Raw genomic sequence first — 140,037 nt, 5'->3', positions numbered from 1 at the left:
TGATCCTAATGTTACCGCGACTAAAGCTCGTGTTTTTTATTATTCCGTCCTTTTTTTATTAAAAAAACGAATTTTTAAGGCGGCCCTATTTGAAATGCGCTCGTATTTCTGAGCTTAAATGAGTATACTAACGAAATAGACGCTTATTAAAGTTTAAAAATTTTAAATGGTCGCTAAAAAATTCCACGTTGTTAACCTATGGCCTGTCGAATCATTAGATTATGGGCGGTTTCTTTTGTGTCTTATAACAATTAAATTCAGTGGGGAAAATTATATAAGTCACCTGAAGTCGGTTTTTCTTTTGCTTTCCGTTGGAATACCTTTTACAGGCCATTACATTCGCGAAAACTTTTCTCGTTTAGGTGACTTTGTGTTGAGTTTTTAATTCATTATTGAAGCTTCTGGCTGCTTCATGATCCGTATTTACTGAATTAGGCAAGAAAAAAACTTCACACTTATCCTAAAAATGTTGATGACGGCTTTAATGTTAAGTAAAAAAACAAAATGTAAATATTTTTGACATGATGAGTAGAATCAATTCAAAGCACTTTCCACGATACCACATATTTCTACCTTGAATTATGAAAAATATTTCGCCAAAATTAAAGAGTTTTTTCATCACCTTACCCAATCTGAGGGTTTGATGACGAATGGGGTGGGTAAGATGACTAACAGATAAAATTAGTTCGTATAGATAGAAAAAATATTTTAAAATGCCGATATACACTTAGCTTGCAAACCTGTAATATGAGGTTAAAAAAATTCAAAGTTTAAACACAAAAATTCAAAAATCGGTTGATCCTAATTGTTATTTTCTTAACATGAACTATATTCCTACTGGAAGACTCTTGTTAAGCGTAAATGAATAATAAGACTTCAGATCAATTGACATTTCATTTAAAGAACATCACGTAAGAAGTTGTTATGCTGAGAATGTTGATAATAGTGCTGTTTGGGCGCCAACGAACGAAGTCAAAACATCAGCAATAAAGGGTAAACATGCAACACAGTTGAAAATTAGAAATAACAACATTAATGAAGCAAAATGTAGAAACATTTAGCACAACAAAAATTTGAGAACTTTATTAACTAGGCAATACACTGTACACACAAAAAACACATTTACAGGGCGTGTCTTTCGCCTCATTATTACTCCAGCCAGAACATGCAGCATATTGTCATCTCAACTTCGTCTACATTAATTCGTCTCTCACCCCAAGTAGCCATTTTGGTTTATAAGATTAAGACATTATGCTACCATATCTTAAAAACCTACTGCAGACATGGTTCTTTTCATGACGGGTTATATTCAGAGGCTATTTCGGGAAAGTAAAATTAACCTACCGTAATCGAGTAATTCCTTACTCTGAGAACTTAAAAAATTAAAATCGTGCGAGAAAAAACACGAAAACAATTTGGCCCGCCGTCGTTAGCGGTGAACTTTGCTACGAATCGCCAGAGTACCAGGAAGAGCTTAAACTCATGCTGCTATCTATGAATGCGTAAATAAAAAACCGAGTTCGTCATCTTATCCGCTAAACATCTTACCAGACTATCCTGTGCATCTGAGTAAAACTACGGTAAAATTTGCAAATTATAGGAACAATTAAATATTGGTCACAGTTTTTTCTATACGCCCTGAAAATTTTAAAGCGAGAATGTGAGTTTTAAACGATGAATACACCACCAAAAAAAGACCAGTCAAGAAGTACGAATACTTTATCTTAATTCTTCCATAGAGATAGAAGGCATGGTGGAATTTGGCATGCCAAAATATGTGGCGGCATCCTTTAGGGTTAATAAAAGAGACGATTGAATAAGCTACGCAACAAACCTTGAGTTCCTCCGTTAGGCCATCGAGCTCCCGTGGAAAATCAAGCACAGAATAGCCCTACTGAGGTAAAAAAAACAGCCTAACGATTATGGTGATGAGAAGCGAAGAGTTATGTATGGGCAAGCTTGGAAATTACGGCTGGAAGTTTATTTCGCGAGAATTTTTTGAATTTTTTTTTATTTTTTCCCTGCCCCACCCACCATCACAATAGTCGTCGAGGCGTGAAGAGTAATGGAGCGTCCAATAACCCGATAGGATGGTCCAATTTGTCCTTTTTTGCGCCACAGGATTGGCTATACGTCCGACCCCCATCCTTCGCTCCACGTGCCGGCGCTTTGAGTTGAGAAAATGAAAATTTGCCACGACTATAACTCAACTGATTCATTAAACGACATCAATGAGCCGTAATTTAAAATTCACTCCTGAAGCATTCAAAGACGTCACCTAAAGGGTGCGGACGGAGGGAAGCTGGTAGGTGATGAGTCTCAGATAAGGTTTCCTGTTGGATCCGATTTATATAGAAAAAAAGGCCAGTTACCCTACCACCTGCCTTCTGGGTAGGTGTTGTTTCTGCTATGCCTACCTTATCCTAGCAAAGTTAAGACGAGCTTGCTCTTTGGCTGGCAATCCCTGTCATTTTGAGACCCGGTTTGGGGTTAGAATTTATTTAGTGTAAAATTGCACACTATTATTTCGAATAAAGTCAGATTTTTGCGGAGAGATGTCGTGGAACAACATATCTATTGATGAAGGAAGATGTATATATGCACGACCAATTATCAGGTACTGATGATGATTATGTAACAATCGAAAAAAGTGAGGTAAGCATCAGAATAAAATTAGTGGGCAATACGATATCTTCGTTGATCATTATTATTTCAGTGGGTTAAAAAACTATTTTTCTCCTGAAAAGAGGTCTTTCTCTCAATTTTTCTTTCCCTCCAGTCGAAGATGATTTATTTTACTTTAATCTTGTCTTCGTTTTTACAAAATTTTCACATGTATTTCCGAAACTGAAAATTCACTCCGCTTTAAAAATTAATTAGGCCTATTCTCTTTTATTTTCTCTCAAAATCCCATTCTATTTCCCGCTTATATAACATTCATCCATCTAAAACTGTTTTTTACATCCCCTCCCCGCTAAGTACTCGCCCTATCCAAACCTTCTGACTCCTCTGTATCTCATCTAGAGGCTTCTTGTTTACACCAACTATGTCCAGAACACTGTCGTTCCATTACCTCGCCGTCCACTTCACCTATTCCATCGTTTTCCATACTCGTATCTCGAAGACCTCCAGTCTCTTCCTGTCCTTCTTGAGTGTCCATTTTTCCGAACCGTATATCACTCCACATCTGATCTGACTCTTTAGAAGCATTTTCCTTTAAGTCTTACATAACGATCCTCTCATCAGCTCCTCGTCCTTTTCGAAGAATCCGAATTTTTATAATGTCCTACCTAAGTAATTGAATTGCTTTACCTGCTCAAGTTTTTGCCAACATACTTTTACATTGAGTTTCACATTACTTGCTCACGATAATTTAAAAAACCGCGTAACTTTGGATTTTCCTCGCAACTTTTGTCTAAACTTGGTCAACTAGAGCCGGCAGCGCTCTCGCTGATTGGCTAATGATTGTCAGATCATCCGCGAGCCTCATAGATTTAAATATCTTTATCACTGACTTTAACTTCTGCTTCCAACCCATCCCTCGCCTCTCTTGCCATCACAGCTTACATGTTAAAAGGCAGTGGTGGACAGCCACGAAAATATATTTTGTGAAATTTACGGCTTTTATTTCCTAGACCACGACATTAAAACGACCCGTCAGACTACAACTTCCTATTATCTTCTCCTATCTCCCTATTATCTTCCTAATTCTTCTCATCCTTTCTAGATTCTCTCATATTTTTTGCCCCAACTTATTCAATTCATTAATTAATTCCTGAGTGGACCCACGGCTGGAGATAGAGAGAGATAAATAAGTCTGAGTCTGGAGCTCGGATAGCAGTATTGAGAAAGGACGATATTAAATAGTGGAAAATTCATGGGTATACTGTCATCCTGGAGGTTAATTTGCTTCATTTTTCGAATCAGTTTCCCTCTAATTTTTCACATGACGCGTGGAAAAATTTCCCTTTTCGATACGCCGCCATCGCCTCTTTTGTTTTTCATCTTTCTATTCGTCGGCGTGTTCTTTTTTTCCACTCCCTCCCTAATTATCTTCCATGGATTCGTCTTCAAGCGAGCCCCTTCCGGTAGTGGTGCTGGGCATTAATTACCGCCCCCCGTCTGCTTACAGGGGATGGCGTGAAAGAAAGACCTTCGATCCCCCTGCCATCGTCCGCGGCGCGCGCCTGATCCCCTCTTCGCGGGCCCTTTGAGAGGCCCGTGGGAAAGATTTTCGGGGAAGACGCTCGATCCCTGCGGCGGTGGGCGGAGTGGGGCAAGCCGGGCAAATTTTTGGGCTGGCCAGGCGAGTGGTACATGCAGTGGAGGAAGGGAACACGTCAAGTACTAAGGTAGACAGGAGCACGTTCACGGGGATTATTTTTCAATGATTAATATTATTTTTATGTTTCAACTTAGGATATTTGAGATATTGTGGTCGATGAAGCAGCTAATAAAGTCAAAAGTTATGTATTTAGTTGTTGGCCTATTTGCGTTTTTAACCGTAAAAAAATACTTTGTGTCCAAGTCTGTTGCGTAAACTTGCCTCGAGAACTTGTCTTTGCAGTCTTCATGACCTGCTTCCATAGAAACTGTTTTTTAAAGTAATTTCTTGTTTTTTTGTGCCATCATTTATTCTTTATCTTTGTTTTTCAATTAAACATTAAATGATGATTTTCAAAATTAAATATTCTGAAAATACTGATTAGGATTTTTCAGGCAAATAAGGCAAAAGAGCTTCAGGGACACGTTTACGCAGTAAAAACGTGCGTAAAGGTGTCCCGATTTCAATGCATGACCCGTCGTCATGTTTGTATTTGTTGTTAATCTCCAACGAAAAATAATAGCATATCTGTACATGCAAATACATATCTCAAAAGAAGGATAAAATCTGCTACTTTTCAAGTATGTGTTTATCCTTAACCAAGTACTATTAGTTCACAATAATTTCAATGCAAAATTTACTCACCTTCACAGAAAACAGGTTTTCCTTTCCGCATGCTAGACCGATGCTCAACTGACCGTCAAAAACATGTGAAAATACCGAGTAGGAATTAGCATCAATATGCCATGACCGGCGGCGCGCCATTTATGACTCGTTTCGGAAAAAGTGCCTAGCGTAAACGTTCCCCGGTCTACCCTACTCTACTCCCTTCACCCGAATTAATTAAGCAGTAATATGTAATATGAAAAACAGCCGTAGTAACACACATGCTTTTTCATGAATAAAATTCCCCAGGACCGGGAATCGAACCATATACTACAAATACAGCCATGCGCGGCTTTGGCGTAGGTTTGAGGCTCTGAACTGGGTTTAACTTCATTGAAGTCCTTTCTCCCTCGTGTTGCCCTCCTTCATGGACCGCGAGGGCGATAACATCTAGTACCATGAGCCTCGATACAATTACTATGGGAAATCAGGAACCTGAATAGTGTAGCGGTAGGCACAGCAGTCTGGAAAGCCAAAGGTTTTTCCGTGGTTCGATTCTCGGTCTAGGGGCTTTTTTTCTCATGGCAATTAATGTATATTTCACCGCCGTTCACGTGGCAGGCTCCGAAGTATTACACAAACCGTAGTAATTTTCCACACAAATTTATCCCGACTCGACCGGTGTCGAATTTCAACTGCAACGTTTGTGTGTGGTGGAGTACTAGAAAAAATTATTGCGGAGTACCATTTTTCTACAAAAGTTTATGATGTCTCGTCACCACCTCTCGGTCGTATGTTGAATGGGTTTTCTTAAGTGTTGCTTCTCAACAATTTACTTTTTCCTTTAGATTTGTGTGGTAGATCCTCTTCATGAGCATTTGAACCTTACTAAAAATCATTATGAATCAATAACCCGAAGATTGGTTTGACGCAGCTCTCTCCACATATCTGTCTGTCGTTGTTAAGTGTTTTTTTTTTGCTTTTTCACACCCGATAACTTTTCTTGCATTCTACTCTTCCTTTTTTCACGTCTAATTTTCTTTAAATAAATTTCTTTATCAGGTCATCATGTGTAATGAAATGGCCAATTTTGTTGCCTCAATATAGTTACTGGGACAAAACTTTTATACTTCGGATAAGATGATTTTTGATAAACGTTTCAATGCATAGACTAAAATTTCAATCCGTTAGCGTAAGTATTAAGTAATTTGTCAGTAAATTAAGGAAAAAACGACTGGTGAAACGATAGTTCTGCGTCCCCTTAGTTAGGCATACTGATTTTGTTTTGACTGTAAGTTTTCGACAAGCCAATCGCAGGAATGTTGACCAGTGCTGATGATGAAATGCTTAGAGGAAGAGGAATTTTCTGTGCTCAAACAAGGAAAAAATAGTCCCTTTTTTTAATTTTCCTAATGATTAAAATGGTTGTTTCGTTTAGGCAATAGAGCTCCTCAAATTCAGATGCCTCCCTTTTTTACACGCAGGGGCACTATTTGAGCTGAAATTTCCTCTTTTGACGCACCATGTAAAATATTGCTGCATTCCTTCGTCAGTAAGTAGTAACATATTTTATATGTATGTTATCGTGTGTTACGGTGAAATAAATCATGATATCTTACGTTGTCTCGGAATTTCAGGGAGTAATTTTATTAACACCCCACATTTACTCTTAGCACTTCCTACATTATCTGTCGCCTCATAGATCGTTTTGTATATTAACTGGCCAGTCACTCAACAAACAATTGCATAATATCAAGATAATTGAAAGCAGTCATTACTGGCCGAAATTATAGAAACTAGAGCTGCAAGTTGTTAAGCAATTGATAAAGTTTTGATAATTATCGAATCCGATATTGATCAGCGACATTGATGATTAGCACAGATGCATTAGCATCATATTTCATCATCGCTGGAAAACGCCAGCTGACGTATCAGCGATCTTCGGTGGACCCAGAAGGAAAATTAACCGTCATATGAGAATCCTTAATGTAAGACCGTGTGGCCGAATATTAGGTTAAGGAAATGAAATACCTCTGTTTGCGCATTGCCCCATTACGTAATGAGTACCGTCAGCTAGTCTTCCCATTCCGCGCGCAATCGGTTTCAGCGGTGTCTCGCAACCCTCTAATTACCATTATTTCGGCATAACAGCGAAATGGATCCCCTGCTCTTCGTTCTCTGTCGGTTGCGAGTCACTTAAGCCTTGCCGCAGGTGAGCACAAGACACTCGCCCACTCGGATTCATCTCATCTCGCTCAAAAGATCCACGTTTCACTGCTACACCTGCTGGGTAACATAAGTTAAGCTTTTTTGGTCGGTTTTTGGCTCCCGAAGATTGAGGAATGCGAATCGCTGGTCCACCGCGTGTGATTTGCTGACACCTGAAAATGAAATTTTCTGGATTACGGAGATTTGCTACGGCGGAATCCAAAACAGGTACTTTAGACGTATGGTATTGAAAAAAAATTCGTTGCCATAGACGACAACCATCGACGGTTAATAGCAATATTAAGGTACAAAGATTGTGAATAATTCAAGCCTTATATTTTTTAATGAAATCGCTTTTCCAGCTTTTCCACCATAAAATAAGCCTTTTTTGGTTGGTTTTTGGCTCTCGACGATTGAGGAATGCGAATATCTGGTCCACTGCGTGTGATTTTCTGGTGCCTGAAAATAAAATTTCCTGGATTGCGGAGGATTGCGACTGCAGGATCCAAAGCAAGTACTCAGCGCGTATGGTATTGGAGGAAAGTTTTCGTCGCCATTGGCGACATACATCGAAGGTTAAAAGCAATTTTAAGGCACACGAAATGTGGATAATTCAAGTAAAGTACTTTTTCCGGAGAGATATCGTGGAACAGCATATTAAATGATATATAAAGATATCGCTTTGCTCGCTTAATTTTAATTTCACATACTCTACAAAAGAAACAAATGCAAAAGAAACAAATTTTTTCGCAAAACGGTGTTGAATTATTTAGTTCAAAGTGAAGAAGGCCCATGCAGAGTAATCATACAAATGTAACACCCTCCGGGACAAACATTAAATTCAGGTTGAATAACCTAGTTATAAATACCTTATTAATGTCTCTTTTAGTTTTGGACTAATAAACCATAAATGAGTAAACTTGGAGTAACATCTTTTTATGGGAAATCGTTCTTTCTATCATTATCCTATTTTACGGTTATTCAGAACAATTTTCCGAAGTTAATACTGCGCAGATAATTTTTTGAAATGAAGCTAATTTTATGGTCTAATTTTTACCATTATTAATTCTCCTGCTTGCAAAAACGTCCTCTTCGCAAGGCAGTCACTTCCATGACTTATACTTGCGCGCCATGAATGCGTGCCACTTCTAATAGTGCTTTAGCTTTGCGGTCATTAATCTTGTTTTTGCTACACTGCCTGTGAGTTTTTCCTTGCTAAAAGTGAATTCAATGGCAAAGACGAAATAAGATACAACTTATGATGAGGTGATGAATTCAAGAAAGAAGCTTTGGACCTCAAGCATGTGGGCACCTAAGGAATTCGTAAGCTTCGGGCCCTCTCCAATGGTATATCAATGTTTCTAATGATTGAAATGAGTTATTTGTTCTAAAATTTTGAGAAATGTTATCTGTATGTAATATTAAAAACTCGAGATTTTATTAGATCATGGTTACACTTGGTTAGAGAAGAAATATGTCGCTATAAAAAGGTTAGCGGATAGGAGAGAGAAGTGGAGAGCAGCGTCAAACCAATCTTAGGATTGTTCACTAATGATGATGACGATGATGGTTACACAGTTCGTTAGCCATTCCATGTTGTGAAAACTGGGTCCTATTATTTGCGGCTTATTATTCATAAAACCTAGTCTGTGTTCCGTTGGCTTTTATCTCCGCTTTTGAGATAGAGCGGTGGGGTAAAAGGTAAGGTTTATTGAATTTGTTTTACACAAGAAAGCAAAACGTGACCTTTGTAGGTTACAACAAGTACATTACGCGTATGGTTTTGGGAAAAGGTTTCGTCATCATAGACGACATCCATCGAGGGAAAAAAGCAAGATTAAAGTACACAGAATGTGAGTAATTCCATCCTTATAGTTTCAAGTAAGTCTCTTTTTCAGCTATTTTAACCGACTTTGGCGCCATGGTCATCTAGATAATGTGGTCTGTCTCCAGCCATTGCATTGATTTGTTTATTACTTAAAAAGTAGTAAGGTGAGGAAATAAAACACTCTATACTACTCGTGATTTCATAAGAGCAAAGTTACAAAATTTGTTAGCACTTTCCTATTACGGCTAACGGCTCCTTTAGCGAATTCTTTGGGAATTGGTATCCTAAAAAGCCAGTCTGTGCTCCATCGCCTCTACTCTCCAATTTTGAGGGAAGGCCGCGGGGTGAATGCCTTTGTTTCATCCTGCCACACGACAGATACCCTACCGGAGGAAGTGCGTAACTTCTACCATCGTGTCAAAACCGCCAACCTAATGGAGGATCACGAAACTGTCGGGGAAAATATTCGAAGAGCTTCCTCTCGGAAAACTCATCGCCCTCTCTTTCACGCTAACGACCCAAATCACCGATTCGTCACCCCTTGGAAAATTTTCCGTGCCTCGGTTTTTGGGAAACGGCCTGAGGAAGGAGGCGTTCTCCCTCGGTTGGTACCACTGATCAACGAGTACCCCAAGGGTCCGTCCTAGGCCCGGTCCACTTACTCCTCATTAAGAGCGTGTTTTTCATTTCATCCCGAGGAGGCGTGGATGGTGGGCGGAGTTGAAGGTTTCCTGGGACGAGGCGGTAAAGACGGCCGCCCCCATTTAGGTCCGGGGGCGTGGCGGAGTAGCAGGCCTCCGGGCACCTTCGGCGTACCTGCCAGCCTCCGGAGGCGCTTGACGCGAAGCATTACGTTGAAAATATCGGGAGGTGGGAGGGAAGAAGTTGGCGATGAGAATTCTAACTAAGTTGCTGGAACCTTCCCCCTTACCTTCCCTCTCCTCCTTCCCATCTTTCATCCTCTTAAAAACAGAAGAGGATCGCCTCCCGTAATGTGGATGCGCCCCTCAATTTTTTTCACGCCTCTGCTCCGCTGTAAAACACTCCGAAATGGGATATAAATTGGAAAATAGGCCTATTTTAGAAGCCCTGATAGGAACACCTGCACAATGAGCCAATTGGAAACTTTTTACTGCTGTCTCTCACTCCTCAAAATTCCCGCTTTGAGTGGATTTCTTTGATCCGCCCTCCACCGGCGCCTTCACACAATCTTCTCGGGTTTCAGTGCCTCGCGCAATGCTCATCTCAGCCCGCTCCTACCTTCAGGAAGGTGCCGCCGTAAATAAATCCATCAAAATAATTACTTTTGGCTTATTTTATCTAGCAGAATTTTTGTTTTCATATACAAGAGAGCAGTTAAGAACAGATACCTCCTAGAATGTCGCGGTTGATACTAAAAACCGCAACATACTTCCCGGTCCGACAGAAGAAATAAAATGACAGAGATATTTGCCCGAACGGATATGTATGGGAATTCGTTTTTTTTTTCTCCGATTTGTGAAGGACTTTAATAAATGCGTGGGATTCAAGCAGTCAAATGTCACACAACGCGCAGCTTTTTTAGTATTATACGACAGTTTTAAGATAGAAATGAGTGGGTCGTATACCGAACGAATCATCATCAATTAAGACAAACTTTGTGAGAATTTTTTCATTCATATTCTCTTATGACCTTATCTTCCTCCCATGTTTAACTATTGAAGATATAGGTTTATTGGAGCGTATGATATCTCATTCAATTGGTGCTTAAGTATTTTTTTACTGTTTCTAATGTCATTTTTTACATTTACAGGTTCTCTGCTGTACTACCCTTTGGCCAAAATTACATCCAATCCAGCAATAGTCAGAAATGTAACGATACCACTCATCAACTTTTCGAATTGCATACTTTACCCAATTACTGGAGTCCACTTTCGCTTTTTTACAAACAGTCCTTGATTTTTTTTATTGCTTTTCATGCTTGCCTCTCTCAGTCTCATGCAATCCGCATTATATTTTCTTTTACTAATTTTTAAATGATCATTTTGTGCTACTTCAGCCAAAGATGTTGATGCTGGCCTTTGATATGTGGATATTTTCTAAAATTATGAGCGGAGCATTACCTTAGCCGAAAACTTTTGTGAAGTACCACAGAATATTGTGAATAATAGTCTCTCATCTTAAAGAACTATTTAGTTACTTCTCTATTTATTGATTAATGATGGCCTTTTTTATTCGAACACCAATTCCAAGCAAACGTCTGCCCAGATATTCATAGGCGGATATATGATCCCCCCCCCCCAGACCCATAAAATATGCAAGATTTTTAATACGGTCCCATTGTCATTGCATTCATTATGTATTATGAGGTATCCTTGTGCCCTCCATCAGAATAAAATCCTGGATACAGCCTTGCTTGTGCCCCCCCCCTCCCCAAAAAGAAATCCTGGATCCGCCCCTGCAGATATTGTTTTACGGATTTTTATTGCTCTAAAGAAATGGAGAAAGGTTGCAAGATACGTATACACCACGAATTATTTTGCCTTATTGTAAGTAAAACCTTTACGCGAAACCATTAATGCATAATCAGTCTTATTTCGCAAAAAAATATTTCACTACTTGGAAGCAACTGAAAAGTTCATAATATTGTGAATGATCCTCGAATCGTATCTGCTTTTCGATATTATCGGTCACTAGCTGTCTTAATCTAGTTTGAGTGATGGCTTAATCACCCCCGGACCAGGTTACATAACTCTGCCACCAAGGAAATTTTATCATAGGAATGGGGAGGTTTCCGTGGGTGGTGCGTGTATCTTTCAGATTCGGTCCAAGAAACGAAGCATCTACCGTTTTATTGAAATTTTTTTAATGTGCTCCAAAAATTTACGTCATTGTTTGATGGCGACAAAATATAAACTTTCGGTGCTGTACTTCCTGAAAAATATAGCAATTGAAAAAGAAAATTTTTTGCAAATTTTTATATTGCTACATGAAAAACGTTTATTAATGCTTCATCATTTTCCTAGGCCTAATTGACATAAAACTGAGATAATTTTTATTGAACCGTAATAATTATGGTAAAAAATAAAACTAAGGCTCACCTTAGGACTACAGTCAGACTTATTAGGAAGTTTGTGTAGTGATTGGGGTCAAACCACGTTAGTTATATGAAAATGGCGATGCGGTCAGCTCAAATAGATTGAAATTGCGTGATATTAAAATATATAAGGATGTTATTATCCACTTTCTTCGTACTCTTATATGCTATTAAAACTCTTGATTGATGACGACTATGATGGAAAAACATTTTTTCTCCACACATTCGAATATTATTCGTTTGAAACAGCACAAACGCGAGCCGACGGCACCTGTCTTAAAGAGCATGCTAAAGCTGACATCAGGGGCGGATTTTGGGGAGTCATAAGTGAGCGAACAGGGGTCATAACCCCTCCCCACGCCAAAAGCTTATCAAAAATTTTGAAATTTTATTATTTTAATAGTTTTTGTATCCTTAAATCTTCAATTTTATCCGTTTTTAAGAATATAAATGAAATTTTAGGCTCCAAAATTCGTACAAAATTTGGTATTATAATACTTTTTACCCGGGAAAACATCTCACTCACCCCAGGACATTCCTTATTCCCCGGGCTCAGATTATGAAACCCCCCTTCCTAAATTTGAAGCTAAATCTGCCCCTAGCTGACGCTAGATTTCTGGTTATACTTTCCCACGTTATGAAACTCGCAACCGGTTGTTTATCGGTCACGTTGTCGTTCTGGATGCCACCCGCCTTTGCAGTAGCAGATAGAATTCGGTGAAATAATAGTTTATCTTCAGCTAAACTTTGCGAAAGATTTTCTTTTTTGGTCCACGAGTCTGAAATATCTTTTGTAAAACGCTGAAGGGGTGAGTGGCACGTAAGAAAAAACAAGTAATCGTTTGGTTTTGATTTCTTCCGACAGACTGACGTTCAGCTAACTTGTGATTGAATAAGTGGGCAATCAATTCCGTGCGTGTTCAATGCTAATTTTCAGCGTCAGTAAAAAAAAGCCTCGCAGCTTCCTCTACGATGTCACTCCCTATCATTGCAACGATTACGTGGACTGACATACTGGAAGCTTAGCGTGAAAGTGATTATGTGTTCGGCCGCCGAAAATAGAAGAAGATTAACGAATCTTGATACAGTTCTCAGGGATTAATTTTAGGTTTTCTTAATCGGCATCACGAAAATGAAAAATATATCATCAATTTACCCTATAATGGCCTTATTAGCTTATTTCAGAACCTTTTTATCACTGTCAAAATATTTCAGCTGGCAAATTAGATTGTGGGTACGAGAGTTCGTAACATTCCCAAAACGTGATGTTCATCTCTAGTGCGTGTCTGATTTCACAAATGAACACATGTACAATTCCGTTTTTATATTAACTACCTAGCACTTTATAATATTTCCCCGCTCCTTAGCCACGGTGCGAGAAAAATATGAACGACCAAAAAGTACTTTTTATGCTCGCGCTTGAAGACTTCCAGCTTCACTCTATGAAAACTTATTTCAAATATCAAGAAGATTTTTTTATTTCAGAAATACTTGTCATCCTCCAAGACGTGTGCAGTATCATCGAATAAATCCAGATAAACTAATTACACGACATGCGAAACAAAGTAGTTAGTGCCAAAATTGGATACTAATTAAGAAAATGCGTCCTATGCCTTGAATTATAAATGCTTCTGTTTTTTTCAGAGAAAATACTACATTGGAAACTAACATCGCGATCAAATGTTTATTGGTAACATTTAGTGACCTTATAATTCAATATTGCATACTACAGTATAGTAGGACGATGAAAACAAAATCTTGTAAATAGATTTGTGAACTGAGAGATTAAAAAATTTACTCTTCCTAAAATCCGTAGAAGACCACAATGGATTGCACTACGATAATAAAATGGCATTTTGTACACTTTTTAGTAATTTAATAAAGTTTTTTACTTAATTCAAGCTTGAATATACGTTAGGTATAGTCTTCCATAATACTTATCGTTATTTCAGCGTATAATAATACTTATTATTTTTACTTCCATATTACTTCTTTACTTATTATTTTTTCATACGTTCACTTCCATTCGGCATCTTCAGAGAATTAAATCTGTTGTTTACATTAAAAAAGCACATGAACTAATGTCGTTGAGTGGCTTGCTTTTTAATAATAAATATAAAAGAGTAGATAAAGATGTAAGAAGAGAAGAAAATTCATCAATAAATCAGATTACTTTAAAAATAAATAATTTTTTAAGCTTTCGTTAAAATTAATGTTTACATTTCAAATAATATTCAGGCGTTTAAATTCTGGTTAAATACTAAAGGATGAAATCTGTTAACTTGGACGGGTGGAGGACGAAATTTATCCCCCATTAAATTGGCCAAAACTTTGGAGTAAAAAAATTACAGCTGTGCAGTAGAAAATACAAAATCTACATCAAAATACAAAATCCACATTAAAATGGTGTAACATTCAGTTTAAATTACAGAGAATAGTCCTCAATCACATTAAAAAAAAAAAAAAAAACAGAAACACCCATACTTATCCTTCTCCGTAATGGCATTTGTTCCCAACATCAGCTCGGACAGTTACTATTGGCATACTATTATATGCTTCTTTTTTGATCTTATTGAAAATAATTTTTGATTAAATAAGGAATATATCCCTAAACTCTAAATCTTTCCCTTAATTCAAAATATACCAGTAACACTGGTCAACATAGATTTTGTCCTAGAGTTTTTGGGTGATCTTAGATTGATTTTTCGCGCTGATTCCGAGCCTGTGCTTAGAGTCTTTTTATCACGTCTAGTTTTCTTATGAAAGCCTAATGTACGATTTTGCTTTTACGAAAGTTATAATTTAATTCATTTGAATATGTTGATAGTATGAGCAGGTGAAAATAAAGCTTTCCTTCCAAAACATGTTGTCCTACGATGCCATGCCTTCCTATCCATTCATAGCATGTTTAAAATTGCAATATCATATCGTTTTGTTAAGAGCAATGCTGAATAAGCTGCCACTTCACATCAGTATGTGACCAACTGTGGGCGCGTGAAGACGTTTGTTTATTTTTCTGAAGGTAGTTAAATAATTTTACCGTCGACAAAATGCTATTCAAGTTTGTATTTATACGGTCTACAGGTAAGAGTTAAAAGAATTCAAGTGTATGATTCTTGTTGACGAGAGCCCATGTTTGATGGCCATGTTTCCAGCCATGTTCCTCATGAAAGGAATATTATTTTTTATGCAATGTCGAGGTCATTGTTATCCTTTGTTTTGCCTCTCTAGCTTTGATGTATCTAATTGTAAGAGTAAAGCCCTCAAAATCCGAACTTTCAACATCAAAAGCGAGTCGCAATTAAATGGATATGAATGCGCTTTTATCGGGGCTATCACGAATTAAGAATATAGAAGTCATCCAACTTTTCGGGCCTTGACTCCTCTCCCAATCAGTAGTATTGAGGCCACTTTACACGGAACACGTAATTGCGCAGATAAGAACTGCATTAATTTCTCATTATGCGTGCAATTTCGCGAATGCATGAACGAAATTTAAAAAATTTCATTTTGCCATTTCACGTTCATGCATTCTTGCATGCGCTGTAACAAATCACCGCTTTGCACTGCGCAATTTTGACCTTGCCTTCGTACACACGTCAGATTTTTTCAATTAAATCAATGGCCTTTAAGAACCTTGAGAATGCGCAAAGAGCTGAAATCTAAAATGTAAAATTTATAACCCGACGGAGAACCCAAAATAAGTCCCCTTATGATATTCACTGGGAAAGTGTTAAATGCATAATGAAATGGATACTTTTTAAACAGTGCGAAAAAAATTGAACTGACTGGCATATCCTCAGCAGAACCTCCTTGCTCAACAAAAGAGCTTTCTCTCCTGTGCCCCTAGGAGTTGGGATGGAACGCAGGTTCGGATGATAGCCGTGATGTCGGCTTAAGCAGGTGTGGAAAAGAAAGAATTTTTTTTAAGTTCTCCCTGAGGGCTTCCTCTCCATTCGCCTTCGCCGTGACGTGAGCCGTGATTGGGCGAGAGAAGCGCTGTCGGCTCAACGGCTTTGATTTTTTTGTGGGCGGTGATTAGGGCAGCTCGTTATGTCTTCCCATTCATTTTCGTTTAACCGCCCTCGGTTTCCACAGACAATTCACGCAGGGATATTTCCGCAAGTTGAAGGATCGATGTGTCCGTGTTAGGAAACGTGAAGATTTCAAATGGGATCACAATCGTGAAAAGAAACTACGAACCCTTTTGCTAGTCAGTGGGAATATCGTTAAACTGCTCCCAGATTCCGTGCGAGGATAAAAAAGTTTATTTTGAAATTAAAGCTGATATAGAGGTGTGAAAAGATAAAATATTGCAAAATAATTTGTCTATTCTACATGTAAAGAAATTCCATCCTTCGAAAATGAAATTCATGTTTAATCGGCATTATTTTGACCCAGAAATTGAAGTCCAGAAATTGAAGTACATGAGTTGCGTCCAGAAATTTACACGGGAAAATCAGCATTTGAGAATTGTTTGCATAATAGAACAAAGGAACAGTGATTTATGGAATAGATGGCAAGGGATCTTTATGTGTGATTACAGAAAATGTGCTCATATTACACGCATCTATAAACCAACCAGTTTCTATAAAATAAAATACTGAGGAAATCGTACTACAGACTATCTGCTCATTTTTTTATTTACTTGGTGGCACATTACTTTTAAAACAACGGACTCATTGCTAATCTGGTAATCTTTGGTATTTAATCCCCCATCAAAATAAAAACCTCGTCAACTAAACATTCATAGTAATGCGAAACTGCTGGTATAGAATATAACTGAAGTTAAGGCTTTACTTTTTAGAAGTAACGATCATGTTAGAATTAAATTTGTACTCTTATACAATACTTTTACTTGTCGACCTACGTGCTTTGCCCCTTTATGGCGTCATCACGGAACTCTGGTGGAGAATTCAAAGTTCTAACTAAATTAATAATTATAGCTGAATTACAGTTGTGAAAACAAAATATTGTAAACGTATGTCTCCATTCTACATTTTAAGAAATATCAATATATGCGTGATAATGTTATCCATACCGCTAAAATCGTCTAGAATGGAGCTATGAATTCATTTTGACGATTTAGAATTTTTAAATCGAGGGGAAGTCTGCATTATAAATGATCACTTGACAGCAATATTGTCATGAATTAATTATAGGGGCTAACAGAGTTGTGTCATAAACCTCGAAATGTCGAAGTATACAAGTATTGGGGTAAAAAGCAGAAGTAAGTTGGGCTGTGAATTGACAAGTAACTTTCACTCAGTTATAGGTACTCAGACAATGTTTCATATTTTCGATATCTGAAGGGCAAGTAAGCGCAAATTTATGTTTAAAAAATGAATAAAATCCGAAGATCCAAGCGTGATGAAGTGAAATTTTTCCATGTTAAAATAGACGCAATTTCCCACGATTATAATTTTTTTATTCCAACGTAGATTTCGAAACCTAGATTGGAATTACAGTATCATACTTGAAAGTCCGAATAAGAATTTTCAAAACTTTCATTTCCTCTCTACGATCTATCAAAGCTAGAGGGCCTAACCTAAGTAAAATATGAATCCCGACATTACATTGAAAATAACAGCCCTCTCGTGGGAAAGTTGGCTGAAAACACTGGCGGATCTACAAGGGCCATAGAGCTATTCATAGCTCTATTGCCCTTTAGCCCCCCCTTTTGGAAATCCCATTTACACTAGATAAAATGGTAATTTTTTCCAACCCCCACTTGTCCCTATCCGCCACTGGCTGGAAACATTGGTATCACACGCTTACGTTAGAAAATTGCATGTATTTGAATCCAATTGAGACTCATTTTCAGGCCATATAAGTACAAACAAGAGTATTTCCTCCACGGTAACTTTTCTACCCCCTAGGTTTCGATACCTAGGTTGGAAAAAAAATTTATAATCGTTGAAAATTGCAAGCGCTTATTTCAGTATATAAAAAATTGAGCGTCATTCCCTCCAACCTTTTATACCGTATGCATGGAGTCGAAGAAAATATTTTCCAAGCTTTTCAAATGGCGGAGTCCAAGGGATGAGTTGATTGGCGGTTTTTGTCGGATTAAAGAGTAGGTGACTTCGCCTCCTTTGGGTATTAAAATTAAACGCTCGTAATGATGAATCGTTCCTCGTTCGTTCGCACGCCAAATAAACTGAGGGACGGAGTTATCTCTCTGTCCAGTTTTTTTTTCGCAAAAGGGCGGAAGTTCGGAGAGGAAAATTTGAAACCTATCTCCACGCTTCCAACTCACGCAACGCGCGGTATTCGATGCAAAAAAAATCATTTAAAAAAACATTTGAAAGGAGATACCGCCACTGGATGAATGCAACCCGAACTGGTGGTAAGAAGTGTTTTATATGTGAACGGTAGGATGAAGCTTATTTTTAAATTATTCCATGATTCATTATTTAAACTTTTTTTAAATGTGCTATGGGAGTAAAATCGTTATGCTAAAAAAATCCGTTTGATTTTTTTTAACAGATACAGGTATGATTTTGTTCTTTCTCAGCGTATGATGCTGGTGAAATCTTCTCGGGTTTTTCACCGGGTGAGGTTCCCTTAGGGCGGTGTCAGAGGCATCCATCGAATATTCTGCCAACAAGCAACTAACCCAAGGCAAAACCCGAAAATATGCGATCAGTTACTAAATCCGCTAAATCCATTAACAATTCGTTTTCTCAAATAGATATATTTATATCATTACCAAGGCTAAATGGAAAGTTATAAATCTCAAGGACCAAAATTTATTCCGTTTTCACGTCCTAAGAACCGTTTAGAGGAATAAAATATTTTATACCGTCTAATACGGCCCCGTGCTTCCCCTAAACGCTGCGTCGGGTGCTCTCGAGCCGCACTCACGATCAGCTGATTGGTCCTGCACCCTTCGCTGCCCTACTTCCGGTCCTCATTGCTTGGTCCTTCCTAGTGAGGTCCAAGGAAGTAATTTCTCTTTGGCAAAAATGGCGTCATGTAAATTATTCAAAAAGCATCGGACACCCCCACCTCTAATTTACTCGTGTCAATATTAAAGTCATATTTACTTTTATTTATTTTCATTACGATAAATGCTCAAAATGATGTACTTTTGCGTGGAAAATTACAAATAAACATGATCTATACATTAAAAATTTTCCTTTGTGTTGCTTTGTTTACAAACGCTGGCGGCTGAGGTGACTATAATCGCAATGCTTACAGAGTTATTTTGCCAGTAATTTTTTTTAAATTTCAAGTGAGAATTCAGAGAGTAATTTTCTTTGGTCTTCACCTACAGTCTGCAAGTAATTCATGTAATCTTACCAAACAAACAGGAATAACGGTTAGTTATTCGTATGCATGCAAATGACGCTATTGTTTTCGAAAATTCAAATGGCAGGTCGTGCTGCTTCATAAAATTGATGCACATGCCAAATCAGACTCAAACGATTGATAGGAGATCTTCCACATTTTGAATTGGTCGCAGATGATTACTTAATTACAGATAATTGCACTATAATTTCCTTGCCATCTTTACGTCTCAGCATAAAATTACATTTGATTACCTGCACGCTTCGTTGCCCTACCTCCGGTCAAAGCAACGGTGTGGTCAATTCTGAGGGTGTTTTGACGCTTTTTTGTCGCAACCTGAGGACTTTCTTCATCGATAGATAATTTCTGATGAAATATGGCGACAATTTGCCTTCTCATTGCAACTAAATTGCATTATTCCATTTCCTAAAAGGTCGAAGGTAAGATAAGGCTTAAAATGTCAATCTAACTTTAATTAACTACATTAAGGTGTGATACAATGCCCTTATTCATCGTAATTTGGAGTTAGTGTCATTGACTTTTTTTATTTAAGAAAATCAATGCATGTAGAAATACGTATTTAGATAAAGACCTGTGCGCGGTAGTCAGGGAAACGTTTAGGTCTCTGATCTAATAATGATAACCTCATAACCATAATTGTTATTTTTGTTAGTATAAGGAAGAGAGAGAAGTGAACATTTAATGTTTGCCGATAATAATTGACGAAACTCAAGGAAACCTACTTACAAAAATTGCTAAATAACAATAAAGACTACAGGGGAAAAGTTAGTCACTCTCATCACGTGAGATTTCATTCTATAAAGTAAGCCATCTATGATCTCGACGATGATTGCTTTATTTCAAAGAAATACAAGCTTTTTTTGCGCTGAATTAATAGTTTTAGTGAAATTGAATTGCATCAACTGTTTTTACTAATACAATCAGTGGTTTCAGCACAATTTAACTAATAATTATAAAATCAAAATTGACTTTTTTCGCCTTTTTGCCTGAGAAACAAGTTCAAATTTTATTATTTTCTAATGCCCCAACTATTTCCTAATGTAAGTCGAAACATCACAGTGTTATTTTTAGTGGTGTTTCATGTTTTTATTTATAATCTTCAAATGTTTTTCAATTTCTCCTGTTCACTTCTAGTGTGGCATTCAAACGTTTTATCATTCATAAACGAGTAATTTTATCCATAGATGCGTGTTATATATTTTATATAATTTTTGTATTAACTGAAATTAATTTTTTCCATCATTTGTTTACATTATCCTCATTCGAAACATTACTTAATGGAACCGTGCAATAATGAATTCTCGGTTGAATTCACGATTATTTGTCGGGTACTCTGATAAAGTAGTACGTTTATATTACAAAAGATGGCGCAATACATTGCCTTATAACAGAGTCCTCTATATTGCCATATAATAACTACGAATGAGAGAGTAGTGTTGAGAGAGCAATCTAGAGGACTCTGCCTTATAATATCTAAGAATTGAGGAAGTAGTGTTTCAGAGGACTCTGAGGCGTACGCTGTTTAACAATGCTCGTATCTATATCGTAAGGAATTGTTAATTATTTACGGTGAATACTTGAAACTATTAAATAATTATCATTTCCTAAAATTTTGAAGGTCCCAAGAAATTTGTACACATATTACGGGGCTCCATTGATTTTATCAATATTTTACTACTATTTGTAATTAAGATTTATTTTACTACTATTAATAGCATTTGATTTGTATCACTAATAAAAATCTTCTGTCCTAGGTTGAAATAAGGACAGCGGGTCAACAAAATATTGGATAGATATGGGAAAAACACTGATTAAAATTTACAAAAATTATATTATTACACATCGTCAGGATAGGTATATAAGCATACTGATGTGGTATGTCATAATATTGATTTCTTTCGTTTAGAAATTTTTCCAGCTAAAATAAGTTATTGACGCACGGTTTGAACAAAAATTTGAGGGAATTAAAATATATATAAGAAATATTTTTAATATTTCGCTTTGAATGCAATATTGAAATGTTGTTGTAAGTAGTATTTCCGAAATATTTTTTTCGAGTAGTCACTAATCCGCGATAGAAAAATGTATAAATTATTTGCTTTTTCAGAGGTATTTCATGTTAATTTTACGTATTGCCTAATAATTGCATAAATAACTGTTTATTCGGAACATGAGCTGATTGAAAAAGTATCCTAAACACAATCGATATCGCAATTCAGTGTCATAATACTTACCAGAGCTATTATCCAGTATGGTACCACATTTTCCATTAGTAAAAGTCGGTTCTGAGATGAGTTGCTTACAAGATACAGATCCTCCTCCCTAAAAATACTGTTACTTCTACATCTACATCCACATACTACCCCCCAAGTAGCCGAAAAGGCGTGTGGCAGGGGGTGTTTGGACACCAGCCGTTTACACATAAAAAGGAAGTTCTCTAAGGAAATTACGACTAGCATTTATTAAAATACTTTATGGTTCGAGGGAAGAAACGAATTCGCATATCTATCCGTTCGGCAAAAAATCTCTTTTAATTTATCGCTTCTGTAGGACCTGGAAATATGTGCTTATTACTCGTTTTGTTCGCTATGATTATTGTAATTACCTTTAATTTCACCCACCGAATTCTCACTACGCCTGGTTTTTTTCAGTAATACCAACTGGGGATAATAGAGGAGATAAAACAATAAAATTTTATGGATAGCTTCATTGAAAGAATTTTAATGTAAGCAAGGCGAAGGAAGATGTCGCAGAATTCAGTTGAGATTATAAAATGATATCATCTTGTACTTAAACAGCATAAATGGAATTAATAAACCAAGCATCCCGATAAAGCTAGCTAGTGAGTATATTAACAATCAAATTTGGTTCAAATCAATGCTGAAAATGAGAATTAAATGGTTAGCGTGACATGAAAGTGAGAAAGAAAACCTCAAATGAGATATTAAATGAAAAATGGATTTTTTTCTTTTCGATGATAAAAATATGAACATTAATTCTGTTATTAGAAAATTTAGTATTCAGAATCGTGCACATAGTTTTTGAGGTTCTTAGTTTGCATCACATCATGAAGTCACGATAATTACCAAATTCTTAGATCCTTAAACTGTTTTACGCGATTTCAAACGGATATTCCATTTCGTTAATAGTTGTGACCTGCGGCCGCAATTACAAAAATTACTTAATCTTTGAGTTTGAGCCTGATCAAAAAATCCCGAAACAATTCGAAAGCACACAATGATAAATTCAGTGTTCATAAATAGCATAGCGAAACACATTTCATACACTTCCTCCACAAATATAGAAATATACGACTTGAAATGAAATCTAGGCAAAACTAGAAATTTAGAATTGACTTTAATCACAAACTCAACAGCAAAACATATTTCATACACTTCCTCCACCAATAGAGTAATATAATCTCGCCATTTTTATTTTCAAAAAGATGCAAATATTTGAGTGAATAATTTGGAAGTCACATTTTTGGGCACGACACACTGAGATGGGACAATTTCACTCCAATGACTCCTCTCTCGTTGCGTTGAAATCTCCAGCCTGGAATGGGGTAGTACACAGGGTTCCTATCCGCGTCCTCCTCAGTGAGATCCACCACCGTCGTCCCTGCATTTGGCGCAAATTTTCGGGTGCGCCGAAAATTCTTCACCGCTCACGTATTCGTGGACGGAGCGAGGAAAGCGCGGGAACTTCGGCCTCGCCGTCGTCCTGGCCTGCCCCCCGTGGCCAACTCTCGAATTCCTCACCGCCAACACCACGCCATCTTCAGCCAGAAGCGAGAAAAGGAGCATGACGACGAAGAGATACTTGAATCCGGGCGCCATTCCGTTTATAGTTGAAATCTACACTTCCTTTATGTTCTCGTCTCTTACTCAGAGGATTACACTCGTGTCAAGATGTTGGAGAGCTTAGAAAACCAAACGCTCCGTAGTGGTACCTCGTCCTGCGTCAACTATCCTTTGCTAAGGCTTCTACAGAATAAGAGGACCGGAAGCTCTTCGTTTTCCTTCGTCCAAATATTCCTAATTTGGATCAGCCTGTGGTGGGGATGGGCGATTTTTTCCGGCTTTCAGTAGCGAAGGCTAAGGCGATTCTCATGAATGATTCCAGGAATTTCTGTTTATCTTTCTGCGTACTGGTGGGGAAAGCGCCTTCCCCTTCCGAGCGTCTGCTTCTTTTCAACAGGTTATCATGATAGTGAGTAAGGGTCAACAGCAAATGCTTCGTGATGGAGTTTAGTGACGGGTATTTATGATGAAATGAGGGTGCTAAATAAAATATCTATTTTCAAACCCCGCTCAGTTTCTTAATGTATGTAAAACTGTCTCTATTTTATATTAATTATATTGGATGAGTCTTAGTGGCCTCATTATTTTTTAAGTAGAATAAAAGAATTTTCCAAGTAAGGACGTGGGGGTAGATAATCTCCTGACGCAAGGTATTTAAAAGGTTAGCTGGGACAGTACACAGTGGGTTGCGTACACTAAATCCTAAAGTCAAGTAGCAGATGCTGTAAAATGAGACGTTAACCAATTATTATAACCAGCTTGTGATGAAAGTATAAAAATGTGAGAGAGTGCGTCATTGCATATTTTATTGCTGAAGATAAGTTACAAGTTCATGACAAAACTTTTCGGTTAGATTTTGGATTAATAGGATACTTATTGCAAAAAAGGCTACACAAGAGATGAAAACTGCTTCCTACGAGAAGATGGATTTGATGAATTTTGATTTTTATCAAACTGTCAAGGTAATTGGGTAATTTTTAAGTTCTGCGTCTCATCCATAATCTTCAAAAATATATTTTCCTTGATGTATTCTTAACGTAAGTATAAACGGAGCGCTTAATATGACAGCACAGTAGACGAAAGCTGGGGGCTAACAATGAATTCCATTCTGCAGCCGAAAATGGAAAAAACTGAGGCTTAAGCCATCAAAGGTGTATTGTATTGCGAAATCTCCTTATTTGTGAGTCCTAAATTTAGTGGGATTAAAATTTTGGTTAAAATAAAAAGATCGCTGGTTTTCAATTAGTGCTATCAAAGGTAGTCCCGGGCAGGTTCGGGGGAGAAGACAAAGACTTCATTTGCTCCGAGATTTTCATCCTCAATCTTGGCCGAATTTGCAGAAGTCCATTGTCGCCATCTCATTTCCGCACTCTTGAGAATTTATTCCTACTTTTTTAACCCTTACGACATTTTTAAATTGGCGCCATTGGTCGATATCGAAATTGGATCCGCGCCGCGGTTACTTGTGGGTCTGTGATCGGATAGGGCGGGGAAAGCGTGGGAAACTGAATGTTGGCCGTGATGTGGTCCTGACGGAGCCCAGATGACTTCCTCGGGCGTTCTTTGCTCCGGACACGACGGATGCTGAAGACAGAATCAGGAAAAGGAGCATGAAAGCAAAGAGCCTTATGATCTTGGTCGCCATCCCGATTGAGGGATTCCCCTTGGATGTTTTCTCGTCCCTGGAAAGAAATATATTCGGGTCAGTCAGTATCGATCAAGATGGTGTAATACGCCACTCTCCCGTCGCTTAACTAGCTAAATGCAACCGTGTCGTCGTAAATTTGCCGAATTCATTGACAGACGCTATTTAAAGCAGCTCTCAAAGCTCGTACTACATGCTATTTAAACGATTTTTTTAAATTTCAAGCACTTTTATATTTAGGGACTAGGTTTTAATCTCCCAACTAATAAGATTGTGCTTCTAAGTCATTGACGCCATCATTTTCGAAGTGATGCATTCCATTACATTTTTCATGCATTGGAGACCATGCAAATTGGATTGCGTGCAAGAACTGCATCAATTGCTTGACGGTAGGATTGAGTTCTGACTAAATTCATCATTTTTGTTGATTCCATGATCTGATATAACTTTCACTTGGCTGGTTTCAATAATTCATTTTTATTATCTGGAGGATACCCATTCACCAAATTTCGTGAAAGTCCGTCATATTGATTGGAATAATTGAGACTCAGTAATTTTACATTTGATAATATTGCACCTCTGAAAAAAGTTGTACCCATGAGAATGACTCTAGACTCAGTAACTACCTTAACCAGTTGGGTCATTAAACGTTGAGTGGAAAATTACTGTCGTCATTACTCCCAAAATCATGGTTTAAAGCTTAATCCTATGCATGCAAAGTGCCTGAATAGAAGTAAGTGTTAATTTTTTACGAAATTTAAAGAGTGATAATTGATTATTGCACCAATAAGGAAACGTCTATCAAATCATTTAGGGTATTTTATAATTCCGGAACCAGCCTTGTTTTCTGAACAGTCCTCTATTGTAAAAATTAATGTGGAAGAAGAGAGAAAAGAAGTTATTTTCATTTTCATGAAGATTCCAAGATGTGCTCACCTCATTGCATATTACGCTGATTGTCATAAAAAGGAGGTTTTTCGTGCTAGAACTTCTGGAAATGGCATTATAAAAGCCATAGGTAATTACTCCAGATTTTACGATCGTACGAATCGAAGCATAGATAACTTTTGATTGTAGTGAGAATATTAATGTCATTTTAGGAAAAATTATACTATGCTCGTTATGCCATGTGATTCATAAATAAATAATATTCAGGCTCATAACCTGACAGCTTATTGTGTTAACAGTGAGTGAAGAATGTAAATAAATTCAAAGGACGTTATTTGCACAAAATTGACGCTAAGGTCGACTCAAAACGCTAAAAAGTTATTAGGTACAAATGAAGCTATAAAATTATCCAAAATTAGTGCAACGTAATTTTGACTCGATACTTCGACACATGTCGTATATGATGGCAAAAAAATTGCATGCGCCAAAATTATTTGTTTTGGATCGCGAAGTCGCGAACCTAACTCTTTAAGATCTTCAATGCATTGATTAGAAATTACTTACTTACGCAGGGTTCAGTATTCAGAATACTCCAAGCAAACTGATGATTGTTGTCTTCGACTCCCACCACCAGTTCTTGCGCTTCAGACGAAATGAGGGTAATTTTTCCAGCAATTACGAAAGATTAAGTTATAAACGACGTATAACGAAGGATGTCGACTTGCGGAGAGCTATGGCGTTGGAATCTGCTTCTTCATCCCGGCGTCGTTCGTTTTATCTTGGGTTATCATGGACATGGTTAGAGGTCACCATGGTATTCTCTGCCGATAGTTTTGGTCGGAAAGAACGAGAAAATAATGACATGTCTCACATCAATCTCAATGCACATTATTTCAAGAGCATTTTCTCCGTTTCTCTTCCGAAATATTTCTTTCGTTCCCATATTATGTTTACAGATTTGATGCCGACGTCATCAGTTTTCAGATGTAGAATAATGGCCTCAACTCTCTCTGTGTTGTCTTTGTCTTCCAGAAATTTTCTTTGTCACATCAGTTGACCGCTACACTAAATTCCTTTTCTGTTATTAAAATATAAAAACAGAAGTTATTGGCTGATTAAATATTCAGAAAGTGCAAATAAAAAGGATCACTTCTTAATTTTACAAATATTTTGCCAACGGAATGTAAAAAGTGTATGACAAAATTGTTAAATTATTCAATGTGGATCAGACATTGGTGTTACGTTATATGAGTCACTTATTTACATTAGTCTTAGAAATATTAAATATGTTTAACTCATTTTTCCTTTGCAAATTTAAAAAATGAGTTGACTTCCGTGAAAAAATTTCCAACCAGCGGGTGAACGCAAGCACGACCTGGGCTTTTCCGCCGTATTCGGGCGATCAAATATCAAAATTCGAATCGTCTCTTCACTATGCCTGGCGATTCAAATTTTTATGATGGCTCAAATTCACAAGGTTTAAACAAATTGTCACATATTTGAGAAATGGTATTATCATCATAATTTTCGATATTTATGAACGTAACATGCGGCGGTACATTGTTAGTTGTATTCAGTAACGCTTGATGGTGTCATTTTTTTCAATACTCTTGATTATCTTGTGAATCATGGGACAATCTTTCTGCTCACCTGAAAGTCATTTGAGTGAATCCCACGCTATCGACCAAGCATCAAATGTGTGTAACGCCAAATACTCTACCGCTACTCGAGCCGTGCCGACCTCATAGTATTCCTCATGAATAGAAGCGTGCATCAGATGGGCAATAAAATGCATATATTTCTAATGCATTCGTTCACTACCTTTGCAATCTGTATTTTTCATTGGAAAAGTGGAATCAAAAAGTATGTTGTTTCATTTAATGCATTTTTCCAATTCTTTTGCCATGTCAAAATAAATTTAAAATCAAAATACAAACTTTGGACAGCTTTTATGACGCTGCTTATCGCTTCGGAAACTTCCTTCAAGTGTGATTGGCAGCACCTGTTATTATACCCCATTACCTAATTCCTAGAAGATCTTTGGTACCTAGAAGGTAAATGAAACATTTCTGTAAAAATACGATGTAATCAATTTTATTCGTATTTTCATAGAATTTACTTGGCTAATAACTTCTACAACATTTTTTTATTTGATTAAAAAATAAATTTTGGGTCATCATTATTGTCTTCAGTATAATATTAACAATTGATCAAGCCGCCGCGCCAGCGTTGGTTGCATGCGAGAGATAAAAACGTAAGCCTATCAATTTAAGGAAGTGGAAAGTTAATTCATTTTGAATTGTAGCTTTGCAGTCTCTCAAATTAAAATAATAGATATTTATTGTATTTTAAGAAGTCATTTTGAAATCATAATTGCATTGTATTGATGATACTATTCCATATTTACTTCATACTTTTTATTAATACACATCTGTATGACATATACGCCTGCCTGAAATTTATATTTTGTATCTTAAATACAGTAGATTCCGTGTAATGGGTCCACCGGTTACTTGGGGCAGCCGCTTAATTGGGGCAGATCTTGAAGAACAGAACCCAATAGAGGATTATCCCAGAGTATTCTCCGCTTAATTGGGACAGCATGCCGCTTTATTGGGCCATGAGTCGGTGACATAGACTCTATACTCGAGATGAAATTAAAATTTTTTGTTTTCAGAATACTATTTTTTATATTTTCCTCCTTTGATTTACTCTTATTTTTCACAAATGTTCCTATTATTTCACTATTTTTAAAGCTCTTATTGTTATACTATCCGCAAGGGGATAGGACTTTTCTTTAATAGGACTTAGTAAAAAGACATTCATTCAGCGTCACCGTGAAAAATATTTTTTAACAAAAATGTTATAATTCTTAAAAATTATAATAAATTAACTAAACTCGCTGATTTATTAATGAAATTTATAGTTTATTAAACTTATGTTGTAGTGTAAACATTATTTAAAAGTTTTTGTGCCCATCTATAGGATAGTTAATTAATGCTTAATTGGGGCAGCCGCTTAATTGGGGCAAAGTGCACAAGTCCCGATATGTCCCAATTAACCGGTATCTACTGTACAAATGAAACGTATTTTCCTCATCGCCTATCTGCATACATCTCGCCGTGACTTTCAGTTCCAGCAGTCTTACTGCTCAAGGCTTCGGATCACTTGCATTCTTTACTATTTGAAGAATAGATATTTATCCCCGGCAATTGTCTCAGCCGGGCCAGTGTTCGTGGAAGGCAATGCATTGCGATAAAAGAAAGAGGACTGAACGACCTTGAGGAATAAATTCAAGTCTGCCTCTCTGTTCGGCTGCGTCGCAGTCTATTCGCGAGTGTTTCTCGGTTAAATCCCTCGCGTATCGCTACAGCTGTTTTTTTAAATTTTGCGCGTATGCCACACGTTGGTATTGTATCAGTCGCTTTCCGACGTTTTTTAGCCGTTTCTTCTGAGGGAATAGTTATCTTTTCGGTAAGTTTTTCAGAGTAAATTGTAACCCTTTCAAAGAAGAGTATTTGTAACCGTACAATGGTGAAAACAAGTTGGAAGGGGAAAACCAATAAACAGTTTTATAAAATCACCCCTGAAATGCTAACTTCCTGCTAACTGACTGAAATCTGTGGCGTTGGCAGGATTTTGAAATGGTGGGGGGGGGGTGTTTACCGCAGATTTCGGGCCTCTCCAGAATGCATGGAAAACACCCCAGGGCAAATGGGGGTCCTCCCCCGGAAAAGTTTGGGAATTTTTTTAAGTCGAAAACGTGCTTTTTAGGACTCAAAAACAGTAATTTTGTACGAGTATTTCAAAAGTTATTTATTGAGACCATATTACTCTTTTTTGTATCCTCTTTTAAAGGCTAAAGGGGGGAGGGTTTTAACCAGGAAAACCTACCCGTGTCAGCGCTACCGACTAAAATCCCTCACGCAAAGTGGCCAGCGGCGGCCGTGAAATATTTAGCAACAACCGAAATATTACGCGAATTACCTACACCCGAAAAACTAAATACAGCCGTGTGTGTTGTTTCCAACCTTTATTCTATCCCGTAGGATTTACAAAAATAACGTAAATAAATTAGTGAATCGTTTGATATACCGAAAAGGTACCTCCGTAATCTTATTGATTGAGGAAGGACAATTGATTGTTGTGCCAATTATTCCCACTTTAGGTAAGTATTTAAAACGAAGTTACTTATTTATGACTTAGTATCAATGGAATAAAAGAAGCAGTTAACAAAAAGTGTTCATCCTCAACTGCTTTTGCGTAGGTACAACATTTTGATCCCTTTCCAGCAGCCTTGCAGTTATGTATTTCACATATATACTATTCTTTAAAGAAAGCACTCTGAACAACGTGACTAATTATTTCAACAAATTCCTTAATGATGGTATCGTAATAGAAATCATGTGCAATGAAACAACTTGCGTTCATCACGATGCTTTCCATTCCTGCTGAAACCAGGTGCGAGATACTTGCTGTGACCCTAAGACTTACCCAGGCTAGTGTTGAACGTAAAACAAATATTTTTAAAAAGATGAATATAAATGAATTCTTAGCGTCCCTCAGGTTGTATAATTTTAACTATTGAGACCCATTAAGGCGAATAATCCATTAAATGGTTTGACAATTATCATTATTAATTTTACAATTAGAGGTTTTATCTTTGGCTGTTCCTTTTACACCAACTTTTAAATATATCATCAAACAATAGAGGGCACTCAACTTCCGTGAGATCTCTTTTCTATTTTCCACGTTTCTGGACGTTATTTTCACCTGGATTTCATATGGTTAGCAATGAAAGTATGTCTCCCGCCCATTGTTCTTAGGTTGGGACAATTCGATAATCCATATTGTCAATCGATTAGTTTTAAGACTTGCATGGACAACATGGTCGATCCATAGGATTTCGAATTGCGATCCATTAAAAGAGTTCCACAAGGAAAAGCGAAGATAGGTAACTAAGAAAAAATTCTTCACCATTTAAATTCACTCAAAAATTTACATTGTTTACTATTTATGAAAAATTTACAATTTATGAGAAAGAATTTACATTATTCTATCGTGTCTCGTGATAATGACGATTACGGTAAATAATCTCGATTTAAGCAATTAAATTGAAAGCAGATACGAAATGAGCTCGTTCACCACTTTTTTAAACTGTAGATTTGATATAGTTGCGGTAGAGTTTGAAATGTGAAGGGAAGGGACGTCTCACACCCGATTCCCGGAAATTTAAAATAAGAAAGCGCAAAAGTTGCCGCTCACTTTTCATGAGTATTTGACGTCATAAGAGTTCTAGTTCATTCACGTGATCTGAGAGAATCTTTAATTGAGGGAAGCAATCCCTGAATAGCGTCTAGGTAAATATCAACGAATAGCTTTGTGCCCATGCGCAGGGCCTAGGGGAGGCTTAGAAGCGTTGACTCGGCTTTAGCTTGTGATGTCATCAACTTTACTACGAAAGGTTTGAGACCATCGATTTTTCATCGCAAATGGGTCGAAAGGTAAGGAACTAATCGATGAAAGTAAGAATGTGGATCTCTTTATATTTCAGACTCCATCGCAACTATATCAAATCTACCATTTCAAAAAAAAGGTGAACGAGGTCATTTTGTATATATTTTAAATTAATTGCTTGAATCGATATTATTTCCCTAGGAGCTTAGGCTAAAAGCATTGCAAAAAAACTAAATTGTTTCAGATAGCAATAAATGTGGAAACTATAACTCTATCGCAATCGACAGTGAAAAATAAATTGGTGCATAAGCCCACTATTTCCTCTTAAAGATTGTTGGTTTCGCTCGTTCCTTTTCCAATTGGATGACCTTCATGGCCTTACCTTCTCACTTGACCCGGCGACGCATGTCGCTTCGCCTCGTCGGCGGAGAACATCTGCGCAGCGTGAGATCACGTCGGCATGTGGATCGGAGACGGTGGGATGGGAGGAAACAACAGAAGAACGAATTCCGAGTTCATTATGTCATTTTTTAACCGAGCCGCTCACGTAAGTTGCACCGATGTATTTATTAAGGTTCCTCCTCGTCGGAGTATAAACAGTATGCAGTCGACTTTGGAGGAGTGTTGACGCTCTTGCTTTTGGAACGAACGAGGTTGTAATCTCCGAGGATGGCAGTCACAGCTAGGTGGGTCAATTTTCTTATTTCACAGTGGATTTGGATTACTACTAGGCACTTATTTCCACTCGATTCCTCGTTTATTTCAAAGTAGGCTCTTATCAGGTGACAATCGTTGCAATTCTATGAAAATATGTTTTATGATTAATGGAAAAACTTTCGAAAGTGAGGCGTGAGCCACCTTAAAGGTGAAATCTTTTTTTATTTTTTAATAGTGAGATGAGTTATTGACGTTTGACATTTATACAAAGATTCTGAAACTATACCACCAACATGTTACTCCTTTATTTGAGCATCCTTAGGTCTAATTACAACAACGCAATAAGTAAGCGGCATTAATGAAATTAAATTAATAATAGTGAAATAATTAAATGTTCAGACAAAAGTTTTAATTTTGACATGCTATTGCTTATATGACCAACCCTCAATAACTAATCCCATCATATATAAAAGAAAACAGTGAGCAGGAACTATAAAATTGTTTTTGTCATGGAAAACGTGGTTTTTTACGTGTATGTTAGGAGTTAATAAGCATAATTTTCCTTTAAAGAATACGTCATTCCCTCTCTGACTTCGTGTTTTGTCATCTTTTGGAACAAAATTCTCGTTTTAAATTTACATTTTATGCTAGTATGGTAATTGCATTGTTGAGTATTGCATTACATTACTCTGAGCTAGTTTCTTTTAGTTTTATATTTTAGTTAGATATTTTATTTTATCCCATTCAAAAAATATGGTAGTAGGATTTATTTTATTTTAATGATGATTCGCGTGTTCAGGTGATCTTTGGTGACAATGCACCACGCTGATATACACTGCGCCATGGCACAGATCTCGTGACAAGGAAAGAAATTTTTCATCCAGTTTTAGTACCTTTTTTGGCATCAAAATATTTTTACCTTTCTATATGTCACCTGCAGAAGACCTCACCTATCAGCAAGTATGTTTTTTTATTATATTGAATTGTCAGTGTTCGAATTTCAACACCCGAAGAACTAAGTTGGAATGCCATATTTATTTACATTTCGTCTCATTTTCTATTTGAACGCATTTTTTGTATTTTATTATAAATTATCTAGACTCCTTCTTTGGAGCATCGATATAGTTTTCAATTCGTCAACAAATGGTTTTATTCGCCATTGAAAAAATTTACTCCGGTATTATCTCAGATGTGACCCTTCGAAAGTTAAGATACCGGTTAATATTAGCAGAGATGTATTCTGTCAACAACATCAGCAGTCATAAATCCTATCATTGGTTTGACGCAGCTCTCCCCTTAGTTCTCCCACAGGTTAATCATTTAACTCTCAAATAATTCTTCTGCTTTTAAACCTTTATCACCTGGTCTAGATATCTCGTCCATGGCAAGCCTATGCAATTATTTGCTTCCACCCACTATAACAGCATATTTCTATCCTGCCTCAAATTTATATGCCATGAAATTTTCATAGTGATTACGCAAGTCTTGAATGACTTATTCCTCGTGAAAAATAGCAAAGCATATACAACAGTCCAAAAGTATTATGCTCAAGGGCGATTTCTTTTTGGATTCCATCAATATGTGTCGAAACCACAGGCTACTCCTCAAAATTCGGTCCACGCCTCAAATCTTTAAGTTCTTTCATTAAAATACATCAATTTTTCCTTATCATTTTAATGCCCATTTTTCCTGGTGAACAGTGAAGATTTCTCGGGTTTTACACCGAGAATTATTTTCCATTTCTCTTTCCAACATTTCTAAGAGCGACTCGCTCAAACCTAAAAGAAACGAAGCTCCTGTACGGATCCCATGGGTCATGAGATCGCTCAAGCGGAATAATTTATTCTGATCCGACTGCACGGTAACACGATCAACAAAAACAACGGCCACAACATTAGCAGAACCTGGAACCAACTCCTGAAAATCCGTAGGAACTGGCAGCTAATCAGGAGATGCTGGGAGAGCGACCGCTCTTACCCGCGGTAAATTAACCCGATGTAGGATTATAGTGGGGTTGGATTCCTGAATCCCCGAGGACGATAAGTGATTCGTTCATCGAAACGCTGCAATGAGATAAGAAAAATCTTAACAGTGTCAAATCAGGAAAATCTTCGCTCCTTTGAGAAAGCCGATATCTGCCCCGGAGTAACTTTTGCAGGGCTTTCACCAGGTTCCTGCATCTTTGTTTCACAAGAATGTAGTGGATTATGACTCTTCTACGGTCTCTCATGTTTATCCTCATAATGCTCATGTAAGCATGCAAACCTGCACCATTACTGTCCTTTCATTAAACTGTTCGTAGCTTTTCACACGAATCCCGGCACTCTTTCTAAGTATTATTCCCACAATTAAATAAAAATAAGTGCAAAAAAACTTCCTTGATAAAATGTTCCCCGGGAATTAACCCTTCCATTAACCCTTTATAACCCAATGTTCAATGTTTGCTTCTAAGTAACATCAAAAATGTATAAATTTTCTGCTCTATTTAAGAAATTATCAATCTGCGTGTTCTTTCGTGGTGTAAAGTGAAATGGCCATTTTCCGGTTGTCCGCAGCCACGTTTTTAGCAAAGTTAACTAAATCGTTATTTTTCATCGCAGAAACACGGTTCAAAGACGTACTTGATTTTCTGATTGGCAGGAGTGCGATGAAAACAATCATTTTTTGTTGATCGGATTGATTGATTGATATTCAAATTGCAGTCAGAGCGGTCACTTTTCGGGAGGTAGGCCCCCGCTGGTACGGTCGAGGAGACGGTCCTGCGTGGGTGAACTCGTCGAGGATAGTGTCGCGGATTAGCGACCCTTCGGAGGGTGTACCACACCCATCCCGGAGGTACCTGCTCCATTGGCCCACGAAACGCATTTTAACCTTTTCGCCGCATGTGAGGAGTAGGTTTTCGGAGATTGAACAGCAGCGAAAGGGTTAATGATGAAATATGTGTGTGCCAAAATAATTATGATTGAGTAGAAATTTTTCACATTTTTAAAATGAGAATTTTTCAAATTTAATTTCTCCCAGAAGTAACTCTAAGTTATAAAGGGTTAATACCACCCTTTAATCAATGATAGCATAGATAATCAATAGAATTTGACGTATAGCCGAATTCTTTACGCCATTGGCTACTTCTGAACATCCCTCATTTCCCTATTTTCAAGTGATTATTAATTAAATAAAGGCAGTGGCTCTTTCGGGTTTCCTTCCACGTTTATTCATTTTTGAGAACATTTTTTTCGCGGAAGAAAACACGGAATAATTACTACCTACACTCAAAATCTCCGCGGTAGCCTGCATGGAAACTTTTTTAATTGAATATATTACATTTTCCTTGTCGTCTCCTACAGGTCCTTAATGCTCTTGGGCGTTTGCATCTCAGCGGCCGCGGCATCAATTTTGGCTCCCTCTTTAGACCTAGTAAACGAAGACATGGTCGTGGAGGACATCTCGGAGATACTGAGAAGTGAGGACAGGTATGCCAGGTGCCCGCCTCAGAAAATCCTCATCGGGAGTCGGTGCCGGCAGATACTCAGCGAGGAAGAGCTTCGGAAACTGGGTTTGTTCGAGGATTACTCGGATTGCGTGAGGAAGAACGTGGAAGACCTCAAAGAAGGGAAACCGGGCGACATCATCGTCCGCGATGACCTCACGCGGATTCGCAGCCACTGCATGACCATGTGTATGCTTCGAGCAGAAGGTCTTTAAGGCCATCGGCTATAATCCCGGACCCAGTGGAATGGACGCGTGCAATTAACCAATGAAAGAACCCAAGACTAGTCATCAGCGTATCTATACGAAGTCACCTGCAAAATCAAATTCCACACTGGAAAAGTCATTTTCCTTGCCCAAAATATGTTTCACAGTAGTGAACGTCATTATTTCCAAATTTGCTGTCCACGTGCTGATAGTATGCAATGGACATTCTTGTGGTTCACGAATATGTACTATCCGATGTATTTTTTTATAGTCCTTGTAACTTTATCCTTGTGCATTATTCTCTGTCTTTCTCAAAATGTTGTCACTTTTTTCTAAGAGTCGTCAAAGGGTTTAATCCCCCCAAAATGCTTTGGAGATAAGTACCTTCTTCAAAGTTATTTTCTTGATTTTTTTCTAGTTCTGTCACGCTTTTATTCGGAGAAAACTAGAAAATGTATAGTGGCTGAACCACCCCTCAATTTTTTTCTGTTTTATCTCAGTATTTCGTGCATCTGGCGAAATGCAACGTTAGTTAAGGACACCATATTCGTGGGAGGTGTTCCACCACTACCAGAACTCAGAAGCAGAAGAAAAATGCAAATGTTCTTTCCCTCCTTGGAGTTTACGCACAAATCTGTGAAATATTCCCAATGTGGTAGTGAAAAAGCACTTGAAAAGTCCCCTCGCAAGCTAAGAGTGAATTGAAACAAGATCAATCTGCGAATGTGACTCAATTCGGAGAGAATAAATGCCAAATCACGCGATTCTCCACTCCCACGAGAGTCGACGAAGATTGCGCTGACTTGCCGATTCCGACGATGGTGTTTGTGCAATGTTGTGTATTTCTGTTGAAAGCTGTATTTCCATTCAGAATACTTTCACAAATAATATGAGATATCAACTATAACTTATATGAAGTTTTTTAATTACTAAATTTCCATTTATAATACGGTCAAAAATAAGATGAGATATCAGGATTATGATGAATTATATGAAGTGTTTTAATATCTAAATTTTTTCATATTTATGTTCCAATTGGGTGCTACATTGCTATCTTCAGCTTTTGGCTACTGCGAGTATCCATGTGGAGCGTGTCTTTTTACACTTGCCTTGGGGCTTAAGGCACTAATTGTAAGTAATAGACGGTTTTGGTACTGGAAGAGTGACTTTTACATAACAAAATGGTTGCCAATTGTTGCCGGTGGAAAGGTTACACTGGCCTCCTAATGTTTATGACTTTACAACTCGTCATCTGCCTTCAGTGAATTTGAATTCTTTATAGCATCTCATCATCGTGGAGTGTGGAGGAGGGCTACCTTCCTTAGCGCCGGCTCCATACTTCATGGCGAGAAAAAGTTTTGAATTCGGCTCGAAATTCCATTATCTCCATGAGACGCTGAGTTGGTCATTCTGTCTGTGCTCACATTCAACATCCCTTTCATTCCCTAACCTCTCCCAAATTTCGCCCTCCCAGTTATGTACTTCTGAGGGCGCAATGGCGCGAAGAATCGCTCACAAGAGTGTAATGATAATTATAATGTTTCTTTGCCCAAAGGTCATGATTCGTGCAATGCATAGTATAAAACATATCTATCACAAATAACACAGAAATTGTATATAGTAATATCACAATAACATTTTATTAGTATTTACATCTTTATTAATTACTACATTGAATTAGGTTGCAATGGACTCAGTCAGTAAAAGTAACATATTAATATACTTCCATGGAAAAGATCATTTTATCAAAAAGGTATATTTTTAATTTATTTTAAAGTTTGTATTTTCCCCAACATCTTATATGCTTTTGGGCTGTTTATAATAGATTTTAAAAGCCGTTTCAAAGACCCTGACTTAACTGCTTTGGTTCTTATATTGTTACTCGCTTTGCTCGCTGGGGGGGCTCTGCCCCCCCTAGGCCCCCCCGGAAAAGGCCTGCGGCCTGTTATGCTCACTGTGGGAGGTCTTACACTTTTTGTTTGCTACTTGTTACTTAAGGATCGTTTACTTTTAAGCTGGCTAGCTTAGGTATAGGCAATATTTCCACTTTAACGTAAAACGAGCGCATGGTACGTAGGCTACATTATGAATGTAAATATTTATAAAGAGAAACGTTTTTCTGAGGGGCTAAAAAAGTAAATAAATTTCTACGAGTTTCTCTAACTTATTCAATTCAAATACAAAAAACGTTGAGACCACGTTCCACTGCATACGTAATATCATAACATAACACCACCTAATGCATACGTAATATCATAACATAACGACTTTACGTATCACAATGAAAAACACGTTTATTAATTATTTTCCACAAAACTCAACCAAATTCTTGATACACGAATAAGATGTAACAGCTGTTCCCCTTCGTAAGCGAATTACGTAGGGACAGAATATCAATATCTAGAACAAATGCGCCTAAGCATGAATTGGGGCTAGTATGATGAATTTTATCGAAATATTATTTATCGTGATCGCGAATGATTTCACTTCAGAAATACCTCTATTTAAAGTTTTAATGAATCGGGATATTTAAGTAAATGAAAGGTCGTAGCACTTTTCCACAAGAATTTTTAATGCGTACAACGCGTTTCGGCTCACTGAGCCATCATCTGGTAACACAAATATCTCAGCTTTAATATCCAACGCAATGCGCAATAAATCTGGTGAGTAACGGATCACAGCCTTTGGTGTACAAGACATTGTGAATGTCAAGATTTCGATAATTTTCACAGTTGAATAACTTAGTCACTCAAGGAAACGTGATTTTCGCAAGACAAATAATTGAATAAGAAATACCTTTATTTGCACTTATCTTCCATATTGTATTATTCACTGCCTATTCACTCCTGCAGCTCACGGATAACATTGTACATTAAAAAGGAAATTAACGGAAAAAAGAACGTAAACAAAAATAAAAAGTTATCACCATCACAAAACACGATAATAAAATCATTTTTACCAACCTATATTATGTAAGACTTGTTTAAAAGTCTTTCTACTACAATCGTGTATCGCCAACAAGATACGAACTATAGTCAACAGCACGAATCATATTTCAAATATGGCATCTACAGCACTTGTTAACTTTGAAATTAATAACCACCACACTCTCGATGTAATATACCAAAAACAACAACTAATTTCTTACCTTACATTTCTCCGCTTTTCATTTGAATGCGCTTTGATTTAAACAGGTGTTTGTTCTTGCAGAAAGAAGAGTCAAAGAAATAGACACTTCAATTATTACTTTCTTAATTTCCTACCTTATATTTATCAGTTTTTCGTTTCATTTCCTTTATCTTCTTTCCCAGTTTAGCTCCTCTTGTTTGCATAAACAAATATGTTGCTATGATTGTTAGCTTGTATGACTGCCGCGCCGCCATTGGAATTTGGTGGCCATTTTTTGAACTAATCCCCATACACTCAATTTTATATGAATAGACTGATAAATAATTGTAAATTTAGTGTTTTCATAATTTTTCCTGGGGTTTCAGACAATTTAAGAGGGGGTCTTCATTAGACTTTTTGCCGTATCTCGTCTCGTTCACCCCAAACATTTGTATACGTGAATGAATGAATGAATGAATGAATGAATGAGTGGTCGTTAAGGGGCTTCGTGGGGCCGATTGTGTAACTTTACGTTCGAACGTAACGATCCGGTTCCCGTGGAATTTAGATCAACAACTCGAAAACAATTGAAGGAGCGATTGTGTAACTTCACGTTCGAAAGTATTCCGGCTCTCGATCGAAAGCATCTCTTCGTCAACACATCACTTGACGATAAGGCTATCGAATCGTTCGCAGGTGAGGTTTGGGATGGAATTTAAATGTTTATTACCTTTCATGGCCACGTTGTATGTCCTTTTTTTGGGATTAAGTGAATTATGCAATCAATTATATTCATAAATCGCAGTGTTATGTTGTTGATTACGTGAATTTGTAGCGAATTGACATAAATAATTGCAATTTGTGCGTATCAGTTCACTATGGTATAAAGATGAGCAAGTTTACATTTGCTTCGCTGTGTAATGTGTGTGCATTTAAAATGAAATTAACTCATGTGGAATTAAGTGAATTAAACATTCAATTTAATTTATACATCATTGTGTTATGTTTTTAATAACGTGAATAAGTAGTGAAATTACATCGATAAATACAATTTGTACGTGTTAGTTTACTATACGATACAAAGATGAGGACGTTTACAATTGCTTCGCTATGTAATGTGTGTGCAATTCAAATGAAATTATCCTTTTTGTATGCTTGATTTAAACGTGGTTCCACTATAGTATATTAGGTAAATTATAGTTGTGCTATAATACATTGCCAAAATTATATTCTCTACAATGTTTAATGTAATTCGGATCATCGGGCAGTTATTGACAAGTAAATGATTTAATTTATGGATTCAAATAGTTTATTTTAACTTCTCAATGACGCCTTAAATTAAGTTGAATTTATATGGTTTATGTACTTCAATTAATGTCTCTGATGCGATATGGTTTCCTTAAAAAGGGTAAATTTTTTGAAGTGATATTGGTGTTTGAGACGAGAGGAGATATCAAAGATGACTCTGCATATTTGCTTTTTCTTTCAAGTAATAGGTGAAAGGTTTGTGATGATGAGAATGTTTTTGATTGAGAATATTAACGTACTTATTTATTTCATGAGTTACGTGCTTTTTTAACTGTTTACCTTACGACTATTATTAAGGCGTCGTACTAATTCACACTCGTCAGTTTTTATTTCTTGCAAATATTCAATATTCTGCGGCATTGCTCCTTGCAGACACACAAAGGCGAAGACGAGAGCCTATCAATATCGAATATCCGCTCATATATTTCCTCTAAAGGAATTAAGTCAATTACAAATGATACAAGTTATTATTTAGCGAATTGCAAAAGTAACGAAATGGAGACTTACCGCGGCATTTCTAAATAGTCAGCGATATCTGAGTAAAAACTACTTATCCCAAATATCAGCTACGCTCCAACGGAAAGGAAGGTATTTAATACTGAATTGAGAAAGATTGATTTATACGCAAAGTTAAATTCTTTCAATAATATAAACTTAATTGGCCGATTGTATCTGAAACCAATATTGTTAACATAGTTTCGCTTTTCAAAACAAACACAGCCACTCTCGGCCTTACTGCGCATGCGCTCAAGGAAAACAATCGCGAAACTTATTCCCAATTCCAAGTAAATATGACAACGTCGTAACTTTCGATTGCTTGTTGACGATCGTCCATACACAATCGCACTTACAGCTAACGTTCGAATACCGGGAACTCAATCGAGAGTGAACGGATCTCTAACGATCGAAAGGTAGCCAAGTTACACAATCGGCCCCCATGTTATGCGCTTTGATTTAAACAGGTGTTTGTTCTTGCGGAAAGAAGAGTCAAAGAAATAGACACTTCAATTATTACTTTCTTAATTTCCTACCTTATATTTATCAGTTTTTCGTTTCATTTCCTTTATCTTCTTTCCCAGTTTAGCTCCTCTTGTTTGCATAAACAAATATGTTGCTATGATTGTTAGCTTGTATGACTGCCGCGCCGCCATTGGAATTTGGTGGCCATTTTTTGAACTAATCCCCATACACTCAATTTTATATGAATAGACTGATAAATAATTGTAAATTTAGTGTTTTCATAATTTTTCCTGGGGTTTCAGACAATTTAAGAGGGGGTCTTCATTAGACTTTTTGCCGTATCTCGTCTCGTTCACCCCAAACATTTGTATACGTGAATGAATGAATGAATGAATGAATGAATGAATGAGTGGTCGTTAAGGGGCTTATGTTATATAGATAATCGATATTGTATCTACCTCTGGTGTAACAGTAGCGATGGTCATAATTAAGGAGAAAGCCTTCAATTTAATTCTTTATTCTTAAGAGTAAAACCATAAACTGACAGATATAGTACATTTGATTCCTCAAATATTGGCCTTGATGGAGCACAATGAGGTTTCACTGCGATTATACTGACTGCTTTCTTTAAAAAATGGTGTAAGTGTTGGAAAGTTGGAAGTGCCAGCTGACCCCGAAATGTCATTATACAGGCTATAGTAGAATACATTACACCGTTGTATAAGTCTAGTTAGGCTATTCTGATGGTAGTCTCGCGAATTCGTCTTAATAGATAAGAGGTAGAGCTGAGGTTGCCGCGTAGAACTTTCATCTGCTTATCCCAGAAAACATGAGCACTATTGAAAATGCCTAAAAATTTACATTCAGCGATTTATATGAATGATTGACCGTATTTTTTTACAAACAAACTGCCTGTTGCTTTTTTGTGGGAAAAGTACACCATCTTACCTTTATCAACATTAAAATCTAAGTATTTTTCTGAACACCATTCAATTATTTGTATGGAAACAGCTCTTCAGTAAATCTTCGTTGAAACTTTCGCGGGTGCTCGTCATTATGATTAAAAACTTTTGGGCTATGTCGCCGCGTCAATTCTTTGGGTTTCAACGTTTCCCGACCGATGCTGGTCGCTTTTTATTTTCATATAATCCATATTTTTCCATATAATCCCTTGAAAAAGCGACAAGCATCAGTCGGGAAACGTTGAGGCCACCCATAGAATTGACGCGGCGACATAGCCCAAAAGTTTTTAATCATAATGAGATCTTCAGTAGTACACGAGATTAATATTAATTAAGGATTAATTAAGGATTGCGAATATAACATAACATTGGTCTAATCAGCATACGTAACTGACACTGATTCTTTCCAGGGTTGAGGTAAACCTTTAAACACGTTGCAGACATTGTATGGGAATTTTAAACTAAAATTGGACAGTATTGCTCTTTTATTAAATCTTTAATGTAAGACTTGAACTATTGAAGAGGGATCACTCTTATTCTCATTCTCTCCAATTTTGGTATGCAGATTACCACGATGAACATGATCAAAGGCTTTAGATAGCTCAAAAAACAGCCCCAAGAATTTCATTTTTAGTATCTAATGAGCTAATTATGCTATTGATCCTCTGAAATATAGAAATCATATTATATATTTTTCAGATGTAGTGATTTGGAAATTAAATGGGTTTTTCTGGAAGGAACACCTTATGAATATGCTTAACCTTTTCAAATACGCTCATTCTGTGTGTCTATTGGTCTATAATTATTCAAGTCATCAACACAACCTCTTTTTTGTGTATGTGAACTACCCCATGTTCTTTTAATTGGGAAGGTAAAATAATTTTATATCAGCCACCAGGTACCCGACCGTTTTCCCGAATCGTTTTTTCTGACGACCTTTTTCCCGAAAGAATTTTTTTCCGAATCGTAACGCGTCCTCTTTCCCGAAAGCTTTTTTCCCGAAACCCTTTTTTCCGAAACAATTTTTACCGAATACCTTATTTCCCGATTGTATAAAAATGAGTTCATATTTTTCATAACCAAATATATTCATACACAAGATACATTATTTTTTTAGAAAATTATATTGTGCGCGATAGCTCTAAGAAATTCAAGAAAATTCCTATCGTTCTTGTAATCTTCGTATTCTTCCACAACCGATTTCAGCCTCTCGTGCATGTCGTACCATGAGGATATCGAGGAGGAACAGCGCGTCGTCTGCCAACAGCTTTTACACCAATAACGTATGTTTCTTGAAAATATTTCATAATTGGCTCAAGTCTGGGAATATTTTTATCCGCGTCCTTTATTAGAAACTCGAAAGTTGTTTCAACGTCTTCAACTGGAACAAACGCTAAAGCTGCCATCATATGAACTGTCGTTTTGAGGGTTCTATCTGTTGGGTCATTGTAAGGGACTTGGAGTCCCAATTGTTGAATTTTACGATAAATAGCTTGTTTTTATACAATCGGGAAATAAGGTGTACGGTAAAAAATATTTCGGAGAAAAGGGTTTCGGGAAAAAAGCTTTCGGGAAAAAGGTTATTCGGGAAAAATGGATTCGGAAAAAAAAATTCGGGAAAAAGGTCGTCGGAAAAAAAGATTCGGGAAAAAGGTGGGGAATCCAGCCACCATATTGGACGTGCTAATATATTTACATACATGTGCTTATATGTTTACACTACATGAAAAGCATTCCCAGTATTTCCACTCTGTTGTCGCAGGATGCTTGAATAGATGTCATTCAAGGTTCCATATTCATGAAATGATATCAATGATATGCATAAGCAAAAATATCGTAGAAAATAACTTTTTCCTGCGATTTAAACGGTATTTTACAGGAGCCGCAACTAGGGCCTGTACTAACGGATTTCGCCATCTTAACTCTCCTAATATGTATGCAACAAAGAACCACAAAAGGCGCGTGAGCAAGTTTCAGGAGCAGCTGAGAAGCGGTTTACCGCTTGGAACCATCTCCTGACATCATCGACTTATCTGCGAAAAGGTTAAGGTCGTCGATTTTTTTCTTCGCTAGCTCGAGAAGCAGGTGACGGTCTCATTATTTTACAAAATCTTTCACGATGAAAAATATCAAATTTGGATAACGTTCATTCATTTTCATATTCCACTTCCTACATTTTTTTACTCAGTCTTAATGATATAGGTACTCTTAGTTATATGATTTGTACTTAATTAACTAGGGTGATTAGTTATATCGGGAAAAGTATGCATACTGCCTAACTTGCTATTCTCAAAGAATGATATATATTTCATTCTTATCCGGTGAAGAGGAGCTAGATATTTTAGTTTTAAGGTTTTCGCAGCGATTAGATGCACTATTATAATTCATTTTCGGGAATACGTCTGCGTGCTATTAATATTTAACTCAACGTTTCGTTCCACTTACTGGGAACGTCGTCAGGAGAATGAAAATATAAACACCTATCATACCGTTGGAAAAACTGGTCCATTGTTGTTAAGGTATTTAAAAAAGTAAATAAAAATAAAAATAAAATAAAAGCCAACTTCTTTAAAACATCTAATATAAAAAAAGGAAGATGAAAGGTGGAATATTGTAATTAAATTTTCGAAATGTATCTCTTCCACACATGGCTTAAATTATATCCATCATCCCTGTTAAAATTCATTGGTCTTTTAGAAATTTCTATCGCCTCTTTAATAAGCCGTGGATAATATGCAGATTTTCTTGCAATGGCTTTGGCCTCATCCAGGAGGATCTTGTGTCCTGGCCCCGACATAAAATGATCGGCGACAGCTGAAGTTTCCCATTGCCTTGCCTTCAGCGCCCTTTCATGCTCTTTCAGCCTTGTCACTATCTTCCGTTTGGTCTGTCCGATGTAACTAGACCCACATGAACACGGAATCTCATATATGCCTTCCATTTGTAATGGGGGAACAGCATCAATGACGGATGGAAGTAGGTCTCTGATCTTCCTCAACGTGCCAAACCTGGTTTCAACGTTGGCTTTTCCAAGGATGCGAGCAATCCGGTCCGTTGTTCCTGATACGTAAGGCAGAACTGCAAAAGCACTTGGTTTTGTTTTCTCCATCGGGGCCTTGACTTCCCTTAAAGCTCTCCTAATGAATGAATTAGCATATCCGTTTCCTTTTAAAATAGAAATAAGATGTTCCATTTCACTTTCTACGCTATCTTCATCAGAAACGGCAAGGGCTCTATGTCTTAAGGTCTTGATAACGCAGGACTTCTGACGCGGGTGATGGTGTGATGCCGCGTTTAAGTACCTATCTGTGTGGGTCTTCTTCCTAAAGACCGAATGTCCCAAGCTTCCGTCTTGCCTTTTCCTTACTAGAACATCAAGAAACGGTAAGGAGCCATCTTCTTCGATTTCTTTGGTGAACTTGATGTTATCATGAATATTATTCAGGTGTTCATGGAAATATTCAAGAGCCTCTTTCCCGTGTGGCCAAATAACAAAAGTGTCATCAACGTATCGGAGCCAGCATACCGGTTGATATTCACTTGATGAAAGAGCATCGGCTTCAAACTTCTCCATGAAGAGGTTAGCTATGACCGGAGAGAGAGGGGATCCCATAGCAGCTCCCTCTACTTGGGAATATATTTCTCCGTCGTAGCGAAGATAGCTGTTTTTGAGGCATAATTCTGCGAGATCGGGTACATAATTAGGGAGCCCTTTCTGAGTTAGTTCCCTTAAAATCAGAACTGAATCATTAACCGGAACTTTAGTAAAAAGACTCACAACGTCAAAACTGACCAGAATATCATTCTCTGATGTTCTTAAATCCTTTAGTAGCTCGATCCCCTCTCTCTCCGGTCATAGCTAACCTCTTCATGGAGAAGTTTGAAGCCGATGCTCTTTCATCAAGTGAATATCAACCGGTATGCTGGCTCCGATACGTTGATGACACTTTTGTTATTTGGCCACACGGGAAAGAGGCTCTTGAATATTTCCATGAACACCTGAATAATATTCATGATAACATCAAGTTCACCAAAGAAATCGAAGAAGATGGCTCCTTACCGTTTCTTGATGTTCTAGTAAGGAAAAGGCAAGACGGAAGCTTGGGACATTCGGTCTTTAGGAAGAAGACCCACACAGATAGGTACTTAAACGCGGCATCACACCATCACCCGCGTCAGAAGTCCTGCGTTATCAAGACCTTAAGACATAGAGCCCTTGCCGTTTCTGATGAAGATAGCGTAGAAAGTGAAATGGAACATCTTATTTCTATTTTAAAAGGAAACGGATATGCTAATTCATTCATTAGGAGAGCTTTAAGGGAAGTCAAGGCCCCGATGGAGAAAACAAAACCAAGTGCTTTTGCAGTTCTGCCTTACGTATCAGGAACAACGGACCGGATTGCTCGCATCCTTGGAAAAGCCAACGTTGAAACCAGGTTTGGCACGTTGAGGAAGATCAGAGACCTACTTCCATCCGTCATTGATGCTGTTCCCCCATTACAAATGGAAGGCATATATGAGATTCCGTGTTCATGTGGGTCTAGTTACATCGGACAGACCAAACGGAAGATAGTGACAAGGCTGAAAGAGCATGAAAGGGCGCTGAAGGCAAGGCAATGGGAAACTTCAGCTGTCGCCGATCATTTTATGTCGGGGCCAGGACACAAGATCCTCCTGGATGAGGCCAAAGCCATTGCAAGAAAATCTGCATATTATCCACGGCTTATTAAAGAGGCGATAGAAATTTCTAAAAGACCAATGAATTTTAACAGGGATGATGGATATAATTTAAGCCATGTGTGGAAGAGATACATTTCGAAAATTTAATTACAATATTCCACCTTTCATCTTCCTTTTTTTATATTAGATGTTTTAAAGAAGTTGGCTTTTATTTTATTTTTATTTTTATTTACTTTTTTAAATACCTTAACAACAATGGACCAGTTTTTCCAACGGTATGATAGGTGTTTATATTTTCATTCTCCTGACGACGTTCCCAGTAAGTGGAACGAAACGTTGAGTTAAATATTAATAGCACGCAGACGTATTCCCGAAAATGAATTATAATAGGAGCTAGATAGTTTTGTTCCCATCTTTTCAGTACATGCGTTTCGCTTCTCATAATGAAAAAATATTGACCAAAAATTTCGCAGTTAATACTATAGCCAATTGGAACACTCAAATAGGATTTCTTATATAAAATCCAGGACAGAGTCTTTGACGATTTAAATGCGGAGGTCGTATGCAGATATATGATGAACTCCTCTTACTTCTGAGAAAATGAATTTCTTATCCATTGATAGCTACGAGAGGGGATGAATCAAAAACCACAACAAGTGATAATCTGCTTGTCAATAATAGCCATGTCGCCTCTTGACCTTTGACCTCCCTCAGTTTCCACTAAGAGTTTGTTCAGATTCAGTCGTGAGAAGATGCAGCAGATGCCTGTGGAAGAAATTTTGTTCTTAGTTATTCCGTAGCCGGCAGAAATATTTCATCCTCTACAAAAAGTTTTCCGTTAGGACTTCACGCGAAAACGGGTAAGTGATATTCATTAAAACAAAGTGTTAAAAAACTTTAAGTGTACAGATAGTGTGCATAATAATTCATTGTTAGTGTTTATCTTAACTTCACACTGCCGTAATCTTAGATTGAGCATTGCTTAAGGCTTCAGGGAAGCAAAATATCTCAGAATTACTTTAAGCTTAACTCATGTTCTTAAATGGAAGGATTCGACAACTTCGGGATACGGACTCCACAAATCCCTTAAGTAATTGTTCCATGATCATCTTTGTTCAGTTACACCTTTTTAGAAAATAGTATTCGGATGGCGTTTTATTTCGATTTAGCAACTGCTGACGTGTGAACGTGTTGCGATGAGAAGTGATTTATTTGTGTGCTTCAGTACCTATCCAGTTATCATATTTTTATTTCTCCCAATGAAGTCTTAAAAAGTTGCATTTGAAGTTTTTCACTTCATGAAAAGTGTAGAGTAGCATTTTCTACCTCGATTCAACTGTCTTTCTCTTATCATTATGAAAAACATATTTTTGTCACTATAAACTCAGTATCCGTGACAATACGTGAAACAATCAGTGGAATGACTTATTCAAACTTTAAGGAAAGCTACAAACCATATCCACAACAATTTTTACGGTAAATGAGGATTATTTAAGATTGAAGTAAATATAGTATAGAATATGCGCTTTCTACTGAATATAGAATTAGTTGGTTATGCGGCCGATATTGTTGCTATGAATCTCCATCTTTCATCAGACTAAGCTTCTGAATAATTTCAAATACATAATAAATTATGTAAATTAATTCCTAAGTTTTGAATAGATCAGAATTTTATGTGTCAGGAAACATAAAAAACGATGAACACAATACTTATATTCAGTATATACAGTAAATATAAAATTATAATAAAACATTCTTCCTGATAAATTCTCATAAGAATTAGATGAGAATAAGAAGTTTAGTGCTAACGAAAGAGTGGTGATTATGTTTCATTTTAGCCAGAACTTCCTCTCGCGCGCTTATCAGGAAAATCATAACGTCGCACACACGTCTACTCGAAATTCCGTATTTAAACGTGAACCTTGAGGGCCGTTTTTAAGAGTTAGGTTTAGCATTTAAAGTGAGTTTCTCCAGCCAGAGCATGGCCTTTGCTCAATTTCTTATTACAATCAATTCTATCAGCGGTATAAGGAGACTACGGATAAACAAAAAATATTTATTAGTATATAATGACTTCAGAATAATGTAAATTATACCGAATTCGGTCAGGGAAAAATGTTTGCGAAAAATCGCTATGCATGTAAGGCATGAACGCTACATGTCACAATCAAAGTTTTAACTTATTTATTGCAAAAGTGAAGTCAATTCAGCTTGGTATAATTGGCCTATAAAAACTTAAACTCGTCATTGATGTTCGCAAATGTGAGAAAAGTAGAAAAAACATTCTTATATAATTAAATAAATTTTTTGCTTCATCTCTTTTTACACGACTTTTGAGTGTCAATTATAGTGTGGCGCTAATTGGCGCTATCTCCAAGGCAACTGCTTGCCGGTGGGGTCACCTTCATGATATTTCAGTGAAACATATTCAGTGTAGGGAAAAACAAATCATCTCCAGTAAGAAAATGAAATAAAAGTTTGAAATTATAATTCATCTAATTAAGCTAAACACAACGTTATAGAATACCAAAAATCAAGTTATAGGTAATTCTATTTTCACTAGTAAATAGCCAGAGCTGCGCTTGCATTTTGATTTGAGCTCGAGTCAACTTGAATTTCATGAGTATTGAAAATTTTTGACACAATGTAAAGAAAACATTTTTTTTATGTATTTGGTATCGGCAAAACTTAAGAAGCATTATCACCATCACACTAAAAGAATGAACCTTATTCTCGACTATAGTTATTTCCAAAACGAAAACAAAATAGAATAAGTGCTAGTCTTATATATATACTGGATAATCAATGATGTAACTACGCTAAAATCACTGTTATTATTGATGATATGTTATTTGGAGGAGGCGATCGACAGCTTAGGTCATTTGCGCCTTGAGGGAAGGGTAAGGAAGGGTGGAGAGAAACCCGGCGTTGGCATTCGTCTACTCTTAACGAATGGCGCCAAGGGAACCACGGCTTAACGTCCCATCCGACGGACAGAGTGTTGCGCTTGAAATGTCTTCCACACAATATTCAAGCAGGGATCGGGTAGTCTCTGAGAAATCTCTGCCCCTGCCGGGATTTGAACCCGAGCCCGCTGGGTGGGAAGCCAACACTCTAGCCACCACAACAACCCTGTCCCCATATCACTGATTGGATAATAGCTGCGTTTCAGAAGTTTTGAGTTTTACGATGGGGGACAGCGGTCCTTCCGGGGGTGTAGGAGTTCTGGAAACCCCCAGTGAACTGGCGGGTATTCCTAAGCCCCTAAATGTTCTTAGAAAATTTTTTTGAAAACATAAGCTTCTGAAAATAGCATTTTAAGTACTATCTAAGGCTAAAATTTATTTAAACTTTTGATTTATTGTTTTCATTGTACTTGAATGTGCAGGTTTCGTACTTTTTTCGGATAAATTACCATTTTAGATAGGGGAACCAGACTCCTCCTTAGCCCTCCCCGCAAAACTCCGCCGATGCGTCACGGATTATAAAATTGGTTAAAAATATTTTTAAAAACTAGCAGTTACTTTCGGATAATGACCAATTACGATTGTTTTGAATTATTTTAATCCTGTACTAAACAACTAATAATGTTCTTTTACACGCAATCTTGACTACAACTTGAAGGCACGGGGCGCCCAGCCAATCTGCCTTCGTCCATCGCCCGCCTGCATCTTCTGCCTTGGGCGCCTACCCGCCCTTCCAGTGCCCGCGAAAGATGATCCCGCCGGCGTATCCACTTGTCCTCGTGGTACTAGTGTTGTCGCCGGCATTGTGCCGTGGAGATGTCGGTTACTACGAGGACCCCATGGTTCCGCAGCAAAGTGAAGATGGCGTTCCCAGAAACAGTATAGCGTTTTCCGGTATGAATTTTTTCCTTAATAAAAGACCAGAACTAGGAGTTTTGTCTGGAGGAGGCAAAACTCACTTTGCCAACCCCTCTCCCCTGATCCCTACTTCCCCTACCCCAGTCTCGTAGCCAGAAGAGTATGGGGGACACGCCCACCCCCACCCCCCAATCCAATTAATTTTTGCAGAAATATATTAATCTATAACACAAATTTATTCCACCCCACCAATTATGTTTTATCAAAACAGCTCCCCAACGATTCAACAACTGTGTAATTTTGAGTGCTAAAATAGCATAAAATATGATTTCCAGAGATAATACTTTTCACATTTTATCGAGAGCGGGGTTCCACCCCCCTGATTAACTGGGTCGTGCCCCCCCCCTCAATACCTTGCCCCTGCCCTACCCCCACCACTAAAAAATAATACCTAAAGCTATTTTTGTGAGATGTGGTAGTTTGAGTTACACACCGCATGTTTGCTATTAAGAATGTTCATTAATATTTTTGTTTAATATTTTATAGATTAATAATTACTGTTACGTAATTTAATTAGAAGAATTAAATAACTGTTTTGTATTAACTTTTTTGCCGCTCCCCCCAAATCTGCCAATATAGCTATCAATGATTTTGTGGCATTGATCCAATAACATTAGAATAAATAGTATTCCATAGCTTCATAGTTTTTACATGTATATATGCATAGCATTCTGTAGATTAAATAGATGTAGTATTCTCTATGTAGATAGACTTTTAGTGCCAACTGTTAAAGGAAAATTGAAAAGTTTTGATTGCTTAAGCTGATTTGAATTGTTTCGATTTTCAATGCTCATTAGTTTATGTCCGTTGAGCTCCTTTCTCTAGTGTCACGCCCAGTCTTGTCTTGTCTTGTTCATTCTGCGGAGTGGTGGCAACCAATGAATTCACATTGAGTAATGTCAATCGTTTCTTTAATACGGAAACTCGATACCAACGATTTTTATTTTATTTTCAAAGAACCTTTATTGAAGTGTAGTCGTGAAATCATGAATATTACAATAGAACCAAGGGTGAATTAAGGTCGTCTTTTTTATGGTAGCGGTTCATCATTTTCCACGGTGCTTTGGAAATATGCAATACCTACAAGCGATAATACGCTTGAGGCCTGCCGTGCGAGACAAGTGGCTCTTAGATGTTCATCAATTAATTGTTAATACTGACTTTTAAGCCGGTTAAATGAAAGTCTACATTGGAGATCCACTTTATAGGTTACCATCTTATCAATATTTTTAGAAATTACGAAACACATAACGTTACATATATATATTTACACCATACATATTACAATCTGCATCGATCCATTTTAATCAAGTTGAGGCTAGATATCACCGAAAAAAGGATAATTAAGGAGCTAACGGCAGACTAAAATTCTAAGAACTGGCAAAGTGGCCATAAAAGGCCGCAGACTTTTTCCGGAGTGTCTGGGGTGGAGAAGAGCCCCCCCAACGAGCGGAAGTGATAATTCTTTTGTAGGTGCGAATGAAGGTCACTGCCGAGAGAGACAACCTGAATCACAGGTGGATTATTCCACCCAAATTCGACCGTGAAATGGGCTAAATTGACCCATTAGGTAATCTATTTCGGCAAAATTTGGCAAATCTTTTTTGATTAGAAATGAATAGTTTTAAATTCTGTTTGTAATGCATGAAACGGTTAACAAGATATTGCAATTTTGTAAAACTGAATTTTTACGATGGCTTCAACGCATTCGAAATCATATCTCAGGAAATAAGTTAGATATTAAATCATACAATACATAATTTTAAATTTTTTGAACTTAAAATATTATTTATAGATTTATTAAAGAAAATTAAGCAATTTAAAAAAGTTTATAACAAATTTAAATGTAAAAATCGATTTTGGACGATGTATCCACCTTTTCGGTGTTCTCATTTTTTATATGTTGTAGGTACAACTCTCTTCTTCAAGTTTAACAAATTTGATAGCGGTAATAATTGTTTTATGAAAGAAAAAATTGTGTTAATGCATACACTGGCCTCCCACAGCAGCAGCACTATTTCCGTCATTTTGCATTAGATGCCATATTTCCATAATTAAGGAAAATAAAAATTCATAAAAGGACTCATTATAAAGCTCGTGCATTGATACATATATTTAATGTGTTATTTTATAAAAATTAAACAAAATGATAAATTTTCTAAAAAACTTCAATTTTCACATCGATTTCCGACGATGTAACGAACCCTTCCATTCCTTCCCGAATCGATCCTCCTTTCACCCTGCCATCCCATTTCTTGGTGCAGAAGGGCGAATCTGAGAAATCGATTTTTTTCAAATCCATCTGGTGAAATGAAAGAAGTTGTGGAACTGATCAACTATAAGGCCTAAAAATATAATACCTTTACGTGTACCCCTGACCTGAAACGGAACAAGTCGACTCACTACGAATTATTTTTTATCCTCTACCTTCTGAAGTTACAGCTACTTCGGAACTTTGTTAACTGAAGACTGGAAAAGTGTAGGGGAAATAAAAAGAAGGATAGGAATGGCGAAAGAAGTTTTCAAGAAGAAGAAGAGAGCCTTGTGTAACAAAGCACTGGAATTAAAATTGAGGAAGATATTGGTGAAATGCTATGTGTGGAGTGTGCTTATATATGGATGTGAGACTTGGACGATGAGGAAGAGAGACAGAGACAGGATTGGGGCGTTTGAGATGTGGGTTTGGAGGAAGATGTTGGAAATACGGTGGACAGATAGAGTTAGGAATGAGCGAGCATTAAATAGGATAGATGAGAAAAGAACATTGATGGAAAAAATAAATCAAAGGAAGGTAAACTGGCTGGGACATTTGATGAGAGGGAATGGAATTTTGAAGGTAGCTTTGGAGGGATCGGTGGAAGGGGTCAGGAGAAGGGGAAGAGGAAGGCTGAAGATCATTGACAATATAAAAATTGGAAGATATGGAGTCTTCAAGGAGATGGCCGGAGACAGGAGAGAATGGAGACAGCATTGGCGCGGGGGACCTGCCGACGGGCAGAACACCACAAGATGATGATGACCTTCTGCCGATTTATATTATCAAAGACGAGCGCCCTCCTCGGAGCACAAGTAGGATAATTTATGCTGTATTCGAGACGTGGGAGGGGGCGAGAGGCGATCGGGGAGGGGACGCGAACGGCCTGCCGCTCTACTATCCACCACGCCGCGTGGGCAATGGAATAAGTTCTTCGCCGACGCGCAATCAAATTTGGCCATTTGTGGCTTAATGGTCGCAGATACGTCAAAATACACGTAATTTTTTCTCTCATCAGTAATATCAATAAGAGGGCAGTAACTCGGCAGCAACTATGGGAAATGATCATAAAATTTTAATTTCTTTGACCCTCTTGTGATCCTCTCCTCATAATTGGGCGATGAGCGAGGGTGAGGGTTCACCTTGAGGTCTCAAATATTTTTGGCATTATACGAGGGTGGTTTTATAGGTCCGTGACTTTTTTGATAAAATATATTTTTTCCGAAAAAAAGTGTTTTATTTCTTTACTTGGACTCCTATTAGCCCGATACATTCATCCAACGTTTTTCCAATTTTTTATTTTTCTAAATTATAGCATTTATCAACGCTCTCAAAATAGGCGTTCGTTTTATTGATAACCTCTTGGCTCGGCCCAAGTCTCTTACCACTGAGCCATTCCTTGATATTTGTAAACAGAAAATAATCGCAGGGGCTTAAATCTGGAGAATGCGTTGAGCGGGGTAGCAGTTCGTAGCCTAATTTATTTTGCCATTTTGATTAAGCACATGTGTACCCATGCATTGTCTTGACGGAACAGATCTTTTTTCTCCTTCAAATGTGGTTGTTTTTCCTTCAAATCAATATCGAATCTGTCCTAATCTCAGGGTGATCGTTTTACCCTTTTTTAAAATAATCTATTTGACTGTCACGGCTTGAATCCCAAAAACTGTGGTCATGACCTCGTTGGCCGACAAACACACCTTAGCCTTCTTTGGCACACGTTCACCCGCAGAAACCGATGGTCTTCATTGCTCTTTGGTCCTTTCTGTATTGCAATGGCTTATGTTTCGTCCACGTTCATGAAAAGGCGCAAAAACTCGTTTTAATTGCGACTGAACTTCGCCAAACACTCATTTGAAGTGTTCATACGGTGCGCTTATGCTCGATGTGGGCAATAGCGGCACCCATCGCGTGGATAGCTTTTTCACGTCCAAATATTCATACAAATTTTTATGTACCCGCTCATTTGAGATGCCCATAGCATCAGTCATCTCACGCACTTTCATTCTTCGATCGTTCAGCATCGGTCCATAGATTTTATTGATGGCATCAGACCTCTTTCGTGCGCCCTTAAAGTTCTACGTCACTTGTGTTGGCATGGATACAACGGAATTCAGTAAACCACATCTTGATCCTTGAAATTGATGGCGTAGAGTATCCATAGTACTTATCAAATCTACGATAGTTTTTTTGCGCAAAAAATAATATTTAATTTGTACACAAAATTCGCTTTTTTTTCATCATCGTTGAAATTCACGAGGTTGTCTGTTTAAAATGGTTATAAATGCAAACTTAACGACTGAACTAGCTCAAAGTTCACATCTGTTTACTAATAGATGGCAACACACGGGAGTATTGTTGTATTTATAGCTACTACGTGAGAAATTTAAAAAGCCACGGACTTATCAAACGACCCTCGTATTTGATCATTTCACACGACTTTCTTCATTGGGTCAGACGGATTTGAAAAATTATCAATTTTTCGGATTCGCCCTACTGTAAAGTAACAGCGCAGCGTTACGGATTTTCTGCGTATCCAGTTAAGGGGTGAAGGTTTTCTTTATGTGACAAAATCTATTTAGCCCTGTTTTTATAGCTCATACATGTTGTTTCATTTCACATATTTCTTGATTTCAGGAGAGGATTACTTCAACACCAACGATACTTCCTGCGTAATAATTGATGGCAGCTCCATTGTCTCCGTCAAGTGTCATGAGCGTACGTATATATAACGTATATCATTGGTCATTACTTTTCCATTGTATTCATGAGTTAACCTTAGGTTAGAGCATTGGTTCCCAACCCCTGAACTCGAAAAAAATGGAATGCCGGTCACTATACATTACGTACGAGGGCAGCTGAAACAAGGCTCATCCGGGCTCGTCCGTAGCCTCCAAAAATGGTCGACTATTACTTATTTTAATAGGAAAATATGCAAAATTTGATTGATAGGATATTTCATTTTAAGGCGATAAAACTGTCGTCTGCGATTCAAGTAATTTATCTTCCAAGTCGCGATGTCATCCGAGTTATATGAGCTGAGGGGAAATTTTTTCAAATGTGCGAGATTTCCCGTGCATTGAAATGGAGCGCATTTCTCAAGAAGGCTGTAATCTACTGGAGGTCTGAATACTACTGGTCCCGAGTGTGGAGCGAAGTGCTGTTGAAATGGAGGTGCCTGAGTAGGAAAAGCCACTTTGGCCAAAACGTTGGCAATCTCATGAGGGCAAATGTACACACAGTAAATCTTTTACTATTACTTTAATGTTAGAATAGAAGTTAAGTCTTTAACTTCTTTTCTCAGGGAAATATTAAAATCCATCACCCCAGTTGCGTTGTAACAGCAAGCTCAGGTGAAAAAAAAATTGAAGGGTGTAAACTAGCCATTTCCCTCCACTTCTAAAATTAGTTAATTCGATTACAGCCAATGGATATCAAATGTTCACGGACCGGTCACAATCATTGCACAAAAGTATGTTTACGAGAATGATCCCCCACCAGTAAAGTGGCTAATATGGCACTGAGTTGATACATTTAACAGCATCCCGAATAAACAGTAGTGTCAAGAATAATCGGAAAACTCAGATGACAATCCCCGGCTAAATACAAGTGATCATGGCAGAAGGTTTCATTTAACTCAGTTCACTCACACACTGTCCCAGACAGCACAGAATCCTCCGTATCTAATTCGTATGCAGATAGTATCCATTGACGAAAAGCGCCGGAGCGGCAGTCAATGGATACTATCTGCATACGAATTAGATACGGAGGAATCTGTGCCATCTGGGGTATGTATGCTGATTGAGACAAACAAGTATAGTCCCTCAAGTGGCAGCACCATAAAAGGTTCATATTTTGCAAGGTGATAGGAAATGGATACCAATGAGGAGTAGGTTTTGTTTCAGCCACTGCTGCCAATACTCATTACGGAAAGTACCAAGAGAACGTCCAACATTATGCGACCCGTAGCGCACCAATAGGCCTTTGCTCTCCGTTTCCAGGATGTAGAGCACTGACGGTGTATTGTTGCACTGCAGATGACAAAAAATTGTGTTTTTCTGACACTTTCCGCCGCGAGTATTAATATCTCGAAATAGTACGCGTTCGCGGCTGAAACAAAACCGACTCCTCATGGGTATATATTTCACTTACAAAAATTTGAACGAGATTTGGTGGTGACACTTGAGACTCTTCCCGTGAGTCCAAAATTGACAAAATAAGATGGTGGAACTCTGACCCGGGACCCTATCCACTTAGGAAATCTCTCGGATAGTTCGTGGTTGGTTGTCGGAAAGACGTCATAATTTCGGAATGAGCTACTCACTTAGGTCCATCCGAACTTTCCATCACGGAAACTCGTCCGAGAGCAGCCGAAAAGACAAGTAACAAACGTAACTTCTACACTCTTGTAATATTCTACACCTCGGAAAATGAAACCTACCTTTCGGCCACTTACAAAATCAGAGAATGGGTAAAATTTATTATTAAAAGCTATTTGTAATGCAAAGATATTATCTCTATAAAAAAATAAAGTACACCAATCAAATACATATTTTGCCCGTAACTAGATGAAGAAGACGACCGTTCCGCCGTTCTCATAGTTTTTCACGTGTTTTTTCACTCTTTCGACCGTAGAAGGTAAAAGTTGACGTTTAAACAATGTTTAATGATTTATTTTTGTAAACGATTTTAATTCTTCCCGGTGAATACTTCTGACGAATATTTATCGGGTTCTCAGTCAGGTTAATGCTTTTTATAAGCTATAAAAAAATAAAAACATTAACCTGGCTGAGAACTCGAGAAAACTTCGTCAGATTCATTGTTGTATTCGAATAAACAATGAGTAAAGCGATATATTACTCAAACCTATAAAGCTTAGGCTTAATTGCATACAAATACTTACACTTCAGCGATTTACCTTATTTGCGCCGGTAGTAGTGCCTGAGAAGACAGGGTCGAGATAAATAGTTTCTGTGATAGAATTTTGGCATGGCTCTAAAGAAGTTCTCAATGGATCTTTAAATGTTTCTTTATTATCTTGAAACTTTTCATTTTATTAGGAAAAGTATTGTAATAATTAAGTTATAAATAATTGAGTTAAATTTTAATGTAACAACTAATGGGAGAAAAACATTGGGCCAAATGATAATGGACGGTAATTGCTGTTGACGGCGCGGAAGAGAGAATAGGGGGAATATGGTTGTAAAAATAGTGGCGTGCGGGTGATCGCGTCATCGCCCCCGATGTTTTCGCTGAAAGAACTGAGAAAAAGTGTGTTTACAAAGTGTATTAACCATATTTATGAAGTTTACTAGGAAATTAAAACGTTACAGCATATTGAAAAACGGCTATTCAGGAGACGAAGTACGACATCCTATATATTCGGAACAGGTTTTAAAATTTTGAAAATACTTTACCCGGACGCCAAAATACTAGGTGATTTTTCTCGGTTTAGCGAATTTTCACTCACAGTTCTTAATTACCTATTCATTTTAGAACCATAGAGGAATAAATTCCGGGATTATATGTACTGATAAACCATTTTTAATGTTAATAGGGATGATTTTCAAAACTACCTATTCATAAAGCTAGCTAAGAAATAGAGGACCATGTTGATTGATGGGAATTGATTGATGTAAAGTATGAAAGATACTAAAATTGATGGCTCAAAATAAAAAATTCTTTCTTTGCAGAGGCAGAAAAGACGACACCTATAACATCACGAAACACCTGGGACTATGAAGATGAGATTGAAAGAATTGATTCGCCAGTAGAGTTAATTGTGATAAAGGATGGAGGTCGCTATTGTAATACAACTGCGGATTGCCTGAATCAAATCAAGTCATTCAGGAAAAGAACAAAAGAGAAGGCATGCGACTTGAGAGAAAACTTTTACGTAGGCGGCGACGGAAAAGTTTACGAGGGCCGAGGTTGGAACTACGCGCCATACTGGTACTTGAACGACTTGCGGAAGAAATCCATCACAGTTCAATTCCTAGGATCTTACGAAAGTGAGCTACCATCCCCTGAGGCTCTGGAAGCATTTGAAACAGCGGTCGAAATTGGCCTGTGGTTAGGGAAGCTATCCAAAACGTATAATATTACGTCCTTCAAGCAACTACATAGGGAAAATATGGTGCACCCAGACGCCTTGAGTCAGAATCCCACGAGATCTGATCGATGGATCGGTGGAGAGGAACTGTCAAACTTGTGGGAATATACGGTACCAGGACGTCTACGATTTGTGTTCAGGAGGCAGTGGAATGCGTCGAGACCCACAAGAGAATTTGATCCCATCTCCCGACCGGTGGACTACGTTGCCATCAGTGAAGGCGGTGACCGCTGCTTCAACCGATCCGATTGCATCTCGAAGATGCAAGCGATCCAAGCTGAGCACATCGAAAACTACGGAGACCTATTGGACAACTTTTACATTGGAGATGAGGGGGAGGTTTATGAAGGTCGTGGTTGGAACTATTCTCCTTTGTGGTTCATTAAGGGACTGAAAAAAGGCAAATACATCAGCTTCCGCCTCCTCGGATCCTACGATAACAATTCATCCACCCAAAAAGTTCTGAACTCTTTGAAACTTCTTGTTCAAACTGGAGTGTCTCTGGGGATAGTTTCCCCTGGCTTCCGAATGTTTTCCCTCCGCCAGATTTATAACCAAAACGTGCTTCTAGGGAACCCCCTCCAAGATCTCGTGATGAAATGGTCTGTCTGGACTGCGGAGGACTTCGCAAAACTATTGCAAACTCCGAGTTCTTCCGGATTGAGATGTTTTATGAGTCGATTCGAATGGAGTAATTTCCATACGACGACCTCGTCGAGAAATATCCAGGCCATAAGTTATGTAATGATTGGAGACGGAGGTAGCCGGTGCTTTTCCTTTGAGCAATGCTCGATTAGAATGTGGTCAGAGGTAAACGTCACCGTGCGGTACGGTGACCTCCTGGAGAACTTCTACATCGGTGACGATGGCATTGTGTACGAAGGTCGTGGGTGGAACGAGACCCCTTTCCTTAACACTCCCTTTTTCAACGACTCCTTGATCTCCGTCAAATTTCTAGGCTCTTTCCAGAGTAGCTTGCCCTCTCGACCTGCTTGGTTGGCATTTCTCGCTCTTTTAGACGCAGGAGTCGCGTCCGGAAAGATTTCTCCGGACTACAAGTTGTATTCCTTCCGGCATATATATAATGATTCCTCTCTCCTTGGGGACAAAATATCTCATCTATTCGAGGGAATGGCTGCCTGGGACGGGCAGCTATCCTTGAAGTCTGAGAACGACAGAGCATTGTCCGGAATCCTACCAATATATGAATTGGACCCTCCGCAAGAACGTACTGCACGTAATGAGTACCCACCATTAAATCTTCCCGTGGAGTACGTCGTCGTGGGAGATTCAGGACCTGAAGTTCATTATTCTTCTGTACCACGGTGTTTCACTCACGAAAATTGCAAAGCGAGCGTTATCTTACTGCAGGCCATTGAGATGCGTACCTTTGGAAACCTGTCGTATAATTTTTACGTAGGAGGAGATGGAAGCATATTTTCCGGTTGTGGTTGGAAGTCTACTTGCTATTGGCACGTCAGGAGTGCCAAAGCTAACACCATATTTGTCACATTTCTCGGCAATTTCCAAAATACTATACCCTCTCCGTATGCTTTCCTTGCCTTCAAACGCCTTCTACAATTCGGAGTAGGTTCAGCAAAGCTCTCAGATAACTATAAGATCACTTCGCTTGGCCAGTTATATCCCAGTAGCTCCCATTCTGGCAACGCGCTGGCTGAAAAAATTAAGTCTTACGATCGATGGTCCGAATATCATGCACAGTCCCCTGGTGGTGTAAGCATCCCATTTGGTCCATCAGCCTTCGTCCCCAAAAGTCAATGGAGTGCTAGGGGTGTTTCTTACAATGATACCAAAACTTTGAACCCTCCAATTACTAACATAATTATTTTGGATGCGGATGAGAGCTGCACCAATCTCGATGATTGCATCTTGCGTGTGCAAGCCGAACAACGGCGGACACATCCACAGTTTGGCGATGCAATGGAGAACTTCTACATCGGAGAAGATGGTCGAATATACGAGGGACGAGGCTGGCACCTGAAAACCCAGTGGCATTCGAGAATCCTTTACGTTGATTTCATAACAGTTGCTTTCTTAGGAAAGTTCCGGGCCCAACCCCCATCCTCCAAAGCTCTCGCTGCGTATGAATATTTTTACAAGCGCGGAATCATGGAAAACAATTTGAGGCACAATTTCGGTGTGTATTCCTTGCGCCAGTTCATTACTTCCGGGCAAATTCCAGGGGAAGCTCTCGACAAGTATGTTAGGACCTGGGACCGCTGGTCAAGAAACATTTCAGCGGCTTATGTAACTGATAACTTCGAGATTTTATCGACGAGTGTTTGGGGCAGATCCAACAACATAAGGAGGTCCAACAAAATTATTCATCCCCTCAAGTATGTTTTTGTTAGAGAGGGCGGCGCGAATTGCTTAAGCAGAAGTGATTGTGTGAGTCGGATGAAGACGATTGAGAAAGAGTCGGATGGAATCACGGAGAATTTTTACATCGGAGGAAACGGAGAAGTTTTTGATGGTATCGGTTGGTTTTACGATACTAAGTGGGGGTACAATATGTGGAAGTACTCGATTTCTGTCCATTTCTTGGGGAATTTTCAGACCTCTGTTCCAACAAATCAAGCTATTGGAGCGTTCGAGGCGCTGTGTCAGAATGGTGTGCGACAGGAATACCTTGACCGCGATTACAAAATTTTGTACATACCTGATAACTATAATTCGAAAATTTGGGTCGGCGCAAAATTTAAGGCACTCATGAAGACATGGGAAAGATGGGTTTTGAATCCTTGAAGCCCACTAAGTGAATAAGTATTCATTGTGTTTTTTGATTCATTAATTTTAGAGAATGTGTTCTTCGGTTTCAGTGAATATTTGGAAGAAGTTACTATTCGTTGTGTAAATTCCACATGAATTAACCGATACCGGAATGGTACCAGATGATAATGGTGGATTTCGAAATTCCAGTTAGTCAACACCACGAATTTGTTCCTTCAAAATCAGTGCTTTAATTTATTGTATTCGTAGAGCGTTGTAGATTTGTCCTGATATTTTATGGTCATGACCTTATTTAATCCGATTCTTGTAGAGTTTTTGTTATTATTTGCCACATTACTCCGCTCGACCAATTAAATATTTATTTTATTATTTTTTATTTTTCATTTTAAAGGAAACGGTACACATAAAGAAAGAAAGCCAACATAAAGTGCTCTTATAACAATAAATTGAAACCAAGAAACTGACTATAATTACTAATCATACAGTTGATTACAAAATATAAAGCGATCACGGTGGCCACATCTTCAGTATTTAGCAAGTTATATCGCCATTTTGCATCAAATGAGATGACGCCAAGAGATTAAAATATTTAAATAATAACGAATAGGGATCGATATCAGTCGGGAGAGAATTAATTTGGATGGAGAGTGGGTTGAATGGAGAACGGTTAATTAATGATAACTTGAGTATTGGCATGTGGAGTAGAGTGTGGTGGGAAGGCACTCTAGTGTTGATGAAGGAAAGACTATCAGGACTGTCAAAACGGGAATCAAGGGCATTGCAGGTGAATTTTGACTGATTGATGTCGGAGACGGGAGAGACTAGGGAGTGAAAAAGTAAGATAAAACCGCATTTGTAGATGTCTCGCGGCGATATGGGTTTCCGTACTTCACAGTTTACAAAAAAAGTCGTAACACTGTTAAGGATGGCAAAATGTGGCAAGTTGGAGCCGACATTGGCCATATTGGAGAGCAATTGTTGATTATTTGAAAAACTGAGGATGAAAAGTAGGATTGTAATTCCTTTGTAGTGGTGAGATCAGTAAACCGGTAGAGGAGACCTACAAGTGACATGACTTTTGATTTGATGAATTTGTCCACGATAATTCCAAGGTCTTTCATTGATGACTTGTGATTAAGTTAAATGAATTAATCGCATAGTCACATGGATTGGTGTTTTCTTCCCACATATTGTCGTGGTGCTGCACTTGTTTAAGTTCATTTTCAGCCTCCAGAGACTGCACCAGTTTGTGGTCTATGATTTGGCATCTTCTAGAATGTTAGAATCTATGAGATTATTTACATGTTTAAATATTTCAGTCCAGTCATCAGATAAGAGTAATGTATGTGCTCGGGAAGAAAGGACTGGAATGGCGAGATCAGCTATGAAGAGGTATGGTCCAGGCGCGCTACCTTGGGGCACTACGGCAGACATGTTAGACCAGTAAAATGAAATACCAGCAAGTGAATCTTTATATGTATATGGCCTATTTAAGTGGAACAATTGTTATCAGTATTATATATATATAAATATATAAAACCCATTAAAGTGGAACAGTTTTTGTCAGCATTATCATTAAGTTCACAGAAGTCATGATGAAAAAAATCCAAGCATATTGGTTACAAATGGTGTAAATAGTTATTCTAACCTTTCTCCTGTTGAATCTATATCGGCATGATACCCTGCAAGTTGCATAAAGGTTTTTTTGGGAGGTGGTGAGTTTTCATAAATATGTGCTACACTACCTACTCTATCGTTATGTAATGCATTTCACGAAATCATTGAGGTTTCCCTTATTTTTAAATTTCAATGGTTATGAAATTCGAAACACAAACTTGTTTTAAATGCCTTGAAAATGTGTCAATTGGAATAATAAGAATGAATTATACTTGTATACTACACTTTTGCTGAATTGAACGAGCTCTCGTCATTTTGAGCTGAGTCATGCTTGAATCCGTTGGCGCATGCAGTCACTAATGCATCCAATTCTTTTCTGATTATTGACTTTTCCGGAGCAACTGTTTTCATTTATTTTAATGCAAGGACATCAGAGTTACCGCAGACAGCAAACCGAAAAACGTGAATTACAAAAAAGAGATGTTTTTCGCGTGCATAATGTCCTAATATACATCTTAGAGCTAGTGCTGTGCCAGTTTTTTCCTATTTTTTATAAGAGTTTAAGCTTGATTTACGCTTAACTAGCATCATGGCCAGACATATACTGACCGCGTGGGTCATGAGTGCAGTTGAGAGTTGTTGGAGAAAGCGTTTGTGTAGGATACGTACACACTAATATTTTCTTTTCAATCGAGTTAATTTCATTTTGAACATTGAAATCTGCATAAGGAAATTCAAAAACTTTGAGATCTTTGACACCGCGTTAAGATCTTTATACCGCGGAGTTTGACAAGAGGAGTTTGAAAATGGATCGCAAAAATTATTTTTAAGATTTGGGTTATATCGCGTTTCAACCCAATAAGTTATTCAAGATCTCACCCAGCCCGGCTGAAAATATGCATAGGGTTCCGGGGTGTGCAGTCATGTGCCCAAATGTAAAAAAATAATTGTGATACTTTAATTTACCCTAAAAGAGGAGTGAATATTTTTCGGGGTAGAGGTTGTGCTTTTGGTGTCCTTGTCCATGGTAGTGAGACATAGACACTTGGTAAGATAGATTAAGAATGAATTGAGGCATTTGAAGTATGGTGCTACACGAAAATACTGAAAATAGCCTTGTTGGCAAGAGTCACGAGCGAAGTGTTAGCACGTATAAAGGACTGGATGGCCCGGTGAACTTCGTATCGCCTTCGTATATATCTATGTATACCTAAATCTTTTCGCTAAAACTGAAAACGGCTAATTTTGGTAATAAAATGCCTGTGGAAGCCCAAACATTTTATGCTCGTCCCGTCTGTTAACCACGTTTATTTAACCATTGTGTTACAGATTATTATGTCAACAAATTAGTACCTACCAACAATTTTTTTCGGTCATCACCGTTTGTAGCATATTACTATTAAATGCGGTTATTAAATAAAACTTCATTAAAATTCATATAAATATTATATCTTCATCAGCATTAACAACAACTCAGTTACAATAGAGTTCATCAATTTAATGCCTTCTGATAGAATATTTTTTTTCTTTTTTTCTGTTTTTTAAATATACATAGAGGCCAAAGTCATGGAAGCAACTGTCATATTTTTTATGTTGGCCAATACGTGTTTAGAATCATTTCCCATCCCAGAAACTATTTGAGCATAATGTATCTGTTGGTGGTACTAATGGGGGAAATTTTACTTTTCCACCAGCGCAACATAATCCAGTAGATCCACCGCTGTGACTTAAAGCCTTATAATATTGACAACTGATTTCAATTTCCCCAACTGCAACTGATTTATTATCAGAATAATCTACAACCCGATCGTAGTTGAACGTTCCAGGATCACAGGAGCACTGCGTCTCAATCGATTAATTGCATTGTGTCGTACTCGCTGTTGTTGTATTTCATGTTCACGAAATGATTGCATTGTAAGTCCATCCGCTTCATAACTCTCTATAAAGAAATTCTGCAACACCAATACCACTATTATTATTATCTGTGTCTCCCAGGTCTCGCTAGTCATCAGTATGCTTAGCACGTATGCTAGCTCGTCGCACATTTGATTAAAATCAACAACCTAGATTTGGCTGTCATCTCCTTAGGATCGTAAATAATCAATGTAAAGAAAGTTCTCGCGCACTTAGCGGTAAATATTATCGCTATGTCAAACTGCATACACGAATGACTGTCTTAACATAAACAATAACGGTTGGTAACGAAATTAGTCTTAAGTAAGTGTAGAATGTTTTCGCGCACTAACTTTGTGAATAAATAATTAGAAGTGGAATTCACAATGACCAAATCAAAGGATTTATTTTGTAAATAAACTAAGAAAGAAATGTCATACTTCACTATCAATACTGACGGCCGTCAAGGGTACAGTATGCCGAAAACGCTAAAATTTCAGCGTTTTTATGAATGCTTTTTCAAAATTGACAGTAAATTACGAGAAAAACGAAACTCAATTGCAATAATAAGAATTTATTTTTATTTTTCTTTCCAATGGCATATTTTTCATTTATATATGACCATTATCACCAATTAAATGATGCAAAAGAAAAAAGGTCTGCTGGCATTAATAACGAACTTTACCTGTATTTCTTATGAAAATGATTCGGGGCCTCATGGGCACTGCAGAATAATATTCTCAGCTATGAAATCTTCCTTGGACTTTTACGAACATTTTCAAAGCAAAATTAGCCAAATCGATCCGGCTGATCTCGAGATTTAGCGAGACACGCAACGCAAAGTATCACTTGGCAATTTAGTTCTCAGTCCCCAGCTGAAAGCTGTCTCCTGTGGATTTCATAGAATAATCGTTTCAGGAACATAAAGTCACATGAAATAATTTAGAGTCGTGGCATAATATATAGGGGGTGGTATTAAGGGATAGGTATATGAGAGGGGTTTAGAGCATATTTTGGGAGGCGTTGCTTTGGTTTCAATGGGGGTAGGTAGTCCCATAGATTATCTAAAAGAGAGTTCTCGGTGGCTTTGAATGATTTGGAAAAATTCTCTAGTAAATATTTAAGTTAAGATAAAATTGGAGTGATTTTTAAATCTTTCCTGATATTTTGGTTTTTGACATACCAGGGTGCTCCGATGATTTTACATATTATTTTGTTCTCCACCGTTTGGATTTATTTAAGATGAGTAGCAGCGACATGGAGCCAGATGGGTAATGCGTAGCTTAAAATCGGCCTTATTGTAGCGTTTTACAGTAGGAGTTTCGTTTTTAATAGAAGCGGAGAGTTTTTTTCAGTAGAGGGAAGAGAGCGGCATGAATTCCAGTCGTCTTTTCCACGGTTTGATGTATATGCTTCGACCACGTCAGCTTTCTCTCCATTTCCACTCAAGATATCGCGCGGAGTCGTTTCTCGGTATTCTTTTGTTTCCGTAGAATACACGGGGTCCGACGCCGGCCTTGGGTCTCCTTGAGAATACGATGTGGGAGCATTTCTCTGCGTTGAACGAAAGCTTCCAATCATCGGCCCATTCTCCGTACGAATCTAAATGCGCTTGTAGCCAGTCAGCTGTTTTTTCGGGATCGGAGCCCTGGGCGAGAATAGTCGTATCGTCGGCATACATGAATAGGTTGGTGTTGGGTGAGGTTGGGGTGTCGTTTACAAAAAGGTTAAATAACGTGGGAGAGAGAATTGCGCCCTGAGGGACGCCGGAGGTGATGGGGTGAAAGGTTGATGCGGCTGAATTGATCTGAACGTAAAAAGAACGATCAGTTGTGAAGGATTGAACGAGCTTGAGAAGGTAAAGTGGAATCGGGATTTGAGAAAGTTTATGAATTAAGCCCAGGGTCCATACCCTGTCGAACGCTGCTTCAAGGTCCAGAAATACAGCGTGAGAGATGAATTTCTTATTGAATCCTGAGGCGATGGCTTCAGTTAGTCGAAGAATTTGATGTACAGTCGATGTCTTTGCCCAAAAACCTTTAGCGAGACAAACCCATAGCAATTCATTTTTATTAAAGTATAGAGAAGATAGTGGAAAGATAGCGTCTACTAAGAATGCTTAGTAAGAGATGAAAAACCTGTATTTGGTCATATTTTTTTAAACAAAAGCTTATTTCAAAACATAATAGATGGTACAGTCAAGAGAAAAAACGACATGGGCAGACCTTTACTGGAGTACATAGGATAATTGGTTAAGGAACTTGGATGCCCATCATACAGAAAAAGGACAAGATCGGATGGAATCGAATACAGTTGCAGACAAATTCTAGTAATTCTGCACTTCACACAAGAAGAAAGGATGTATGATATGGTTATACTTTGTGATAATTCAGTATATATCGATTTTGCATCGCAACAAGTTTATTTCTATTAAAAAGAGTCTGTGTGAATTAATTTTATGCTGCAATATATATCTGTACTTCAAATTTCTCATATTTAGTTTCGATTTAGCTATATAGTTGCGTTTTCCCAGTTTAAACCATTTCTTAAATGAGATACACTTTTTAGAAGGGATAGCATTTCGCTAAACAGAGGTCGGTATCCCTTTGCGTTATAACTTTTCACAAAGGTTAGGAAATTATGGATAGAGTAGACTTGCATGACTAATTTTTCACAAATCACCGTGCATCTGTCCAAGCATGAAAATATTTAGTAAACCAAATAATATTAACCAGATATTAGATGATTCAAGTATATTGTTGGGTGAAGGGATTACTCCGACCCTTGCAAAGACATCTAATCAATAAATTGGGTCTTAATGCTTTGTGCCACAGTTAACATCCGATTTAAGGTTCATGCATAGGGCCAAGGTAAAACATCTTATGAACCACGGTGTCATCAGTGACGAGAATAAATAAGGGAAGTCCGGTAGAGATGCCCCACCTAAGGAAATGTCTTCATATCTATGACTGAGGTAGTAGTAAGAATGTAGGACTTCACGATATAATACAACATTTATTGATTATTAACAATATACCAGCAAATTTTGATTAAAAAATATTAACCCCAAAATATTTAAACTTTTCCATAAATATGCATTTTGCCATCTCTCAAAACTGTCCGGGTGAGACGCCCCACCTCCTCGGGAGAGATGCCCCATGCAGCTCTAGCTGAATGCAATCAGAATTGAACCTGTTTTATAATAACACATTCAAATTAACGTAAACTTATGGTAGTAATATAACATTCAAACACATTTTGAATCAACGTTTGTAAAAGTATTATTCAGAATTGCATGATTCCAGCCAAAATATTATTTAAATATTGCACTGAAACTCGTATGAACTAATGAACGACAACAAAAGAAATAATATTTTACAGGAGCTTCTTACCTAATTTACAATTGTTTAAACATTGCTCGTCTTTTTTTCCTCGATCATTATGGTTCCACGCTTGTTTGCAGAGATTTCCGTAAATTGTGCATGATTCGTGCAGCCAATAATCGCAATCGAACATTTGATCAAGTTTACTGTTAATTTTGTGGTAAAATAGTTATCCTCACATTCCAAAAATCTGTCCTGGTCATCGTCAATGATCAGTTTTTCCTTATTATTTTCCGAATTTGCTATTTTGGAAACGTTTTATTTTTTACTCCTCGTACTTATCTTTCCTTATTTTACATATTCGCCGAACGTCAGTACTTTCGCTGTATGTTTCAATTTTCTCGAATTTATTTCGAAGGTGGGAATGGTGATATTTGATTCAACGATTTTTTAGGTGCCATTTTTGAATTCTGATGATCTTTTGACGACTTAAAAGTTGCTTAAAGGCCTCTCTGGATTGTTTTCTCTGGAGCCTAGTTCAATGCCTGGTGTTCCAGGCATTGAACTAGGGTCATGTACTCCGGACAGTCGCTAAGAGCTTTGGGTTTCTATCGCTATTATTCCATAACTTATGTTGAATAATGTTAAGGTATTGTTGATGGGTCCATAGGAAATATGTCAATCTCCCTGAAACCAGAACTTGGTGGGAGTCCATTCAGACTCTGTAAATTCCTTTTCCGGCCTTTGAAAATTAATGCCGGAGGAAGAACTTGGTCTTCAGCGTTGCAGCACGAAATCACAGTGCTGTTTTTCCTCTCTCCGTAGATGTCAGAATCTGAACATCTTTAGCACCTTTTGTGGATAAAATCTTCCCTAGGACGTTATTTAGCCGACAACCACACTCGTTCATTTTGTAGACTTCGGCCGGCCTGGTAACGAAATCATTCTCCTGTAATAATTCTGAGAGTACTTTAGAAAAGTGACTTATGCTTCCTCTATTCATGCCTTCACTTCTACCAGCTGACAACCCTTAAGACTGCCTAGCACTAATTTTTCTTAAAAATAAATTAAGCCAGTCATAACCCGACACCTTCAGTTCTGCATTGAAGGACTCGTTTTTCAGCAAACTGATAGGCTATTGATATCCTAGTGTCTCAATCAGGAGCAAACCCAGATTTTTCCAGGCGTTGATTATGACTGACAAGTCGCTTTTCCTGCTGCATGCCAAATGGACCCAAAGAAATTTTTGCTTGCATTACCCTCTTCCTGCATCGGTGAAGAGTCCAAGAGGGGACTAGAAGTACCTCGCAGCCTCACTTATTCCGCTATCACCTGCTCTCAGTCTCATGAAAGGTTGTTTAAATTGCTCTTCGGCATGATCTAAAGTGAAATTTTTTTTAAACAATCGATTGAATCACTCAAGTGAATAGTGAGCGATGATTGACATCACCTAAACGAACGACTTAGTCAGTCACTAATGGAGATGGGATTTATATATTACGCTGGTCAGGAGGAGGCAGTGCTGAGAAGAGAGATGTGCCTGCTGCAACAAGTGATTTCCTTTAGAAGATGATGATGAATCTGTTGCGAATGGTTCTATCATTATTTATTTTGTAGCCTAGTTGGCCTTTCTGATTTTTTTATGCTTTAAGCAATAAGTCATGGGCTAAGATTGTAAGGGGTATAGCATAAAAAGCTCTAATAAACTGATTCGATAATAGTGGAGATAGTCTCCATACCCATCTCCACAAATTAGACTGTATCAAAGCAATTAAAAAATTAGGAGGCACTTTTCATTTTTGCACTCTTCCATTGACGTACTTACTAATTACTTCTAACCAGTGGCAGATCCAGGATAAGGACAAGGGGAGCTAGTGTGGTTAAAAATTCTAGCAGTAGTGGGGGTCGGAAAATTACCATTCTATCTAGTGTAAATTGGATACCCAAGGGGGGGGGCATGCCCCCCCCCCCACATATTTATTACAGTCATCCCCCCCCGCAGATTCCCCCGATACATCAGCCACTGCTTCTATCGTATTGGTTATAATTGCTTGAAAACAATACAGGTAGGGCATCTATACCTTAAGGTAGCACTGGGGCATCTCTCCCGAGGAGAGGTGGGGCGTCTCTCCTTTCAGTACGGGAGAGTTGCCCTTACAGCCAGCGGGCCAACACATGGTCTAAGATGACTTGTCACTGCTTTTGGACATTTGATAAACATGCTGCTACAAGTTTTCACCCCTTAATTCAAAGTATTCAAACATTTTAACTGATGCCGACCATAACCATTATGCTCTACCTTATAAGAGTGCGGAAAATTCGGAGTCTCACTTGAAATGATGTTCTAAAGTAGCGTAAAAAATAACGAATCTCCGCGAAACTTTTGAGGCGTGATATTAGCTGTCAAACTAATTAACGGACACCACCAGCAGAGCAATCTGATGTTTATTTTTAAAACTACCACAATCGGGGCATCTCTCCCGGTGGGGCATCTCACCCGGACTTACCTTATAAGATTTTTAAGGGTTAGAAAGCCATTTATCTATGTAAAACGCACTTGCATTCCCTTCACCGTGCTTCACAACTCCTTCGAATTCTATCTAGTTTCAACTTTTCTTTTCAACTTTCAAAGGTCATCAATTAAATATTTAAATCTTTTTTCACCAACTTCTTTTTTTTAAAACGCATCGATAAGAAATATTTCCCAATTAATTTTCATTGGACAATTTTATGCGTTCCCCTCGTTCGTAAACAATTTTTATAAAACTCCTAAATAATAGCAATTTAAATTTATGGCTAAAATTTCGCCTGGCAGTTGTAGTTCGCATACAAATATCGTTCTTTTTGCATGGTTTTTATCTTATCCCGTAATAGAATACTTATTGAGATAAGCATGAGAATTTAATCGCAAAAATGTTTCTATCAGGCCGCTCCTTGGGAATGGACTTAACGACAATTTTCCATCTGGCGTTTAAATTGCATCCCCAACGACATTCTTCCGACCCCAAATCATCCGTTTTAATTCACCATGCTTGAGAGAATGGAACATCCTTAAGGTATAATTTTTCCATTGACTTACTCCAAATTACTTTACATACTACTTTTTTGTAAATAATATCGGAAACATTAAATGGCAATGTGTAATATTTCTATCCTGCCGCGTGAACGGCGGTGAAATTCACGTTACTTGCCACGAGAAAAAATTCCCCTGGAGCGGGAATCGAACCACAGACCTTTGCGTTTCCGAGCCACTGATCAGACTACTTGGGTATCCAATTCCTGATTTATAATTATCACAGGTAACTAGAAATCTGGATAGCCCAGTGGTCTGCGAAGTGGCACGGGAAGCTGACGTCTCGTGATTCGATTCTCGGTCCAGAGGGATTTTTCCTCATGGAAATTCATGTGAATTAAATGGCAAAATCATCTATCCATTCATTTTTTTAAGAAATGAAAGTGTGTTGCGATTTTACGCAATAATTTAATGTGTACGACGCGTTTGGGCTCACAGAGCCATCATCTGGTGCAAGACAATAAGGTCTTGTACCAGATGATGGTTCTGTGCGCCGAAACGTATCATTCGCATAAAATTATTGTGGAAAATTTCAACTACCTTTCATTTCAATATGCCGAACTTCCTTTCCATCACGTATGAACTTATTTTCTTAAATCTTGAATTTGTCCATCACTCCGACTCAACCGCTCTTTTTTTCCTGCCGTATCACTTACAAGAAAGAGATATGAATCAGCAAAGGAGGCAATCATGAACAGGGAGGAGATTATGAGAGGATCGATACGTAAGAGTTTGCAGAAAAGGCAGCGAAGAGTCTGATCTGGAGAGTAGCACTTTACGGTGCGGAAACATGGACACTAAGGATGGAGGACGAGAGAAGACTGGAGGCGCTCGAGATGTGGGTGTGGAAAGGAATGGAGAAGGTGAAGTAAACGGGAAAGAGGAGGAACGACGAATTGCCGCATATGGTGGGTGAGGAGAGGCAGCGTATTGATGAGATACGGAGGAGGCAGAGGGTATGGATGGAGCGAGTACTAAGCGGGATGGGGATGTTGAAAACAGTATTAAAGGGTAGAATGTTGGGAAAATTAGGGAGAGGAAAGAAGACAATAGGATTTTTAATAATAATAATAATAATAATAAACGTCTTTATTGGGCGACATTGGGACTAGAAAGTCCCATCTTCCATCTAACCCCTCGTCAAACATGAAATATATGCAGTTAAAGATATTGTCAAGTTGTTTATGAAATTGCATGCAGAGAAATTACATTAAAAGAAATAGAAGTTCCATTTTCAATCGACAAATAAAATTATGAGTTAACAAAGCTACCATTGACCAAGTGTAAAAAGATGTTAGTGAACGTGGGGAAAACCTAAGGATATTGACTGTCGTCCTTATTGGAAAAAACCCACTGCAGGAAAACGCCCACATTAGATAGAATGAAAGGAAGTAGGCATAATTGTGAATTGAAGAGGGAAGTAGACGAAGAAAGGGGAGACTGGCAGAATATTTCTTAAGTACTACATGGAAACCTACCTTAATCAATAGAAAACTTTGGTAAATATACATTTATTGATTTAAAACTTACACTATCATGTTTAAATTCCCTGGGAGCATATACTTAGCCCTCGCCTATATCACCAGAATGAAAAACTTCCCTTAATACGTACGAGTAGTTTCTCCATGAACTACCTTAAGGAAGATGTGATGTTATAATAATTCTGGACTTGCAGAAGTATTTACTGTATAAGTTTTGGCATAAATTAATATTCTTCCACACTACCTTGCTTTTAAATAAACCATACAAATGCATCGATGGAGTAACTACTTCGCCCAATAGGGCGAAGTCTAATTGCAGAACCAAGCAAACGATTAGCGCAGCTGGGGACATTAGTTGTGGAGTAAAATTCAAAGTTGATTAACGTCTCGAAGTATAGGTCTAACTGAAAGAGTGAAATGCGAAATTGTTAGCCAAAATTTCGATATATTTTTATACCTTCTTCGGGGCTGTGAATGAATATTATTGCATAAAATTTTTATATGAAGGCATGAAAGATTATTACAATGTTTTTACAATTATTAAATGAAAAAATAAATATTCTTCTGCACGTAAATTAATAGTGAAATCTGATACAAAAAATTGAAATTATAAATGATCTTTTTATTGAATGATTTTTTATTACCGAAAAAAATCTCTCCGGTATCAAACTTTATGTATAAAAAATACATTATTTACGTTTTCTTACAAAAAGACAATTCCATCGAGGTAAAAGTTAACTTGAAAGGTATAAAATAATATTACTACAAAAATGCTTTCATTATTGCGGCACTCTTTGTATACGAGGGAATAAGGAGGATTTTTGAATATTCAATCAATTAAATCAATATATTAAGAAAACCTGCCATCAATCAACACGAAAATGGGCAGACTTACCCCCCAGAGCTCAGAGAAATTTTTAAGTTTAAACCATTTTACTCAATTGGATTGATATAAGTAATATAATTGGGTAAGGATTAATAAAATATCCCTCAGAAAGCCGTAAAACTCACCATTTTGAAACATTTATCTTTAAAATTCCGCAATTTTAAATCTCGCACCTACCGCTTATCCTGATGGGTATTCCATACCCCCACACAACCCCCCGGTATTAGTTGCAACTAAACCCCCCCCAAGCCTTGATTCTTAGCTGCACCCCTGCTTCCAGTGGACCTGAAGAAGCCAACTGAAACATTGGAGAAATATTGTACAGAAAAATGGATAAACGCGAAAGAAAACCCGGAAGAATCACTTCCTACAGTCGCCATCCTAACCTACCTCCGCTCCTCAGAATCCACTCTCTACCTCCACACCTCATGCATTTGGCTATACAGAGGTGGTCTGGCCATGTCGGCTGGTCGGCAATCGCCGAAGGCCCCGAAATTAGGGGGGGGGGGCACAACGCTCGCGTCTATCGTGAAGCGTAAATGGGAGGTGTAATAAAAAATACTCAGATTACTTGAACCCGATTTTTTTGCAATTATAAAATTCTTCGTTTTCATTAGCTGATTTACACTACATGCATCCTCAGTGTAAAAAGATTATATAAAAAATATAATGCTTGATGAATGATGCTTTTATTATTGGAAAGTTATGGGAAGTGCTGGTATTGTTGTTATTTTAGAGATTTTTTTATAGATTTCAGTGCTGTTTCAAGGAACAAATTCACTAAATAATAGAAAATACGAGGGAGGTTTTTTTTTCAACCGCCGATAGCTCAGCGAAAACACCATAACGAGCTACAGGCGGGTACTGCGCAGCTAGGGCAATTGCGCGTCCTCCGCACCACACGATCGAGTGATTTTTATCCTAAGTTGTTAGTTTAACGTTCATGGAAATCTCATTAACTAATGCTTTGACCTTTACGCCGATAAAAGGGCATTGTGATCATTACCAACAGCAAATGTATACTTGAATCCAAAAAGAGTTCCAATGGTATCAGCAACCCAAACATTGACAGCTCCAGAATGATTAGCCTTCAATACAGTGCAATCCTTGATGATTTTCTCCACTGGTCTCTGAGGAGCCCATCTTCTTACAGACCGATACTTAGGCATGATGTACCAACACTGACGTCACAACTGACACTCAGCTCTCTCAGAGAGAGAGGCCACTCTTATCTACACCGGAAGTAGGGAGCAAGAGCCGAGGCGGCCAGTGGGATGGGGACCGGAAACTGACGTCACCATAGGGAATTAACATGGTGTTCTGGACTTCAAAATTTCACGAGACTTACTAAAAATTCTAAGTGTGAATTTTGCGGACGTACAACAGTTATTCTAGTGTACGTCTGAGCGCAAATTTTTCTAAGTCCAAAGAATTCAAGATGGCTACAGAGTAGCTAGAGTGTGAAACAGTGTGAAGCATTACGTCCATTCCCATTCTAAACAAAAGAGTAGACATGCTGACTTCTGGAAGTGTTCTGATCCATGAAAATGCTTGTCATCTCAGCACTGATGCAGCCCAACTGCTCCTTGAGCAATTGCAATGGGACATTTTCGATCACCCGCCGTGCAATGCAAACCTAATGCCGGGGGACTTCCATCTTTATGGTGAAATGAAGATGTGGCTTGATGGCAAGCGTTTTCAAACGGGCGATGAAATCCAGGACAAAGGCATAATTCATTGGGCATAATTGGTGGCAACATCCTATAAAGAAGGTATAATAAATCATGTCTAGAGGCACGACCAATTCCTCAATCGCCGAGGCGATCATGCCGAAAGAAAACCACAAGTGTGCTCAATATTTAGCAATGAAATTATTTTTAATCAATTTCTTAATCTTCTGATCATGACCCATCGGAGGTTGAAAAGAAAACGTCCCTAATATATCCATAAAGTATTATTAAGTTTTATAAACCGTGAAATTCTCACTTTTCATATTAACATTATCTACGAAATGACTGTTTTTATTAACTTTTACCTGTTTATTATTAGCCAGAAAATTCCGGAAATGCAATTTCCTAAAATTTTCCTACCCCCCAGTAAGAGGCTCCCATCATGAGCCCCAACCAAGGGCCCCCAATCCGCCCTGCATGCACACGAGGGTGGGCCGAAAATTGACTCTATTTCGGGATCGAATTTGCCCTGGGCGGGAAAATTGTGTACAAAATGTGGAGTAAAGTCGCACAGAACCAGATATTTGTAAGTCTGAAGGCCGTTTTACACGGTACACGGAATTGCGCAATCTGACGTATGTGCGAAGGCGCAATCAAAATTGCGTCGTGTAAAGTGGTGAATTGCTTGAACACATGCGAGAATGCGTGGATGCGAGACGGCAAAATAGCCCCTGTTCTAATTTCGTTCATGCATTCGCGCAATTCCACGCCATTTTAGAAATTAATGCAGCTCTAACCTGCGCAATTCCGTGCCCCGTGTAAAACGGCCTTGAGGGTTGTCTCTGCTCAAGATTTTTTGATCATTCTCAGACATCGAAAAACCATGATAATTCTTTATATAAAGTTTAAGCTTCTTAACTATGAAGTCGAAAGTTAAAATCATAATTGGTTATTGCCAAGGGAGGATTATAGTCTGCTCTGATGATGCTGTAAAGCGAAACCGGTAGTACCAATAAATTTAAAACTGTGGAAATTGCTCCTGCTTTTTTATTTTTCATTATGTCACGTTTCCACTCCATCTCGCCTGAAACCTCAGATAATATAGTCTGCTATTTCTTCTCCATAGGTGCTTTTCTCCTAATTCAGCCTGAGTTTTCCTTAAACTTTAAACGCTAGGACTTTAAGGCAGTCCGATTTTGAAAAAAAAATCCGAATCTTAAACGCTTCTCTATGTACACAACTTTCCTGCACAGGGAAAATTTGATCCAAAAAGTGGGCCAAAAAAAAAATCATTTTTTTTTGTAACTTTTGTTTTTAAGTTTTTTTTATAACAATATAAATAGTCATTACAGCGTCGTCATTAATGTGAATGAGCAAAGGAAATTACATAAAGTATGTTAGGGGAAACCTTTTGCGTATTTGGGAATTTATCAAATTATTTTGGGTTTCGTAAAGTAAGAGAAATTTCTTCTTTCACATTTCATCTTTTTAAGCGCGTTTTAAGTGTCGTTTCTGGTGGATGACGAGCATATCTTTGAAGACAGATATGGCATTGAAATAATGACGAATAATTTCCTCAAAATAAATATACAAAATATATTGTAATTAATTTCGGGAATGGATGATATTATGTTTCAGAGTTCATTTTGTGGAAACTTTTGTGGAAAAAATCGGTGTGGCCAATTTCAACTCCATATCGCTAGAATATTCGGATTTGATACAGAATTAGTAATTAAAGTGGAATAAAAGGCAAGTATTGAATCTGGAGTGATTTATTTCATTGTATTTACATTTGGGATCCACCGCTTCCATGACATTACCAACTGCTTTAGCTTAAATCCTATCCAATTCCTTGATTCGAATCCGTCTGGTATGTATAAAATTTTGTAATTAGAGTCAATGTACCCCCTTCGGACCCCGTAACGACAGAGAGCAGTGAAGGCCTCGAGAGCGTCCTTAGTCGGAAGGGATGTTTCATAATTCCCCAGGAACTGAACGGAAATGGAATTTTTCCACCCTTCATAGCCCCACATGGTGTCGTACTTCCAGCCCACGCCAATAAATACCTTTCCCAATCCTCCGACGTAGAAATTTTCGGTGATTCCGTTCTTGCTCTTCTCAATCTCTTTCATTATCGATGAACATTCACTCCGACCAGTGCAAGGTCTTCCGCCGTCTCTCACGAAGACGTACTTCAGAGGATGGATAATTTTTACGGACTTTCTTATATCGCTGGTCTTGCCCCACATTGCGGGGAATAATATTTCAAATTCGTTAGTCACGTGGCCCACTGAGATATTGTTCGACCAATGTTCCCACTTCCTGACATATTCGTCCAAGGCATCTCCGGGATGATGTACCTCCGGAAGGAATTGACGAAGGGAGAAAATGGAAAAGTCAGCTTTCAGTTTCCGTGCCATGACGCTCGCTTTCAGGAAATACTCGAAAGCGGTAAGAGCCTTTGACGATGGCGTCTCGTTCTGAAATTTTCCCAAGAAAGCAACCGTAATGTAATCGATGTTAAGGATTTTCCAGTGCCACTCCGTAGTTAGATGCCAGCCTTGTCCCTCGTAAATGCGACCGTCCTCTCCAATGTAAAAATTTTCCATCGTGTGGTTATGTAGGAGATGAGTCCGTCTATGCTCCGCAAGTACACGTACAATACAGTCTTCCTGATTCGTACAGCTCTCCTCGGCATCCAGAATGATAACATAAGGAGCAGGATAGCTTAAAAGCTCGAGTTCCTGCTTTTCCGTGCTCCGTTCATTCCATTGGCTCCTTAGCACTATTGCTGATGTCCCGAAAGGTATGTTTACCCCACCAGGTGAAACCGCTTGGAATTTCGACCATTTATCCAGAGACTCGATTTTCTCAACGAGCATGGAGCCTGCATGTGTACTATTGGGGTACAATTGACTGATGGATATGACCTTAAACTTGCTCGAGAGTTTACCAATTCTCACCCCGTGTTGTACAAGAAGTTCCAGCGCAAGGAATGCATACTGGGATGGTAGAGAGCTTTCAAAATTTCCCAGAAATGAGACGAATATTGTATTAGCTCTAACGCCCCTTACGTGCCAGTAGCAAGTCGACTTCCATCCGCGGTCGGCGTACACTCCACCGTCTTCTCCAATGTAAAAGTTGTAAGATAAGTTTCCTAAGTCTTGGGAATCCTCAGCCTTCATGCGGAACATGGCATTTCTACATTCTTCATGGGTGAAACACTGTTGTCCTGAATCTCCCACGACAACGTAGTCCAGAGGAATATTTAATAATGAGTACTCATTACTGGTAGGGTTTTTTGACGGATGTGTGAGTTCATATATGGGTAGGACTCCAGATAGTAGCCGGTCTGTCTCAGGAAGCAGTGACAAATTCCTGTCCCATGCCGGCTGCCTCTCAAAGAGACGAGCTATTTCGTCCCCAAGAATACAGGAATTATTATATATATGCCGGAAAGAATACAGCTTGTAGTTCGGAGAAATCTTTCTGGACGACTTTCCTGCTTCTAGAAGAGCGAGAAATGCCAACCAAGCAAGTCGAGAGGGCGAGATACTCTGGAATGAGCCCAAGAATTTCACGGAGATCAAAGAATCGTTAAAGAAGGGGGTGTTTAAGAAAGGGGTTGAGTTCCACCCGCGGCCCTCGTACACGACGCCATCGTCACCGACGTAGAAATTCTCCAGGAGGCCTCCGTACAGTTCCAGGGAAATGTTTTGCTCCAGCCTCATCCTAGTGCGGCACAGATCAACAGAAGAGCATCGTTTACCCCCATCTGTAATCATCACATACTTAATTGGCTGACTGTTGTTTGAAGAAGAGGTATTTATGGATATCAAATCCCACTCCCGTCTGCTCATGAAGAAATTTGGTCCATTTGGCTTTGAAGTGAGATTGAAGGAGTTTAAATCAGACCATAAAGACCATTTTCTCGCTATATTTCTCAGGCAACTCCCTAATAAAACGCTCTGGTTGTATATCTGGCGGAGGGAAAATAATCGAAAGCCAGGGGATACTATCCCCAGAGACACTCCAGTTTGAACAAGAAGTTTCAAAGAGTTCAGAACCTTTTGGGTGGGCGCATTGTTCTCATAGGATCCGAAAAAGCGGACGCTGATGTATTTTTTCTTTTCCAGTCCCTTAATGAACCATGGAGGAGAATAGTTCCAACCACGACCTTCGTAAACCTCTCCCTCATCTCCGATGTAAAAGTTGTCCAATAGGTCTCCGTAGTTTTCGATGTGCTCAGCTTGGATCGCTTGCATCTTCGAGATGCAATCGGATCGCTTGAAGCAGCGATCACCGCTTTCACTGATGGCAACGTAGTCCACCGGTCGGGAGATGGGATCAAATTCTCTTTGGGGTCTCGACGCATTCCACTGCCTCCTGAACACAAATCGTAGGCGTCCTGGTACCGTGTATTCCCACAAGTTCGACAGTTCCTCTCCACCAATCCATCGATCAGATCTCGTAGGATTCTGACTCAAGGCGTCTGAATGCACCGTATTTTCCCCATGTAGTTGCTTGAATGACGTAATATTATACGTTTTGGATAGCTTTCCAAGCCACAGACCAATTTCGGTCGCTGCTTCAAACGCATCCACGGCTACTGCAGAAGGCAGCGTCCTTTTGTGCGATCCAAGGAACTGAACTGTGATGGATTTTCGTCGCAAGCCATTTAAGAACCAGTAAGGAGCAAAGTCCCAACCACGACCCTCGTAAACTTTGCCATCTCCCCCCACGTAAAAGTTTTCTCTTGTTTCACACCTTCTCGTGCTCGGATATTTAGACATTAATTTCATTACGGCCAGGCAGTTCGAAGTGCTGCCGCAGCTATGGCCACCATCTTTGATGACAACCAATTCCACTGGAGTGTTCAATCTTTTAAGTCCAGCTTCTGAATTCCACGCTTCTCGGAAAACTATGGGTGCCAGTTGGTCTGTACCTGTAAATGAATAGAATTAAATTCAGTTCCAACAGAAGTTTATTGCTTTGTTTGCAGTAAAGGATTCTAAATCATTTGCCTTGAATTTATGAAACAAATTAACGCTGTATCATCCTCCATATAGTTATGGCCCCCTATGTTTAATAAAAAATACGTTAATATAAGGTTACTGCGTTAAATCTAGAAATTTTCAAGTACCTATAGCAAAATTGGTCATGAATTCTTTGTCGTATTTTGCTTTTGTGCAATACAATGCTAAACTTGGTAATGTCCTACCGCTAGTATTTAATTCAGTAAGTTTTAAAAATTAAAACTGACAAAAATACTCTGTAAATAATTTTCAATAATATTATGTAATTCCTCTACCAATTAGTATTTCTACATTCCTGCTGGGGTAAAGAAATTAACTCTTGCAGAATAACGTCTATTGAGTTTTGCGAACAGTGAGATAAATTGCTTTGTTTATTGATATCATCTGTTTCTGTACCTCTTTAGATGTCATAGATGTAAGGCATGAAAGGTTATATGTTTCATGGACCGGGTGGAGAAGTAAAGGATTGATTTCAGTTATGTAGAATTAAACCTTATGAAAAGAACTCCACCCCTGAAAGTTTTTGTAATATCTGTTTCAAGTGACAACGCCATGAATGTAGGATCCTAATACATTCAGACACGTAGCCAGCGAAGGACTTACAGGGCTTCCGCCCCTTGGTTCCTCTGCGAAATTATTTCCCTTGCGGTGACTACCTGCAATACATCAGTTGAGGAGACCACTAGCCCAGGAGCATCTATTCTCTAACACTACAATTTTTCCATATAGTTACATTTCATAATATCTGCCAGGAACTAACAATGAATTTAACTTTTATAATTATGGAAACGAAATATATAGACAGCGTAATGATATAGTTGGTGTGCTGATACGTGCAAATAGGCAACAATACATCAGTGTTGGGAACCCATGCCTCCAAGCACACCCCTAATATCTGACTACGTGCCTGTATAGATCATTCCTAAAAGTGATAATGACATCTGGCGTATTTAACATAATGGATATTCTTTATTTAAATAAACGGTTTGGTACGAGTTGGTGGCATTTTTCTCAATTTCTTGATTTTGCGATAAACGAAATTATAATATAATCCCATGCATGTTTTGAGCGTGTCATTCAACACTACATTGGCGTACAAAAGGTATTTTAAGACTATATTAATATAAATATTGCTTTTCATCACTCAACAACAGAATTCAAAAAACGTTTTTCGTTCCAAAGTGAGTAAATGCTGGTAGCTGAAAAGAAGGACATTTATTTGGAGTGACATCATTTGATGAGTAGGAATGCGTTTTCTAAAGTGATCGAACATGGAAAATATGAGCAAAATGTGAAATAAATCTATCAGTACTCCAGCAGGACAAAAAAAGTATCTCTTAGGGTTATCATGAGAACTCGTGAAAGCTTCTTTACAGGTGCTTCTTACTGCCAGTGCAGAAGTCTACCTACTACTGGTTAGGCATCACGAGGTTGAGAGGTTAATTGTTGCAATATCATCAGATGTACTTACGCTCATAACAGCTGCCCATGTATGAAACTTTCTCTTCAGCTTTGCAGGTGGCATTTGTGTTACTCTGACCCGGGGCTGAAATCAAAGTAGGCCTCATATTAATATCATTTCCCGCAAGCATGTGAAACGTTTTGATAATTGAAATTTATGAATAAAAATCATGCACAGGTCTGCACTTTTTAGACGAATATGATATTAACACTGCCATTGTTTGAGTTGATTGAATGCCACTGAAACTCCCTTGGCAGAGGTTAACAGAAAAGGAAAGCCAAAGGTGCGTGGTTCGGTTCCCGTGAGGGTGCGCTTGACTCTGGTCGGAATCAGGGGCGGTCTGGGGTGATTGGGGGCCCTCGACTGGGGCTCATGGGGGATTCAGGGGTCCTTCCCCGGAAAATTTTCAGAAATTGCATGCCTGGAAATGGATTTTGACGTTATTCTGGCTTGAAATCGATAACCTTTTCGAATGACCCTCAAAAAAGCATCAGGTTGTCTTTTATCTTCCGACACTTTTCATTTATTCATTTTTACTTGCTCCCTTTGCGCTGAGCTTATTGTTATAAAATCACCTAATGGAAACGTAGATTTTATAATTACAAATATTTACAGCAGATAATTTATAGTTACAGAAATTTTTCAAGCACAACAAATTCCGATTTTTTATTATTGCGATGAAATTATTCCGTTCCCTATCTAACACATCCTCCCAGGGGCATTTTTTTCTAATGTCAATGATTTATAGTTCTCGTACCTATGTTTGCCTTCCAACCACCGAATTCATCCAATGAAATAATCATCATAGATTTCGAGTTATTGTGGCTTTACGAAAACCTTGACCCACACGTTTAAGCTTTGAAGATTGCACATCATATCATCAAAACCGTCTGCAAAAATTAATATGGGTGACTTTAAAGGTTTTGTATAACATTTGAAATTACGAGCACTGCTGACATTAAAAACCTCAGAGAATGTGGAAATAAATTCCTTAAGTGTTTCCAGAGGTCTCAATGAAATCCTCTAGGAATCCACTATTGCGAAACCTTCACAAATCCTGCGAAAAATCCACAGGGAAAAATCATTCGCCTTGGCCGGGATCCGGATCACTCGATGTACAGCCGAGTGCTTTAGCCAGTTAAGATACCGAGGTGTGTTTTTCTCCTGTGGAAATCGCTGTCAAGGCGAATGATTTTTTTCTCTGGGAATTTTTCGCACAATTTGTGCATTGCGGGTGACTACGTAAAGTTATCTCCGTGGATAGTCCCGGTACACTTAAATTCTTCACAAATCCAGTGGAAAACTTCTTCATAGCATTTACAAACCAATACCAACACTTTTTTACAGGAAACCTTCCTTATCTTAATTTATCTCGATCTTGTCTCGATATTAAATTTGACCTCACAGTGCATTGTGAGGTCAAATTTAAACTTCAATTTCACTGCAGTGGTGAGAAATATAAAATACATTATTTTAAATCTACTAAGTAATTTTGCTCTAGGAAGGAGTGCAGGTGATACTAATTTATATCTATACGTAACACTTTTATTTATTGATTGTTTTTGTCTATTGGTCTTAAAGGTCTTGGACACGTCCAGAAAACCCCATTGTGTTGGAATTTGTTCTTCACATTGTTAGAGGTTATCAACCAGATTCAGAAAATTATTTCGATTTCTAAATAGAAACTTTCTTAGCCCTAATGAAATTTTCGTCAGGGTGAACTACCCCATTTTGGGAGACAGGTTACACTCACCTCTTGCAGACTTATGAGTGCCCTTGTGCGAAGTCCCTTTTCCATGGCTCCATGATATCACCAGCATTAAGATCAATGCTATAGAAAGAGCCAGTTGCCTTGATAATCTCATCTTCCAGAGTCAAACCAGAAAGGTGAGCCACAGGTCTGATGGTAACCGTAGGTGTCCGGGAAATCCAGGTTCACTGCAATATCGGAGACAAAATGTATTTAAGTCGAATTCAAAAAACCCAATCCATGATGGCTTCACAAATTCAATGATAAATCTCATCGTTCACAGGATAAACTTCAGTAAAGAATGCAGGCGATATTAAATTTGACCTCACAGTGGTTAAAGATATAAAATGTACTTTAATAATCTACAAATCTGAAGTAAAATTGTTCTAGGAAGGAGTGCAGGTTAAGTTAAATCTATATGCATCACTTTTATTTATTGATTTTTTACTTATTGATCTTAAAAGCTTTCGTCATGTTAATACTATGTAATTTTTTTACTAATTTCTTGGTGTGGTGTTTGAAGCATATTCTTAGTTAGTGCATTAAAACTTGCCGGAAATTTTCGACAAATACAGAAATTGTGTATGTAGTACGCAGTGTTTTTGTAAATCTTCCAGAAAGTTTTAATTCACATATAAGTTTTACATTATAATTTCCCCAGATTGATGCACAAAGGTTAAGAAAAGACTTAGCTGTTTCACAAAATGAAATATATTTGCGACCGGTTTCGATACAGCGTATCATCATCTGGCTGATGATGATACGCTGTATCGAAACCGGTCGCAAATATATTTTATTTTGTGAAACAGCTAAGTCTTTTCTTAACCTTTGTGCATCATGAAGGATTTTCACCATGTTACGCCAACCACCATCGCATTTTTCCCCAGATTGAGTTTGAATTAATTGAGATAGATTTTGAATTATTTTACCAAATAGCCATGCTGTAAAGGAAAATATTTTTCAAATGCGCAATAGTTACGTAAGCTATCCAGAAACACCCTAAATTTGTAAATACTTGAAAATCTTACTTAAATTTTCGTTTTTTCTCAACCTCACGACGTTTTTAAGTCCTCATTTATGTTCCGCAACAATTGCACTCGTCCCTTCGACACCATGACGAGCAGTGTTCTGGGGCGGATTTAAGGGGGAGGGGTGTCAGGGGTCATGACCCCCCACCAAATTTTGTCAAAAATTTTTAATTTTTATTAGTTTAATGGTTTGTGCATCCTTGTAAAGCAGTAAAGGTATTATATATGCAAATGCATGGCTAAGATTCCCAAATACGAGAGAAGTTTTGGGCTGTATGTATCGCAGACCGTAGCTCTCCCTACAGTAAAGTTTATGCGGGAGAATGCCCCTCTCTCCTGAGGGTTACACAGGCCAACAAAAAAATTTTGTTTGAAAACTTTTTTTATTTTAATAGCTGATCTTTATAGATTTTTATGAGCCGAATCCAAAGCTGGCCTTAGTTTTTTTGTATCACTCATGGTTTCCAAGCAATATGTATTTAATATTTAGTCTAATACCCCTTTACGGTATACAGGGAAATCAATGAAACACTGTGTTACATCATAAAATTGTTTGTATTTACTATGGCGTGATAATACAGGGTTCACTTGTCAACGGGAATTGGTCTACATTTTCTTTCCCTTTTTTCCTTGAAGTTTCTTGTGTAGCTTTTTCTGCGATGAATCGCTTGCTGAACTTCTCGGTGAAGTACCAACAGCAATCCCCCATTATCATCGTTCTTTAGACCTACTTTTTCAGTTTTATTAAACTATAAAAAAAGCTGTTAAATTCTAAAAATATTGCTTGATTTCATAAATTTAACTGTAAAATGTGAATAAATGGTGGGCGGTGCAACTTTAAAACCATCATATTTGGATTCAGCAACTTTAAAAACATAAGAATAAGGTATTTTCAGTAAAAAAGTTTTTTCATTGTTGGCCTGTTATATCTATACTCCCCGGACCCTACAGTGGAAGTCTTAATACCCCCCTCCCCAAATTTGATGCTGAATCCGCCTTTGATAGTGTCCTAATTAGTTCGAATTAGTGAAGCACTATGAACTAATGCGATATCGGTGTGATTTGTCCAGTGGTGGATACATATAGGGGGCGCGCGTTTCCCCCTTGCGGGGCTGCTCGCATTGCCAAACACTGCGGAACCACAATTGTAAATTTTCATATCATAAGATGGTATTTTCTTGTATATGTTTTTAATTAATTCAAATAAAACTTTCTCATACTTTGTATAATTATTTTTCATTACTATTAAACTATTACTCTTTTTATACTCCGAAGTTTATATTTTTTACCTATTATAAAATCAAAAATCCGCATAAACTCTGAGAGACAGTAAAAGTATAATAGTTACTGGGGGAAATTTTAATCTTCCATCTATAAATTGGGATACACTGTAACACCGAATTCAAGGAATAGAGAAATCAGCGAGATCTTACTCAACGTGCTTGCAAATCACTCTCTCGCCCAAGTAGTTGATATGACTAGGTGAGGAAATAAGATATTAGACCTTTAAGCAGTAAGCCATCCTAAGTTGATAAAACAAATCGATATTATTGACGGTATAAGTGACCAGAGAGTTATAAATTCTGCGCCAAGTAATCAACGTTTATATACCGCAAAAACTGAAAGGTGATAATAAAGACCCACGCTGGTACAACAACGATGTCAGAAGGGACCTTAGGAAACAGAGAAAACTATACAGCTTGTACAAAAAGTCCATTACGTTAGGTCATAAAGCGAAGGAACTCGAAGCAAAAGAAAGTTACGCCGCACAACGCTCAATAACCAAGAAATCAATTCTAACTGCAATGCGAAAGTTCAAGAAAAAAGTACTCGGTGAATTACTCGAGGCAAATCCGAAATATTTTTGGTCGTATGCGAGAGAGCTTCGAGGAAAATCTTCAACCGTAGATTCGTTGTTTGATAAAGATGGTAAACCTGTCACCGAAAATATTGACAAAGCTAACGCGTTAAATTCCCTCTTCGAAAGTGTATACACTACTGACGATACTGAATTTCATTTAGACATCCCATGTACTGAAGAACCGATGGAAGTAATCTCTATACAAGGCGATGGGATAACCAAACAACTTCAATCGATAAAGAATAGTAAATCTCCGGGTCCGGAGTGAATACCTGCGCGTGTCCTCAAGGAAGTAGATCCACAGATCGCACCTTACTTAAAGATAATATTCAAGAAGGCACTATCTGAAGGTATGTTACCGCTAGGCTGGAAAATTGCAAGCGTTACACCCATATTCAAAAAGGGAAACAGACATGACCCAGGCGACTATCGTCCAATTTCATTAACATCGATTATAGGCAAGATATTTGAGCATATTGTCGTTAGCAATATCATGACTTTCTTGGACACTCGTAACTTCCTTCGTGGCTGTAAGCACGGATTCAGCGAAGGTAGATCATATGAAACACAGCTCACGCTATTTCTTCACGACGTTCTTAAATCTGGGGAATCGAAAAGACAATTTGACGCATTATTTCTAGTTTTTAAGAAATCTTTCGACACAGTGCCTCACAATAAACTCTTATACAAATTACAGTCATACGGACTAAACGAAACAGTGGTAAACTGGATACGCCTCTTTCTGAATGATCGTAAACATAAAGTAGTTCTTGGCGTAATTAGCTTTAATGTAGTTAAAGTGACATCAGATATTCCACAAGAAAGCGTAATCGGCCCCCTTTTGTTCATTATATACATTAATGGCCTCTGCTCCCGAATTAGCAGTAAAATACGTTTATTTGCTGACGACGCTGTCATCTATCGCGAAATTAGTGATCACTTGAACTATGAAACTCTATCATCAGATTTAAACAACGTTTATTTGTGGAGTCAAGAGTGGGGACTCAAACTTAATCTGAGAAAATCCATGTTGGTACATTTTTTGCAGAGTTCGTCCAGCTCTAACCATGTTTATGCTGCGGACGGTATTAACATAAAGGTAACAGACGAATTGAAGTACCTGCGAGTTACCATAACCTCGAACCTCTCGTGGGGAACACATTTAAGGAATATTTGCGGCATAACCCTGAAGAAATTAGGATTCGTCAAGCGTATTGTGGGAAGATTTTGATGAGCAAGTAAAAGAAAGGTGCTATTTCGCACTCGTCCGACCGCACCTTGAATATGCAGAGAGCGCATGGGATCCGGTACAGAAAGACCTTATCCGCGAACTGAATAAAATACAAAAGAAGGCTGCGTGGTTCGTCAAAAATCGCTACTGGCGTACATACAGCGTTACCCAGATGTTAAGCGAACTAGGCTGGGAGCCGCTGGAGACTCGGAGGCAGCGCGCTAGGCTTAGATTGCTAGAACAATTGAGAATGGATATCTTTTAGAGCGACACGGAGAACATAATATTAGAGCCCCTATATATTTCTAGGTCCGACAGGAGCGATAAATTAAGAGAGATATTTTGTCGAACGGATAGATATGCGAATTCCTTTTTCCCCCGAACCATAATAGGTCGCAATTTCGTTGGAGCGTTTCCTTTTTATATGCAAATGGCAACATATCTTTTGCACCCCCCTTGAATTTTTTCTGTATCCGCTACTGGATTTCTCATTATTTTTTGGCTAGGTGGGGATTCTATTTCCATCGTGAAATATTGAATGTAACACTTTTTTTACCGAATAATTTCATGGTGAAAAGATAGAATGAGTAGGTTTTTTAAATACTATTGGTTGAATTCCATTTCTTTTTTGGCGACTTAAGGAACGACTTTACCTGATTTAAGCCAGTTGCGGACACAGAATAGGGACAAAGGGGGGCAAAGTGGGGGTTAAAATTCCAGCGGTATTGGGGGTCGGAAAAAATTACCATTCTATCCAGTGTAAATTGGATTCCCACCACCCCCCACGCACAGATCCGCCACTGATTTAAGCCTGGTGTCTATTTATGAACGACTTACGACAGAGAGCGTAAACAGATCGCTAAAGGTTCCAACTTCCCCGTTCGATACGGAATGATTTATCTTGAACAAATTTGCCACGGGAGAGTCGATCAAACATTCGTATCTTGGTTCTGCTACCAGTGGTAGGGGCATAATTTTCGTTCTTGATTCCTAAAAGACATACTTTTTGCCTTAATATGTTATCATCGATCTGTCGCACAGCAAACCTTTTTGTCATCATCGAATAGTTAATTTTATGTAATTTATTCGATGGTTCAATTACCCTGAAAATAGCTATTGATACCACACTCAACTTTTCCTGATATACTTAAATAGACCAGATATGAGGCACAAAGACATGGATACATGTGTTCCCTTAACCTACTCCTCTGATTACGTTCAATACTGACGAGCTAGAATTTTTCATGATTAATCAGTTTTTTCTCAAAAAAATTTTAACCATAGACTCGGTAAGTCTCCATAAAAGAATTTACCCTCTCCCTGTTCAAGGATTAACAAGTGCAACTATTACTGAAGTAATAAGTGAAGTTCATGTAAAATCATACACTTTACTTTCAATAAGAATCATAATGATTGCAGTTGAACACATCATTCACTTAACCATAATTAAAATAATCTTGATTACTGTTTTGGTCATCAGGGTGCCAAGATGGGGACCGCCAGATTTTTTTAAACTTAACAATTTGGGAAAATTAATGCAAAATCTTGTCTATTTTTAAATTTTTCAAAAATACAGGGTGGATAAAAATTATGTCACGAAATTTTAACCCGGTATCGGGTATCGCTGATGCCAATGCATGAGGGCTCAGGGGAGCCCTTCGAGGTTACAACACACCGGGGCCAGGAACCAAGCCCGTGGCTTATACGCCCGGTCACCCTGGGAGGGGCTGGAGAGGAAGGAAAAAGGATAGAGGCGCCGCCGCGATGGGAACCCGCCGACGCCTCTGGGAGGGGATAGGAGCGGAAGGGAGGGGACGGGGAAAAACACCTCAACGCTGCAGAGCGAAAAGGGCCCACTAAATAGCGAAACCAAGCATACGCAATTAATTTACCACCATCCCGAGGAGATTTTCCTATGAGGAAGAAAATCCCAGATAGGGACAGTGGGAATCGCTGATGCCAGTAGGAATTAAAATTACTGATGATGTTTCGGTAAAAACACACTGTTTTTAAACTACAGAGACTTTGAGACAAGCGCTTCAATTGGCCGCGAGATTGCCCTGTTGACGGATGTTCTGGGCAACTCACGACTTCAAAGATGCTTTGCCTGAATTTGAGCAGATCATCCGCCAATAGGGCAAACTCTCGGCCAATCGGAGCGCTTGGCTCGAAGTTTCTTTAATTGAAAAAGTCATTAGTAATTTTGGATCCTATTGGCATCAGCCATCCCGGGGTAAAATTTCGCGAAATAATTTTTCTCCACCCTGTATACTCGAGTATTATGGAATTCATCTGACGACTTTCAGATAAAAATATAGATTCGAAGTAAACAGAGCAGTATGAGGTTATGAAAATATTTTTATCATAATGATTCCACTGCGAATCTGTGTGCATTCACAGTGTAATTAGACGTATGTTTGGGAGAAACGTAAGGTTAAGTATGAAATTCGAATTGATGAAGAACATGATGAATGGTTCCTTTAGATTCTAACCTTTTGAAAAATCGGATGTTACTTTTAACTGGAGGAAAATATTGCAGAGGTACCGAATATTATGAAAAGCGTGCTCAACAATGAAAAAAAAATCGTGTCTACTTACGCTCTTATTGCACCTGCGTCATAACTTATTTTACTCACGACCGACCGAAGGGTTTAGGAATCATAATGCATCCTTTATACATCAGAAAAAAAACTCAAGGTAGGGGCGCTAAAGATCTCTTGAGCTACCTTTACTTATATCATTATAAAAAAATAATCAAGTCACATGCAAAGTTTAAGATTGATAAATTTAAACTGATAATGTACTTTCAACACAATACCATCTTATGATATAGACTAGTTATAATTGTGGTTCTACAACGTTTGGCAATGCGGGCGGCCCCGCAAGGGGGGGGGGGCGCGCGCCCCCTATCTGTATCCGCCACTGTCCTTCATTTCGGGATTAAATTAAAATGCGAGTACCTTTTTATTAAAGTTACTACATTATGTTTTATATTTGACATTGGATCACTCAGTTACTTCCATATTATCAATGAAATCGATTTTTTGCATGCCGTATTTTTTGGTACCGATGCCGATGATCTAAAAGTAACCTTCAAATATTTTAACTTGCTGTTTTTGTGGATAATGAAGGGGAATCTCCGGAATAAACTCTTGTGAGATTTTCCATTACTCTGACAAGCCTTTCAACCGTTATACTTCAAAAATTTACTCACCTTACTCCCGAAAAGGATATCTGCCTCCGGCGAGCGGCTTGCCAAAGACTGCCGTGCTCCTATGCGACTTTTCCTCGATTGACAATAGGTCGACGAAGTCCCTGGTGATAACTGAAGATGATAACCCATTGCAGGGAAGGTGTGCACGATATTAAATATTTTGATGATACACATAAGACTCGGCTATCGAGATTTTTGCACCGAACGCTCTTAAAAAACCTCAGGACAGCTGCCGCTGTTCAGCGCCAGCATTGTTGTGGCCGCGGCTCATATCGCTCATATCTTACGTGCCGCGAAAAGGCATGGTTTTTTTAGACCTCCTCCAGAGGAAATATTTACATTGTAAACAGAAATTCTTGGTATACATATGGCGGAGACAACGTGTCTGGTGTATAGCTTGTACAGTGTCAAGTTGGTTTTCTGCGATTAAGAAAATAGATACCACGTAAAAGGGATTATTTTCAGATTTTTCCTCTTCTGTAATGGTGTTTACCTGCCAGTTAAGCGATAAGAACACCTTAAGAATTGATATCGAAAATTTACGAAATTTTATCGCGAAAAAAGGGAACTTACTTTACGCTTTTAAAATGTGTATGCCTTACATCAGTACGTAAGGGCAGTTGTACTCGGCGGAACCAACTATGGTACCACTGTAGTATGCCTCACACCAATACCGTCAGCCTCTTAATTCAGCACTCCAGAGAAAATCTTGTGGACTTCATTCAGCAGCATTATATACCTCTGTAATTTCAACAGAAAAACTCATCTCATTTTATAGAAATTGGGCATAAAATGCCTTCTACCATTTCTACGGCAAAACTTCACTTCAATATACACAAAAATTTAACTTACAATAAGAGAATTTGATCAAAATTTCTTGGCCAACATATTTCAGAAGTTCTACTATGGTGTTTTCTTTCGCTGAGCAGTTTTTCTTCATTGTTCTGATGGTTTCTTCTGCCTATTCTCCGGAGGGCTCACATTCCATCCTATCGCATCCTCATGCCTTTCTTCTTCTATCTACAGATTATACATCATATTCATTCTCATTTCCCTCTTCTTAGTGAATTCCTTTATGAAATTTTCAGATTAGACCTGCTTTAAAAATGAGTTCACGTCTGATTTAAAAATTCATATCACTACACAGGCGGATTAAGGTTGTTATTTTTGGGGTACAGGTCATTACTATCATCAGCAACTTTGTGGTGTACAATACCTTTCAGTGATAATGCATCTGAGTTCTGGTATACAAGTGACTTTTAGGTTGTACGTACTCAGCAATTATTTTGAAACATTGTTTATTTAGTTGGTGCAATAAAAAATTTCACAGGAAAGCCTTCTAAATTACCATAATTTCAAATTTTTCAGAAATTTTGAGAGGAGAGTGGAAATGGCAAGATAATAAGCATTGAATTACAATGATTAATTCAAAAGCCTTATCTAAATCCAATGAACATCAGCTTTTTTCTCTCCGTTCCGTTCTCTATGGGCAGGCTATTGGCCAATATTGATTCTGTCACGAGTGATCTTACTAAAATGATTTGATTTGGCTTACCCCTAATATTATGTATCCATCCTCCATCTTAAGCACCGTTTGCCTTAGTACACGCAATATAGGCAAAACCCAAAGAACCGGAATCACCAATCTGAATACAATAAATATTCCTCTAGTGTCCTAACAGATCTGATAGCCTCTATTCACTGAGGTCACACTCTGGATTGGCGACATAGTAATGTTTAGAGTTGCTAATGGTAGTCGCCTCAAGCGTTAATATATGGGAGGGGGAGCACAAAATCCCAAAAAACGTAAGCAAAAGGTTCTAGTTCTAGTCCCAGTCAGGTCCAGTAGAGGATACAGAAAAAACTCAAGAGGGGGGTACAAATATATCTTGTCTTTACTTTTATCGTAATAAAAAATGATCAAGTCACAGGCAGAGTATAAGAAAAATTTATTTAAAGTGATTATACACATGTAAAAGACAATGCCATCTTATGATACAATAAGTTACAATGGTGGTTTTCCAATGTTCGGCAATACGGGCAGACCCACAAGGGGGTGCATGCCCCCCACACCCCCATCTGTATCCGCCACTGGTCAGGCCGCGTTCTTCCCCACAGATTTCTGGCTTTTTACCATCTACCTCAGCCCCGTAGTCCCCATCCTTTTTCTGTTTTGTGTCGCTGTCCCTATCTTTACGCTGATCCCAATTGAAGCAAGCCAATATGGCCCAAATACTCCTTCATTCATTCACACTATGCCAAAAGCATTATCATACCATATATATTCACAGAGGAGGATGGAGAGGGTTAGGAACACTTAAAATAATATGGAGAAAGACAACGTTGCTTTGGTACATGGAAAAATCCAGAATTCGGATAGTAAAAATATGGTCTGACTTGGATTCGAGTTCACTAACTGGTAAATAACTCTCCTTCACACAATTCCACTTCGTAAATGTGTTCTATCAAATAATTCTTAACAAAAGGATTATTTTAGGAGCAACCACATATCACAGAAATCAATAACATCAGGAATCCAACCAAGTATTTGCAATAATAATGTATAGGATATTGAAAATTAGATTTTATCTACAACATTGGAAATATACATTAAATATCTTTATTAGGTAGATTTTTTTTTAAATATTTACATTTTCATCAGCACAAAAGCACCTTTAATTCTAAAAAAATTTTGCATTGGGCATGATACCAGTTATTTTCCTCAATGCTCTCTTAAATTGCTTCAATTAACAATGTTTAAAAAAATCCAAAAACATATCAAAAAGAATCAATCTCCTAAACTTGATTTAAAGTTTGAAGGTCATGTCAACATTGAATTTTTCAATAACAAAGGCACAAAAAAGTTGACACACTGGAATCAAAGTGGTTTAAAATAATATAAAATCTTCACTTATAATGAATATAGTTGAATTAACTCCCAGAGAGAAATTGATTTCCATTGGTTGATGTGAAATAGATGTGTACTTTACGACTTAACTCAGGCCCAACTTTTCTAGTGCTTGATAAAGGACCACACCCACGGCGTACCTAAAATGTAATAAAAATAATAATTTTTATAAAAAAACAAACCTTTTTTATTAATAGTAACGGTAAGACATCTACAAAATTTCTAGCGTCACTAATGACACATTTAGTGAATTAGAATTAACGCAATTACTGACATGGAGCCATCCCTGTAAAATGACAGCATCAACAAATCACTTCTATATAGGTACAGAGCAGTGGCGCATCGAGGGGGGTTTTGGGGGATAAACCCCCCCCCCAAAGCTCACAGAAATTTTTAAGTTAAATCTATTTTACTTAATTGGATTAATATTGCTTATAGAACAGTGTGAGGATTAATAAAATATCCCTCAGAAGCCCGTAAAACTAACCATTTTGAATCATTTATCTTAGTTTTTTTCCGGCGGAGGGCCTCCGCACCTCACGCTTACACTGGCGTGTATGCTATACCCCCAAGCCCCCCAGTATTAGTTGTGCCTGAAAGCCCCCCCTAGCCTTAATTCCTAGCTGCACCCCTGGTGAAGAGTTACTCAAACTAGCCCTTTAAAAAAAATATGAAATATGATCAAATGTCACCTACACTTCAGGTGCAGTGGCATTACAACTGGCTGAATTTTATTAACACATTTGTATAGACTCTGCACCTTCCTGCAAATAAGGGGGTGAGCAAAAATATTTTGCTCTATGTATATATGCTCAGAAGATTTCTCTCACGGCAATGTGAGTACCTACTTTTAAAAAATGTACATTAAAATTAATACAGACTTCATACAGTTATTTACCGCACAATTAAAAACTTTTACCTTTCTTTTCTGTAGATAATAACAGCTGACTATACTTTTGCCGTTGAAAATTCAGGATTTTACAAGCTAAATTAAGACATGGAACCACATGTGAGAACCGAACCAGACACAAAAATATTGAAACTGACAAATCCTTAAATGTATAGCAGCAGGCACAGAAAAATCTGTACATAGAAAAGACAACCATGATAGAACTACCGAAAAAAAATATTTTTATAAATATAGACTTTATGCTGAATTGACTCCAAAAATCAAAAGAGGTGTTACTGTTTTCATGAATTCAATCAACCCTTGACATAAGGAATACTAAAATTTCACTTGCTTCTGAGGAATATGTGGGCAACAGAGAGAAGTCAAAGCATCCAGAGGTGGAAAAATGTAATGAAGTGAATGGGGAATGGATGCTGATGGAATTTCAAAGGGCTGGTTGGTAGTTGAATTATGTACATAAAACCAAAAAATTTAGCCCGAAAAGAGAAGAGTTGTCCTCATACTCACTGGAATGTTTTGCAGGAGTCCTTGAGCCTCAGCTATGCTATCACACTTTTTATACGCCTGAAAATGAAAAAACTATTGATAGCTATTTGATCCTATTTTGTATTTCTAAGCTAAAAAAACATTCTTTCATTGAATCGAATTAAATTTAGGCCTAAAGCCTCCACAAATTCCACAATGGAATACAGCGCTCAGGAGACTTCAGTGATAAGAGCATGGAGAGAAATATGAAAGAGCTGTATTTCAAACTGAATTTCGATTTTTAAAGATTCTGATGAACATCTCCCATGAAAAATAAAAAGATGGTAGTGACTAAAGTTCAATACAATTCACTTATGTACTTTTATATTGACTACCAGGAAGAACCATTACTAACTTTAGAACAAAAGGAAACATGTGAACTCCCAAATACATACCTTAATCAATGCCTGCGGTGAGGGGTAACTGCTGGCAATAGCTTCTGCCACGTCTAAGCCAACATTGTTGAACTGCCGCAGCTGCTGACGCCACAAGAGGGAACACCCATTACCAGAGCTGTCAACCCGGACACAGTCTTTTGAATCCCCCCTGGCAAACCAATCCAACAGTCCACTTGCTTCACGCTCCTGTTTATCCCGCCTAAGAAGTAAAGGGAGGAGAAAATAAAGTACCATATTTTGTATTAACCCATTTGAAAACTATTAATAGCATAGATAAATGGGAATGTCCAAGATTTTTGGAAAATTTTCAACAGCTAAAGACCTTTAAAAATAAATAAGGATAACTTAATAAACAAGGCTTGTTTACACCTCATTTCAAAATGCATAGTGGAAAAATATTTCCCAATCCCAACATGAAAATCCCAAATAAATCCCCAATTCTTTGTCTTGTCTATCTATCAGACCAATCAAAGATGAGAAAACCCAACAGGATGTTTATACACCTTTTGGTAACCACAACTCGGTATCAAATACTTTGACCTGAAGACAGCTGATAGAATGCAGAAGAAACTTTACTTTAACCAACTATAGCACAGCAAAACCAGAAAAAAATGCAGCCCACAAAAATTCGATTGACTTTCAAGCTCATTTTGAAGAACTACCAACATTATTTGGTAGTTTACTCAAACCTAAAGACAATAACAATTTAATTTATGAACTCACAAGGGAATGGAAAAATGGGGTTACCAGCTGCTCATTCACATATTATGTTTTCAGCTAAAGTAAAATTTAATCTAAACTTTAATTCAAGTAAAAGAGTTGTGAAAAATTCTGCTAGCTGAAACAATTTACGTAATATGTAGTCAGATTCCTGACTTCTCTAATTATTTACTTGCTTGAAAGTAGAGTAGAGGAATTCTGTTCTGGGAATGGTTATTGGTTTGGAGCTTATATGTAGTGACCTCAATCCTCCTCTCTACAAAAGGGTCAAGATATGGAATGTTACCCCCCAAAATAACTACAAAAGGCGACTTATTAAAATGAAAAAACATAGGAATAATTTTAATTTATGAACTCAATCAGAGTAGGTAAATAAATGGAAAAACAAGGCCATTATAATGTAGGTAAGGGATCTGTGAACAATTTAAAAAAAACAAAATTAATAATTAGTTTTTTTAACTACTTCTGAAAAACTTTTTACTATAATTAGTAATGATCAGTGACGTATCCAGGAATTTCGTTCAGGGGGGAATTTTTTTAAAAACTTAGTATTAAGTAGAGGGTTTTTAACTAATTTTAACACTTTTCACAATTGTAAAAACTTCATTTGTTAAATATTTTGTAAATCATGATTTTTAAATATTTTGTTTTTTTATTAAGGAAAATAATTGTGTTTTTATATTATTGGGGGGTATGATATATTTAAATAGCACATCATAATGATATATAAATTACAGTGAAATAAAACCTAAAATACACTTGAATGCACTAATAAATGTAAAAATTGTATAGCTTTGTAGTATGTACTTACACTATATATTAGTCAATGAGAATTATAGGCTACTTCCCTTTGGAAAAATAGGGCACAGACCAGAAAATTATTACAGAAAAATATTTTTATTCTATTAATATGAAAGGCAAAACAAAAGTGAGCACTCTTCACTCCTGGAATCGACATTGCAAATTAATTTTCAATAAACAATAGCAACAAGACTCACTTGAAAGGAGTTTCAGCCACAGCTTTGGTGAGCATGCAAAGTAATGATGCTAACTCAGTAGAATTCTCCACCACTCTATAGCCAATGCCATAAACAAGTTGTAGGTTTAACAGCGATTCCTCCAGACATTGCCTGAAATCATTTTTTTTAAATATTTTAAAACCCCACAAGAAACATCACCTACTAACACACGACATGATTTTAGGATCAGAAACTGGTCTTATGTAATTAATGCTCTGATACATAATATATATTACAAGTACACTGAATGGTATAGCAACAACAAATAAGGCTAGAACTGTCAAAAGATTAAACGTTTAGATGAATCACTTTCGCTCAGGGCACAAATATAAATTTTGACACCAAGTTTTTTCCATCACCGATTCAATTTTAAGTACTTCCTGTCAAAAATTGGTAGCTGTACATAAAGGTGATAAACATATATTCGTCACAAGCATTTGATCGCTATGTCTTTAGTTTTGTGGAAGGAATGCACAAGACACACTCCATCTTGATGCACATCTCAGAGTTCATTTAAATATTTTGATTCCTCATCCTAAGTCAGTGGCGCTGACTCCATGGGGACTGAGGGGAGAGCCCCCTCAAAAATTCATTATGGGTGTGAAGAAAAAATGTGTCAGGCTTGTCGATTTTCCCCGGAGTGTCCAGATGTCGAGATTGGAGTTATCAGGGTTCTAATGTTGATCATATGACTCTTCTAAAATGCTTAAAAAACTTAAAATTCACTACTAAAAAAATTTTGCGGGGCAAGATCCCCGGTTTGGGCCCCCCCAATATTTTTTGTAAGTCGGCATCCCTGTCCTAAGTTTATTAACACTAAATATTTGAGCAACTTCATCCAAGCAATATTCAAAGCATGAAAGAGTTTACCTCACTAGTACTTGCCTTGAAATCAAACAAGATTCCTTATCACCTCTTCCTTTCTTTTTGTGCTTCATAGATCTGGAAAGCAAGACCATTTCAATAATGACATGTAAGATCATACTGAGGAAAGCACACAAGAGTAATAAATTGCATAAATGGGCAACGTAAACCTATCATAGTTTGGACAGAATATTTCCCGAGTTATAGCATGGGCAAAATATGAAGGCCTGACCTTCCCAATAAGTAGATAGAAAAAATTAATATTCTTTACCGGACTTGAATTTTCAAGAATAAAGACCGATTAAAATTTAATCCAAAATATTTAACTTACTTGAAATACTCTTCAAGGCCGCATATTACCAAAGTTAAATACTTTTCTTTATAAAAATCTTTTATGGATCCAACATGAGATGCCAAAATACCACTTTTAGCCAAATTTGCAACCTCCTCAGCAGAAACACAAAGTAAAATACGATCTTCTGCCTGAAACAATGACTGAGATATCAGATACGAAATAAGCATGAAAACAAATTCAACTAGCAAATAAATAGATAACAATGGTTAAACAACTAAATCCTCATATTACATAAAAAACATATCTCTTCCAAGCAACATCTAACATTTCTTATTGGATAAAAAGTTACCAAGCAATATTGTAAAATGGATAGTATAAAAAGAAGGCAAAGCCTTCAAGAAAGAATTGTTGGTTTTCCAAACAGTTGAGCTGAATTACGGTTTCAATGAGTTTCTGTTCCCTAGAATGTCCGTTTTATACTTTTGATATTGTTTGGCCTGTGATTTAACATAGCCCAGTTGGCATGTCTTATATTTGTACATTTGAAAAACTGGTACAGTTGAGGACCTCGTTTCCGGAATCCCGAAACCCAAAAAACCCAAAATCCAGAACATTTGAAAATTCCTCTGAGTAGTGTTCTGACTTGCCACCTCGTGGCACCACTCTCCAAGCCTTGTTCTGGGATGAGTATAGGAAGTTAGCACATACTATGGACATATGCTAAGAACCTTGTCAGGGACACATAAGGATATCAAATATCAAGTACAAGAGCCTGAGCACATGTGTAAATTAATTAATTTACTAATTATACTATGAAGACCAGAAATCCAGAAAAAAAAACAGAAATCCAGAAACCCTTTGGTCCCAAGCTTTCTGGATTTGAGGTCCTCAACTGTATAAATAAAGTCTGGATAAATAAACTATTATTGTTACTAAACAAAGAGTAGGGTAAGTATAATGGATGAAAACATTTATGGTAGAGTTACGTCTTGGAAGTAGGAAAAGCAATGTGGATGATGAAAAAATCATCTCAACCAGAAATAAACCCACAGGTTTTCAGCTTCTTGAGCTAAAGCAGGCCTGACAAACCTCAGTGGGTGTATTCAGGAGGATGACCACTCGCAGCAATCACTGAACAAAGGAGCGGACAACTGTGCAGCATATTCTGAAGGTCCCTGAATGAACAAACACTACAGCAAAGCTTTTATGCAGTCCACCCGCACACCATTCGCCTTTTAGCTCAACCTCATGGGACTACACAGAGGATATTCCAGCCCATTCCATAAAAGCTTTATTTATTTTGCCAGTTAAGAGTTCTTTTCCATCAATTTTCAAAAATTTCCTCAGCATGGCAAGTGCAGAGTGATCCATTTATTATTTGAAACTGAGTATTTGTACTCCCGAGGAAGAGCATTGAAAAGTTTGAAATTGATAAATTATTCCATCACAAGTATGTATTTTGGGTAATAGCATTCATTACAGATTATTTACCCATGAAATTTGGTGACTCTACAGTCAGAGATTTGAGTGACAACTTTTGTAAACCCACTGATAAGTGATTTGAGTGACATCACATCTAACTGGAGATTCCCTGATGCTATTCATGGCTCAACAATATAAACTGATTCGAGTACCTTGGTGCTTTGGTATGCAGCAGGTCAAAAGGCGCTTTCAAGACTTGACAAAGCAGTCATATTTAGGGGAAGTCCCATAGTATTTATCAGAGTGCTCAATGCCCTGAACACACCCTATACAACCCACAAGTCTTAAATTTTCTATTCCAATAGCACATTATAAATATCACATCCAACAAAAGTAGCATATGATGATCTTCCATGAAGGATATGGCAATTTTTCACTTTTCCAAACTTTTTACCATAAGCAAAAATTACATTTGATACATTGGATCATTTTCAATTCTGCTAACCTCTCAGTCTTGCGCAGTCAGTGGAGACAAAAAGGCTGGGTAGGGCTAACGCTCAAGAGGTAGAGGAAATATTTAGTGATAAGAGGAAAGGTAATAAGTTTTGGAGGAAGGGCCCAGTGAGAAATGGGTGGTGGAATCCACGTGGAACCCACGTGGAATCCACGTTGAGTGGTGGATATTTGGTGGTGGTGGATATTGAGTGGTTGGACCCACGTGGAATCCACGTTGATTTCAAGTGGATTTGTGGTGATTATCATAAAATGTTAAACAGAATTTCTAATTTGTGGAACTTAACTCTCTGGTGACATTGCATCATTTATCATCCTGAAACCACGCTAGTTATGTGAAAATGTATCGCACATTCTATTTTTATATAATTCGTGGAAAGGCAGACATGAGAGCACATGAAAAATCGTAGACACATATATAGAAGGTTTAGATATAGAGTGGTTGAGGTTTTAATGGTTTTAGGACAGCAACAACTGCTGTTCTCATTTTTCCACCAAATTTCCACGTGGGTTCCACGTTGATTCCACGACCAAAAACACGTGGTATCCACGTTAATTCTCCACGTGGGTTCCACGTGGATTCCACCACCCATTTCTCACTGGGGGGACACAAATAAAATGTTTGAAAATTTTTAAAATGCCATTTCCTTCACGATTAGATATGTAATGGAAAAGATCCACTACATCAGACAAAATACTTCAACTTACAGTGGTATGCCTATTGGCCAATAAAGCCAAAATAGGGTAGCCTGAGTCCTATTTATGGTAAATTGTGGTCTAACACCACGATTGAAGTCATGGTGTGACTTGAATTTGCAATTTTGGTTAGAGTATACATGCATAGCAAATGTACAACGGAATGAATACAATCTGTTAGAATACATCTTCGAAAGCAAAAATTTCCATTATTCTCCATCATACAAAATTGCATCAGTAATGGCCACAGTTATTTTTGTGAACCTATTTTTAATAAGTTTAGAGTAAAAGACAAATCCAGCACTGACCCCTTTCATTATAACTACACTTTCTGGGTTTGAACACCTGGCCAGAAATGCCTAATTACAGCAGAACTTGCACTAAAGGAAGCTGTAATAAATTTATCCACTAAGGCAGTAACTGCTGAAACTTCGTACTTCTGAATTGGATGTAACGTGCATTAAGTTTATTGACACTGAATTTTGCAGTCTAAATATTGGCCTTACATTTTTCTCCTTGCTCCCAATAACATCTCTCATCCAAGTCACTGTTGCTTTAACATCACCAGATACAATGGAGAATCTTAGCTCCTTGTTCAATAGAGATTCTTCCAAATTCATCATGCTTGGTAAATTGAATACTTCTTCATCTATTTCTGCAGTGATGTACTAAGAAAATGAGAAGAAATGTGATTAATTCACAAGGTTTAATGAATGGTACTATTTCCATTCATTCATGTAATTCATTTATGCTGAATATTCAACTTTTCAGAAAATTAAAATATAGCTATAGCACAGTAAAACTTATTTAAATAAAAAATTCAACTGTACATTTGATGACATGAAAAAAATTCCTGCAAAGAAAAATCATTTGCCTTGACATAGTTTGAACTAAGACCCCACGTAAATCTACTATTTATCCTTTCCTCCTATTTTTTTAGTACACGGGGATTACAAAATAAGTGATGATTACAGAAGAAGACAATGAAAGAAAAATATGTGGGTTGAAAAAAGGTAGGGTGGCAAAATGAAAGTTTAAGGACTGAAAGTTAAGTGCATTCTATGCCAAGAAAAAGGCATTCTTGGCATACAGAGGACATCCAAGACGACAGGCCATGGAATAAATTGGAAGTAATGATGGAAGGCTATTGAATGAACAAGAAGTTTTTAGCGTTCAAATCATTGTGCGCTACCGCCGAAAGGCAGCACCGCCCCGAGGGAGACAGGCAGAGGACCCTCGGTGCCAGTAACAGGACCCTAGGGATTTGGCACTCGTATCTAGATCCTGGAGAGTAGCATCCTGGAGCCCACGCGAGTTAGACCTGCCAGTTGTAGTGCGAACCTGTCACTGAATCTGCGGCCATCGCGATTCGACTATTTTCTGAGTGCGACACACTTGTATTCGTTCCTCGATAAAGGGATACATTGTTCCAGTTACATAGGGCGTAGTTATTTCGCTCGAGATAATCCTTAAAGATCCTAAAAAGTTCATGAAAGATAGAAGAAATATGTGGTAGAGTTATATTACAGTGGACATAGGCCAGATAGGTTGAATGAACATTCAGGAAAAAGTTTTGATGGATAACGATAATCTCAGACCAAGGATTTATTTAGATACTGAAATGAGGGAAGCCCCCCCAGGATATGAAGGTAAGGAAAGGATGGCAGAGACAAAATGCCATTTAGTTGCTTAAAAAAACTTAGAGATGAGGGGAGGATACGGATTTTAGGGAGTAAGAAACGTAAGAGAGGGGGAATATATAAATTATGACCACAATCCACTCACAGCTTAGGTATTTGGCGCAAATAACTACCCACTTCTACATCAGAGGAATATGCTAGAGTTGAAAAAATTATGGTTGAAACCTCCATGAAGTGTTTGTTTGAAAATTACCTTGCACCAATGTTAACATGCAAAACATGATTTCAGAAGTTGCTCTTGAAATTCATAATAAATTTTGGATTGAAGATGTTTCACTGATGAATTTCAGTTGAAATTGCAAAAGTTCCAACAAACGTTAACACAAGAGTTTCACACAGCCCATTTCAAGAGATTTGAAGAACTACAGTGGGTGGCTACGATGAGCATAGTTTATGATCAAAAAGATACACATTCATTCCAAAAACTAAAAAAGATAACTATGAGAGAGAAAGGAAAGTAAGTTAATTACTTTATCCGTCAAAGAGAGCACAATAATCACCTTCATACATTCTCCAGGCTGAAGGCTTCGCTGAAACATTTTTTTCGCTTGAACTGCCTCTTTTTCAGCCAATTTCATCGCTTTCCTCCTTTCCTTTTCCTCATCGCGGGCCTTGACTGCGCGCTTTCGCTTCTTCCAACATAAAGATAACGGAATAAATGCTGCTCTATCCATTGTAAACATCAGTTTTACCTTAATGAAAACTCACCACCTTTGTATTAAATTCCACATTTGAGGAAGCAGATGCTCCGGAACGTTTCAGTACAGGGTCATCAGCATTTGATTGCGATTTACTGTCAGATTCGCTATCAGAGAGAGAAAATGCATTTTCTCTTCTTCGGACGGGTGATAAGTCGGAAAGCGTACGAGTATTTTCAGCTACAATATCAAAGTCATGATTTGGAGATGAATGGCGACTAGAATCACTTGAAAGAGTTATACAATCAAAGGACATATTCGATACACATATGATTGAATTGGGATAAACCCAACTAAAGGGAAGCACTTAGAACGCACACGAACTTCAATCAGGTTAATAAACCTGTGATAAACCTGGACGACTCCGAACGACACACAAATAAACACTGAACGGCTGTTTTGAAGTTGCCTTATTAAAACAGATGATGAACGATATCCACAGTCGGTAACGCGCGAATTTCTAGCATCACTACTTGATTTTGATGATTGTTTATTTATGATTGTTTATCAGTTTTCATTCTTCAACGTGGTTCCTTGGACCAGAGATTCGAATTTCAACTATTTAAATGGTAAATTTGAAATGGAGATAGCATTTAAAATATTAATCTGCATGTATTGGTCATGTTTTCGTCTTTTTGACCTCAACTGCATGAATTTTGTTCCTTGTTAAAACTCGTCTAGAAAATTGGTCATTCAATTATCGTTGGATGTCGCGTAGTACCTGCTGCATGAACGGGGTTGAAATTTATGTCTATTGTCTAGGAAAACATATTCTCCACGGACCTTCAGTTTCCGGGCAGCTCCACGATCCATTTCGCTTACCTCGGCTGCAGTGGTGCATTGTTATTTTCTCTAGTGATAGACCCTCTTGTTTTATCAAAATTCATTCTATTGGAAACTTCAAATAGATAGTAATGTAAATAAATAATCCATTCATTATCATTTTGTAACAGTTTTTAGTGAAGTTACTATTTCATGCGTTCTCTACGTCTTTTGCACCCATTATACCGAAAATTTGTTGTTTCGAGGGAGGAAGGCTAGAAAAAACTGAGTAGAGGAGTGTTGTGAGGGATGGCTGAGGAAGCGATTGCTGGGTACTCCAAATTAAATATCTGATTGAACTATTAATTGATAAAGGCTCCACTTAGCGTGTAAGAAATGAAGCAAGAACTTTTGTGAGGGAAAAATATATCAATTGAATTTACTGGGACACAGTGTCACTCTAATTCAAGGGGAAAAAAGAGTTCTGTTGGTGGGTGCAAAGGTAGGTTAGGGTCAAGGATTGGAAATGGAGAGAAAGGATGATTGTGATGACTGATAGATGGGTAATCCAGTGATTGATTTATTGAATTTTGGATAACTGGCGCTGTGGTTCACCATTTTCAGATATTAATTCCTAACTAGTTAGCTTTCAGACTGTCCTTTCCTTAGAGATGTGCCCTCGGCCAATTAGCAGCAATGTCTCTTTGAATCAACCTAAATGAATAATGGCTTTATCATATAATTGAACTCTTAAATATGCATTTTGTTGTTTTAAATATTTCCAAAAATGTCATATTGTCTGACTTTGTTAGAGGTGGAATGAGGCTTTGTGAAATGGCAATGCAAGCCTAGGCTTCATCAGTTCTTTGTTGACGAAGTACACAGTGTCATTTTATCTCATACAAAATTTAGTCAGCATAAACACGCATGGTTATTGTGTTTGGAGGTTGAATTTTCACTCTGCCTGGGCATGAAATTATTTTAGCTTGGCATAAATTCATACTCTGCTATTTATTTGTCAAGTTGAGTGGCACTTAAAGTACAGTAACAGGTCATGGACATAGTTAATACAAAGAAAATGGAAATATTAGCAGTACATATTCATAGATTTGGTTTCAATGGAGTGAATACATTATATTTTTGATCTGTAAGAACTCATTAAAAGAACAAGTTACTTAGGATTTGTTTACAATTTATTAAGCTAATAATAAAGATTATTTTTATATCTCATGCCAGTTGCAATTGCTCAATATTATTTGGCTTAGATATCTTCATCCTTAAAACAGACTAATAGTGGCAGAATTGCTTCTTTGTGCATAATCTTTGGGTGTCAACCCTAAATTGTCCATCTGATCCTTTGGGCATCCTTCATCAATTAAGAATTTTGTGCAGTCATGATGTCCATTAAGTGCAGCCTGTAAAATAGAAGAATTATAGTTATATAAAACTATAGTGTCATCTTTTCTGAATTATAGAGACCCTTGAAATGTGTTTCATTTGCACTGTCTCAATGTATAATGCCTTAACACAGACTGGAGCTTATGTGAGTTGTTAGGCATGGGTCACCTGTTGCAGTGAAAAGGAGTAAAGCTGTCAGCATTGTACTTCCTATTTGAAGTGTCATTTTTCTGCGGTAAGGATATCAAATCATAGGAAATAGTAGAGAAACATTATAGTTTATGAGTATGGACTAGTAAAAACTATAAATCAACATCTGGAAGAATATTTCAACCTTCACAGTCAAAAACAAGTGTGAAATAAAGTAGTTGAAAGTTCTCTAAAGGAATTTTATTGCAATTTGATGAGTAATTATGATTCCTTGCAATGATTTAATGTACCCAATAAATGTCATGCTGACAGGGGTTGCCAAGAAATTTAATGGAATAAAATATTTATCATATATATGACAGTCATGTGAAAGAAGCCCCTTGATCAGCTATTCCATATGGCAAAGGGATTACTGCATTGCTCTGAGTAGCTAGACATTAGTGCAAGTCACCTAGATTGCATGGCTCCAGTAGTTACTTAGGAATTGTACCTTTAAGCTACCAGTGACTCATTCTTGAAGAGATTCCAAAGAGGACTAATGTGAATGTCGTACATATTATCATCGTATAATTATCTCCTTTCATTGTAGCCTTATGGCTTCTGTAAAAAGAATTAGGCTTTTAAGGTTACATATTTTTTTTTAATATGTGGTAGTGAAAATTTGACCAATCATTCTCTATGCATGGAGGAACATGGTCTAAGAATTGGATTGTACATACATGTATTTTTTGTTTAAAAAAATGATGGCTGATGTACCGTGATATAACATTCATGTTATGTACTTGGAAGTGTAACTTTGATGTTTACTTATCCCGCTGCACTATTGTTAGAGGTATTGGCCTTAACTTCTTTGAACCTATTTTTGATTTTTTGATATGTTATAAAAATGGAAGATCTCTTAAGGCTCAAAAATAGATGCAAAAATAGTTAAATAATTTAACTGTTTTAACACATATTAAGTGACTAATCCGAATATTGTCTATGTACTATGAGTTTGCTTTTTAAGGACTAATGTCATCTGTGAAACAAATTAAAATTTTTAAAACAATGCCAAAAATTGGTAAAGTAAACTGGTTTGAATTGGTAGTAATGGTGTAACTGCCTTGAGTATGGATATTTTGTAGCATTATGCTGCAGTTAGTAGTAATACTCTTCACTTTGCATCTGTCAACGTGAACCGTTACTCTTACCATGTGCAGAGCGGTTCTTCCCGATGCATCTGCTTGGCGTAAATTTACTCCTGCCAATTTCAAGGATTGTAGCTTTCTAACATCATTTTGAGCTGCAGCTCTGGAATTTTTAAATGGAAATTAGAAAGAATACTGTGCTATTTTTATATTTAAAAAAAAAACAGAAATATTTACACAATATTTTACATGCTTAAAAATTGAGTATGTACAATATTTTATGCGTATTTGTAAAAATGCATAATTTAATTAATTTAGAAGGTATGAGAGAACTATTTACATAAATGACTAAATTTAATTCAAAGTATAAACATCTGTTTTGAGAAATGAAACTATCGTGGTAGACATTTAATGATCAAACTGATTTTTATTGATATAGATGATTGCGGTTTTCCTTTTCTTAGCTTCACTTTTTCATTACTAATAGTCATTTTTGATGGTGGCAGAAGTGGTCCAGGTAGTGATGAGCGATATATCGCTAACTGTGATTGAATCACCGTTACTGAAAAGTAGCAGTCACTGTCGGTGATTCAATATTCGAAATCACCGTGATCGGTGATTCAATCACTGGATTCGGTGAAGATAGCTCTGGCTACTACCAAGTGATATGCGATATATCGCCACCTGTGATTGAATAGAAGTAGCCGATCACTGCCGGTGACTAAATCACCAAATACTCGAAATCACTGCGACTGTGAATACGGTGAAGTTAGCTTCGGCAGTTACCATGATGCTACCAACAGTAAAATAACGACGTCTTATTCATATTTAATGATAAATAAGACATTCTGTGCGAAATATACAGCTAAAGCTTTGAATTATGATGGTTTGATTATAAATATGTATAAAAAATGATTGCCCCTTATCAATTCTTCTACCTCATCAAATTTACTTTATTATTGTAATATAAACTCGGAATCAGAACTATTCCCTCAAAAAAATATTTTGTCTAATTTTACAACTTTCTATAAGTTTATATGTTCCTATTGAGAAGAGCTCATTCCTTGGAATTGGACAAAGTAGCAGGAATAGCAGCGCCACAAATCACCGATGACTTTAAAGAGTGATTCACCTCGGTGATCGCAATCACAGTTAAGAATCACCGTTACTGATGAGTAGCAGTCACAGGTAACAAAGTGATCCGAAAATCACAGTTCCGCTCATCACTAGGTCCAGGGTAAGTAATCCCTATGATGAAAGAAGCTCTACCATCATTAATGTAACTATGTATATTGAGAGCTGTTAATTTGTTGTGATGGTCTTATGAGATACTACTAATTAAATGATTTTCCAAGAAATTAGCCGTGGGCTTGGCTGGGGGACTGGCTCCATGTGGGAGGTTTTTATCCCTTAAGAAAAATTTCTAGGTCAAAATGTGGCAGCCACACTTCAGTTCCAGCAATCATGCCACTGCAGCCACGCTACAGCACAGTTGTGTGGTTTCTTTGTCCCTATTCACCTTCTATGTTTGAAAGCCTGTTATCTGTGTATGCTAGTATGTTGGGTAGTTCCCCCAGCCAAATTCCCTGGCTATGCCCATGAGTATAACCATATCCTACTTATGTTCTAAGGTATTTAAGACACAGGTGGCAATATGATGTGAAAATTTTTCACTTGCCTGCAGAGTTTCTCTCCTAACCGTTTATCTTCAGTATTCAGAGTGGCTCCTTTGCTATACAGTAGTTTAATTATCTCATGCTTATTAAATCTCACTGCTTCGCTCAGTGGAGTCTGGTTGTGACTAGAAAAATAAAGTGAAATCATTAGCAATCTTTTTGTTGCAAGCCTTTTGAATTATTTTTGCATGAATATAGTGCAGTCTAGTTTATATTTTGAAATTTTAGTATAATAAATTATGCTTGGTTGTTGATAAATTATATTCAGGTTAAAGACATACCTATCAATGGCATCTACTTTAACCCCTTTATCGAGTAAATATTTAACCATGGAGTTATTCCCTTCTGAGGCAGCAATATGTAGCGCTGTCCTTCCCTCTCTGCTTGCTGCTGATATATCTCCTCCCTACATGTAAAAAAAGTGATCACACATGAATAATGCCTTTCATTAAAAATTGAGGCAACTAGTTAATTATGTACATGGAACCCAGAATATATCTTTATAAAATTAGTCTAGAGTTATACATTAATAGAAGAGAAAAAATGAAATAAATTGATATGATTAAAAGTGCTGTGATGATTCATATTCACGCAACTTACATGGTTGATTAGCTCCTCTATGCGTCTGATGTCGCTGAATGATACAGAATGACTTATCATTGCAGGTAGTACCACATTGTTAAGTGTTGTTGGATTCATCAAGGCTTTCCAAATGGTCATTCGAGTGGAGCTGGCCAAGAAAAGGCTCGAGTCCGATGGAGTCAGTTCTCCTCTTAAATTTTCCAGCATCATCTAAAATTTCAATATTTGGTGAATGTAATCTTTTTCTAATCAAGAGTTGAAAGCACGAAAGAAATGATCTCTTCATTACTATCACAATTATCGTTATCACCATCATGTTAATTTCGTGACTATACTCCATGTTCCCAATCCTAACTTTTCCCATCGATACCTTTACCTTTATTGTTTTTCCATCTAAATCCATAAGACAGGTAGTGAATTTTTTTTCTAAATAAAATTTTATTGTAATCATTATGTCTAAATTCTTAGAGATTACGAGATTACTGTCCAAGTGACAGAACTCAAATCGTCTGAATTTCAATCAGTAGTAAAGTGTTGATATTTACATAATTCAATCACCAGCATTCTTAGCTTTCATGTAAATAGCCTGAATGAAAAGAGAGATGCATGTCATAGCAGCACCTGGTTGTAATTTTTCTTGAATTACAACCCTGGCCACAAGATCTAATCAACTTTGCCTCAACCTAATCAACCTAATTTCAGAAGCTCCATCATGCAAATCCATTTGTAGAAATATTAATGAGGGTACCATTGCATGGAGTGAATAAATTTACCATTAGTTTTTGCTTTCCTAGTTGAAAATATCTTAAGGCATATGTAATGGAGTGATTTTTCAATTATGTTAATCAAACTGCCTTTCAACCACTTAAGGGACCTCTTTCATCAGGGTGGCCGACCCTTTTATATTACAGCCATGTGTAGCCCATGCTATGTATGGCTATATAAATATGGCATTTGAAGAGGACCTCTCCAAATGAGGACCTTCAAGCATTGTTTCAGCATCTGATTGAAGATACCCAAGATTCTTATTTTTCTTTAAACTAGTATATACATGAGAGTGGCTACACCAAGATCTTACCATATCTTAAGGCATGGTTACACGATACATTAACACGTACGGGTTAATATCTAAATGTATGGATGCCTGAATGAACACGAAAATGCATCATGTAATCACCTGATTTGTGCGAATGCATGAACAGAAATGAGAACCTATTCTAGTTTGGTTCATACATTAGTACTTGCAGGGCTGGAACTAGGAGTTTGGTCAGGAGGGGCAAAGGTCAGTTTGCCACCGCCCCTTTCCTCTCCCCCACCACTAAAATGCAATAGGTACCTCCATAAGCTATTTTTTAAGATGTGGCAAAATGTGTAACCAAATCAAACAATTTTGATAGTGGCATTATAATTTTGAATAAATTAAATAACTTTTTCAGTGAACTTTTCAAATTTGGCCACCCCCTGAAAAATTCCACCCAGGGTGTGTGCCCCCTCTATCGTGCCCTAGTTCCGGGCCAGTGTACATGTTCTGTTCCGGTCCACCAAAATCGTTCATGCATTCACACATCAACTTGTATGTGATAGTGCACCTTGTAACCAGGCCGTTGATCTTGGTACTCCCCCTGCCCAATTCACAGAGCCCCCGAGGAGTACCCAGGCTTGAGTGAATGGTGCCCTCCCCTCTTGTTTTTGACCGTCACTCACGAAGTTATTTGGAAATGCTTATTTGTGACATAGAGGCTTTGCATAATGTTTATATTGCTCACCTCTTTCTTCTTTTCAAGGCTCCAGTCATCTCTACCAAGCACATAAGATAATTTAGTTGACGCAGCCTCAGGTGTCATATCCTCTCCAGCTATTACACCAATGCTACTGAGAGCCTATTGGATATAAAACAGGTAAAAATTGAAGAATGAAGAAATAAAAGGTACTCCGTATTATATTAACCAGATGAAATGTTCCTATGTTCTTAGCTAGGTGAGGGGGTTGTGTACTTCAGACTTATGACGTAGTTCAAGTAATTGTAGTCTAAGCTGCACACTGACAGGTATTGCTGCATTTTTATGTGTTGCTTTAAGAAACAGTAATGAGGTAATTTTGTAAGCACTTCCATAGTGTGAAATTTATGTCAGTATACCCTTGATCTTTTATACAATTGTGAGAATAACCAGAGGTTTTGATAGAAGTTTTTCTTAAGACTGCCATCTTTTATGTTCTTATTTATCATAGTTAATTTCTCTACTCATATTTTAAATTACTTGGAAGTATTAATGTCAATTATTATTTCATGGTGATTACCTTTCCTGTCTCGTAAATATCACTGACTGTACCACGACTGCATTGTGTGCAGTTGATTACCAAAACTCCTCGATCGATAGCTATCTTTATCTCATCTAATAGCTCTTGGCGATTACTTGGTACATTGCCACTGCCATAAGTCAGCAGCACTAATCCTTCCAAAGGTGGCTGGAGTGTGGCTCTAACCTGTAAAAGCAAGTACATAAGCATATTAATAATTCATAATATAATTTAATAATTTTCTGCCAATTTTTTCTGACTCAAGGACATGACATTAGTTTTATGGTCTATTGATCATATTAAAACTATTGTAAATACTGCCTAATACCAATTGATATACATACATCTATTTAGTGTAATTTGCTTTTAAAATTTGGGAAACAGCATGGAACACTGAGTATGATCCAAGTCCACTAAGTTAGTATTGATTGTAAATTACCATTTAAGTCTTAATTCTCTTCCTTGGTCTCTTTACGTAGTCATGGTTATAAGATATAAATATATCTTAAGAATTGGGAAAAAAATTGAGACATATTAAATAAAATTAAGAAGCTGAAAAATTTTTTAATGTGAAATGTTGCTAATTCCGGAAAATGGCCTTGGCAGTCTTCGTACATCCCACCTGAAATGGGCTGGCAGTAATAGGGTTAAATCTACTCACCATTTCCTCCTTTATACCAGGATAGAAGTGAAGAATGGCTACATTCTCATTCAGTACAGTATGAACTTGTAATTTCTCCATACCAGTTGGCCAAAAAATGTTCTCGTCATGTCCTGGATAAATGAGAGAAATGAAATCAGTTGATCATTCATGTTATCATGCTTAAAATATTCTCTTTGTAAATATACTTAAATTTTCATAATTATATTTGTACTTATCCGCTGAACTTAAATATTTTACAACATGTTTCACCGCTATGCGGCAACATCAGGCACATTTACATGTAAAGATTCGAGAAAAAGTGAAAAGTGTACAAGTATGAATATTATAACTTCCTTGAAGTGAAGCCTGATGTTGTGAAATGTGAATGATTCACATTTAGCATAGCTCAGGCGAAGAAGCCATTCTGCCAAAATAAGAATCTGCTAATAGTTGTAAATTCAAGGTTAGAAATTAGTGAAACATTGATTAGCACTAAGATTTGGATGTGTGTACATATCTGGCAGTGGGGTATTGATGATAACAGGGGAGAAGCTAAAGGCAGAAGCATTGGAAATGCGTTGCTACCAAATGAATGAATGATGAAGATCAAATGGGTTGTCAGAATGAGTAATGAGTAGAGGTCCGCAAAATTCGCGAGACGCAGAATCGGTAAATAAAAACGAAATTTCGTGTTTTTTTTTGCGTTATTATGCGAATTAACGAAAAAATCACATCTAATGAGTCATAATCAATTAAAACCTAAGCCTTCATTGTTTAATGCTGCTGACGTTCATTTCCTCTACCTCATTACTATTCCAAGGTCAATTGGCTTGCTTAGTCTCGTGCATAACGCATCCATGAATATCGCGCACTGTAGTGATTTCTCCGCCAGAATTTGCCGTTAAATTTATCACAGCCTCTCCCTTCGATTCTCATGTATCAATCCTGAAATATTTAGAAAGAGGCGCTATCTCACCTGAAGAATTAGATATTATGAACTAAAAATGAGCTGAAAGAAATTTAATGCGGCCGCAGAAGAGCGGAAATACAAGCTCTCGCATCAATGCCGAGCGGTAATTCTGGTTACTCACCATGAATCTCAAAATTCTGGAATCACTCTCGAAGTATACACATATAAGGTATTGGGGATTTGCCGTTTGCCGATCGTATTTGCCAAGACTACATACTTGAACCATTCATATACCTACCTTGATCAGTATAACTTGAACCATTTCCTTCATTTAGTTTTATCAGAAATTTTCTACAATAAAAATTGTGTTAAATGTTGCGTAAAATGCTTAAATAAAGTACATATAAGTATTCATGAAACGAGTACCATGAAATAATGAAATGCCTATAAGCGTGGAAAAGTTGTAGCATTATAATAACACCACCAAGCTTTTCTATAACTCCGAAATCACATGGTTTAAAATCGAATTTTAGCGAAAAATAAAACCACTTTCATGGACCTCTAAAAATGAGGAATGTGTAGTTGGAAAAGGAGAATTTCTTTTCAAACTTAACAATGGAAGGCAGAATAATTTTGTTGGCCACATCATAAGACTTGATGATATTGTAACCTGCCAATGGTAACTAGACTAGTAAAGAAAACCCCATAGAGAAAGGTATGGTATATGTGGATCACGTGATGGATGATTTGAAAGAAAAGATGCACAGAAAGGTTAGCTGCATAATAACAACGCCAGAGTTGCTGAGAAGTGATGATCATGATCTATAAGATAAGTCACTTACGTTGGATCTTAACTCCTAATGAAGCTAGTAGTGGATAATTGGGGGTGTCGAAGGCATCAAATCCATCGGAGTCCATTTTGGTACTTCTGTTACCTCGGAACAGTTTCCTTCCAAAGCAAATGGTCACTTCTGGTATCACGAAATTCCCAGCCATAATCAAACTCTCAAGGAAGTTGTTCTTTGCATCACTTCTAGGTTCATATATGGATAACTGTTAAATTACAGATGCAATCAAATCAATATTATGCTTAATTCCTAGTAGCATAGTTTTATCTGTTTGATATCATTTTATAATTTTTTATCAATCATTATTAAAAAAGATATCACTTATATATCAAAAATGTCATCATTTTTAATTGCTAGTCATATCAACCTGTGATACCTATGAGGGAAGATATTATTTTGTCTTCAATTTCTGAAGACTGCTGAAATGAAGAATATGAACTGGTCAAAGTTTGGCTAGTTACTGTTACTTCAAATGGTGAAATTTTATTGGTATTGCATGTGCATTAAGAGCTGTGATATCAAATTATGATACTCAGGGTTATGTTTTTGGCTTCTTTTTGTGACTGTTTGTTGTGATGTCTAATTTTAATGCTAGTAGTGATATTTCAATGGTATCCTTTTAATATCTTGTAAGGGATGTTGATGTAAAATTGTGATGTACTCATGATGCAAAATCAATCTTTAGATATAAAAATGACTTATGATACAGCTTGGGGATGTGCATAAATTTAATTTAATTTATTCAGTCACCAAAAGTATATGAATTATGCATGGCTTTGTCTATAAAGTTAAATATCACTAATAATTATTTGTAAACTTTCATCAAGAAACATTTTGGCGAGCGAGGAACATTGTTTTTTATCCTCTAGTGAAATGCAATTGAGTTCCCCTTCCTTTGCCTTTCTGCTGCAACTCTAAGTTTCTGGAGTCAACATTAATTAGCCAATAAATTTCTGTATTTCTTGGGTGAAATTGTAGAATATCTTCAGCCAGATATGAATTTTGTATTTCAGGTATTAATGGTTCAGGTATATTTCTAAAAATCTTAGAAATATTTCATTTTTCGGAATGAACTCCTTTCTTGATGCCAATTTTACATTAATTGTCAATTGTATTGAGCTTCAATGAAATAAAAGCTTTTCAGTTCAGAAATAAAATTGTTTTATTTTCATTTCTCACTGAATAAGTCTCTGTTCGTTCAGTGGCGTAGTTGCATTTAAAATGTTTTAAATTATTGTTTTAAGTCATTTTTATTTTATTCTTGAAATCTACTTTGATTGCACCATTCTATAAATGATGCAACAAACGTGGAAGATTTTTTGTATACAAGAGAATTAATATTTTTTAAAGGTATTTCAGTAACTGAACTGCTCTTTTGCTGCAAATAAACAATTTAATACCAATCTTTAAAAATAATTAATAATCTCATACATTAATTGATAAAATTGAATGTGGTATGAATATAATTTTCATGAGAAACACCCCTTTTCATTAGTGCATGCAGACATTATAATGTATGTATGTACTGAGTACTCACTTGGGCACCCGTGACCACCACTGACTTCTTTAAGTGTTGTAGCATGAAAGAGAGTGCAGATGCTGTATACGCCATCGTGTCTGTCCCATGGAGAATCACAAAACCATCGTACAAATCATAGGAATCCTTAAATGGAGAATAAAATTAAAGTCTGGCTACATTAATTCATGAGCTAGAAAGCAAAGATCATTGTTAAGAGAGGTACTTTTCTGATGTGAGACAACAACTATTGAGAATAGATCCCCAAGCCTCATTGTCAGATGAAAGAGTAATTTATGATTATCCTTTAAGTTTAATAGCGTAGCTTATGCAGGGGCGCCGACTCATAAAAAATATTGGGGGGGCCCATATTGGAGGTCTTGCCCCGGGAAGAGGTTAAATTCAATGTGTGTTGCAGCACCGAAAGACTACCATGATTCACACCACTTGATTCAGTTACCCTGCTCAACCTTATAATTATTTGTTTCAACACACATTGTTGAATTTATTTTAAAAGGTAACTTTCGTCAAACATGGGAAATAAAAATTAACAATACATTTTTGTGATTTCACATAACAACTTAATTATTTTATTGAATTAAAGAGGGGGCTCCGCCCCCCCAAACGAATCTTTGAGGGGGCTCGGGCCCCCTCAGGCCCCATGGAGTCGGCGCCACTGAGCTTATGATGAATGAACATGATGAAATCTGGCCCCTATGTCAAAAGAATAGAAGCTTATTCATAGCTAAATAAACAAATATGTGAATTAAGTAATAAATATGCCAGTTTTTTCAATGCTGTAAAACGAACCATGATTTCATCATGATCAACTTAGTGAAGGGCCTTAATGGTGATGATTAAACATTGTTAGGTATGATTAAAGTGTGATGCAACTTAAGATACTACAAGTGTTACAAAATATGTATATTTTTTACTGTGTCTATTGAAATGATGAAGTTTCATATTTTCACACTGAATTTTTTAAATAAGTGTGTGTTGTCAAGGGACAGTGTAAATTCTTTGTCAAATGGTGGATCATCCCATTTCATTTATGCTTTCTCCTTGGCAAATTTCCCATATGGGTATCAATTTAGTGGGTAAGTTACCATATTTTGTACTAACTGTACATTACTTCAGATCACCTACCTCAATGTCTTTGGCAATCTTGATCCACTCTTTACAAGTCATGTTGGAGGAGTCAAGGAGTTCAGGGTACTCTTTTAAATCATACATGATACGAGGCATTCCCTGATGTGGCCTGTCAAGATAAAATTCATGAAATCAGTGTAATCCTTGAGTTCTATAGGTATAATATTTTTTTAACATATGTATGTACATAGTTTCATTGACTTTTAAAAGTGCCTATCCCTCTGTGGGTTAATACCTGTTCTCACCTAAGACGAGCAAATAGCTTTTTTGAGAGATATTTATGCTAGATTCTTAACGTGAACTTATATCCCTGCTGTAAGACACTGGTTATAGCGTAAGTGAATGATAAGACTTCAACTCAGATCGATTGATATTTCATTTTAAGAACATCACATAAGAAGGGTGTTGTTGCTGAGAGTTCATAAATAAATATGTTTGATTGCCAACCAATGTGGAAAAAACATCAGAGATAAAGAAGTAAACATAGAACACAACTAAAAATTATAAATAATATTCCCCCAACTTTAAATTGGAATTTGGATTTCCTGTCTTCGGACGTATTCACTTCAACCAAATAGTGCCTAATATTTCATTTCACATGATCAGTGTCGTAACTATGGGGGGGTGAAGGGATAGATCCTCCCTCAAAGCATCAGAGAATTAAAAAAGTTATTTAAAAATATTGCCTAGTTTTGAAATATAATAACTGCATCTGCTTAAGTTTTAATTTTTAGCGCCAAAATGATGTCAAATGTGTCTTCAGGCATATCATTTTTCAAAAAATTTTCCGCCCCAGGCCATCTCATCCCCCCCGCCCCCCAAAGCATATTCCTAGTTATGCCAGTGCACATGATGGTGTTGTGTTTGCGTTCTTTCAATCCTTAGAGTGAGGGAACGTCTTTCTATGCTTTGCACGCTAACTGTAACATTTACCAAAAAATTTTATTGTTACCTGGATATCTTGCACTTGGGCACTTTGCTTCACAATGAGGATAGTGAAATGTTAGCGGTAAACATAAGCCATGGCAATAGATTATGCTTGGTTAAATAGTTTCTTTTCTCTAATTAGCGTTTCTTTTCGTGACCATTATATTTTTGTCATCTTTACAAGACATAACAGTTGCCACTTCTTTGTTTCCTTTCCTAGATTTTGTCTCATGATTCTATATGCAACCGAATGGCAAACCCTGCGTTTTTCATTGTTTTTTTTTTTGCAATAGTAAGGTTATTTATGTTACTTGACGTTGGTGGGCTCCGGATTTTGTTACGTTTAACTACGCCGGGCAGGTAGTCAGAAATGTGCTGGGGTTGCTGCGGGTTGCACATATAGATATTTTTTTGTCAATTCGCTAGCATTGGAAAACCATATGTTTCGTTTGAATAATGCTGAAAGTGCAGTTCATTGTTTGATTTTGGCAGAGATTATGAACCGTTACTGTATCGAGAAATGGAATGTAAGAGGATAGTTGCCCCTTAGGGATGGAAAAATTGATTTCGATTAATCGAGTTTTGGTAGTCATGGATCAATTTCGATCAATGATGTTCGAGTTTCGATCCAAACTCCATTTTTCAACTTCGATCTTGACCATTTCGTTTAATCTGATCTGTGTCACTACCGGCCTGACACCGTCATCGCTCCCATGTCTTTTCTCAAAAAGTCCCAAGACTTTTCTCCGTGGCCTGTAAAATTGGAAAGGCACGCCCTTCGATCTTCGAGAAAGCTTCTCCATTAGTTGATCTTTCTTATAAAATTTAATGAAGCCGAATAGTTCCAAGTGGTGATTTCAAAACTTGTGTAACTTTTTGTAAGTCATTATTATTACTAATTATTATAATTCAAGTATTTATTCTGAGTAAATTTTTTTCTTCTACTTAAATGTGTATTTGGAGTATTTTTTGAATGAATAACTAATGAACATGCTTTTCTACAAACAATTTTTTTTGAAGGACCATCATTTTTTTCGATTAATCGATCTTTTGGTTCAAATTTAGATTTTTGCTGCGAAGTCAAACTTTTCATTGTTACTAAAAATCGATTTCTCTAAAAGTCAATTTCTACCGACTTTTTTCCATCGCTAGTGACCCTTCCCCAGTGGTTTCTCAATCAGCAGATGTACCACGGATGGTCTCCTTGAGCAGTGGCACAGCAAGGGGGGGGTTTTGGGGGATGAAACCCCCCCCCCCCCCCCAGAGCTCAGAGAAATTTTTAAGTTTAATCTATTGTACTTAATTGGATTAATATCACTTATATTATAGTGTAAGGATTAATGAAATATCTCTCAGAAGGCCATAAAACTCACCATTTTGAACAATTTATCTTTATTTTTTATGGCGGAGGGCCCCCGCACCTTCCGCCTACCCTGGCGGGTATGCCACACCCTCATGCCCCCCAGTATTACTTATGCCTGAAACCCCCCCTAGCCTTTATTCCTAGCTGTGCCCCTGTCCTCGAGAGGGAAAAATTCAGTGGCTACGTGACTGAACTAGGCTGCTTAAATTTTTTTTATAGCAAAGAAACAGATTGTGGGCCTGGGCTACCATCCATGATGGTGAAGACTGCAGCTCTCTTTAGCGGTCAAGCTTCGTCAAGTTCGTAGGTGGTCCTTGAGAGGGCGCACTCTCGATCGACTGCGCTGATACCCTGTCGTATTTCTTGTTTAATACTTACGATATGATTCTGGAATATTTGGAGTGTGAGGAGTAGACCCTACTTAGTTTATCTCAAATATGAAACTGATGTACCTCAGGTCAGGGGTGCAGCCAGGAATTAATGCTAGGGGGTTTCAGGCACAACTTATTTGGGGAGCTAGGGGTATGGCATGCCCGCAAGGATAAGTGGGAGGTGCGGAGGCCCTCCGCCAGAAAAAAATTTAAGATAAATGGCTCAAAATGGTGAGTTTTACGGCCTTCTGAGGGATATTTTATTAATCCTCTCAGTATTCTAGAAGTAATATTAATCCAATTAAGTACATTAGATTAAACTTAAAATTTCTGTGAGTTCTGGGGGGTTTATCCCCCAAAATCCCCCCCTCGCTAAGCCACTGCCTCAGCACATACTTTATAGTAGATAAAATTTTGAAATTTGACGTACAGTTTGTTGAAAAGGTTTAGTATTGTATACCCTGAAAATGATGGAGTCAGTTTTTATTTCAGAATAATTATGTAAATATAGGAAAGATACGACGATGGGCGGAGCGGGAATAATGCATCCTCTTTAAGTAGTCGCCGACTTATATCATTTCCATTTTCAGGTTTCGATCAGTCATCGATCATTTTCACCCTATACGGGGTGGAGAAAAATTATGTCACGAAATTTCAACCCTGGGTAGCTGATGCCAGTAGGAACCAAAGTTACTTATAATCTTTGGGTAGAAAATTCACCATTTTTAGACAACAGTAAGTTTGAGCCGAGCACTCCGCCTTGCCGTGAGTGTGCACTGCTGCCGGATGTTTTTCACAACTCATGATTTCGAATGCTTTGCCTGCCGGAGATCGCAATCTATCCTAGGCATCCGGCAACAGGTCAAACTCGCCTCTAATCGGAACGCTTTGCCCTAAAGTTTCTGTAGTTTAAAAACGGTGCGTTTTCGACTCAAACATCATTAGTAATTTTGGTTTCTACTGGCATCAGCAACCCAGGGTTATACGTAATTTCGTGACACAATATTTTTCTATGATAAATTGTTCTGTTGCAGGAAAACACAAGAGTCCATTAGGAAATAAACTTTTAATTCTGGGCTATGCACGATACAACGCATGGCGTAGTCCCGCCAACAACTGCCGGGCGTGCCCCGTCCTCACATGTCTTATCCTTGGGACAGGGCTACCACCCTGGATACAACAACTCCCCTCCACTAAAATAACCCTTTACAAACATGAAAATTAAATACATGAAAACATAAGATACATTACATAAGAAAATCATTCAAATATTTTGGTGGCTGCCTTTTTCGTGATGGGCGACTCAAGGGAGTAGAACAAGGCTTAGCCAATACAGGGCTTCTAGGCAAGGGTTCATGAGTATTCTCATGGGTAGCAGATCCTGGACTGTCTGACTCGGAAATATCATTTTGGGGAAGTGGGATTTTAGCAACCTCCTCGGTATTGACATTAGCAGGTGGGGTAAACTCATTTCTCTTATCTTCACAGGACACAATTCTTGGACGAAGGAATTGAAGGGAGACATTTTTTTTTAGTTTCCCATCACACAAGACATCAAAGGACTTGGCACTCACTTGCTTTACTATTGTCGCAGGTTTCCATTGTTTTACATTGTGTTTAACACCCTGTGTCCACACCGTATCACCCTCTTTCAATTCCGGTAATTTAGTGCTATGTTTGGAGGCCACCTTCTCATTACAGGAAGTCACCCGGTCTTCCACAATGCTCATTGGATTTAATAGGGACAACTTTGTTCTAAGCTTCCTCCCCAGGAATAACTCTGCAGGTTCTATCTTAGTTACAGTGTGTGGCGTCGTACGATAAGCCATTAGGAATTTGTTAATCCTACGCTGCAAGGACAATACTTCACATGATTTATCAAGCACCGATTTCTTTAGAGCCTGTTTTACATGCTGCACAGTTTTCTCTGCCTGACCATTTGCTCTTGGTAAGTATGGGGGAGAAAACAGATGTTTGGCACCCATACTAGTAAGAAACTCACTAATTTCTTGGGACTGAAAAGGTGGGCCATTATCGGAGACAAACACTTTAAACAACCCATATGCAGCTGTCATGGACTCAAGTTTTTCAATTACTGCAGAAGAACTTGTTTCCTTCATAATTGCAACAATCGGCCACTTAGAATAAGCATCTACCACAATAAGCAATGTCTTATTTTCTACATAACAAAAGTCGGCATGAACTCTCTCCCACTTAGATTTTGGCCATGCCCAAGGAGAAAATGGTATTTGAGGAAGTGAGTTTTGGACCTGTTGACATGGCTCACAAGAAGCTACCATAATTTCAATGTCCTGGTCAAGAGTGGGCCAATAGACATAACCACGAGCAAGTGCTTTCATTTTACTCATTCCTGGGTGTTGATCATGCAACAAATTTAAGACATCACGTTGTAGAGCTTTTGGGATACAAACTTTCGAACCATAGGTGACACACTGGTTATTAATAGAGAGTTCTAACTGTCTCTTAAAGTAAGGTTGTAACCGCAGATCATCACATTTAGAGGGCCAGCCATGCTGGATGTACATCCGTACTTTTAATAAATCAGGATCTTTTTCTGTGGCTAGCACAATCGACTGGGCATTCAAAGGTACACCTAATGTCTTAACTAAACATATTACATTTTCAGGAGACTCCACTGGTGTATCATCTGCCAATGGAAGTCTGCTTAAAACATCAGCATGAGGGATATTTATCCCTTTTTTATACACAATCTTAAATCTGTAGCCATGCAGTAATACTGCCCAACGCTGAAGACGTGCAGCAGCGAGGGGCTTGACACCAGTCTTTGACCCAAAAATTATTGTGAGAGAACTGTGGTCAGTAACCAGTTCAAATTCTCTCCCCCAAAGAAATTTGTTAAAATGGGTGACACCAAAAATTACTGCTGCAGCCTCTCTCTCCACTTGAGCATAATTGCGTTCGGTGGAGGTAAAAGTTTTTGAGGCAAAGCCCACTGGGCGCTCTTCCCCTGAAGGGAGAATGTGAGATAGAACTGCCCCAGCCCCAACTTGAGAGGCATCACAAGTTAGTCTAATAGGTAACTTAAGGGAATAAGGAATAAGTACCTGGCTACTACTAAGGGCTGTCTTACATTTTGCAAAGGCTTCCTTTTGTTCTTTACCCCAAGACCAAGGGAAATCTTTCTTCAATAGTTTATTTAAGGGTTCCATAAAAGTAGATGCATCTGGGAGGAATTTATAATAGAATTTGACAGCTCCTAGGAAACTACTCAACTCAGACACATTTGAAGGCGCACCCATATTCACAATAGCCTTAACCTTAGATTCTTCAACATGTAACCCATGAGAATCTAGCACATGACCTAAAAATATGACTCTGTTAACAAAAAATTCACACTTAGGTACGTTAATGACAATGTTATGTTGGGCCAATCGCCCTAATACCTGTTTTAAAACAGAGGAACAGTCACACCAATTTTCAGCATAAATAAGAATATCATCAAGATACACAAATAAGTTAGGAATACCCTGTAAGATTTTTTCAACGGTTTGCTGGAAAATAGCGGGCGCAGAAGCTATCCCATACAGCATTCTCTTTACTTTAAAACAACCTACATGGGTGCTCAAAGTTAATATAGATTGTGATTCTTTACCAACGGCTAACTGTAGATATGCCTGAGAAAGATCAATTTTACAGAAACACTCACCTTTTAGTAAAGACAAATCGTCTATCAGTGGTAGTGGGTAATGATCCATACTCAGACAACGGTTTACTGAACAACTGTAATCCCCACAGATTCTCACCTCGCCATTGGATTTCGGGACCACTACAATTGGAGTACCCCACTGTGTGTTGGTCGTGGGCTCCAAAATCCCTTGTTCAACCATTTTTTCCAACTCTTTTCTTACCTTGTCTCGCAATGGAATAGGCACTTGTCTATGAGATACAAAAACTGGTACAGAATCTGGTTTCAATACAATCTGGGCGACATAACCCTTGATTAGCCCAGGCTTTCCAGAGAATACAGAAGGGAACTCTTTCTTAAGATCCTCTAACACAGTTTTACCATTGGCAACCACATTTACAGCTTTCTTTGGGAAAAGACTGTACCAATTTATAGGAAGCACTTCTAGCCACGGAAGACCCATCAAGCAATGAAACTTCCCTTTGTGCACAACCAGAGGTAACACATATTCAATTCCTTCAAACATAACATTAACCTGACATTCGCCGAGTAATGATAAGGGGGCACTGGAACAATTGTATAACATAGAGGTGGGCGTCAACTTCAAGTGGCTTAAATGTTTCTTATAAATATCTTCTCCTACACAGGATGCATCTGCGGCCGAATCTATTTGCATAGTTACAGGTGCACCATTAATCTGAACAGTCAACGTGCGCCGATTTCGTTGGGTTCCCTGCACTTGATGCAACTGCAACAACCCCACATGCCTGTGGCAGTCTTCGTCACTAGATTCCTCTGGTGTCTGTTCTAGCACGGATTTTACCATCTTTTTCATTTTGAACTTATCTTTACTCTTTTGACGGCAGAATTTCACTGAATGCCCGTCCTTGCCACAATGGGTACACTTCAAAGGCTTGTCACATGAGTTAGCATAGTGAGGCCCTCCACAATTAAAACATTTCACAATGTTCTTTGGTGACAATGGCTTACAGTGAGGTTGAGATCTCTTATTAATTACCGAAACTGAGGCAGGACTATCCCCAGTGCTTTTGGCGTATTCCGCAGATCCTTCCATATAGCACGCTTTGGCCACGAATCTCTTAAAAGGAACATTTTCGCCAGCCAATTTAGTGGTTATTTCTTCACTATTAAGACCATACAGAAATTGGTCAATTAATCTATCTTCCATACTGTTCCCAAAATCACAGGTGGCAGCCAACTTCTTTAACGCCAGGGCATACTCCGAAAAACTTTCATTGGGTTCACGAACACGACGTTGAAAGATCAGCCTCTCAGCACGAAAGAAGCGCACCGGTGTAAATATGGTCTTAAGCTCCTCCACTAATTGTTCGTAAGTCAGCTGGTCCGGTGTGAGAGGGTGAAGATTCACAGCTAGCTTCTCCAATGCTGCCCCTCCTATGTGACCAATTAAGAAATCCTTCTTGCCGAGATCCTCAACAGGAGGACGTAATGTCCTCATATAGCTGTTTAGGCGCAGAAGGTAGGTCGAGATGCTCTCAACACTTTGATCAAAAACTCCTATACTCATATTTAGGCAATAGGTCCGTGAAGATACAGAATGGCACGTACCACAGGCGCGGTCGACCGATCAGTTTTTTTTTTCCCGAAACTCACGTAAAGCCTCAACCACACGACACATAACCCACGACAGTATCGGACTCCAAATATCCCGTCCTCGTCGCCAAATTGTTCTGTTGCAGGAAAACACAAGAGTCCATTAGGAAATAAACTTTTAATTCTGGGCTATGCACGATACAACGCATGGCGTAGTCCCGCCAACAACTGCCGGGCGTGCCCCGTCCTCACATGTCTTATCCTTGGGACAGGGCTACCACCCTGGATACAACAGTATGTACGTACGTATTCAATCAGCAAAGTGAATTCCAATCTTTATTTCTCTAACCCGCCACGAAGTGAACGTGTGCTACATTAGTGATGTCATGGTCAAGGTCAGTAAAAGACAGTCTTTTACTGACCTTGGTCATGGTGCTGGACCGCCGTTCCGGCACTGGTTATGAAAAGATATTGCAGTAAAATAACACTTTTATCAATTTTGGTGGCTCAAAATTTCTAATAAGTACATTCGACAAGAAGTTTTGTTAGAAAATTTAAATAATAGATTGTAATAAAAACTCAGAGTAATATGTTATTTGTAAAAAAAGTTAAGGAAGTGCTTTCCGGCACTGTTAATTTTGCCATAATACCCTTGACTACATGCCTGTATTACTATAGTTATTTAACTTTTAATTCACAAATATTAAAGTACATGAAGCAGTCATATGTACTTTACAAACGGACTTACGGAAGGACAAATGGAGTTCCTGATCCATAGTCTTTAGCTTTCTTCCCCCATTCGGCCACAGCGTAATCCTTATCGTGCAAGGTTGGACAGCAAAAGATATAACGGCCCAAAGCATTCGGTGCCGGCACCCAACCTGTGAATGACAGAAAAAAAAAATAGTTTTCATTAAAAATGCATTTCAAATTTGAAATTCTCGGAATCATGAGCTGTATTGTTAATAGGATAGTTCAACAATCTTTACATCAATTATCAAAATATATACAGTACTCCGACTATAATCCGGCACTTCACTTCTCCTGCGCTGCCAGTAATCCGGTGCTTTTATTCAGGTAGCCACCAAGCGGGTCGCTTGGTTTTTTTCTAGTAGTCTACTTCGTAGGCGAGCCTATTCAACCCAGAAAATAGGGAAAGTGGTGCTTACCGAGAGGGGAGTCTTCCACTTATGTGTTTATTATCATTATTATTATTTACATTATTGTTTAGTATCAGTATTCCACAATGTGGAATACCAATACTAAACAGTATTGTAATGTAAGTTCAGTTTTTCTTTATTACAGTTTTACTTTACGATAACACTTCCATTGCGTGTATATTCTAATGCATTGTATAATACATTATATTATTAAAGTGTATGTATGCAATAAAATACAACTTCTGCCGTTTAATTGCGTCATTATCAGTGATTTCCAGTAATCCGGCGTTTTCGGTAATCCGGCAGTGTTCTGATCCGATATCTGCCGAATTACCTAGAGCAGGGGCACAGCCGGGAATTAAGGCTGAGGGGGGTTTAGGTGCAACCAATAATGGGGTGTTTGGGGGTATGGAATACCCACCAGGATAAGCGGTAGGTGCGAGATTAATAAATTGCGGAATTTTAAGATAAACGGTTCAAAATTGTGAGTTTTACGGCTTTTTGAGGGACATTTTATTTATCCTTACACAATTCTATTAGTTATATCAATCCAATTACGTAAAATGGATTAAACTTAAATATTTCTCTGAGCTCTGGGGGGGGGGGGGGGTTTAACCCCCAAAACCCCCCCCTCGCTGCGCCACTGACCTAGAGACCACTATATTGGGATTGCAAGACCATGTCTCAGCAGGAAATAATCATTCAAATAGCGTGCTAATGTATTGCGAGGTTGTGAGAAGCCAACGGGTACAAGTGATCGAGTGGTTTTATTTATAAACTGAGCTAGTAATAGAAATTGATAGAAGAAAAATACAAAAACTTGGTGGCCAAGGTAAACGAGTGAATCTCTGTGTCGACATCGAGTGGAAAAACAAATTCATTACTAATAGGGATGTGCGAGTACTCGAAAATACGAGTCGAGTAGTTGATACGCGACTCGAGTGTTTCGAGTAGCATTACAAGTGTCGAGTCGAGTAGTTTAAGTTACAGAATTGTCGAGACCAGTGGGTCCAGCAATCTGCCGACAGGAAGCGCTATCATGAAACTCATGTAATATATAATCAGTGGCGCTGACTCCATGGGGCCTGAGGGGGCCCGAGCCCCCTCAAAAATTCGTTATGGGTGTGAGGAAAAAATGTGTCAGGCTTGTCGATTTTCCCTTGAGTGTCCAGATATCGAGATTCGAGTTATCAGGGTTCTAATGTTGATCATATGACTCTTCTAAAATGCTTAAAAAACTTAAAACTCACTACTTATAACATTTCCCGGGGCAAGATCCCCGGTTTGGGCCCCCCAATATTTTTTGTAAGTTGGCGTCCCTGTATATAATATCGTTTTAAAGTCGATAAGCTATTCTAATACCTGGCCCTGGGAGTTTCAGCTTGCTGAGTACACAATATTTGTCGACGCGGGCGCCGAATACATTTTTGACAGCTGCGGCGGCCGATCGTCTTCCGACGCGGCGGCGTATTCAGAGTAATCCGAGTAGACCGCTGCATCGCTTATACTTTCTTATAACAAAATATAGTCACTATCTTTTAGCCTTTTCGATTGCTCAGTACTTCCGATGAAAATTTTCGTTTATTCCTTTGTTGCGTTTAGTTTCTCTCTTGAACTAAAAAAAAACAAGAGTTTCTAAGGTTGATCAAACAACATGAGAAATATAGAATTTTTTTGCTATAAAGAGCTAAATCTAAGTTCTATAGTTCGTTTGTTTCGTCCACTTAAATTCCATGAAGGTTCAATGTCCATATAAATCGTTGATATGATTATTAATAAGAATTCCACAGGATCCCAAATCTTGCAAATTTGACAAGAAAGCATGTACTTGTACAGCCACAGAAGTGTGTAGCCAAAGGCAGTTTTCTGCAGGCGGTAATACTTTAACATGGAGACGTCAAAACCTACTGCCTAAGCATGTAGAACAATTGGTTTTTCGGCAATAGAATTTGAAAGGATCAAATATTACATGATCCATTTACGTAGTATGTAATTTTTTTATAGCTGTGCAAATGTATTTACTCAGGGCTCTTCCTAGCAGTCTGGACAAGTTTATTATTTAAATGGTCGACATATTACTACAGGTAAATTCATTTCAATTGTGCCTATTCAACTGTTTAAGACACATTAATTTTCATTCATCCCCTATTTCTGATACAATTACCATCAACGTTACTCATTACATTTTCGTTTCACATCAAGGTATGCATTTAGAATAGAAAATTCATAATGGGATTGGAAAAATGAGAATATATTGGAGCATGAATACTCCCTAATTACTAAATATCAAGTTGATCTCGTTTGTTTTCTGTATCTAATTTCTGTACCTAACTCTGTTTAGAAAATGAAATCACTTGTACCCCTTGGCTTCTCACCCCCTCATGTAAGAGCACATTTTCTCTCTGGTGTTGAAAAGAGTATTTTATTTATATTGTCACCTCGCGTCGTACTCCATGGGATATATATGTACGATATTGGTATGCGCTCTTACACGTTTACTTTGTAAATCGCCCGGAAACCTCTTTGGCGCCGTGGGCCCATTAGCTTGGCGTCGCGCTATTATAAGCGGTGAGAGAAATTCACGTCTGAGTGTAATCGGCGGAGCACGCTCAGTGCAAATTGTCGCGTGCGGTGCGCTAGTAACGTGCCCTTGCGCTTGTATTCCGTCAGTCACGACGTCGTCTACTGGAAAGCGGAAGATTACTTCTGGTACGGCGACGCGGTAATAAAATAGGATATTCTCAAGAGATCATACTCTTCGCCAGTGTTGGTATAAGTACTGAGAAAAATTAATTGGGGTCTATTACATTTACTTCGTACAAAAAGTCATCGATTGCGAGTACAAATTACTAATTATAAAAAGTAGGTAATAAGTAAAACTGCAGTTAAAATTACTTCTTGTAAGTTTGTCCAACCTGGAGACCACCTGGCAACTGCCGAATATTGGAGTAAAAATGTGGAATATTTGAGTTACAGAAATTGCTCGATGAAACAGAATAAGACGGGTCTCTTGTATTTTTCTGTCTCTATAACGTTTGACAGCCGGAAAGTTGGTGACCTAACCCATTGTAAAAAAATACCTCAGAAACAATATTATGGTAGAATTTCAAAGTTGAGTTACAGGTTAATAAGGACCTACTCTGGTTAATAAGGACATACTCTGAAAATTTGAAGATGATGGTTTAAGTTTAAAACAAATTATACCTCAGGAATCGTCCTATTGAGGACGTCCCACCTCTGAGCACATTTTATTTTCGATGGCACTGATTGTAAAAAACGTTTGGTCTGCAAATGAGCCACTTTTCGTCTTCAAGGAAGATGTGCTTTTGACTGATCGGAGTATTCATTCCGAACAGTATATTCCCAGTCGTTGCGACGAGATCTGATTTTTTTTTGTGCGTGAAAATTTTCACTCCAACGTCTCACCAAGAGGGCTCTCATCGTCGTCGGAGTGAAAATTTTCTAGTGCAACAAATTCCAACGGCGTTGCCAATAGGTTGGTTTTCTATTTTCTTAATTGCCTAAATCGAAAGATTATTACTCCTGGAGTACGTATTTCACGCTTTTAGATTTTTAAATGACGATATCTATTTTTCGCGATTAAATGTAAAGTGAAAATTTTCAAGCGCTCGAAAACGCGACAGCTAAGTATGCATGCTGGGAAAAGCCCGTGTGACATCATTCTGGTTCCGGCTGCCGTTGTGTGAGGTAACCTTAGTTCGAGGCTATGAGCGCCGCTACGATGCAGGCTGCTAGCATGTAGCGCTTGGCTTAAATACGGATTATTAATACCCTATCAAACGAAGTTAACTTTCCTTCCATTGACAATTTTAATATGTGATTATTAAGAAATGTTTTCCTGCGACGGCTAAGTATTAATGCTGGGAAAAACCCGCGTGACTTCATTCTGGTTCCCGCTGTCGCCGTGTGAGGTGACCTTGGGGCGAGACTTTGAGCGCTGATACGATGCAGACTGCTAGCAGGTATTACCCTGATAGCGGGTAGTGCTGGGCTTAAATAAGGATTATTAATACCTTATCAAACGAAGGAAACTTACCGACAATAGGCAGTTTTAATAGGTGATTATTAAGACATGTTTCCCTGAGCTCTGTGCCTCATGCATGCATTGGTAATCTCAGACGCTGTAAAACTCCTCATGGGCGCACCTAGGAATTAAGGCTGGGAGGGGTTTTAGGCGCAGCTAATACCGGGGTGTCTGGGGGTATGGCATACCTGCCAGGGTAAGCGGGAGATGCAGGGGCCCTCCGCAGAAAAATTTTAGGATAAATAGTGAGTTTTACAGCTTTCTGAGGGATATTTTATGAATCCTTACGCTATTCTATGAGTAATATTACTGCAATAAGTAAAATGGATTTAACTTAAAACAATTTCTGAGCTCTGGGGGGGTTTTATCCCCCAAAACCAACCCCTCGCTGCGCCACTGAAACTCCTGACTACTCGTATAGCATCTACGCCCCTGTGACGTTACGTGGAGTGGAATCGCATGGGCGCCAATATGACCCTTTCAAATGAGGTTAAAATTGACCATTAATATTCGTCTAAACTGGGATTTATAAAACCAAATAATTTGTATATTATGAATACACTGATGGTGGGTAACGAATCGCAATCAATGCCTTTCGTTTTCATTGATGAAGGAAACTACCCTATTACTCGGAATGTAGCGTTCAGAATGAATACCGATCGGATTATTCAGACGATATTCATTCCGAACGAATTCTATCCCCCCTCCCTCTCAAAGGACGATGTCAACCGCCCGAGTGAATAGCGACTCGGGTATCGACAATTTCGTCAGCGATGAAGTTTTTAAACCGGTGGAGAACCTAACAGCATCTACTACATCTTTTCTCGAGTATTCAATCATCTGAGACGTTCTATAGTTGCCGAGGTTTATTACAACACTTGGTCTTTTGAACTGTTGCTCAAAAGAGAAGTGATAAGGTTTTTTAGCGCCTGGGAGTACACCATGCATGCAGGAACGTAGCCACGATGTTTACTAAAGATTTCGGTGCCCTTATGGGATGTATGGAAAATATCCTAGGGCAAGGGGGGTCCTCCCCCGGAAAATTTTGGGATTTTTTATGCTGAAAAAGTGATTTTTATGACAAAAAATAGTAATTTTGTACGTGTGTTGATTAAAAGTTATTTATTGAGGCCATCTTACTCGTTTTTGTCGCCTCTTTTAATAGTTCAAGGGGGGGTTGTAACCCGCCCTGATTACACGACATGTACGTTTTTTTCTACTGCATGAGCTCAAACTCAGTGTCAGTTTTGGCGAACAAACTACCGTGTCTCGTTTCGTTTCCGTGCGGGTGATTCTTCACATTATCTGAATTTCATCCTTTTCTGATCGGATGTGGTACTTATTCACGGTTAGCTTCCTGATTGATAGGCTTCGTTCAATTCGTGTGTGAAATGCGTGATGGTATAGTTCTCGTAGCCTACCAGGTAGCCTAGTTTAAAGAAATATGTATAGTGTACATATTTCTTGAACGAATTAATACTTCGCCGACAGTGTACAATAAAATTATTTTAATTAAGTAATAGATTTCCCGTAGCTTACTTCCGATGATTTTTTGGCGTATTTTTTCGTATTAAAATATATTTTTAACTTAAAAAATGTCTCAATGAAACTAGGTATCTGCATAAGAATAAAGAAAAGGACTTATGGAAGATAAGGACATGACGTTCGAAGTTATTTGAAACGAAATTTGGGTGTCATTTCATTAGGCCATTATGGAAGTAACTGCCTTTTATACCGCTGTAAAAAGTTAATGCCTTGTTATGTACTTTAAACTTCATTGAAAATAAAGTATGGTGTAATGGAATCTATGGTATTGTTTCACGAGCGATATCGGATATTGTCCCAGATACGGTATCACGTCGATTCACAAAGCTTCGGTACTTCCGGCAGGTTCGTCTCACGAAATGGTAGGTTATAGACGTAAATAAAGTGTACAATAAAATGAGTACTTTGTAATTGAAATCTGACAATTTACTAAAAGCTTAATTGTTAACTTGCGGTTGTAAGGCACCATAGTCTTTTCTAGCTCAGTGAGAGAAGCCTGTTCTTGTTGCTTTGTCCCAAGGTCGTAGGGTTAGTGGCGTTAGAGTGCATTACTTGAATGAAGTTAATTGTTACATTATTTATCAATGAATATATCTAGAAAAACACATGTATTTGCGGCCCAATTAGCCTTAGCTTTAAGTAGATAAAATGGGGTTTACTTTCAGGGGCGTAGCCAAGACGATGCGTTGGGGGAATCAGAGGGATGGAACCCTCCTCTGATGAAAATTAGAACATTTTTATCCGTAAAAATCACCTTTTATGCTATTTTGATTCTTAAAATCACACAATTTATGGGTCGGGAAGCTATTTTGCTAAAACATATTGGTGGGGTAGAATAAATTTGTTTTATAGGTTAGAACTTTCCTGCTAAAATTAATTGGTTTGGGGGCAAGTGCCCCCCCTGCACTCCCTGGCTACGCCCCCTTTGGAGGTCCATTTGGAAGAGTTGGGGAGGAGACAATTTGAGGAGGTTCATCAGTTCTCTAATTGTAAGAGAGTTCAGTTTAAGAAGTGTCTACACTTTTCCAGGTACCATTCAAATTTTCTGGGGCTGGAGTTTGAATACCGTAACCCCACACCCCCTACTGGCCGTGGTCTTGCCATGCCCAGGCCTGAAACTACGGCGCGCCGCGGCGGGGCTAGGGGGTCACGTGCCGCGGGCGGCATATTGCAGGGGGCGGGAAATTTTGAAAAGTTTCCTTTTAAAAGTACTTTAATATTTTAAAATTAAATTATTTAACAATGATTATTAAATTATAAATTAAATAACATTAATGTTAATAAAACTTCTTAACAGCAGATATAGGGTGTGTAAATTCAACTACCGCATCTCAAAAAAATAGCTTACGGATGTATTACATTTTAATGGGGAACTGATCTTTTCGTCCCTGGAAAAACTCCCAAGTTCTGGCGCTGACCATGCTTTTTCAGATATATTTACGCCATAAAATATTGCATAGAAATGAAAGAATAAATCATCGAAAAAATTAATTACAAAACGATTATCTATGAAAGATATTGTTAAGAGGAATTTGAACGCCTGTTTTATTCTATGCCACGTGGTCTTTAGTTCGTATCGTGTTCGTAATATAATCATCGTATTCGGCCTGCTTAGCATTGAAAACAGCGTTATTCCATGTTAAAACTTTAGTGTAGGATTGAAAAATATCTCTAATTCTGCGAAATTGATAATCACAACTAGGTCGTGCCCTTTGGTCTTTTGCCGTTATAAATTTCTCCCACCACGAGGTACCGTTAATGCATCAAAAGGCTAATCTTATGAAGTCAAACATGTCTTCATGATTCATAAATAATTGATAAAGAAACCTAATCATACGATAACGCAGTGTAATCACTTCCAGAAAATAGTTTTTTATCGTTGAAAGAAACGTTACCGAAGAGGTGAATCATTGAAGATAAATAGGGTAGAGTAAGAGTAATAGCGGGATTTTATCTTTAATGTGTTTTTGAATTCTTGGTAATCATCTGCTCGACTGATCCCTGTCATGCTAGTCATAATATCGGGTTTTGCAGAGTTATTTCAAGATTACTTAAAATAGAGCTTAAATTAATATCTATCGTCTAATCATTAAATAACATCCGAAGTTTATATCCCTGTGGGCTCACTTTCTCAGATTAAAGCGCAAATCTAGGAAAGATATAGCAACGGGATAACATCGTGCATCACAGCACCCTTTATATTCATCAATCAAAGATGTAGCTGTGTTTGCTCTTGCAATTTTTTATTAAAACAGTATGATATTCTGCACTTATTAATGAAAAGCTTCACTACTGGTTGATCGAATGCATTTTTACGGTTTTTTTTCATTGACGAAGTTGATACATTTGTAAAAAAAATACACGAATCACATGTTCGTATTTTCAACACTGAAGCTTTGTTTTCATTAACGCTCTATGCCTGCTTTGTGAAATTTAATTTAAATATGTAACTGTTGAAGATAGAGAGTGAATATATTTGTTTACAAATTTTAACTCTAGTTTGGAAAATAACTGCGGGGCGGGGATCGAAAAGTCATTGATTGAACGATATTACCTCCGAAATTACCTAAGTTCATTTTCCGGTGTATCTTCGAACCTCGTGTTTGAATCTTTCGAAATGATTTCTCGAGTTTTCTGGCCTGATAATTTTTAACTGGCCTGATACCGCAAAATTTACTTTTCTTTTTGTCACTTTTCGGTCAATATTCCGCGTTATTTGAGCTTATTTTTAATACGCTAAATGATATCGCAAAATTTTCATCTAGAAAAATGTTTAATCCCTAAGTGAAATACTTTTTTTTAAAGAGTCGAAGAGAAGTAAAATCCCCCAGAAGTTGAGAACTCAAATAAGTGGGATGACATAAGGTTTTCTAAGTAGTAAAGAGCACAACCCACTCCGGGAAGTGATAATGTTGGCAAACAGCTAGTACTTTATTGGTGTCTTGTCCTTGAGTCAGCTGTTCCCGAAGGCGTGTCTCTATGAGCTTTCAATGCATCCACTGCCGAGAAATCTAAGTGGATAAATTATACCGTAGGAAGGCTTCGAAGACTGTGACGAACCCCACTCGCACGAAAACATTGTGGCTACGTGCATGTTCAACCATTGGCTGGAAGCGCACCTTCTCAATATTCAAAAACTGTTCTAACGATAAAAATCTCCTTACGTGATGTGGTTCAGTAATTTTCGAAATGATCCGTCAGCGAGTGTTGTTGTAACCATTACAGTATCCCTGCCCCTGTGAACACGCCTGGATTCCTTGCACTCTGCACTATTTCGTGACTAATCTCAAGCACATTAATGATAAAAGCCCGCTATTACTCTTACCCTACTCTATTTACCTAACTTTCGTTTCTAATACTTTTAAAGCTCTACTCATATTGTAAGGGTTATATGTAAAAGGAAATTAGCAAATGATTGACGTATCGACTTATACTCGGTCCAAGTATGGCTTACCCATGATAAGTTAACGGATTTAGAAATTTATGTATACCAATGCATAAATATTATTTCTTTCATGGAAACCAGTACTGCTTAGTTTGGACTAAAGAGTCTCCTGCTAATATAACTATTACGCTATGCTCTTTATTGTGTATTACCCTTTTATTTTATGTCAAACGTTCTCCTGTATTTTAACAAATATTTATTCCCAAAATCGTCTTATCGTGCCAAAGTACATTGATTCTCAACTCTGTATTTGAGTTCTGATCATTTTTAATATTTATTTTAGTAGATTTTATTCTAAAAGATATCGTTGTGACTGTACCAAACTGCAGTGCACGAGCAAAAGAGAGATAAAATCGTATGTATAGCGCTCATTATGTGTCCCTTATGTGGCCAAACAAAACAATTTCGTGAAAATATTTTTGCCCACTCTTAATCATTTCATCTCGGCCTTACGAACCGAAAAAAAGGAATTTTATATGAATAGTATGTCACTATCCCGGAAGCTAGATATGAATGGGGAATTTTGTTTAAACTTTGAGGTATTCGGAGTTATTTCAATTTAGTAACTGTGACGAATTTTTGACCTTCACAGGGACGTCCACATCACACCATATTATAAGCAACTAAGAAGGCTCGACGTCAAATACCGCAGGGAATACCTTTTGGGATCCTTTTTGTTTGTTCTATTAAAAAACAAATCACCCAGGTATCTGTATGATTTGTTCCTCAGTTGTCCCTCTGTCTCCACAATGTACACTACGTCTGATCCTAATATGTTATATTTCCCTGGCCATCGCATACTACTGTTTCTGGTAAATATTTTCTTGTTACTGCTTGTCGTATTTGGAATAAGATGCCAACTGATATTAAAAATTGCATATCTGTTAACTCTTTGAAACAAAAATATTATTATTATTTTATGTCTATGTAATAGCATAAGTTTCTCTTATTTTTTTCAAATTTGTATTCTGGTTATTATGTTTCATTATTTTTGCTGTAATATTTTTGCATGTTTAGACAAGAATACGCGACTTTTTTGCGTTTGCATCAAGTCCGGCTGGAAAATACCTCCATTTGCCATTTTTTATTTAGATTTCATACATTTGTTATGCTTGGTTATGTGATGAAATAGAATAATATTATGCACAGGAATTCAAAATTTCAGTTTAACATTATTGTAATAATATATCTTGTATTTAATGTGCTAGCAAGCTGTCACTTATGTAATTTATTATTATTTTTGTTCTTATGGATTTGTTCCTAAACAATACATATTTTTCTATCCATCTAAATTTTATCCCATATTACCGTTAAATTACTGGGTACATAAATTCTTTAAAGTGAATTAATGTTATCAATGGAATCGAGTCAACAATTATAGATTAATGGAATAAATGTCATCCTCTTCCAGAAGATACAAAACACTGCCATTTGAATGTATTAACTGGCAGCCAAAATGACAAAAACAGAGAAATCATAGTAAAATTATAGTTAACCGGATTGATATTATCAATCAAGTGTATCTTATCAATCGTTTATCGAATGGGGCCCATCTATCGTCTGAAACTGACCTTGCTCACTTGCTCAAGAAAGACACAAATAACTACTCGCAAGAAGCTAGCGGCTTTCGTATGTTTGGCGAGCCGCGATCTGATTACCGATGCACTACAAGACGAATCAGCGTTTGCCTATTTTTTTATGCATGGATTTGTGTGAATAGTATGTAATTATAAAAAGAAGTTAATCTAATAGGTGAAGAAAACATTTGAGAACAATATGGAGAAAAACGATAAAAATCTCAAAGTAAAATCTTGTTAGCTCTAGTGAGAACTGTTATCATCTCATAGCATACTAATGAGTGTGCACACAGTAGATCAATATAAAAAAGTTCAAATATGGTGGTATTAAAAAACCAGCGTGCCTTGAGGCTTTTTATATATGTAAAGTATGGAATTATTCTACAGCTGACGGAGGCCTTGTCTACAAAACGTGAAGGCAACAAGACCCCTTAGTTACATTTTAAATGTTGCTATATTTTTAGCAACAATTGCTCGTCTCAAAATGTTATCAGTATACAAACAAACTCATACAAACTCAAAACATACTCTTACAAACAATACTCTAACAGTAAATATCTGAACATCCTAATATAGACGTACTCAAGAGAGTAATGTTTCACGAATTCTAATAAATATTTTACAATATAGTAAAATTTAAAAAAGCGTCTGCAGTATATTTCGAGCTTTTGAATATATTGTAGAAGTATTTTCCTGCTGATGGAAGTTTAGTCTGTATAACGCAAAAATTACGAGACCCAGTAGTTACATTTTAAATCTACAAAAATTTAAAGCGTAATTTGCATTCGTATGCTAATGTAGTTGAAAATGCTCCGATTATTATTGATTTTCTTGCAACTTGAGGGTAAATAATATCTCCCCATATTTTGCTCTGGAAAAACCAAAAACTTTTTAATAAGGCATGTCGAAATTATAGTATTCAAAACAAATAATTTTTTCGTATATTTTTTTTTAATTTTGCTATCATAGATGACACCCATGTAGGATAAAGTGAAAAATTACTGTACACAATATGTAAATTATTCAATCCATATTTATATTTAAAACTTTTTTCATTTTCATGCAACTAACGTTATTTGAATTCAATGAAAGATAACCCTGATAATTCTAGAACTGGCATGGTGAGGCGCCTATTATCTGAATTTTTCGGGAGTCAATTGATATAACAAGCATCGTATCAGTTTTTTGTCATGAGATCACATTTATTCTGGCATAGATCAACATTTATCCTGAATTCAGACAAAGACTTCCATAATAATGTGGATTTTCAAATGCAATTTCAAGAAAATATAATGTGTGAAACCAATATTTTTAATCGGTCCCTCGATGAAGGAAAATTGAAGAGTGTATTATTTTTTATGACATTGGAATTTGCTCCGTTTCTAGAAAAATAAATTAAAATATTTAATGATTTTTATGGCAATGGCTTGTACTCCGTTTATAGGACCTGCATAGTTAATACGACGAATGGCACCCGATCACCTGGTCGTCTGTTTTCGCGACGTTGTATAAAACTTAAGCCATCATCCTGAAATTGTCACGGTATTTTTTTAAATTCACCTCTGTCAACATACGTCTGAATCTCAAATGTAAAGATCTCTAATGTGAGAAAATACCGAAATAAATTGGCTGTCAAAGAATTATTTTTAACAAACATGACGAGCACCCGAGATAGTTTAAACGTAGAACCAAAATAAATTGTTCAAATTTTTATTTTCGTGAAAATTTCGAAACACGCTCTTCATATTTTCCTTCATCGACTGGCGGCAAGAAATAGACTTTCTGCATGTTATATTTTATGGACGTTACCCTTGAAAATCCACAGTATTACACTAACTATTGCGGGACGATGCGTCACAAAATTTAGTAAAACTGTCCGTCAATGCTAGAATTAATTTGAAGATTTAATGAAAACTGTGATTATGCCTTTTATGCTTTGAAAACCGCTATAAAAATAAAACGTCGACAACTTGCCATACTTTTTTTTAATAATTAGCTAATAATTTTGCGGTAACTGAAGTCATAAAGTATCCAGTGCTATTGAAAGATACTCGCTGATTAAGAATGAAGCGTCCTCTAAAGAAGGAATTGTCAATCCCTTTCGATCGGTTGTACAGTCTTTTTTGTGACGGATTACTCGTTTAAAACTATGATACCATCTTCAAATTTTCAGAGTTTATTATTAATAACAACAATAATGTCGTCTTTATCGCTATCGAATTTAGGAGTAGAGAGTCCTTTATGACAGTTTACTTGTTTGACAATCACATACATCCATGTTCTGAATGGTGGCATATTCACCAATGCGGGATTCGATCCCGCGACTTCTAGGTAGGCAATCGAAGACGTTGCCCCTTCGCCACCGAAACCAGCAGGTTTCATAATATAGAGTAGACCTGTGTCAACATTTACCTGCTCCTCAAATGTAAAGAAATTTCCTCTCGGAAAATACTAAGTTAAAGTTATATGTGAGATATAGACCAGGTTCTTTGCTCTTGAAATTATCGAGATGAAGCCATAAGTTTTTAAGCCAGTAATACTTAACCAAAAAGGCCGGTCGAGCGGCAAATAGCAGCATAGCGTCCCCTTAGCTCCCTGAGCACACACCGATTTTGAACGGTCGGTAAAAAATCGGCAGTCAACATCCTAATATTGAATAATTGGAAGGTATGGGAGCTTGTACACGGAGCCTTGTGCATAAACCTATCTTAGACGGCCGGTAAAAGTGTACCTTGGTTGTTGTGTCCGCGCCGGTGATCCACCGTAGCAATGGTCGGCTGTTAACCGATTTTTTTATCGGTACCGGTGCATGGTCGGTGCAAGTTCCCATGCCCTCCAATTGGTCACTACTAGAATGCGGGCGGCCGATACTTTACCCGGCCGTCTAAAATCGGTTGGCAGTCGCAAATTGCCACTGTGGATCACGAAACAAGCAAGTGATCGTTTGACCGGTTAAAATCCGGCGTATGAGCTAGCAGCACTCCGCCTATAAAATATCGGCCAATTTTTCACCGGCCGTCCAAAATCTGTGTGTGTTTGCAAGAAGCAGTCCCTTTGTCAAGAAGCCTCCAACTCTACGAATATTGGTGGATTTTATTCTTGTCAGACTCACCCTTGTCCTTGTCGAGCATCATTCCAATAGTACCTCCGGTGTAGATCACCAGCACTCGTGGTTTCACCTCTGGGTCGCTCTTTGCGGGTTCGATATAGTTAGACATGTCTGGCTGTTGACTTGGTTTCTTCGTCGGATGGCTAAGGATCACTGAGCGGCGTGCTAAAGCGTCGATGCTATTTAGTTCGACTGTTGCGGGTGACGGAACCTCACTGGCGAGACATTTTTATACATGCGAGACATTACCCCGGAAAGGGTAGGCAGGTACTCTGGCGTCCAATGGCATTCGTCCTGCGGCTGGTTGGTCTTCGCTCATTGGTCGAGGGCGTCCGATGATTAATTTCTCCGCGGCTCGATTAAATACAATCAGCCGATCTAATCCTTCGAGGAAAGTCCGTTGCGTCGCTGCCGCAGGATGCAATGGTTTTCCTTGAACTCTCCCGTGCTGCGACCCATCAATGCGTCTATCCAATGACGAGA

At 37.8% G+C, this 140,037-nt stretch overlaps 5 protein-coding genes and 1 long non-coding RNA gene across 9 annotated transcripts; 2 read left to right on the top strand and 4 right to left on the bottom strand.

Annotated features, from left to right (window-relative positions):
* Positions 1-22,694: 22,694 nt before the first annotated feature.
* LOC124163682 lies at positions 22,695-26,492 on the bottom strand. The gene is made up of 2 exons (XR_006865826.1): positions 26,261-26,492; positions 22,695-24,841 (listed from the first exon to the last, which is right to left on the bottom strand). It is a non-coding gene; the product is annotated as an uncharacterized LOC124163682 (long non-coding RNA).
* Positions 26,493-31,632: 5,140 nt separating this feature from the next.
* On the top strand, positions 31,633-36,410 carry LOC124163783. The gene is made up of 2 exons (XM_046540867.1): positions 31,633-31,835; positions 35,151-36,410. Exons 1-2 carry the CDS (start codon positions 31,819-31,821, stop codon positions 35,506-35,508), a joined length of 375 nt encoding a protein of 124 aa, XP_046396823.1. The 5' UTR covers positions 31,633-31,818; the 3' UTR covers positions 35,509-36,410.
* Positions 36,411-47,227: 10,817 nt separating this feature from the next.
* LOC124163219 lies at positions 47,228-63,079 on the top strand. Its single transcript, XM_046539969.1, has 4 exons — positions 47,228-47,377; positions 50,142-50,377; positions 55,293-55,373; positions 58,349-63,079. The coding sequence occupies exons 2-4, from the start codon at positions 50,233-50,235 to the stop codon at positions 61,531-61,533; spliced, it is 3,411 nt and encodes a 1,136-aa protein (XP_046395925.1). The 5' UTR covers positions 47,228-47,377; positions 50,142-50,232; the 3' UTR covers positions 61,534-63,079.
* Positions 63,080-77,229: 14,150 nt separating this feature from the next.
* Positions 77,230-91,271, bottom strand: LOC124163566. The gene is made up of 4 exons (XM_046540553.1): positions 91,044-91,271; positions 83,713-83,897; positions 81,969-82,043; positions 77,230-80,406 (listed from the first exon to the last, which is right to left on the bottom strand). The coding sequence occupies exons 2-4, from the start codon at positions 83,822-83,824 to the stop codon at positions 77,234-77,236; spliced, it is 3,360 nt and encodes a 1,119-aa protein (XP_046396509.1). The 5' UTR covers positions 83,825-83,897; positions 91,044-91,271; the 3' UTR covers positions 77,230-77,233.
* Positions 91,272-92,975: 1,704 nt separating this feature from the next.
* LOC124164034 (crossover junction endonuclease EME1) lies at positions 92,976-104,302 on the bottom strand. Of its 4 annotated transcripts, none has more exons than XM_046541197.1 (9): positions 103,722-104,302; positions 103,484-103,642; positions 101,820-101,981; positions 98,719-98,870; positions 98,409-98,465; positions 97,503-97,634; positions 95,782-95,983; positions 95,369-95,425; positions 92,976-94,091 (listed from the first exon to the last, which is right to left on the bottom strand). In XM_046541197.1, the coding sequence occupies exons 1-9, from the start codon at positions 103,965-103,967 to the stop codon at positions 93,975-93,977; spliced, it is 1,284 nt and encodes a 427-aa protein (XP_046397153.1). In that variant the 5' UTR covers positions 103,968-104,302; the 3' UTR covers positions 92,976-93,974. The 4 variants fall into 4 exon arrangements, with proteins under 4 accessions (XP_046397153.1, XP_046397152.1, XP_046397154.1 ...); XM_046541196.1 differs by having other exon boundaries at positions 103,484-103,645; positions 103,722-104,294; XM_046541198.1 differs by having other exon boundaries at positions 103,514-103,645; positions 103,722-104,286.
* A 1,163-nt stretch (positions 104,303-105,465) lies between these two features.
* On the bottom strand, positions 105,466-139,785 carry LOC124164081 (L-asparaginase 1-like). The gene is made up of 13 exons (XM_046541254.1): positions 139,558-139,785; positions 125,422-125,554; positions 116,768-116,879; positions 115,643-115,768; positions 114,100-114,310; positions 112,366-112,478; positions 111,705-111,890; positions 111,173-111,286; positions 109,425-109,616; positions 109,106-109,230; positions 108,827-108,949; positions 107,212-107,311; positions 105,466-105,888 (listed from the first exon to the last, which is right to left on the bottom strand). Exons 1-13 carry the CDS (start codon positions 139,661-139,663, stop codon positions 105,751-105,753), a joined length of 1,779 nt encoding a protein of 592 aa, XP_046397210.1. The 5' UTR covers positions 139,664-139,785; the 3' UTR covers positions 105,466-105,750.
* Positions 139,786-140,037: the final 252 nt, after the last annotated feature.

This window comes from Ischnura elegans, chromosome 8 (genome assembly GCF_921293095.1).
Source record: "Ischnura elegans chromosome 8, ioIscEleg1.1, whole genome shotgun sequence".
NCBI classification, from domain to species: domain Eukaryota; kingdom Metazoa; phylum Arthropoda; class Insecta; order Odonata; family Coenagrionidae; genus Ischnura; species Ischnura elegans.
The sequence above is the reverse complement of the archived record's forward strand: the minus strand, read 5'-3'. Positions and strand labels throughout refer to the sequence as shown.

Bases quoted from the DNA above. Each gene is read 5' to 3' on its own strand.
- LOC124164081 (XM_046541254.1), bottom strand. From the start codon at position 139,663: ATGTCTAACTATATCGAACCCGCAAAGAGCGACCCAGAGGTGAAACCA. The intron at 116,880-125,421 runs GTAAGTCCGTTT...TTATCTTGACAG, and splicing joins GGAACTCCATTTGTCCTTCC to GCCACATCAGGGAATGCCTC. The intron at 109,617-111,172 runs GTGAGCAATATA...TTGAAATTTTAG, and splicing joins GCCTTGAAAAGAAGAAAGAG to ATGATGCTGGAAAATTTAAG.
- LOC124163566 (XM_046540553.1), bottom strand. From the start codon at position 83,824: ATGAGATTATCAAGGCAACTGGCTCTTTCTATAGCATTGATCTTAATG. The intron at 82,044-83,712 runs GTGAGTGTAACC...CTTTGATTTCAG, and splicing joins CACTCATAAGTCTGCAAGAG to CCCCGGGTCAGAGTAACACA. The intron at 80,407-81,968 runs GTAAGTACATCT...ATTCATTTACAG, and splicing joins CATGGGCAGCTGTTATGAGC to GTACAGACCAACTGGCACCC.
- LOC124163219 (XM_046539969.1), top strand. From the start codon at position 50,233: ATGATCCCGCCGGCGTATCCACTTGTCCTCGTGGTACTAGTGTTGTCG. The intron at 50,378-55,292 runs GTATGAATTTTT...TCTTGATTTCAG, and splicing joins AAACAGTATAGCGTTTTCCG to GAGAGGATTACTTCAACACC. The intron at 55,374-58,348 runs GTACGTATATAT...CTTTCTTTGCAG, and splicing joins CTCCGTCAAGTGTCATGAGC to AGGCAGAAAAGACGACACCT.
- LOC124164034 (XM_046541196.1), bottom strand. From the start codon at position 103,967: ATGTCCTTTGATTGTATAACTCTTTCAAGTGATTCTAGTCGCCATTCA. The intron at 98,871-101,819 runs GTAAGGCCAATA...TCATTGTTTCAG, and splicing joins TTGGGAGCAAGGAGAAAAAT to GCAGAAGATCGTATTTTACT. The intron at 95,984-97,502 runs GTGAGTCTTGTT...TTTACTTCTTAG, and splicing joins GTGGCTGAAACTCCTTTCAA to GCGGGATAAACAGGAGCGTG.